This window comes from Balaenoptera acutorostrata, chromosome 4, assembly GCF_949987535.1.
Source record: "Balaenoptera acutorostrata chromosome 4, mBalAcu1.1, whole genome shotgun sequence".
Lineage (NCBI taxonomy): Eukaryota > Metazoa > Chordata > Mammalia > Artiodactyla > Balaenopteridae > Balaenoptera > Balaenoptera acutorostrata.
In genome coordinates, this window is record NC_080067.1 from 87846642 (window position 1) to 87990820 (window position 144179).

Sequence of the window (144179 nt, forward strand, 5' to 3'; positions counted from 1 at the left end):
TGCAATATTTTGGAAGAGTTTGAGAAGGATAGGTGTTAGCTCTTCTCTAAATGTTTGATAGAATTCGCCTGTGAAGCCATCTGGTCCTGGGCTTTTGTTTGTTGGAAGGTTTTTAATCACAGTTTCAATTTCAGTGCTTGTGATTGGTCTGTTCATATTTTCTATTTCTTCCTGGTTCAGTCTCGGCAGTTTGTGCATTTCTAAGAATCTGTCCATTTCTTCCAGGTTGTCCATTTTATTGGCATATAGTTGCTTGTAGTAATCTCTCATGATCTTTTGTATTTCTGCAGTGTCAGTGGTTACTTCTCCTTTTTCATTTCTAATTCTATTGATCTGAGTCTTCTCCCTTTTTCTCTTGATGAGTCTGGCTAATGGTTTATCAATTTTGTTTATCTTCTCAAAGAACCAGCTTTTAGTTTCATTGATTTTTGCTATTGTTTCCTTCATTTCTTTTTCATTTATTTCTGACCTGATCTTTATAATTTCTTTCCTTCTGCTGGCTTTGGGGTTTTTTTGTTCTTCTTTCTCTAATTGCTTTAGGTGCAAGGTTAGGTTGTTTATTCGAGATGTTTCCTGTTTCTTGAGGTAGGCTTGTATTGCTATAAACTTCCCTCTTAGCACTGCTTTTGCTGTGTCCCATAGGTTTTGGGTCATCGTGTCTCCATTGTCATTTGTTTCTAGGTATTTTTTGATTTCCCCTTTGATTTCTTCAGTAATCACTTCGTTATTAAGTAATGTATTGTGTAGCCTCCATGTGTTTGTATTTTTTACAGATCTTTTCCTGTAATTGATATCTAGTCTCATAGCGTTGTGGTCGGAAAAGATACTTGATACGATTTCAATTTTCTTAAATTTACCAAGGCTTGATTTGTGACCCAAGATATGATCTATCCTGGAGAATGTTCCATGAGCACTTGAGAAAAATGTGTATTCTGTTGTTTTTGGGTGGAATGTCCTATAAATATCAATTAAGTCCATATTGTTTACTGTATCATTTAAAGCTTGTGTTTCCTTATTTATTTTCATTTTGGATGATCTGTCCATTGGTGAAAGTGGGGTGTTAAAGTCCCCTACTATGATTGTGTTGCTGTCAATTTCCCCTTTCATGGCTGTTAGTATTTGCCTTATGTATTGAGGTGCTCCTATGTTGGGTGCATAAATATTTACAATTGTTATACCTTCCTCTTGGATCGATCCCTTGATCATTATATAGTGTCCTTCTTTGTCTCTTGTAATAGTCTTTATTTTAAAGTCTATTTTGTCTGATATGAGAATTGCTACTCCAGCTTTCTTTTGATTTCCATTTGCATGGAATATCTTTTTCCATCCCCTCACTTTCAGTCTGTATGTGTCCCTAGGTCTGAAGTGGGTCTCTTGTAGACAGCATATGTATGGGTCTTGTTTTTGTATCCATTCAGCCAGCCTGTGTCTTTTGGTGGGAGCATTTAATCCATTTACATTCAAGGTAATTATCGATATGTATGTTCCTATTCCCATTTTCTTAAATGTATTGGGTTTGTTATTGTAGGTGTTTTCCTTCTCTTGTGTTTCTTGCCTAGAGAATTTCCTTTAGCATTTGTTGTAAAGCTGGTTTGGTGGTGCTGAACTCTCTCAGCTTTTGCTTGTCTGTACAGGTTTTAATTTCTCCATCGAATCTGAATGAGATCCTTGCTGGGTAGAGTAATCTTGGTTGTAGGTTTTTCTCCTTCATGACTTTAAGTATATCCTGCCACTCCCTTCTGGCTTGCAGAGTTTCTGCTGAGAGATCAGATGTTAACCTTATGGGGATTCCCTTGTGTGTTATTTGTTTTTTTTCCCTTGCTGCCTTTAATATGTTTTCCTTATATTTAATTTTTGACAGTTTGATTAATATGTGTCTTGGCGTGTTCCTCCTTGGGTTTATCCTGTATGGGACTCTCTGTGCTTCCAGGACTTGATTAACTATTTCCTTTCCCATATTAGGGAAGTTTTCAACTATAATCTCTTCAAAAATTTTCTCAGTCCCTTTCTTTTTCTCTTCTTCTTCTGGTACCCCTATAATTCGAATGTTGGCACGTTTAATGTTGTCCCAGAGGTCCCTGAGACTGTCTTCAGTTCTTTTCATTCTTTTTTCTTTATCCTGCTCTGTAGTAGTTATTTCCACCATTTTATCTTCCAGGTCACTTATCCTTTCTTCTGCCTCAGTTATTCTACTATTGATCCCATCTAGAGTATTTTTAATTTCATTTATTGTTTTTCATCATTGCTTGGTTCCTCTTTAGTTCTTCTACATCCTTGTTAAATGTTTCTTGCATTTTGTCTATTCTATTTCCAAGATTTTGGATCATCCTTACTATCATTATTCTGAATTCTTTTTCAGGTAGACTACCTATTTCCTCTTCATTTGTTAAGTCCAGTGTGTTTTGAGCCTGCTCCTTCATCTGCTGTGTGTTTTTCTGTCGTCTCATTTTGCCTATCTTACTGTGTTTGGGGTCTCCTTTTCACAGGCTGCAGGTTCGTAGTTCCTGTTGTTTTTGGTATCTGTCCCCAGCGGCTAAGGTTGGTTCAGTGGGTTGTGTAGGCTTCCTGGTGGAGGGAACTAGTGCCTGAGTTCTGGTGGATGAGGCTAGATCTTGTCTTTCTGGTGGGCACGTCCACGTCTGGTGGTGTATTTTGTGGTGTCTGTGGCCTTATTATGATTTTAGGCAGCCTCTCTGCCAATGGATGGGGTTGTGTTCCTGTCTAGCTAGTTGTTTGGCATAGGATGTCCAGCACTGTAGCTTGCTGGTCGTTGAGTGAAGCTGGGTCTTGATGTTGAGATGGAGATCTCTGGGAGATTTTTGCCGTTTGGTAATACGTGGAGCTGGGAGGTCTCTTGTGGACCAGTGTTCTGAAGTTGGCTCTCCCACCTCAGAGGCACGGCCCTGATGCCTGGCTGGAGCACCAAGAGCCTTTCGTCCACACGGCTCAGAGTAAAAGGGAGAAAAAATAGAAAGAAAGAAAGAAAGAGGCTATAATATAGTGAAGTAAAATAAAGCTATTGTAAAGCAAAGCTATACAGACAAAATCTCACCCAGAAGCATATACATATACACTCACAAAAAAAAGGAAAAGAGGAAAAATTAATATCTCCTGCTCCCAGAGTCCCCCTCCTGAATTTGGGCTGATTCGTTGTCTATTCAGGTATTCAACAGATGCAGGCACTTCAAGTTGTTTGTGGAGCTTTAATCCGCTGCTTCTGAGGCTGCTGGGAGAGATTTCCCCTTCTCTTCCCTGTTCGCACAGCTCCTGGGGTTCAGCTTTGGATTTGGACCCGCCTCTGCGTGTAGGTCGCCTGAGGGCGTCTGTTCCCCGCCCAGACAGGACGGGGTTAAAGGAGCAGCTGCCTCGGGGGCTCTGGCTCACCCAGGCCGCGGGGAGGGAGGGGTACGGAGGAGGCGGGGCGAGCCTGCGGCGTCAGAGGCCGGCGTGACGTTGCACCAGCTCGAGGCGCGCAGTGCGTTCTCCCGGGGATGTTGTCCCAGGATCCCGGGACCCTGGCAGTGGCGGGCTGCACAGGCTCCCGGGAGGGGAGGTGTGGAGAGTGACCTGTGCTCACACACAGGCTTTTTGGAGGCGGCAGCAGCAGCCCCAGCGTCTCACGCCCGTCTCTGGGGTCCGCGCTGATCGCCGTGGCTTGCGCCCTTCTCTGGAGTTCGTTTAGGCGGCGCTCTGAATCCCCTCTCCTTGCGCGCAGCGAAACAAAGAGGCAAGAAAAAGTCTCTTGCCTCTTCGGCAGCTGCAGACTTTTTCCCGGACTTCTTCCAGGCTAGCTGTGGTGCGCTAACCCCTTCAGGCTGTGTTCACGCCGCCAGCCCCAGTCCTCTCCCTGCGATCCGACCGCAGCCCGAGCCTCAGCTCCCAGCCCCGCCCGCCCCGGCGGCTAAGCAGACAAGCCTCTCGGGCTGGTGAGTGCTGCTCGGCGCCGAGCCTCTGTGCGGGAACCTCTCCGCTTTGCCCTCCGCACCTCTGTGGCTGCGCTCTCCTCCGTGGCTCTGAAGCTTCCCCCCTCCGCCCCCCGCAGTCTCCGCCCGCGAAGGGGCTCCTAGTGCGTGGAAACCTTTCCTCCTTCACGGCTCCCTCCCACTGGTGCAGGTGCCGTCCCTATTCTTTTGTCTCTGTTATTTCTTTTTTCTTTTGCCCTACCCAAGTACGGGGGGAGTTTCTTGCCTTTTTGGAGGTCGGACGTTTTCTGCCAGCGTTCAGTGGGCGTTCTGTAGGAGCAGTTCCACGTGTAGGTGTATTTCTACTGTATCTGTGGGAAGGAATGTGATCTCCGCGTCTTACTCTTCCGCCATCTTCTCTATCATCTCCCTCTTTTCTTTTTCTGAAGCACCTTCTCAACCTTGTGTCAGGCCCAGCCCCACCCAAGCTGAACTGACCTTACTTCTAGCACAGGCTGCAGATTTAGTGGACTAGCAAGCTCAATGTTGAGCTGGAAATCAGGAGATGTGGCCTTTTGATTCTGCAACATGCTATGAGTATAGTTTCTTTAAGAGAAAAATTGTACTCAACTATTTCACTACTTTTCTTGAGGTAATTGATAAGTACAAGAACATTATATCTGCTGTAATTAAAACATTTCCACAGTAAGATTTTTTTCTCCCAGCCATCAACGGATTGAGAGAAAAATGGCATTAGCTAAGAAATAGAAAACTAAGTGTAGAGATAAATTTTCTTCTCTTTGAATGGAGAAATAGTAACAGTGGTGTTCCTGGGGAAAGTGTGCTGAGGTTAGTTTGATTTAATACTTGAATAAATGATTTAAGAAAAGTCTTATAAAGGAAAAGTGCCAGGTTTGCAGGGAGACATGTCAAACCAATGAATAAACTTAATAAAGATCTTATAAAGTCTTTTTTAGTATTTTTTGGAACACCAACCATGTGCCAAAGCATTGAGGGGAATACAAATAAATAGCTCGTACTTTCAAGTGGCTAATATTCTAGTGTATGATTAAAATACTACTTTTAAAACTAGAAGATTAAGCAGAAAATATTACCTGACCCCCACCCCCACCCCCACCCCACCCCGCAGAGGAGTAAGTAAAATACTATTAAGTTTTAGAGTGCAAAGCATTTACTTCTGGCTTGAGAGAAGAGTCAAATTTTCATGAAGGTGATGACGTTTACACCTGACCTTTAGACCTCTAAAGCTCAGAAATAAAGCTTTCCGAGCACAGGGAACAACATGGCAAAGGTAGAGTGGGGAAAAAAAAAAGTCATAAGTTATATAAGTGAGCAATAAAGAATTTAGACTTTGTGGTTATTGCTGTCTTCTTGTTAGCACAAAGATTATGCAAGCAGAAGTAGGGAAGATGATTGGGGCCAAATTGTGAAGAGCTATAAAATGTCAGGTTAGGGAATTTGGCCTTGATCCTGAAGAATGAGCATTCTCCACAGTTTTCTTCCTTAGCACATATGGTAGATTACATTATAACATGCAGGATGTGGTCATGGCAAAAGTTTTATACAAATAACTATAACTCTTCAAGAAATGATATCATCATGTAAGTGAATAAGAACGATTTTTTTTAAAAAAATTGTTATGAATTTGTTCTAATTTTTTATTGTAAGTCATTCTCAAACATCAATATTTTAATTATTAAATAGTGGCAACTTACTTTTGACACATGTCAAAATAGATGATAAACTGTGGTATGTTGAGGTAACTGGGTCCAAGTCTGCTGCTATAGGCTGTTGAAATAGTCTAATTTAAGCAAGAGAATGCCGTGATTAGAATGGGTTTTTTTTCAGAGACACTTTGCAATTATAAGAAGGTAAATGAGTTTGTTTATGAGAGAAAACAGAGTAAAGGAAACCATGAGATGCTATTTTAATATCTAGTTAAGTGATAATGAAGACCTGAACTTGGGAAGCAGCAGTGGAAATGGAGCAGAGCCTAGACTTCTGAGTTATTACAGGACAATGCCTCTTGTGATCTAATTGGATTAAGTAAGAGAAGGGAGTTGTGGTGAGCGGTCAGTTGTAGTCAGGAGTTGTAGTCAGGAGAACAGTCACAAATTAAGTAAAGATTCAAGTGGGATTTGAGTGGGAAGATGGTGCCATTAAAAGAAATTATGAATTCAAGAGGAAGAATAAGTTTAGGAAGTAATAAAGTACATTCGGTTTGGTATAAAATGAGTTTGTGGAACTTAGTATACAGTAGATATTCAGCATGCAATTGAAGTATAGTGATTCAGAGAGAAATACAAGCCAGAGATTGGGATTTGGTCATCATCCATGATGGGTGATCATTGAGACCTTGAGACTGAATAAGATTACCCTCTTTTACCTCTTATGTTACCTCCCTTGATAATTAGTTTCTTGGGAGGTGATTTACATTTGGAGTTGGAGGAGGCAATGGATTCCTAAAAATTTGAGTCATAGAATTGGTAGGAAAAAATAAACAAGAATTCTACAGTCAGGGACTAGATGAATTAAAGCTGGGAGTGATCCATTATATCAAATGCTGTATAAAACTTGAAGAAAATAAGAATGAGAAAATATCTATTGAATTTGGAGAAAACATTCCTTCCCAAAAGTAGTTTGCATAGAAGCCAGATAACAGTGGTTGTTATCCACTGTTAACAACCACTGCAGGTAGTTAACACATATAGACAGTTATTACAAGAAATTCAGTAATGATTGGAAGTACAGAGAGGATGTTCCTGAACGTATATCAGTGTGGAGAGACCTATTTTATGATTCGGGGTTTGAGAAAATTTGGAGTGAAGGTAACAGAAAGTCAATAATAGAATAATGACAGTGGAATGAATATAAAGAACATGTATTGAATCTGAGGCCAGCAAGACAGGCTACTACAGAGGAGTGTGGCTCACCGTGAGGGGCAAGAGGGATTTGGGTAGTGGTATTAGTTTAGATCCTCCAAGAAGCAGATAAATGGGTTTAGATGTGTAGGAAATATTTTGTGGAAACACCTTTGAAGGAGAAAGGGAAAGGACCTGAATAGACAGGAAGAGCCTTTAAACCACGATGTAAGTCTGACATCTGCGAAGACTCTCAGACTGTAGTACAGTTCTAAAATGTTTTGTACAGACTGATAGGTCGTCCTTAGTACAAAGTCACCCAACTGAGGAGTCCCAAATCCTTCAGAAATGGACGTGAATTAGTATCATCACCATGTTCAGTCTTTGGCTGAGAGAAGCCCAGGGAAAGGGTGGCCTTGGTATAAACGTGGTATTTCCAGAGGGTAGCAGCTAGAACTATTGGTCAACTCTGCTTTCTGCAGCAGAAAATCAAAACAGCTCATTTTCACAACCACATGTTAGTACAAGTGAATGTGGTTAATTTCAGAAGAGGGAAAGATAGTAGTATTGGTCAAGCCAATGATTGGTTATGATGGTAAATAGTAAGTGATAAGCATCCTGACCACCATGTCCTTCTAATCCTGTGAGTTTGAGGGAAAAGGAACAGATGCTACTGAAGAGGGTTTTATTAAATAGATGATCCTGGAGCATCACCATTCAGATTGTCTAAGAGCTAGTCTTAGAATAGCAAAATATCTTTAAGATATGCAGGAATGGAAGACTACTATTTATGCCTCCAGTATCAGAATTAAAGTCAACTAAGGTAGGAAGTGCCTGGTTCATGAGATTCTCTAGAGACTGTTGATTTTTTCTGCAATGCCTAGTACTCTTTTAGTTCACATCCCAGCTTGGCTCCTTGTATCACATTAGATGTGTTCCTCAGTTTTTCTGCTCTCCATCTTCTTCATCTACAAAGTGGAAATACCCTAGTTCAGAGAGTTATTGTGCCATTTCCCCTCTTCCATTACAACTTTACGCCTGGGCTTTGGATTGCTTTCTCCCTCAATAATTGAACTATCAACATTTGAGTCCCAACTCAGTCCCCCACCATTCCCCACTCTCCACCTGTGCTATTACCACCACCACCAGATTTACCATCTCTCACTTCTTCTCCATCACTATCAACTGTTTTCTGTGTGCTTTTGTCAGCTTATGGATCCTTCTTAGGCAAATTGCTAGGACAGAACAACCCTGATGCTAAATTTCATTCATGCCAAACCTAGAGAACCTATAGAAGGACTGTTTCAGGAAAAATTGAGGATGAAGTCATTTTTTCCCAATAGATCAAGAATTCCACAATGCACAGTGGAAAGGGAAAAACCAGCAACAGGTAAGCATGGTTTAGACTAAGCAGTAAAGAGTTAGAGTCTAAGAAAAAAGAGCAAAGTTCATGTTTTTCTATGGTGGTAAATTTCTTTTTTTTAATTTTTTTTTTTTTTTTTTGCAGTATAGTTGCTTTACAATGTTGTGTTAGTTTCTGCTGTACAACGAAGTGAATCAGCTATATGTATACATGTATCTCCTCCCTCTTGGACCTCCCTCCCACACTCTCCATCCCACCCATCTAGGTCATCCCAGAGCACCAAGCTGAGCTCCCTGTGCTATACAGTAAGTTCCCACTAGCTATCTGTTTTACACATAGTAGTGTATATATGTCAATCCTAATCTCCCAATTCATCCCACCCTCCCCTTCCCTCCCATGTGTCCACATGTCCATTCTCTACGTCTGCGTCTCTATTCCTGCCTGCAAATATGTTCATCTGTACCATTTTTCTAGATTCCACATATATGCATTAATATACAGTATTTGTTTTTCTCTTTCTGACTTACTTCACTCTGAATGACAGACTCTAGGTCCATCCACACCTCTACAAATGACCCAACTTTGTTCCTTTTTATGGCTGAGTAATAGTCCATTGTATATATGTACCACATCTTCTTTATCTATTCATCTGTTGATATACATTTAGGTTGTTTCCATGTCCTGGCTATTGTAAATAGTGCTGCAGTGAACATTGGGGTATATGTGTCTTTTTGAATTATGGTTTTCTCAGGGTATATGTCCAATAGTGGGATTGTTGGGTCATATGGTAGTTCTAATTTTAATTTTTTAAGGAACCTCCATACTGTTCTCCATAGTGGCTGTATCAATTTACATTCCCACCAACAGTGCAAGAGGGTTCCCTTTTCTCCACACCCTTTCCAGAATTTGTTGTTTATAGATTTTTTGATGATGGCCATTCTGACTGGTGTGAGGTGATACCTCATTGCAGTTTTGATTTGCATTTCTCTAATAATTAGTCATGTTGAGCATCTCTTCATGTGCCTCTTGGCCATCTGTGTATCTTCGCTGGAGAAATGTCTATTTAGATCTTTTCCCCATTTTTTGATTGGGTTGTTTTTTTGATTTTGAGCTGCATGAGCTGTTTGTATATTTTGGAGATTAATCTTTTGTCAGTTGCTTCCTTTGCAAATATTTTCTCCCATTTTGATGGCTGTCTTTTCATCTTATTTATGGTTTCCTTTGCTGTGCAAAAGCTTTTAAGTTTAATTAGGTCCCATTTGTTTATTGTGGTAAATTTCAGTAGTAAGGATTGAGGCAGAAAACTGGAAAGTACCTAAAGGAATATTTTCCTGAAGATATAATTGGTTAACTAAGTAGTAGAAATTTCAGGAAAAACAAAGTTCTCCTTAACTTCCATTAAATATGGAGTTTATACCTTAAATGGCTCATGTAGTTCATGTTTCTACCTTTCAAGAAATATATGATTTAGCAAAGGAGTATAAACCAGAGAGAATTGTCTGTGAACCAATAAAAATGATCGAGGAAAATAAGAAATATTCTTGAGCATAAATGAAGATAATTATTACTCTTTAGTTTGGAAATACAAGGATGAAATATAAGACAGATTAAAATCATGCAGTGAACTATGTATTTGTTTATTAAATCTCATCATACTAAAATTAAAAATTATTTCTAATATATTGTGTTTTTAATACAAATAAAAATTAGTCCTACTTAGGAAGAAGAAAAGTTATAGAAATAATTAGTCAGTGACACAGTACTTCCTAAAGGAAGGTATGGAGAAGGAGTAGAAAATATTATTAAATATCAACCAAATTTCAGGCACTGTGATTCTCAGTCTACTTGTGTTCTCTCCTTTAATTCCACCAATAAACAGATGAGAGAGGTATTAACAAATCCATTTTGTACCTGAGAAATTTATGGTCTAGCCTGAGGTCAGTTAGCTAGTAGTACATGGTGGACTTATAATTGAAATCCAGTTCTAACTGATTTCAAAATAATATCATCATATGTCACACAACCTATGTTAAGAAAAACAAAAAACAAAAAGCATCCATTATCCAGAGCTGTAACTTTTTACAAGAAGCTGAGTGTATTTGCAGCTTGGTCTATTTTGAAATCAAGGGCTTTGTAGACCTGCTCACACATGCCTTTTGGTGTTCTTCTCAGGGATAAGTTGCAAAATGGAATGGACCATGGAACTGAGAAAGGATAACATTTTCTCCATTATAGAATCCACTCTCTAGAACTGGGCCTTCTGACCAGATTAGCGCAAGAATCATGCAATATATACAATATTCACTCAGTAATTATTTAGTATTGATGCTAAAGATGATACAAAAGAAACTAAGATGTAAACTAGGCAGAATTACCTAGCATATCAGAGCAATTAACAAATCTTTGGAGGGCAATAGGAGCAGATGTCAAAGTATTGATACATACGTGCACATACACACAAACACCATTTACTTCCCAATGAGACCAGTGTAATTTGATTCCAAACACATCCTTGAAGTTATATTCTTCCAATATTACAAAACTATTCTTGACAAAATCGTGTATATTTCTTTAGAATTTAAGCATTTTTTTCATCTGTACCATTTACTACAAATTATTTCAAGAAAAGGGAGAAAAATGAATGAAAAAATTATCAAAGTTATTTTAAAAGATATTCAAGGAGAAGCAGCCTCTGCCTTTTCAATGAAGACTTTCTCTGTCCTTCTCTTGGTCAAGACCAGTCTCTATAAGCCTTTTTAAGCCCAGTTTATAAACTGCTGTTGACTCCAGCAATGGAAATTCATTTTTTTAAAAAATGACTACTGTAAAATGAATCAATACATTCTGAATTTTGACTTCCAAGAATGTTGTTCAGGGACATGATATTTACTCTGTGGAGGGCTACAGGCATTCTGGATGAAACAGATACTCTCTCATTTGAATCACTTTTGTTATTGAGCTTTTCTGGTGTAAAGAAAGTAAGTGTTTTTTAATTCATCACTGGAGAAATGTTGGTTTTTTTATCACCAATCCAAAAATTTGCTGTGTATATACCAGTTACTAGGAAATATGCTGTAAGACCGAAGATTATTCAAATAAAAAATCTGAAGGCTGTGCCACCATTTATGACATTTAATATTATACATTCCTAGATTGTATGGAATTTCACCTCTCAACCTCTAATCTGTTCTTTCCTTGCAGTGTTTTCTTTCTTTAAGTAACACTGTCTTTGACATCATTGATGGGATCGCCAATCAAACAGTTTAGCTTTGTCATAGCACAACTCTTGAGTTTCCTAGAATCTTTACACAAAATATCCTGGGATCAGGTATCGTTAGGGTTTTGCTGAAAGGCAATTTACTTTCCTATCAAAAAATTGCCTGAAATAGGGTCAGAATACTTGTGTTGTGGTATATAATTCGACGGGTCCGTCTGTTTATAGAAATGTTACTGATTTCTTTGCGGGAGCTGGTAGTTTGAAGGCAGTGCTTTGCTGTGTAATTAACTAAGAGAAATAGATTTGTCATAAAATTCTGTGTCTTGAATTTGTCATTCTTGCTGCCTGGGCTTCATCCAAAATTCCTGTTTGGATGAGTATAGTCCAGACCAGAATTAGCTTAAGAAACTTGCTTCAGTTTGGTATTTCCTTGTGAGGTTTCCTCTGGCCCCAAATTAGCTCCTGCTTGTAAATCCTCTCTGGACTACTGCAATGAGTTGGGTACGCCTTTCCCCACTATTCCCAGTTGCTGAGTGATATGGATTTCTCAGGTGCACCCAAGGACTAACCACTCTCTAAAACAGTCTTACATTTCAAATAAATCCAAACCAGCTTTTATCTGACATGGTATACACTGGTTGGCCTTGGCCTCCCAGAGCAGAAAACAGGGTATCATCTTGAGTAGCTGTGACTCCCATGTGACTAGAAAGTCATTTTACAGCAGTAGGATAATTTATGTCATCTAGTATATTCAAAAATGTTGTCCTATCCTCACATTTATTCAAATATTGACACCATTGTTTTGATGACTTGTGTGGGTTCTGGACATAGACCAAAAAGATATGAATTTCTAACTGTGAATTCTTTTAAATAAATGTCCTCTTTGTGTGTGTTTTTTAACAGTCCTTGATGCCACTTAGTTAAAACAGGAACAATATCTATCGGTAAACTTGCAATGCCCCTCCTCCTCCTTTTTTTATTTTTATTTTTTATTTTTTTACTGAAACATAGACACTTAGGTCTTAAGAAGTGATGAAAGAGCCCTCTCTTTGTTGGTACCATAGACCAAGCAAATGTATTAGTTTCCTGTTACTGCTGTAACAAGTTGTCACTGACATAGGGGCTTAAAAAAACACGAATTTATTATCATATAGTCTGTCTGAAATCTGACTCAGGTCTCGCCAGGCTAAAATCAGGATGCTGGCAGGGCTGTATTCCTTCCTGGAACCTGTAATGGAGAGTCCATGTCTTTGCCTTCCCTGGCTTATGGCCTCATTCCTTCATCTTTAAAGCCAGCAGTAGCGGGTTGAAGCCTCTTCATGTGATATCACTCTGACCTCCTCTGCAAATATCTTTCTGTAGTCAAGTATCTTTCTCTTTCTCTCTTCTGTGTGTCTCTCTCTCTTCCGTGTCTCTCTCTCTCTTCCACGACTAAGAACCCTATGATTACATTAGGCACACCCAAGTAATCCAGAACAATCTCCCCAGCTCAAGATCTTTAACTTAATCACATGCAAAGTCCCTTTGCCATGTAAAGTAGCATATGCATAGGTTCTAGTGGTTAGGTCCTGGACATCTTTGGGAGGCCATTATTCTGCCTCCCATAGGAAGTAAGAGTTCAGATGGACTTAACAGTAATAACAAAGAACACTTCTCTAAATAATCCCTCTCTCCCATTGATCACTCTTTTATTCCCATCAATAGTAAGACATTGTATTGCGTGCATGCTATCATTGTACCTTTAAGTACACTACTACATAACTGTTATTATCTAATTTTAGGATGGATTTTTTTTCCTCCCCATCCATTTATGGAAGCACAAGCCCAATCATAGCTGTTGTTCCATACATTTTTTTATTAAGGAACTTAATTACAAATGAGGGTTGTCTCCTTAATCTCTTTGTTCTCAAGCTCAGAGAACACTACTTTCTCAGTCTGGGATGACGGACTAGAATGGGCTAGATAGACACATAGGAGAATTTATGGAAAGATTTATAAGGGGTTCATTCAAACATGAGCCATATTTGAACTTCTATTGCACTTTATTTGTGGCTTTCTTCATATCTAGTGTGCTTTCTTTGTATGAAATCTTATGTTCTTGTTTTCAATTTGATATTGAACCCTTGAAAGCAGAATCACTCAAGAACCAAATTTATCTAACTTATATTTACATCATTGGTCTGCTCTTATGTATTCATATTGTCCAGACCACTCATCTTTTCCAGACTTTTGAGCAATAACAGCCTTGTGCTCAGCCTCTTCTTTGGGGGAAGTGCACAATGCTCAGGCCAGACCACTCCTCAATCTACTCCATAAGTGTATCTTTTAGGGTGTCTCACCTGTTACCTGGGCAATTGCTACATTTGCCCTCCTTGTTAAAAGATGAATACTTGCGGAGTTCGCTCTCCTTGCAGGGGGTGGGGGTAGGGAAGCAATTCCAGTGTGCCCTCGCTTTCAGCCCTGCCTTTCAAGGCCTCTGCTGCTAGGGGGACTTCGGAGATATGAATGCAGTGGACCAGGAGGAGGAGAAATGGTGGGTTGGACTTTTCTAAGCATTGGTAGGAAGACTCTCATGGAGTTCTGCTATGCTAGACTGAGCAGCTCTTGTTGACATAGCCTTCTGCATCTCAGAAAAAGAAAAAATCAAAATATGTTTCCTTACTCCCCTGCCCGCTGTCGATGTACGTGAAAGTAAAATGGAGAAACATGAGTTGAGGCACTTTGAAGAGTACACACAAAGGAAGACTGGCTGTGAATGATTTAAAGCATAGAAAACACCTGGGAACCTTGCTACAATGCTGATTCTGATTCAGTAGATCTAGGGTGGGATCTAAAATTCTACATTTCTAAGAAGCCTCATATTATATGGGTGCTTCTATCTCAGATCATACCAACACAGATTTAGAGCAGTACTTACTCCATTTTGTGGAGACAGTAGGACCTCCAGTATACAAAGAGATAAAGTAAACAGGAACCTCTAAATTTTGCTATCATCTCAGTATTAGAGGATAAGAAAGAACATGGGTATGTTTGCATGTGGGGAGTGTATTTGTGTTTCCCCCATGACTACCCAGCAGCAGTGCTTCTTAATGGCTATAGTACAGGATTGAGAGCAAGTCCCAGCTGAGCCCCTGACTCATTAGAGAAGCCCTGTGCAAGTCACTTTATCATCCTAATTTTTTTCTTTCTAAAATAAGGATTTGGATACTTGTTCCTGGCTTCTCTCACAGATACTGTGAGTATTAACATGGGACTACTTTTAAGAAAGAGTAGATACAAATAGAAGACATTATTACTACTTGCTGTCATCTCTTTTCTACTTACCATCCAATTTCCCTTCTTACCACTTACACATGATTTATCTCTAGCCCATGTTCTCTCCATTTTCTTGGGATTCTTCTCATGTGACCATGTGATGTATTATTCAAGTGCCCCAACTTCCTTTATTGCTAATTATATATTAACCAGGTTCTGACTTCATTCTTCTCTGTATTGAATCCTGGTCCAGGCATGACACACTGACAAAAAGGATTCCTAGGGCTCAGAGGAAATTTTGGCAAATGACAGTTCTCTTTTAGGGCTGTTAGTCTTAATGGAATATTTGATAAGATGGTAATAACCCCTGAGATCCTTTTATAGCAAACCCAGGGGCAATATATATATATTTTTTAACAGTCTCAATGACTTTTATTTATTCATTTAAGTTTTCAGTGAGGTCAGTTCTCGAAGGCATTTCATAATGATGGTTTCTTCAAACATGCTAAACAGGTATGATCCAAACTGTCTTCCCTCTTCCAATTATACCTATTGATGGGTATAAAAAATTCTTCTCAATATGTATCATTCGGTTGCAGTTTAAAGCTCATTTCCTCAGCTCTCACTTTGAAGTGAAGAACTACTCACCATCCTCTAGGTTCTCTCCTCTGATAGTTTAGGATCAGCAATTTGGTTCCTCAAGCCCATATTCTTACCCATGTGTCATCCCTTACGCCCTCTATTTTGATCTCCCTCCTCAAAGACTGCATTCCAGTATCCAATGGTTAGAATGTGAGTGTTTCCTATTGGAAAAAAATATGTATTCTCCTTGTCAATTATATACAACGTAATCCAATCTTTCTCTGTTTCAAACATAAGGTCCAATGTTTAACAATATGAGTGGGCAGGCAACATAAATATTTTGAGGAAAATAATAGCAATGATATGTTAACGTTTATTGACCCCTTTACTACTCCTGACACGTGCAAAGTGCTTGACATGGAAGTTCTAATTTAATTCTTGCAACAATCATATAAAGAAATAACAACAAAACAAATGAACAAACAAAACAGGCTCACAGAGGAAGGGAACAAACTGGTGGTCGCCAGAGGGGTGTGGGGTGTTGAGCAAAAGAGGTGAAGGGGATTAAGAGGGACAAACTTCCAGTTATACAATAAACAAGTCATAAGGATGTAATGTACAGCTTAGGGAATATAGTCAATAATATTGTAACTTTGTATGATGACAGATGGTTACTAAGCTTAACATGATTGTCAATTCATAATGTATATAAATTTTGCATCACTATATTATACACCTGCAACTAATACAATATCGTATGTCAAATATACTTCAATTTTTAAAAAGGGGGAAAAAGACAACAGCAGTTAATACCTTCATTTTGCACACGTTGATGCTAAGGTTTAGCTAAGTACGGCTGCTCAGGGTCATCCAGATATAAGCAACAGAACCTCTAGTCAAAAAGAAACCATTCTCATTTTAAAGCCTGTGCTCTCTTAATCATTGTGCTAAATTATTTTGGCAAAAGTTTACTAATTCTGGGTCTGAACAGTGCCATTGACCAAACAGAAAATACGTTTCCATCTCAGGTGCAGTGCCCTTTAATGTTCAAAGTGTCATTTTGAGGACTTCATTAGAGCTGAGTTGTCCCAGCTTCCATCTATATATGTGTGAAGCTAACAGTAAACCTGTTTCATTACACCATTACCTTAATTAATGTGTTTATAATAATGGTTTGGAATTTATTTAACCAAAATAATAACTTCATTTAACATAAATGACTTGACGCATAGGCAGCATTGAGTTGCAGCGTTCCTGCTGCTATTTACAGAACATTTACCATGTGGCTAATGGGAAATCACCTTTGTGATCCTGCAACACTTATTAATGCCTTGGTTCACCTCCAAAGCCTGATCTCTTTATGTGAAGTTCGGCAGCCATGGTGAGTTAAATAGGGACCCAGTGAATTATTAATTATTTTAACAGCATTGTGATGGTTGCTTTGTTATTAAAAATTTTGCAATGCTGTAATAAGAGATTCATAAAGCACATCCTTCATAACCTTTATAAAGTGGTTTGAGGAGCTAAAAGATCAGTGTTGAGCATGACATAGGCCAGGCAGATTTTTGATGTGTTGACACCAAAGGATACCCATTTTCACTTCAAAGCTTCCCCTCTCTGGAGCCAATATAAGTTGTAGGGAGTTGGTAAAAATATGATTAGTAGCCTAACTTTATCCCTAAACATTATATTCCAAGCTTAATCAGTAAAATAAGGACTATCAGATTTTTTAAAAGTCAGTAAGAAGAATGAATGGGATGTCTTTAAATATCCCTCAGTAGGGCACATTTGTGGGGAGAAAGTGAGGGATCAAATCCACATTGACTCATGTATAGTTAGGAAAAAATCTCTTCCCCTTAATTTAGGTGAACCATTTGAACTCATTTGACTGATTGACAAGGTTGGCAAATGTAGCAGAGACTGCTAATTCACTAAAACCCATGGGTCCCTTCCTCTCTGGTGATGGAGCTGTAGCTGTGGACACAGTGGCTCTTTTGGAGCCTATTATTTCCCATCCTTCCTTTCAGTGATTAAGTCCTTGCCAGTGAAACACGAGAGGGAGTGATAAGTGTCGTCTCTTAGTCTGGGCCATGAGATATTGGCCATGTGTTCCTCCATGTTCTTTCTGTTCTCTTCTCACAAGTGAAAATGCAGAGATAGGTAAGCAAGAACAGAGCAACAAAATGAAAGGAACTTAAATCTTTGAATGATTGCAAGAAGCAAAGCTGCCCACCTGGACTAGTGACCAAAGGGCTGTTCTGTGAGCAACTGAGAAACCTTTGTTTTCTTTAAGCCACTGTTTAAGCTTTTGATATATTTATTTATTTATTTATTTATTTATTTATTTATTTATTTATATATTAACAGAAACTTAGCCTTCACCTTAACCAATGCAACAAACTTGACAAAAATGACCCACACTGTTCATTAAAATGAATCGAATCTAATAGATATTCACAGCCTAAGATTTTATGGGAGACAAATCTACTTCAAGAAATCTCATGCAGATAACAAGAGATTTTAAGACAGCTAGGATGAAAGATGTTTGTCTGTTTGTCTGTTTCATGTATTCCATAAGCTGCTTTCAAGGGATGAGGCATTGGAGTATTTCTCAGAAAGTACAATTAGCAATAAATAAAATCTATTCCTTTATAGAGATGAACAAAACCTATTTTCTGTATATGGACCATAGCTTCATCTGGTTAGACCACAAAATATTTAACATGACTTTGCTTCTGCAATTATGAAACTCAATACTTTGTTATTCAAATAGTATTTAATGAGCAATTATATATATTAAATTTTTGTCATTGCTGTTAATTCCGGAAGTTATCTGTTTTATAGTCAATGAAATAACCTTGCCAAGCTTATCTAGCCCAAATAACTTCTGGTAAAGCAAAATATCAGCATGAGACGTAGATATCAAAGGTTCCAATTATTGTTGAAAATGGTATTTTTATGAAGTAGAATAAGAACACCTCTCATCTTCTATGCTCATCCTTACTGATAATAAGTGTTAGTAGAGAACAGGTACAGGCATGTTAGAATGGTGTGTAGAAGTGGAACAAAACTACCTAGGAAGTATAATTACAAAAAAAAAAGAAAAATAATGCCTTTCCTTCTGGAGAAGGAGGTTGTTTTTTTAACATTCTAAGCTTCCTTAAGCCCAAAATGGCAGTGGCATCAGGCACTGGATTTGTTCTTGTGCCAATTATCGATGGTCAGAATCAAAAATGTCAATACTCCACTGGTACACGAAAAAAGAGGAAACCATTTCAAAAGTCAGTGAATATCTGGTTGAAAAGGGTAGAAATCTCAGGATGGTGATCTTTTCCAAGCCCTTTCCACAAATGCTATGCTAAGCTTAAATGGGCAAACTGAATGCACGAAGCTATATAGGAGCATAACCCTGAAGAAAAAGTGAAGCAGGGAGTTCAACAAGCATTAAATGAACTTGAACAGCGTGAACAGTAGATAAAATTATTGAGAATCTCCCTTGAATGTGCTGAAGACATTGATTCCCTAGAGCCTGAGATGCGGGTGCTAGATTCTCTATCTTAGGGAAATTTTAAAAAGATTATCAGAAATCCCTTTGGATGAGTTGAATAATCCATAATATTCTTGTTTGAATTTACTATCAGTCATTTTAGAAGATCAACTTCTGTGAATAATTACTACTCTGTGTACAATATTATTTTCCCAATAATGAGTTTAAGCAGAGGGCAAGGTAGCTCCTCTGAATCAGCTGTAGATTTCTGAAATTCCAAAAATAGAGATCACAGCAATCATGATAATCTTGGTTTGTATGCCCCCATGTTGAGGCTATATCAAATGAAGAGTCCATTGTAATTCTCTAAAAAAGCAAAGTGGTTATCAAAGAAGAGACTTGGAGTCAGGACAGAATACCACAGGAAATATCATCTTATTTAAATAGATTTCCAAAGACATACTTGAGAAGACAGAGTGCCCCCCTCACCTAGGCAGATAGAGAAAAATGGACTATATGTTGTGATCAGTATTATTATTTACATAAAGTATAATCCAGTCTACCTTTTTTAATCATAAAAGAAATTATTAGAAGATAGATATAGTTCAGAATCATTGAGAACCTTGAAGAAACAAATTTCAGGCTGAATGCCAGAGAATGACTTCTAAAATCACACCATAGAACAGGGTCACCAAGTGAACTGCTATCTTTGCAGTAATCTAGAATCTAGAAAGCTGCTGAACCAGAAAGCCACCCACCCAATTAGAAAGCTGTTAACACAGCAGCCAGCACTAAAACCACCCCCTGCCTGCTTTGATCAGGAAGTAGTGAGATCAGGAAGCTGCCACTAAAATTATTGGCTCTAAAACCATGCTTTCTGTGCCAGGATCCTTACCAAAAATATGGATACCCTAGGCCTTACCCCTTCAAAGTTTCTCAGCTCCCAATCAAAGTCTCACAAGTGTTCATGTGATTGGTGATACAAGTAATAAGCAATAGCTGCAAAGGAGCCCAGGGAATATAGCTTTTGTTCTCCCCCAGCTTTTATCTGCCAGGATGATGTACAGGTAGATGTTCAGCAAGCCACTTATTGCATGTGCTATAGAGCTCTAGGGCAGGGACTTTAGCATCAAACTACTTATTGCATTGATCAGCTTGCCCAGTGGCTTCTATCATAGAAGTGGCAGGTAGGTCCTGGAAGAAGGGATGTGGAAGAAGGTTTGGGGTGAGAGTGTTCCAGGGATAAAATGCTCAAGAATATCATTCTTGGTGATGCCCGTTGAGAATTTAATACTAGAGTACATGTTTGGTTCTTCTATTGTCTGGATGCTTTTAAAAACCATTGCCCTATATTCAGTTTATTTAGCCTTAGTGGAGACTATAATACTCACTTCACAGATTTCTATGAAATATGCATTTTTAAAAAAATTATGGAAAATGGTGTGGTTTAGAGCTGTGAGAACCATACGTATTTTCACTCAAATGAATTCAGTTAACCCATATCTCTTGAGTGCCATGTTGGTTGTCAGGCACTGTGGAAGCTGTAGAGAAAAAGATATTGTGCCTTCTGTGAAGGGGACCACAACCTTAATTGGATGGATTTCAATTACAGAACTTCATAGTAAAATAGAAACAAGATAAAGAATACTCTTTCTCGAATCCTGGTAAAACTACAGACATCCTCCAGTGCCAAGCTCATACTAAGGAGAAACCCCCCACCCCTAGATGGAGTGACATGTTTTCATTACCACTGGTCTCCACCCTGTAATTTAAGAGATTATAACTCAGTCATGGCTCCAAACATGGGTAGAAGTATATAGTTCACTTCAGTTTTTAAAAACGGTTCCATAATACAGCATCTCAGACTTAATAGAATGTTAGTCCCTTACTCCCAGCCATTAAAAGATTCCATTTCGGGAATGTGACTAAAGGGAAACATGACATAATGAGTGCGTATCCGTATTGTCCCTTCACCCTCCTGCAGTGTTTAAGCTGTTTTGCTTCAGTTGTTTTCAAGAGAGTTTATGAATTGTGTTCAGCCAAACATGGTGAATTGCCATCAGTTCTCAATTCATGTTTGAGCTGTGTAATGTTCGTTATCATACCTATCATGGCTACTTTATCAGATTCATTTTCTTCCAGTACATCGCCGTCCTAACCTACTGTCATTAGCATTTCAGTGCATTTGCTTGCGTGTAGTAGTTGTTCAGTAAAAATATGTTTCAGTAATATTTTAAGAACAATTATTGCTTTCCACTGAGTGTTATGCAGGGTTGGTTTGACCCCAAGTGGTTGGCTGTGAGGGTCAGGAGTGACAACTCCCCTATGATCTTTAATGAAATCAGTACAAAGTTTTTTTTTTGGGCAATCCACACCTATGTGTGCCCTCATATGCCATCTTTCCTGCACTGTCCCTAACTACAGTGCTCCATTTCCTTACTGGCCCACAGTGTGTGTGTCAAATGTCTATTTGACTGCATTGTGACTCTAATTATTATTTCTTTTTGACTCAGCTAATTGTGTTAGCAGCTTTTTCCCCTTCCTTGCTCTGCAAAATGTCCCTCAGATGGTGTTTGACAAGAGCACATATAAAAAGAAACAAATTGTTTCTGGGGAGTGCTATTTACCTTTTTTTTTTTTTCTGCTTTGTTAGTGATGCAGAGGTTTCATTAGCAAGGAACAAATGAATAGCAAAGACAGCTAATCTTATACACGCACACACAGACACACATGTGCGCGCACACACACACATACAATAGATAGAGAACACAACCAAACCATCTTCTCATGAAGAAGAAAGGAATAAAATGTACGTTTGGGCTAATGGGGCTTATTGTTTCATCGTTATTTGAATAGATTATACTCTAAGTAATTGGCAGTCTGGTCACATAATGGAGTTCTGTATTTTTCCCTGTGAAGAAATGGAGCCAAACTTGAAGTACTTCACAAATGTGATGAGATTGAGCCCTACAGCATTTTTATTGGTTCAAAAAGCACATGCGTTCCCATCAGAGGGGTATCTTGAACTTAGAGCAGCAGATAAGAACAAACAAAGCTTGGATTATAAGGATTAATCTCCCTCAAATTTCCAAAAGAACGGCAGAAAAACTCAGAAATATATATGCAATGATTAGGGCTCTTTGAGATAGACTGTTCAGAGTTGAATTGCATACCTGCCACTCAATGCTGAACTGAATTCCCGGAAAATATTTAAGTAGAAATGTAGTACATCTCGTGAATCTCAGCTGAAGAGGGAGGAAGAAGGTAGTACCACAGAACTGAAGAAAGAACATACACAATATCTAATATTAGATATTAGAGACCCTCCCTCACTCGAGCCCATTCCAGTCAGGAGGTATAAGACCCTGAGTTACCGGAGTGGCATTTCTCCCACACTTTTGAAGGATACATCCCATGAAGTGCAGAAATAATTTAAAACCTACCAGACAATGCCAAAGTAAGAAATTCAGTAAGCTGGCATACAGAAGAGATAATCAAAACAAAACTATTGATTCCCAGCCATGATGATTTCTAACAGAAGTTACAATAAAGAAGATTTGGGTTCATTATGAGAAAAAAATGCTAAAAATTAAAACACTCTTCAATAATGAAATGGGTTTTCTTATGAGGTGTTGAGCTCCTTATCACTATAAAGGCAAAGCAATGGCTAGATGGCTATTAAATATCCATCCATTGATTTCTTCAGCCATGCATTTATTTAACAAATATTTATTGGACTCCTGCTGTATATGTCGGGGGATGTTAAGCTAGAAACATCAAAGATATATTCAACTCAAAAATTTTATAGAAATTCTGAGTTAAGGGCAAGAATTGTAAATGTAGGATTTAATTGATAATATCTTAGACATTTGTAAACATATGTGCCTTAAATACCTGAGTTGTCTACACTTTCACTACTCAGATAATTTGCATACAGTCTACGTATTAAGGTAAAGCTCTATACAATACTCCCAGTCTTCTCACTTGTGGCTTCCTTTTCTTCATCTTATTGTTCAGCAGTTACTTTTCCAAACAAATTGAGTCAGGAACATTGCTTTGGTGCTGTCGTTTGCATGGGAAGTTGTCAGGCCTGATCTGACCTGCCTTTCCATCAGGATTATAAAGGTGACGGATAGTCAATTTCAGGGATTCATGATCCATTTTACCATGGTGCTTCACCTTGCAGCTAAGTAACACAGCTGTGATAAAATCAGCCATAATCACTACATCTTACTCAGCCCTGCCTTGGCTATAAATACTCGTTTCATAAGAAAAAAAAGCAAGTGGAACAAAAGGGGAGATAGAAGAAAGATGAAGGCAAGTGTGAAGGTTTATTCATAGTGACTAATGGAAAAATGTGTTTATAGTTTTTACCTTATTCATTTTTCCGTACAGCAAACGGGAACATACATCATATAATGAAGAAGTTTGCTTGTAGTTGATTCATCAACATCAATTATAAGCATTTTATTAAGCATTTATATGCACTTAGAATAATTATTCTTAGCACTGTACATATGGGACACAAATAAATCCCAGGCATGAAGACCTTAAAATTTAATATACACATGTGCTTATGTACATGCACATATAACAAACTTCTTTTGGGGGCAGATATACAGATAATGGTATCAATACTAAATATGGAGAGAATTGAAGAGAGTGATAAAGAAGTCTTGGAGTCAAAATTATTTCACTCATTTATTGTTGAAACACACACTGTTGTAAATGCAAAAGAAAAAGCAGTGATAAAAGCAAAGAAAAAGCAAGCCCTTAAAGAGCTTACATTTTAGAAAAGCAAGACAGAAAACAAAACAACAACCAAATAAACTATATAGTATGTTAGTAGTGATGAGGAAAAAAGAAACATACAGAAGGGAAGAACATAGAAATAATCAGGTATGGGAAAATTTTCAGATACACTGGCTGATATTTTAGACCCCTTCCTGACAGTTGAGTAAAAGACTTGAAGAATAAGCCATCTGGATGCTTGGGAGGTGAAATATCAGGTTCAAAAGAACTTAGGCAGCATATGTGTGAAGATCAGTGAGGAGGCTGGTGTGGCCATTGCCGGCTGAGTAAGGCGGCGACAGAGCCAGAGAGACAGCAGCAGTCTGGATGGAAAGAGCCCCTAGAACAGTTAAAGACTTGAGCTTTTTCTCTTAGTGAGACCATTGGAGTCTTGAACAGAAAAGTGACAAGCTCTGACCTAAATGCTTAAATGATCACTCTGGTTGCTATGAGGAGAACATACAGTAAAAGGCACAAAAGAAGCAGGGAACCGGGTTAGGAGACTATTGCAATATTACAGACCAGAGCAGATGCTGACCCCAGCCAGGGTGGCAATGTGGTGATGAGAAATAATCAGAGTGTGGAGGTCTCTTAAGGTGTTCCAACAGGATCTCATGGCAGAATGAATGTGGAGTGTGAGAGAGAGAAATCGGGGGAGATAGCACAGTGTTTGACCTTAGGGGCAAGAGGATAGGTTTGCCATCAACTTGGATGGGAAGGAGTAAGAAAAGGTTTGAAGACTAGGAACTCGACTTTAGACATTGATTAAGTTTGAGAGGCCTATCAGGCATCAAGGTGGAGATATCAAATGTGAAATTGGATAGATGAGATTGGATTCCAAAGGAAGGGTCTAGGATGAAGGTTCATATCTAGGAGTCATCAGCATATTAAAGCCACAAGACTGGATGAGATGACATAGGTAGACAGAAAAGAGAAGTCTAGGACTCTTCTGGAATTTGTAATTGACCAGCTTTGTATCCTAGTGATACAAGGTCATCCTAGTGACTCTGCAAGTCACTAGCCCCTCTAGTTCTAAATTTCTTTTTAAGGTATACGCGTAAGGGAGGAGAAAAGTTTGGGAGTGGCACAGATAACCTAGATATGGTAACATTAATAACAGTAGCAGCATGAGTAGCAACAAGGGAAAAACTCTTATGTATTGAATATTTACTAGATGTCAGGCACTGTGCTGAGCCTTCCTTGTATGTTTGCTTTCTTCATTATCCCATTTCTGAAGGTGTGGAATTATCCCCATTATTATTATTATCTCCATTCTACAGGTGTGGGAACAAAGGGTTTGAAAGTTGAAGACTTCATCAAGAGCATGCATTGAGCAAGATTTATCTAATTTCAAATCTGGGCCTCTTAATCAAGGATAACTACACTGTAATGATGTTCCTTTCCATGAGATAACATCCAAAGTCCTTCTAGGGATTCTTTTCTGTTTTTGTCAATAAGAATTATTTCTGCACTTCAACTTCATCCAAACCCTTTAGAACTGTGAAAGAGCTTCACACTGAGATTGCACGACATGGGTTGTTAAGTGGGGAAGGGAGAAGGAATTTAACTTGGTAGACAGAATTGGAGTTGAATCTACTTACTAGCTGTGCAACTGTGAGGAACTTACTTAACTTCTCGGATTCCTCATCTGCAAAATGGGAATAATTATACCTACTTAAATGGCATTTAACCACAGCATGACATGAGGATTAAATAGGAGCACATATGTGATTGATATAGTGCCTGGAACAGGGTAGACACGATAAAAATGTCTAGTGCTGCTGTTATCATTGTCATCATTATTATTTGAGCTGCCTTCTACCTATTCACCATTCTCTGCAAGCACTGAGCCCCACCTGGTTGTACTTTATGTGCTATGTAAAGCTGGATTTGCCTGCTTCCTCTGCCCTCTAGAAATCTGCCACGCCCACTCCCACCTCAGGCTGTTTCCAGATGTCAGTCTTCTTCATACTACTCATGCTTTTGTTTCCCATTATGCCTTCTATTATGGCATCTTTCATCTTGTACGGAATTCTAAGTGTGTTATAAATCCATGTAACGAAACCATGAGGCAGATTGACTTGGTTATAGAACACATTACAGGGAGAAACAAGGTTTCATCATCATTTTCTTCAATATTGAATATTTACTGAATTTATACTATATATTGGGTACTCAGAAAACATAGCACATAGCACCGACATTACCATTGCCATCTAGAAGCATCTATTTCAAACAAGAGTCTCCTAAGTCTCACATCACTGAGTTGCGTATCCCTTCCTTGCCACTCCACCTACATACCCAATAAAACAGCTTCATAAAAAAACCTGAATTGGGTAAATAATTTCCAGGAAATTTATTTTATAACTATTTATTTATCCCCAGTTCATGCTGAATTATTTTTATTAGACAGAATATATAGGAAATTAATGAAGCTGTTGCTGAGTTGTGAAATGAGACTTCCCGCGTTGCAATTTTCTTTCTTCTTTCAGCCTTCCCCAGACTACTAGATTGCATTTTTCTGTTCTTTGCTACATTTGAGGGTTAACAATCAACTGCCCTAGGCTTCTCTCCATTCCATTCACTCCCACTATGATTTTTTTTTTTCATGAACTCTCTTAGAGTCTATTTGTTTTGAAATGTATCATTGCCCTCTGCCATCTTCCACTCCATTTCCCTCAGGTTTCCATTTCATGTTCCAGTTTGTTTTATTTGGATATTCTCTTTGGGTCTCTATTCCTTTCCAATGCAATTTCCCCACCAGGCTATGCCACCTCCCATTCGCCTTACCTGCAGCTCTTTCAGTATTCAGTGTCCGAATCATAATGAGGTAATATGCTTTAAAGATCTCTGTAAAGTGTAATAGGTTAACCAAATGTTATTTGCTATTTTACTGTTTTATCTTGGAGAGGAGCAAGTTGAGAGACAGGAAATAAGGGATAAAATGAATAGGTACAACTTTGGGGAAGGGAAATGAAAGGATTACTGATAGATTCAATAACTTGATAGGAACAAATGCAAAATCTCCAAATAAGTTGCTATTATAAAGAGTGAATGAAAATTTCTAAGTTGACTGATACAGATTTTAGGAAGGTTTCAAAAGTATGTGTGCATGAACTTAAAAGTAGCTGGTGGGCACCAAACTGGTCTACTCAATGATAATTGATATAAAGAAAAAATATAAATCTAAAACAATAGTAAACATGATGAGGTTTTTTTTTAATAAATTTATTTATTTATTTATTTATTTATTTATTTATTTATTTATTTTTGGCTGCGTTGGGTCTTTGTTGCTGCGTGCAGGCTTTCTCTAGTTGCGGCGAGCAGGAGCTACTCTTCGTTGCAGTACACGGGCTTCTCATTGCAGTGGCTTCTCTTCTTGTGGAGCACAGGCTCTAGGCACACGTGCTTCAGTAGTTGTGGCACGTGGGCTCAGTAGTTGTGGCTCGTGGGCTCTAGAGCGCAGGCTCAGTAGCTGTGGCGCACAGGCTTAGTCGCTCCGCGGCACGTGGGATCTTCCTGGACCAGGGCTTGAACCCGTGTTCCCTGCATTGACAGGTGATTCTTAACCACTGTGCCACCAGGGAAGCCCCATATGATGAGTTTTAAACCTCCACTATTGAAACAGGAGGAATTTAAAAGTAATTATAAGTCAATAGTATGAACCCAATGTGTTTCTACAGCTAAGAAAGACAAATGGATGGGGGGCATCATTAGAAAAGTTAAAACAAACCAAACAGAAATGCTTCTATGCAGATCTTATTACCAAAGCACAAAATACACATGATTGAGCTAGTGTGATTTAGCACTTGTAAATTTAACAGAAAAGTGAAGAAACAAGCCAAATGAAAACAGATTTTTTTTTTTCAGTTTAGAAAGACAAACACTGAGATGGATTGTAATATAAGCAAATGAGATCAATAAGTGTATATTTTTTATAAAGTGTGTTCCCTGAAGCACTGGTTATACAAATGGTTAATAACTAATTTACGCAAATAAGAATTGAGCATTGTGGGAGTTACTATAGGATGTCCCAGAGGGTTCTATATTCTAGTATTTATTTTAAAACTACAAGAAATATGCGGCATGCTTAGTTTCCCAACCTCATTTGACGATGGAATCCTTTTCTTGTGGGTGGTTCATCTTACAAGACTAGAATTCAACTGACAGTTTTCAGGAAAACTTTTTTCCTATGTTAGGGATACCACTTCAAGTAGGAAGAGTAAATGTCTAGACTCACTGATACCCCAAAGTGATAAAAACAAAAAATATTAGTAAGTTCAAGCAAGCTTTTATTAAACATTGGTGTGATCTATCCATGAGGAAGTAGAAACTGCTAAGGTACATTTTAAACTTTGTTAGAAACTTCAAGATTAATTGACCTTTCAAATTTGGCAAATCAGGAAAACTAGTAAAGTGAGTTTATTCTGACCCAGTGTGTAAATATTTATTTTTTATTTTTTTTACTTAAATGAAGGATCTGAAGCTGGGCATCGCAAATGGAGATTTGCATAATTCAAGGCTAAATAGTATACATTTTTTTTTTCATTGATAGCAATTTAAAATATTCTTCTTGGTATAAGAACAAAGTCAAAGTAAGATGTGCCCTGGAAGAGAATGCCAAATTTATAATAATTTTAAAGATAAAATATCATATGTTAGAGAAAAGTTATTTTTGGTGTATTGTGGACCCAGATTCCTGGGGGAACAGTGCATTTCTCTTATGTCATAGGTATTCTTTGGTGCTAAAATTTGAGACGCATTGGCCTAGAGTAACAAAATAACACCTGGGAATACTAAAAGCAATATTAATATATTTTGATTAAAAAGTATGGAGGAATTTTAGTAAATTTCCAAGACATATCTCTGACTTACGGGCAAGATCCATGTGTGAAAGTTGATGGGGATATACTACCCATGGTCTCTAGTAGAAAACTGTTTTCTCAGTGAACTTGAACTGAACTGCATTGATTCACGTGATCATGGGATCTGTTCTAAATATTAGAAAAAGGAATGAGATGTTCTGCTTGATATTATCGTGTCTCCAATGTGAACTTAATTCAGATTTAATGCAACTACTCTGTTGATTAAATCTCAAACTGTTATTAAAAAACTGAGTTATTGAGGTTTACCATTTATATAACAAGGTTGGCCTTCTACATTGCACCATAAACCTTAATCATTATGTTGACAATAATCACTTTGTGGTTATTTAACGTAAATAATTACTTCAGCTACTAAAATGAGATGATGCGGCATTACATTGTCCCCACCACTTGCAGGATAGCATTGCTATTTCTGCTTGAATTACTTAACTCTTAGCATTCAGTTCTTTTCTTTGTTCTCATCTAATGAATATTAAATAAAATAATGTTATGGCTCTGACCGTTAAGAAATTCTTAACTCTCTACCACACCTTAATGTTAAACTAGACTGTATGTTTAAAGGCTGCCATTCAGCTCCTAAGGCGCTCTTCCCTATCATGGGATAGGGACTTACCCACACACCTGGATCCTTTAATGGTAAAGAATTTGGAAGCTCTTTTCTTTGTCATCTTGATTATAAATTATCCACTTTATTCCCCATGATTTTACAAAGAATTAATAATCCTGTGTGTTATTTTTTTCCTTTTCCCTTTGTTTCTGTTTAAGGAGAATGCACACTTAGGTAACATGCATTTGTGGAGATTCTTAAGGAATTTTAAGAATCTTAAGGAAGTCTTTAACAGTGGCAAGGTGGAAGAAAAAATTGAGAATACGGACCCTTAGCCTCATTGAATTATCATCTCCATTGTATGTACCAATATTCTGAATCACAGTATAAAATTAAAAGGAAACAAAGCCTATTTTTACTGATCTCATCCTGGGTCATAAATCATAATTCTAACTTTTGAGAACATTTTAATTTAAGATTAATTTAACATTTTTATATAGAACTCTCAGCTGTTTTGGATCTCAGGTCATATTTTGAGCTCAAGATCCTTCACTTGGCTCCTTCTTATCTCTTAGAAAATAAAGACTCTCCTTCAGGGATGCAGTGGGATCCATGGATCCTTAGGATTTCTGTTCTTGCTATTGTTACATTTTGGCACACAATGAGCCAGAGTTTGAATTGTGCCTCTGGTACTCATTTATTTACGTGGCTTTGGAAACCTGTTCAAGTATGCTGAGGCTTGTTTTCTCATCTGCAAAATGTGTATAGCAATGCCTGCTTTGTAGAGTTGATGGAAAGATTTGAGATAATGCATGTAAGCCATCAAGCATCATGGCTGGCACATAGGTCTTGCTCAGTAAATGACAGCTGTATTATCCATTATTGGTGATGGCTTTACTATACAGGCAGCCTATGGGGATACAATGATTCTTGTACACAAACAACTTGTCAGGATATACAATGGTTGTCCATTTGTCTGAGATTATTGCATGAGAAATTATCGAAGAGTGGCACACATGCTACCACCTCACCACCATGTACCCTCTGCAGGTGTTTTCAATCAGTCACAGTGAGCCCAAACATAGCCTTCTAATTTTTGCCAAAACTGTGTTCCAGGCAGCTACTACTTATCAACTGCTATTGACATGAAAGATAAATCCTACTTGCTATCTAGTAGCTAAACAGTGAAGTTAAACAGATAGGACACGGCATGGTTAAGAAATTAGGATCAATGCAAAAGCATTTTTGTTAGAGGTACAGAAAAGTGGATGCAGGAACCCACTCAGGGATGGTGAAACAGTACCTGGAGGAAGCTGGAGCTCAAAATATAAGTGGGCAGAGGTTTGACAAGTTGGATAGTATGTGAGTTTCCACTCTGGATATTGTGCAAATGCCAGCCACAGCCAACTCATTTCAAAGGGCAGTGATGTACATAGCAATTTGTCACCCATTTGCTTCTGTTTGGCAACCTATCTCACAGCAAAAAAAAAAAAAAAAAATGAGAGAGAGAGAGAGAGAGAGAAAAGAAATAATTTGATTAATTTCTTCAAAGACAGTGTTCAGGTGGAACTGACATTGATTTAAATTATGGGTCTGTGTGGATTCACTGTCTCTAATTCCCAGATTCTAGCACAGCCAGACCCTAGGTTGTGCCCCGGGCGTGGCTCTCTCTCAGAGCTGGACAAAGTTAACATGAGATAATCCTCCTACACGGGGCCTGGGGAGATTTATAGCACCTTTTTAGGTTCGATATAAAGTCACACTCTTTTCTCTAAGGTGAAGTCTTCTTGTCTTTACAATGAACTCAAAATGAATTCTCAGCCCAAACACATAACCATTTAAAAGATGCTGCTAGAGATCAAAACAGCAATGTTGCACAGAAGAATGGAAAGCCCTCACCTCTGTGGAGGTCTCTAGGCCTCTCAGACCCAGTCAAATATCTATTCCCTTGTAGTTGGTCAGATAGCAGAAGTTAAGGTTCGTGAGCATGCCAAGTAGAACATCAAAACAATACCTCTAAGACCAGTGACCTTTTACTAAGGAATTTGCAAGCTGGGCTGGCTATACACAATCTCCCTCAATCTTGTAATAGATCAGCAGGTGGTATAACATCACTCTTCACGTGGCTGAGACCCCAGACTTTGGCGACAAAAGACCCTAAGGGGGCTTGGTCTGATCTGGCTGTCAAGACTCAAGGAAGCTGCATCATGAATGGCCATAATGAGACAGACCCAGGTTCTGGACACTGGAAAATAAGGATCCTGACAGCTCCACTGAAGACTGGGTTGTTTCATTTTGGTGAAATAGTAGGCAAACAGTACAACTATTCTAATAGATCTGGGTTGTATGTAGGAAAGCGGTGGTAGGTATAGCTCTGATTAACTTTAACATGTTATGACTTTTATAGATGCCTAGGAATTTAAAGCAAAAATATTTTATTTCCCCCTGATTTTGTTGATTTCCAGCTTAGGCCGCCTTAAGGGGATGATGAGGTCAACAAAATATGCTAGTGTGTTTTACTTTTAAAATTTGTTTGATAAATAAGCACTATATTCTTTATGACTTAGACCATACCTAACTGGGCTAAGGGTGGAGTCGGGGTCATGATAAATGGAATTGGGTGCTGGTCAAAATTGTGCTGTCTCCCTCGGGATGAATTTTAAAGAGAATGAAAATATTTTGCTTAGAGAAGACTCGGGGTGGATACCTATTTAAAAATAGTTAAAATTCTACCAAACAAGAAAGTATAAACTTTATATGGAAGACCTGTTGTCCACAGGAGATGGTTTTTAGGAAACAGATGTTGTCTAAGAGCAGAGAAGAATATTCTCATAAGTCAAACTAAGAATAAAATGATGCTTGCTGTCTTAGAATTTGTTTTCAATTGAAGTGATCAAGTAGAGACTACATGACCATCCATCAGAAACATTCCAAATGGTCACTGCTTCCTAATGATAGGTGTCTTAGAATATATAAATACAATAAAAATTCAGTACATATAAGTAAATTGCCATCCTGCTTCAAACCCCAAAATAGGATAATGTGAAAGAGGCTTAAATCTAATACTGCATATGTTGGAGTATATGGGGAACTTGCTATTGGTGATTTGAAACTAGACAATTAAAGCTGGGCTAAAGATACAGCAGAAGGAAAGAGTTAAAGAAAAGACTATTGGCTGTTTTCCAGAGTGGTCCGAAAGGAAAAGGAATACTAAAGTTTCTTTCTGTGTTCTGGGAGTGTGTGTGTGTGTGTGTGTGTGTGTGTGTGTGTGTGTGTGTGTGTGTGTGCACACGCATGTGTGAGTGAAAGTAACTTCTAAAAAAAGAGAGGCGAAGGGAATAACCAAAGAAGGTAATCAAAACTAAGCAAGAAGAGGATCAACAGTAGAAATGGAGGCCAAAAATATAAGAAAATGAATCTGAGAAATGAATAGGATACACATGGGAAAGAGAAGTGATAAGGAAGCCAAATCTACTTGAGCTCAAGTGGCAGAAGGAAAAACTCAGCCTTTGAATGGAGTCAGCAATGCCATCTCTTCCAGCTGATTTGAGAACTGGCTATGCTGGGACTCAGCTGCAAATGTTTACTCAGCAAGTTCACTCTAGGTTTATTTATCCGTCCTGATCTAGACTGAATTAGGAAGAAAGATGCTTGACGTTGCCCCTCCCCTTCCTCTTTTGGAAGAAAACAACAGCTCTGGAAGTCTCCATCAAAAGCCCCTCATCCAGGGCCTGCCCTTTCTAACACCTCCACTAGGGGTCCCACTATCCTGATCCCAGCAAACCACGCTTTCTTTCAGATAGTGTACCTTCCTGCATGCCATTCTTGACTTGTGCTCCACAACTGAAGATTACCAGAGAACCATCTCATTCTTACTAAACAGGAACTTAAATTTGTTTTTATTGAAATATATTTGACATACATTATGTTAGTTCCAGGTGTACTACATAATAATTTGACATTACACAGGCATTTTATCTTCCAAATGCTCCTATGATAAACTATGCATATTCTGTGCTAATGAGATCAGGTTACACACAACTTCAGGTGGTTTCTTTCCCAGCCAGGCAATGTGCAGTTGGAAAGAGATTTTCCATATAAACGTGCCCTATCTTTTCTTGTCCAAGCCAGAGTAGATGCTCTAACCATGGACATCAAATTTAGTCAAAATGAAGTTTGGTCAGGTTTGGGAGAGAGGAGTATGAGTCTTTGTCACAATAAGATCTAATAAATTGCCATCTCTCTTCCTAAATGCACTTCGTCTAGTGTGAGTAATATAATCTATCCAAACATTAGAATATGCATCTGAGTGGTTTCTTGCAACAACGGAGAGTTACGAAAAGACAATTAAATGTCTAACACTTTGAGTTTTCAGGTCTCCTCTGTGTCATGTACATCCTGGTGCATGACTTAATTTTAAAATTGGAGAAAAAGAAAAATTATTGCTAGCATTATGATGTTGAATAAGGTTTATAGTAGCAATAATCCCCCATGAAAACAGTTGTTATCATAGTTAATGCCCATTTTGTCACAGCATTAACCTTCCCTGGCTCTGCCTCGGGCCATTAAACGGCCAACCATTTGTTAAGCACCCCAGAGCAAGCAATTTCAGGGGGACTATTGCTGAGCTCATTTGCTAAGTAAAGCACCTGAGAAGACAGGGATAAACTCTACACAAGTTCGTGTACATACATGCATCCTTATGCCTACTTTTCCCAAGTCCTTCCTTTAAGAATATTCTGCCCTATGATTACTTCCAGGCTAGTCAGAGCAGTTCTGCAGCCCTTCAGTATCCATTCTTACTAACCCAGGCCATGCCAAATTAGGGCCCTCAGACACCTTCCTTTCCTATTTCCCACCATTGTTTCCCAGGTTCACTTAGTATCCGTGTTTAAAGTGTTTCATAATTTTAACTCTGGCCCTCAAGAATAGGCCATGCCATGCCTTTAATATGCTCAAAGGGCATAAGTAAAAAATAAAATTAAAATAATGTTGCTTGAAAGCAAGAGAAAAACAGGAAAAGGAAAGGATAAAATATCTCTACTATCCAGGAACATTTGTTCCTCAAGTAGACACGACTCTATTAATTTATTCAGTTATTAGATGCATTCTATGCTTTACTCATAATACCTCTTTCAACTGTAACACCATCTTGACAAGGTTAGTATGATTAACAGTCCCAACTGGCGGTGAAGAAACAAAATTTGAACCAAGGCTGTTTAATTTCAGATCCAAGCCTTTTGCTATCATGATGCAACATACCTATCTTCATTTCAAAACAAAACAGGCAAGATTTATAAAATACGACTCTTATCTTATTTGCATTATGTGTCAATTTTGTACCAAAACAGACAATGGTTATTGGTTACTAGTATTTGTTAAGATCAACTGTTTATTACTGTCCGGGGAGGCTCTGTAGAATAAATCTTGTCAAAGTAAGAGCTGGTTTTCAAAGTCACAACAAAGCAGAATTCCATAGCTTAAATACTGGTCAAGGACATTATAATGGACTTTATTAAAACTTGCTAATCCTTTTACATTAGAGATGACTTTACACTATGTTACCATGGACCCTCAATTGGTCCAGAATTATAAATCTCTAATTTTGAACAGAGTTTACCTAATTAGTTAAAGGTAGTTGCAACTATCTTCAACTACTTTCTGTCAGGGAAGACCTATTTCAACCTAATCTCATTGAAGTGAAGAATAATACAGGTATGTTATGTAAGCTTTGACATAATTAGTCATTTCATTAATACAATAATCGAACCTCCTTAATCAGAGGTGGAACTTCTTCCTTAAAGCTTAGTTTGAAGAATCAAATGGGCATAACAGTAGGAGGTACAAAGATTGGTTCAGAAGAGACAGGAAAAATTTTAATGAGGGAGAGATCTTTTCTCATTAAACTTCTAATTTGGTAAGGCTATATTCTATTTTTAATTTTTACTTCCCATTATCATTTTCAGCCCAGTTAACATTGGTAACTGCTAATATCAGATGAGTATCATATATAATACATGCAAGAGAATCTCAAAGGACCAGCAGAAGAACTGTAGATTGCCGGGAGTATGGTTAGTCCATGATTTCTTGTATTGACAGAGAGAAGCCTGAGAGCAAATTCTGTAAATTCAGAGATAAGCCTAGACTCTCCATTAGGCATTACCCTCAACTGTCTTAGCAACCCAGTATTTTCAGACTAGAAGAGCTCAGTTAGGATGGAAAAGCAATGGAAGTACTGTACTTGATTTTCCTCCAAACACCTAAAATTTACACAGGAACTGGTTGCAAGTTATGAGCAAATCTCAAACTCACTCTTTTCCAAGTGCTTGAAATGCAGTAATATTCTGGTGGAAGAAGTAGGAAGCTGGTTCATTAGCATATGCTTATCAATTATCTGCATAAAAAGCTCTTTTTATCACTTTGTTGTCCAGACTTTTTCTCACTTGGTGGCTGGCAGAAAGCCATAGAAATCTTGGTGTTGCTCAGATTAAAGAGTTTCCGACCTCCACATTCCTTGGTATTCTATAGCATCGAGGGATTAAAAAGCAACAAAACCACAAACAGGTGTCCAGTGTGATGATAAATGAAACTGGGACATTGGATTTCTGCACATTTAATAACATAAACTTATATTATTAGCCTGTTAGACAAGTACGGTGATGTGATTTGATCATTCATGCCAACTTTTAGTGAATATGTCAAGATGAGTTGTAAGTTTTCTGCAGATAGTGTGATCTACTGGTAAGGTATAAAAGCTTGGAAATAAATTTTTCATAAATTAGAACAGATTTAAGATAATCCCTATAATAATGCCATGCTCACTTTATGTTTGGATCCTTTTTCTTGAGTGGGAAAATAGTAGAAAGGCCTAACCTCCAAAACTGAGTAGAATTCTTGGTGTATTCTTCAGAACGTGTCCTATGTGTTGATACCTGGCCATATGTCTTGTCTAACCAGGCTTAACAACGTCAACATTTGACTTAAGGAGAACCCAAGGAGAGGAGCTTGGATGCAGTGTGAGACCTAACAGAACCCTGGCATAACAGGCAACGAGGTCCAGAGTTAGGACTTTCAGTGGAAGTGCAAAGGGGGTTCTGCTCTTTGTCCCTTTCTTGCTTCTCTTTAATTTCTACTCTGGGATGTTAATTTTGGGTGAAATGTCCTCATTGTGGCAGTGCAAATATGAAGTGGCAAAAGTCTGAGTGAAAACTAAACTCTGCGCCTGTGTGTGCACTCGAAAGAGACAGACATCACCCAGAGTCATCACACGCTGAAATGAAGGTGACCAGTTGGCCCAGGGAGAGGAGATCATTACCCTCCTTAGAATCTCAGGCCTGTGGCCTGTGATAAAGACAGGGTCTGAGGGCAAGTATAACACCTGTGGGGTGTCAGAGCACCAGCAGAATTCAGGCAGGCCCCAGAGCCTTAGAGGAACAAGTTTGTCCGTGCTTCCCACAGGAAGGGAGGCTGCCAGGGGCTGCGGTCTTCCTCTCTGTGCTGGGAGTCAGCAGAGAGGGCTGTAGTGAAAACTGATTTTGGCTTGAGCACCTGGGCACCTTGCTCTTATCCCCTCCTCCCTTTGGTGACCTCCCCGCTGCCTGCAGCCTTTCCACAGAACCTTCTTGCAGCACTTTTGGTTTCAGGGGTTTTAAAAGGAAAATTTACTGAAAGCCTGAAACAGCAAAAGCCATTTCTCATCTCTTTTGTCCTTCTCCTTCTTATCAAATTCTCAGTTGTTTAGAGTAAAAGTTGTAGCATTGGTGTGGGAGACTAGAAACCTTGAACAGTTCCAGCCTTCAAGTTCCCCAGCAATAGTAGCAGAGTTGCACAGACAGCACCCTTCTTTTCTTGCAGCTCATTTTATACACACATGCACATGCGTATGTGTATATATGTATGCATATGTGTGTGTGTGTGTGTGTGTATACATGTAACTTTGGTGTGGTCTATTTTGTGCTTTGATAGACTTATAATTTCATTTTTACTGGTGTCCCAAATCAAAATAAGGGCATTGCAATTTGAAGCCAGGTCTCTCTGACTTCAAAGGCAAAGCTATTTCCTTCAAGATACTACCTTCTCAGAGGGAAAAATAAAAAAGGACACACCCCTATCCCCCTCGCCCAGGTATGAGATCTCAGATGTTTAGGAAAGTAGTAGTGCTCTGGACTGGAAAAAAAAAAAAAAAAGAGCCACCTGTGCATGAATAGGCAAGACTTTGGTTTGAGGTTGCAAAGCCCTAGAGCCCTGCCTGCTCTGCAACACTTACCCCCATCCAGGGTCAGTTGGATGCTGGAAGGAGGGACTGGTCTACGCACCTGATAGAAGATTTATTGTTTAGTCAGAAAAATCTATATCCTTGTCAAAAGATTATCCATTTTTCATTATGCATATGATCTTTCCAGATCATGGATTTAGAAAAGAGGAAATATGCATTTCTCATTTCCAGATGTATAAAAAAAGTCCTCCAGCTTGGAAGCCCTCAGATATACACTCTATATGAGAAATGAATCAGGCATCTTAGATACTGTTAGTCTCAGTCCATAAATGCTAAGAGTTTGTAAACTCTAACTTCCCTGCTTAAAAAAAAAAAAAAAAAAAAAAAAACTATTCAAAAATCACCACTGGCTGGTAAAAGTTTGACAGGTTAAAGGAAAAAAGAAGCCCTATGTATACATTTTGTTTTTTAAAGTCAGAAGCATTATAAAGCATTAGAGTCAAGGTTGTGTCAACATTTTACAGAGCTTTGCTAAAGGAGGTCTTTATGAAGGTGCATTAGCATGTACCAATTAAGATTCTCCATTTACTATGCAATTGTTAGGGGAAAAAGAAACAAATAAAGGCAAGCATTTATAGACAGCCAAAAGGCTAATTAAAAACACATCTTCATCTGGGCATTAGCAGATAGCAATACATTTAGCAAGGCTCCCTTGCTCATTGCTCTCTCTGTTGGGATGGGTTTTGTCTTTGATTTCAGTACTACCAAGTCTTAGGTAAGGCAACTGTCCCCTAAAGCAGTTCATTAGAACATGGTTTTCCTCCACTTATGGACCGTCAATGCCATTCTAATTTTGTGTTTGTGAGATATTTTTCACTATCCTGTAGATTTTTCTTTAGTAGATCAATAACATGATATTTTAATGACTCAACAACTTCCCCATAAATAAAGATGAGGAAAGCCAATCTTTAGTATATCTAGGTCCTTGTGTTTTACAGGTGAGGAAACAGGATGTGTGGGAGAACTCAGGAAGCCTGCCCTCATTGCACAGTATGGATGGAGCTGGGGCATGATCGCCTGCCCCCAGCCCTAATATCACATGCTCTTACATACTAGCTATGCTTATTTACCTGCCTGAATACCTTTCCAATAAGAACCTTTGAGTTTACATGATTCTGTCATCAGTATCCTCCTCCACACCTACAACACCCCCTGAAAAATCCTGAGAAAATAAATGTAAATCTATTCAATAAAAACTCTTTCTTCACTAATATGCTGATTAAGAGAGAGCTATTTGAAAGTGAAGATTGATACGCAGAGATACCAGACATATAGTCACAGACACTTCCCAGAAGGCAGAATTTGATGTATTATGATTGTTCAGCTTTTTTCTCTCCAGGAGGTCATGCCCTCCCCACTGTACAAACCTTTTCATTAATGTAGCCATGAAACCAAAGCTCTGCTCCTTTCTCTCACATTGGTTTAAACTTTCTGTATAAGACTTGTTAGTGGTACCACTGATACTCGTTTCCCATTATATTTTCAGGTTAAATGTAAATACATTGATAACATTTACAGTACAAGGCAGGGGTGCTTTGCATTAAGAGCACTTTCTTTATGGAAAAAAAAAATTACAAGAAGAACCAAAGAATGTATAGATCAGCAACATGGAACTGACCTTAACAATCCATCTGGTGAGTTTGCTCCTAATTCCCTTTTCTACAATTGAAGAGTTAGAAATAAGGCTGCGCTTTGGCAGAGATTATACAAACAATACAAATAAATAAGGAATGATTACTGGACCAGAGAATTCTTTAAGAATCTTCCTTATTTGTTCAAAGCTCTGCTCAGCCATGTCTTTTTCTTCCAGGCACTGTTACTGATCTCCACGGGATGAACTATTTCCTCCTCCTTTGTTCTCTCACAGCACCCTATGCTTGCCTCTATGTTTGCGCTCAGCATACGATACTGACGTTTGGTATTAATGCATCTCTCTCTTACACTAAACTCTCAGAGTTTTTGATGACAGGAATCAAGCTATATTCATCTGTACATCCGCAGCACCTAGTTCAATACCTGCAATGAAATTGATTCTTAGGAAAAGTTGTTGAATTAGACAGAACCATTTTAAATAGCCAACTCTTACCGTGTATTTATATGTAATTTGATATATCCAAAAAATATTTACTCATAGCTTTCAGGAATATATCATGTAAAGTGAAGTACAGCAGTAATGTCTATTAGAGGCTAAAACTTGGCAGGCTTGAGGTGCAAGATATTAATTCATTTTGTGCAAAATAAGCACTTTGAATACTATGGCTTTACTTTCAACAGTTTTATAGGGAATAACATAATGACTGAGCATTCAGTGATGAGCCTCCCTAAAGCCAGGAAGATGATAAGTGATAACTGATCCACACCAAGACATCCTGAAGGTTGTCAAGAGTTATGAAAAATCATTTACCGTCTGGGTTTTTTTTAGAATACCTATCATCTGATGCCAAGAATAGCATGTCATCAGCACTCGTTAATTAACGGTGCAACTACTGAGATGGTGCCTACGATTAACCAGGAAAATAGTCTCAGATCTCTGCTTTTCCTCTACATGTTCATCACTTGTCTCTGCCTTTCTATAGCTCCTTACATGCTATTGAAGATGTAGGTTGTTCAAAATAACTGCTTGCTCATTGATTAAGGGTTAGGTTGATTATTGCAGACAGAAAGCTACTGCATGAGATTCTCCCACCCACAGTTCTCATTTATTTACTCTCTCAATTTCTAGACTTGCTCCTGGGACATATGCATGATCGTGGTCCCTTGTATTCTCAGGTGGCCTTAACCTGTCTGCCAAACTGCTGAACACACACTCTGCATGAAATCACACAGCCTCTGAATGTGACAGCTCCAGGGGCTGAGGTGAAGTCTGGGAAATGGCATGGATTTGCCAGTCAGATGGCTTTGAAAACTCTGATTTCTCTTTGAATTGTGATTTCTGTGATGAGGTGTTCTCTAGAATTCTTCTCTTTGGTATTTCAGAAACAGTGGAATCTACAGAAAACACTGGACTGGGAATTGGGAGCTCAGGGTTTTATTTTTGGTTTTGCTCTCACATTATCATCACAACTCAATTAAGGACCTTGAATATTCCTCTTTGTGATTTAGAGGAAAAGCTATGTATCTTAAGTCCTTAATTCCATATACGCAATAAAGTTAAAACTGTATGATAATATGGCGTGTAGTTACAAGGATTTAGGGCGCTCTGCAGCTCAATCCATATAACTACATACTGTCGAGGACCTGAAAAAAGTGAGTATCGTTAGTTCTCCAGACCCTGAGACACAATACCCCATTTTGCAAAATTTTAGATATTCTAACTATGACACTGAGAAACTCATGGCTTGGTAAATATTTCTCAGACCCCAAGTCAACACTTAAAATAATGAAATGGATGTTATCTGTCATTAATGTCTCTTCCCCTTTTTCGATATCTTATTAGGCATCAAAATGCAGTACTGTTTTACCTTGATTCTTCCTCTATAATTACACAGCAAAATTACTGTTTCTGCATAATGACTTCACAGGTTAATGGCTTCAGGTATTGGCCTATTAATTGACATTTGAATAGGACCTTTATGGAAGCTCATCATTCTTAAAACCAGGGACAAGTCTAGCCTCAAAATTTTCAGTACTGTGGGACATCCTTTGGGATTTGAGAAGATGCAGAGACTCTAAATTTATTCCTCAAAAGAAAATAGTATCAGTCAACCATTAATATCCTGTCCTTTTCTCCCTGACCCTGTGACTCCAGCAGTTCTGAGACTGACTCTCCTCAGAGAAGGGTAAATAAATCAAGCAATGACTACATTTGGAGAACAATGATATTATTAAAAATATTTGCTGATTTGATTTAAACACATGGCTTGAGTGGAAAAGAAATACAGTATTTGTTCTTTCACAAGTGACTTACAGCTGATTCCTACACTTGGCTGTGAGTCTTCATCTAAATCTAGTATAAATCACTCCAGGAGAGAAATATTTTCTTTCCTTTCTCTACCCCTTCACACCCGGTTGTGAAATACTTCCCAGTAGCGTTTCCATTCATCTTCACCCCAGCAGGGTGTCCACACTTTAGAGGTGCTGCTAGGTTTGTTCCACTTTGCCAAAGGCTTCAGGACAAAACTAGCCATGCTCATGAAGGCTCATGACAGCAGGGGACCTTATATGAAAGGAGATGCACTCTAGCAGCAGTTACTATGGGATGCCCAGTGAAACACAGTCTCTGAAGGTAAACAAGACCATTTTGGAATGAAATCTGCAATATCTTAGTGGTACAGCCCACCACAGTGTTTCACCCCTCCCTGTACGCTGTTCTGTCTCCCCGTTACTTCCTTCTTGGGCCCATTCTTTCCCTGGTTTGCTCCCCATTCCCTTACTCTTCCACATTCCCAGAGCAGCTCTGCTCTTTCTGGGTCTTTCTTCATCCATCTTTCAGATGACCTGCTGCTCTTTTCACACATGTACACTTCTGGGGCAGTCACATGCAGAGAAATATAGATATTTTCCCTGTTACAGTAAGGCCAGAAACTGTTAGCAAAAGGAGACCCTGGATATTGGTTATTTGTCTTTAAGTCCCAGCTCAAATGACCCTTTGGCAGACTAAACAACCCCTGCTCCGTACTTCCATAGCTCTGGTCTGGCCTTCTGGTGTGGGACTTGTACTGTAGTTACAAATATGTTGATCCTTCCCCCTTTAGACTCCTATCTTCTTCAACATAGGGCCTTGACCTTTGAATACTGAATGCTTAGCATGATGCCTAGTATGTGGTAGGGGATCGAGAAGTATTTCTCACATTGCATTGGCCTTCCTAGGTCACACCATGAAATAGTGATCACCCGACTTTTGGCTTTCATTCTTTCCATAACCCCAAGCCAAGGGCTTTAAAGGATCATGGTAACTTGACAGTATGCTGGGATGGCAGTGATTGGGTCAGTCTTCTTTCTACTCTGTAGTTTTGGAATAGAAAACATTAGTGGGGTTGAAAGGCTTTAGAAAGAACAGGTGGGCAGAGTCGGATAAAATAGAACGTACCACAAACTGCGAAATTTCATATGATGAATGATGTATTTTTTTCTGTTTTTCGTTTTTTTTTAAACTAAAACTCTGATCACTCTGATCTACCTTATCGTTCATTCACTGTGCCTGCCTTTGCTGTCTCTGACTAGAAGTGTGTTCTGTCAAATGGGCATTTCTGGGCCAGCTCAGCTTTTCCCTGCCAATAAAAGTCTCTGTGGCGTCCATTATAGGGAGTTTATCCTGACTTATTATCAGGGTAACAGGAGGAAAAAAACAAGACCTACTGACTACTTCTGTCGAAGGACAGAGAAAATGTACATTGAAAGATGAGTCATATTCTGGCCCTTATTTCATTACCACCTCCTGCCAATTATGTGGGGGGAGAATGGCTGATATTTCATAGAACTGTGTAGATTTCTGCGCTAGAAGGCACCTCAGAAATCATCCAACACAATTCCCTTATTTTATAAATGAGGAAACTGAGGTTGGGAGAGGTTAAGTGATATGTGTAAGAGGGCAGGAAATGGCAGAGCGGGGCTGGAATCCAATTTTCCTAACTGCCAGCCCTCACTTGCCTCACTTCTGTGCATCGAGGGAAGCACATCCCTCAGTGTCACTCCTCTCCCTTCACAGCCCTTTCCTCTGCCCCCTCCGTGTGTTCTCACCACTCAGGGACTTATAGCCCCTGTGAGTTTCTCCCTTCATCTTTCAAAATTCATTTTCAGGAAAGTGACTGGAACCGTATTTTTATATAACCATTAAGCCTTCATATTAGGGCGTTTTAAAACAAGACTTACACAGGTTTGAAATATATAAAGAAAAAAAGAAGAGGAATCCTCCATAATATCAGAATCCAGTTTACCTCAGCTGACATGACATCTTTTAAAAATAAAAGCAATATCCTCACCAAGTTAGAAATTCAAAAAACACAAAAAGGTAAACTATAACATGTAAATCTCCCTTTCCCAGAGTCACTCTTCCTAGAGGAAGTTGCTGTTAACAGATTTTATCTACACTCTCAGGAAAATATAAAATGCTTAATACATAAACCAGCAGAGGTATCTGGTTGGATGCATGATGAACAGACGGACAGAAAGACAGATAAATAGATAGGAGATAGATAAAAATTTTGACAAAAGAGTTCAGCCTGTGCAAGTATGTTTTCCATTTAGTAATGTAACAGATTTTTCAAAATCATCATATATAGCAATTTTATTTTTAAAATAGCTGCATATTGTTCAACTCTATGGATGACCAATCATTTATTTAAGTAGTCCCCAAGTTTTTTCCAGGTTTTGCTATTACAAGGAGAATAATCATGTTTGTATGTATACGTCTGTGCACACACGCACACACACACACACACACACATACACATGCTTTTGCAAACATAACTACAATAGTAGAGCTGTTGGGTTAAAGGATATGAGCACTCAGAACTTTGATATTTTGAAATAGGGTGTTTAAATGTCTAAAGAAGAAGGAAACTTTAGGTAAGATAAAGAAATCTTTCTTGTAGCTTTTTCAGTCATGTCTCTAAGGATCCAGCAAAGGTGTTGAAAAATAGGTCACAGGAGAAAATTCCCAGCATTTCTGCCTCTAGAGAAGGATGTAGGTTTAGAGTCTGAAGACCCAATCCTAGGTTGGTGGCAAAAAATAAATAGGATTATAAAGAATCTGGTTGAAAATTGCTACTTAGGATTTACATGGAACACTTAGCAAAGAAGCCCAATTGCTTATCCACTATGGAACAAAGAATGGTCCTCCAACTACGTAAATTTCATCTTCTTCATCCAAGCAGGCCTTCACTGTCTGGCATGTCGACCACTAGCCTCTGCATAGTGATGTGGCCTGACCAAACAAACGAAGGCTCCCAGTGGGAAAGTAGGTAGCATTTCTTAAAGATGCCAAAACGGAGGCTGTAGCATTGTCATCCACTTGCTTTATAAAAGGAGGCAGGCTCTCCTCACTCTCCTTCTCTTATTAGCTTATTAGTTACTAGTGCAACACCAGCAAGCCAAGAGGAGCAGCCAAAATCTGATCAAGAATGTATCTGTCTGTATGTGAATCAAAGGCACCGTGGTAAGGAAGGGAAAAGCACAGAGTGTCTTAAATCACAACGCACACCGTCAGGAGCCAGACAGTTGAGAGGGGCTGAGAGAGAACACAGAGAAGAGAGAAGCTGAGCCGGGGGTGGGGAGCTGGGGAGAAAGACCCAATTGTTAAAAACAATACAGTTCTTATTTTGAAAAGTGGAAGCTTCAAAGGGCAAAGGAGGCTCAGATCTTTGGGAAATCAGAATCATATACATATATACACACACACTTCAGAAGTACAGGGGTCAAATGAAGTCAAAGTCCTGGGAAGGTTTTTGGATAATTCAAACAGAATCTCTGAATCACCTGGGATTTCCCAATGTCTCTTTAGCCTCCTTTTTCTAGGTAATGCATCAGGCCTCTAACAGAGAGTCGAGGATTCCAAGTTCATACGCTGAGTCCCATCATTTGAACCTGTAAACTAGGCAGAATGTCTCCCAAGCACTGCATTTGAGCCACACATCTACCATTTTTCTGTTCAATAAAAAAAAAAAAAAGAGTTTCGGTTCGGGCTCAGAAATTAGAAATAGAAGTGTGAGGAATCTTATAGGTCAATTAGCCCAAACCTCCAGTTTTGTATATGAGGCAACTAAGACCTCAGCAGTAGCTTCTTTAGCTCCCATCACATAATTAGGACAGGATCTCAGAACTCTTTTAAGTATCACCTCAGTCATCTTTCCACTGCTCTACCACCAGGTAATGTATTCAGTATTTCCGCTTTTGTTTATGGAAGAAAATTAACCAGCCAACCAATGTTTCATTATTGCTTACAGAAAAGATGCATTTACATCTTTCTACAATGGATTAACATTCAGGAAAGAAAACAGGGAACTGAAATCTCTAAGATGATGTGGTTTTTCTTATTCACTGCATGCAGTGGAGTCCACCACTGTTTCAGAAAATTAGGTACTTGATTAAAGAGGTACGTGTGTCTGTTGGGCAGGGGGTGGAGAGGTAGGATGAAGAGAGAAAGAGATTGTTTATTCCAAAGTCATTTATTCCAAAGTCAAACATAAATTTTTTTTTTTGTATCAACAACAGTTTTAATCTTTTAGCATGAACCTGAGCTATGGGGGCTTCTTCTATAGCTAGGCTTAACATTTTCATATACAACCAAATATATTTATGTGGTTTGCTTATTTATTGTCTGTCTCTCAAGAGGGCATTGCGCAAGTCTGTTGTTCATGCTAATATTATCTAAGGTTGCACTAGCTGCTATAACAAGTTTATTTCTAGCTCTTCTCAAGTGTAAAACCAGTTTTCTTACTGCTCTCCTCTAAGCGGTGATTCTGCCACCTTCTTCTATGTGGTCCACCACCTTCAATGTAGTTCCCAAGGTCAGTATAGTCGGTGAAAGATTCTCATGGAGAATCACACATGGCAGGGGCAGAAGCAACCTTTTCCCTTATAGTCTATTGGCTAGTACTCACTCATATCCAAACCTAACTCCAAAGTCTAGAAAATGTAGTCTAGTTGTGTTTCCAAGAAGAGGAAATGGGTTTAGGAATCAGCTAGCAGGCTTTGCCACACTAGTCTATAATCAGAGCCTAGAATAGCATTTAGCACAGAGTAGATGCTCGAACAACAGCTGTTGACGGAACTTTTGAATGAATGAATAAGGTCAACTTTTTAACTCTCTCACAATCCTATAGGTTAAGTAATTATGTGTAAACTACTTATCCAAATAGAAATGAGAGTTCATTATGAATCCATTTTTAAAGAGGGTCTTGTTACTCTTCAGCTCATTTGGTTTTTCTTTCCTCTCAGCAGTGATCCTTAGCTGAAAATAACTTGATTTTCATGAAATTCAGTTTTCATGAAAGTAAGGCTAATTAGAGCTGTCTGATGCCCCTTTTCTGTTCCTCCAAGTTCTCCTAAAAGAGTTGCCTGTTTGAGAACGATGTGATAATCTTCTCACCACCATGACCCAAGCGGATTACATCACAGAATGTAGATGATCTGCATTTCACATGGACAGTTTGGAGTAACACTTATTTTAAAACTTAAAATACAAGCCAGGAAACATACTGAGCTTGTGTAAGTCAGATAAGAATCTATCCTAGTGTCTGAAAATCCAGAGCAGGTCATTGGACAAGCTCCCCTGATTTTTCACCAACCTCATGTGCAGGAATTTCTCCAGTTTTTTCCACCAATGCTCTCTGACTACTGTCAAACCCATACTTTTGTTTTCTGTCTTCAACTGTACCAAGAGAACAGTGCGTCCATGTCCCCAGAATAACAACTGCCTAGTACAACAGCTGCTGTGGGCCTGGCTCCCCTCCTCTAGCACCTTACAGGCCTAGGGATTGGAGCAACAGCCTTTGAAACACAGCCCTTGACAAGATTTCTAGCCTCCTCCCCCCTTGCTCTTGGCAAATCCCCTGTCTCTGCCTCATCAGCAACAGAGACTCAGGTCAGCTGGTATATTATACCTCTTTTATCCTTTTTTTTTTTTTCACTATAGGCAATGAGAATAAGATAGATACAAACTATTGATTTTGGGTAGTCACAGATTCATAGACTAGTAGGAAGTTGAAACTCGAGCCAGTGACTGAATTTTTCTCTGCGCTAGCGTTCTCCTCTGTGCAACGGAGAGAATGGTAACTTTCTGTTGAGTGAGTGAGTGACAATGAATGGGAAACACCTACTCCCCCAGTGTTTGTTTTTCTTCCCCCTTTATTTCACTCCACATGATTCCCCTATAATTTGTCTTACCTCATTCCCAGTAGATGGAAATTTTATCCACCTCCAATTATTGATATATAATTTTTTATACTTCAGTCACCCCATTCTGAAATGAGTTCATTTTCATGTAAACTCCTTTTTTTTCTTTCATAATTGAGATTTTATTGGTTGTTTTGAGGATCAGTACACAGACATTTTAATTTGTACACAATTCTCAACATACGTACCAAAAATCTAAAAAATCATATAGATTCTTTCTGAACAGTTATTCCAGTGACTTTCCAGCTTAAAATTTGGAGGCAAATTTTCCTTCACAGGATATCCAGTACCAATACCTTCAAATATTGATATGATGTTACATCATAAGTCCCACTAATTCATAATTTAGTATCATATACACTACATACTCAAATTGTCAGTCGTTCACAGCACATTAGCAGTTACTAGAAGAACTGGACTACCATGACCAAAGATGTTACAGAGTGCACAAAATTCTGCCCAGGAGAGCCAAGATCAAGGGGTGAGTGGTTTGCTTTAGGAAACAATTCTACCAAAAACAACATCGGAAGAGAAGTAATTTAAAGTGTTTAAGACATTAAATGCACAACTGACCCCAAACTGACATTTAGTATGCTTTGCATTATAGGATATAAAAGCTACCCTACATCTGTGGAAGGTTAAGCTGACACCCAAGACAACCAAAGCCTCCCATATTCAATATCCCACTATTTTCTGGTTGTACCAAAAAATAAACAACCAGCAAATGATTTCACCTCTTAAAAAAAAAAGCATTTACACTTAAAAAATGGGATGAGGTGGGACTCCCTCCTTTTTAAAAATGTTTCTAGAGCTACTAAAAAACTTGCATTTACAAAATAGTTGATAAAAATATTCCTCTGGATTGTACAAGAAGGGAGACAGGGACCCCTGATAGGACCAGGTGTGTGATATTAATCAGACTTGGCTTCTTTCCCTCCTGCTTCATCAGAAGCTGGGCTCTCCTCGTTTTTAGCTTCTCCATTTTCGGCAGGTGAGTCTTCTTTAGTGTCTTCGTTAGCCACTTCAGCCTGTTTTCCCTTTGCTCCCCTTTTCCCTTTTGTTTGCACTTTTTTGTCTGAAGATTTATCCTTTCCTGCCGCCTTTTTTGGCTTCGTTTCCACTTTTGCAGGAGCTGGCTTAGCTGACAACCTCGCCGATCTCCTCGTGGGCTCCTCCGTCGCCGCCCCCTCGGCGGAGCCGACCTTCCTCTTGGGCATCGCGGCGACGGGGCGGACACGGCGCGCGGAGAGCCTTCTCGAGGCTGGGCTGCCTGGCCTCTGTCGCTCCTCCCGCCGCCCGAGCTGCTGGGACCCGCATGCAAACTCCTTTTGATCACCTTCTCTTTCTTCTTAAGCTACTAGAACTCTGCTGTGCAGTATGGTCAACTCTGACCACAGGTTGCTTTAGAGCCCTTGAAACGTAGCTTTCTAAGTAAAGATGTGCTCCAAGTGTAAGACAGATACCAGACGTTTTAAAAACTTCATATACAAAAAGAATGTAAAACAGATCGTGAATGTTTCGTGTTGATTATATCTTAAAATGGTAATCCTTTAGATACACTGGATTGCTTATCTTCTTAAAATTAAAACCACTTGTTTATTTTTACATTTTTAAACATGACTGTTAGGATATTTAAATCTAAGCATGTGGCTTGCGTCGTATTTCTGTTTGACAACAAGTGTGGTAGAGACATCTCTGACTCAGACTTCGTGTTCCAAACTTCTCCTGCAACAGAATCCTCTCCCCCAGTTCAGTATCCCTCCTTATAACTCAACCACTTTCAGGCAGATCCGTTCCTCCTTCTTTTACAACACAGATATTATTAAGACCCCTTTTAAGGTCTGAGGATAGAAATGGCATTTTAATGTTTCTTTAAAATATGTGTATCTTTATAAAAAAAAATAAAAAAAGGTTAGGCAACCTGACCAGAGCTACTTAGCTGGAAGAAATAGATGGGCTCTGCATTCTTCTGACCATCACAAATCTTATAAATAGGATTTAGCAGAAAAGGGGAAAAACACTTGGTTTGGGATTCAGATTACGTATGTTCAAATCCTCTCTCTGCATTAACTTGAATCTGTAACCCTAGGTAAGTCTCTTGAGCTCACTGAAGTGGTCTTCTCAATTATAAATACGTTTGCAAAAATTAGACTTAGATTATGTAAGCCGTCTGACATAAAATGGGTCTTTAACAAGTGATCCAAATATTATTTCACATGACAAATCATACTGCTAAATAATTTACTGGGACAATTAGGATCCAGACCATGGGCTGGGGCAGATAATGGGGACATATAAATCCCACCAACCTTTTAGAAAACATCTTCTACAACTTTTGTCCTTCTGCTGCATCATTCCTATTTCCATTAGCTTTTTTTTTTTTTTTAATTGGAGTATAGTCGCTTTACAATGTTGTGTTAGTTTCTGCTGCACAATGAAGTGAATCAGTTATATGTATACATATATCCTCTCCCTCTTGGACCTTATTGGGAGTCTTATTTTCAACAGATGCTTATTAAAAATATCCACAAAACTTTGAGGATGATACCAAGATATGAAGAACATTGAAGATCTAACTCTAAAGGTTAAAAGACCACTTTAGCCCATATTTTATTTCAAAAATTATATTTACTCCCAGGAAGCCACTGGTTCCGTGGTCTTTAAAGAAAAAAAAGAAAGAAAAAATTTCTAACCAACATGGGATTTTTCACATTGTTCTTACTCAGAGATATGAATAGGTAGAGGTTTTCCAAAATTAACATGGTTCAAGAAACACAGAATAACTTCCAAAAAGTGGGAGGAAAGAAATGCTTTGTTAATGTTCTGTACTCTAGAGGTGGGAAGGTAAGGAAGGTTTTATTCTTCAAAGTACATTAGGAGTCATTTTAATAGGCCATGGAATCTTTGAATTAAAATATAAGATTTGACTTTTCAAGATTTCTGTGTGTATTATTATTCTAGCTGACCCTTGGATGAGGAAAGTGAATTGACATGATAGAAACCAAAGCAGGATGCTTAGTAGCTCAAATGAGTCCAGGGAACCTGAGACCTGCCTCTGAGGTTCTGGATTCATGGTTGCTAATTGAGTTTTTGGGTCCCAGCCTCCATAAGAAGCTACAATACATTGGCTGGTGATTTCAGAGCACAGGAAGCCCGGGTTCCCTTATGTTCCCTCAATTCACCATCTATATTCTCACATTCAGCGCTTCTCTGTCATGATTAACTGAGGCAAGGAAGGCCCTTGTCAAAGATAATGAGACTAGAAGGACAATGTCAAATCTCTTCATTTGGGCCTAATGTGATCCTGCTGAGTTACAACAGACTTGTGACCCAAAGAAGCCAAATCCCTAGAGGTGGCACTCTTTTTGATTTTTTTTTTTTTTAACTACTGCCAAAGCCCTCTATGGACCACTAACATTATCTTAGTCAAGTTGTAACTTGGAAATAGTCAATAAGCAGGTTGTAGGACAAACAGCACCTGCCTGAATCCCTAATGACCCTTGCAAACAAGGACTTGTGTAGACCCTTCTTGACATGTGAACGAACCCCTTCCCTTCCTTTCACCACCAGGCAAGCTCCTGGGATTCCTCAAGGCCAGGTTGAAATTTGACATATTCATGAAGCTTCCACCCTCCTGCCACTCTCTTAGTTGTCACCTCTGCCCCACCAGCGATCAAAGTCCTTTGCACTTGCCTCTCTCAGAGGCTGTAATTATTTTTGTATGTGTTTGTTTCTCCAAATAAAGTACTGGGGCTTTGAGAGAAAGATTTCCTCACTTGTCTTTGTATCTCACGTGCCACACACAGTTCCTGGAGTGGGGCAGGTAGGCTCATGGTTCTCCAGTGGGTGTATGCTTTTTCTGAAAGCAAAAGCTGATATAGGACTGTGTCAATCAATTGATATATTGACCAAATACCTCCCAGACAATGTTTTTTGGGTTTTTTTTTAATGTATTCAAGAAAAGTATAGATAACCTTAAAAAAATGTCCAGTTGTCTTTAGTTTTAGTTGCCTTTGCAGAAAGGTACTTGGTGAAAGAGGAGCACATTGTCAGGTTAATTAGTTCTTTTCTTTCAGTCCACATTAAGAGCATCCATTTTTACTTCATTCTAATGGAACTGAAGAAGATAAGCCATTGTTCAGTGGCCTCTATTAGGATTATTAGAGAAAACTGTTAACCTTTTCAGTTGCAGAATACATAGTAGAGGCATTTTATATGAATCATCACTTCAGCTATTTCCATATATGGTGGGGGGGTTTTGTGGGGTTTTTTTTAATTTTTCACTACAGCTGCTTTTTGTTATCTTTAAAATGTTTTAATTCCAATGTTTTTTGGGGAATTTCTTCCTAAATTTTCTCATTTTATCCCGTCAAGTGCCTGCAGTACAGGGCTCAGTTGTTGCCATTTATGTGATGTATTTTCATGAAAATAGGAAAGTACTCTGTAATCCTCCTTTTATTTTCCCAAGTAGCTCATTGATGATTAAAATTGTAAAACTAGAGTTTCATTCCTTTGGCTTAAAACTTGGGCTTTTATTAAAAGATAATCTTTTATAAAATATATAACATTTTCCTTCTTAAACCTGTATGATCCAATGTGACACTTTATACCACTTATCATATTCATTTTCTATTATACTTATTTGTGTATTTATTCTATGTCCCCTACTGCATTAATAGCTTCTTGAAGTCAAGAGTTATGTCTTCATTTTTCTATGTCCTACTTTTCCCAGCTATATCTCTTCAGAGGGATTAAATGTTGGTTGTAAGAGATGACATGCATAACCCAACTATAAGGTCGGAGTAAGTTACCAATTATTTGGCCCCAAATCAGAATTCACACAGCTGCTGGTGACACAAAGTCTTAATGGATCTGAACCCTTGATGCCTTGCTGTGTCACAATCCTTTCCTCCTGGGGCTTACATAATCATCATGTAGAACTGATGCAAATAATCTTTTTTACTAGGGCTTCCACTGATGAGAGTGTCTTCAGATTTGGACATTTCCATTTCTCATGCCAGACAGTGAGAGTTGAATCATAGCCTCCCACGTGGGAGGAGAGTTTTGTCAGTGCCCAGGTCACCTAAGCTCTACATATATCTCTGCCTTCAGCTCTGCAACCTCTCAGAAAGCCCATCTCCCTGCACCAGCACACTTTCATGTACATAATTGTCATTCCATTAAAATATTTTGATACACACACACACACACACACACACACACACACAGAAGAGGGATTAAGAAAGAGGAAAGGGAATTAGTCCATAGAGTCAATGTTCTTATCCATACAGAGAAGAAGACAGATGAATCTCAGCAAGGTCAAGTAACATGCTTTTGACCACAGAGCTAGAAAACAAAAGAACCAGGTTCCTCAAACCCATTGTGGTCTAGCTACAAAGCCTGAGAATTTTCCAACACACTATGCTGCTTTATTAGTCATGTGCCTAATAATGGAAGTAATCTGTTCGGTGCTTTTCATATTTTTTAAAAAAGTTTGTCTGCATACTTTCCTTTCTACTTTCTCTGTATACTCAGTCTGACTTTTCCTTTCACATTTGGCTGATTTTCTTTTTCTTTAATCCTGGCTGTTTGTTTTTTTTTTCTTTTTTCCCCCTCCTCCTGCTCACTCATCTTTTCCTTCTTCCTCATTTTTTATCTCTTTTCCACTCTCTTTTTTCCAATTCCATTAATGAAAGTAGATAATAACTTGTGAATTCAAGTGGAACTTCATTTCTGAAACTGTACACTCATGCTGGAACCCATTAAGCTCGATAGCGAGAAATGAGAGAAATCATAATTATCAGGCCACTAAAATACATGAAACATAAAATTTGTTGGGGAAAGTAATTGAAATTATTGGAGCAGTTGGGCCTGGTGCTGAGCAGACCCTCAGTGATAATGGAAAGGTTACGGGTGATGTTTAGCAATGTTGATGAGGTCCAAGGTGACTCGGTACCAACACAGTTAGCAAATTTATGCTCACTTTATATTTTGCTAATCCATCTCTGAAAATCGAGAGAACAGCAGGGTTCAGGGGACCACTTCAACTGACCAGCAAAACAGGTACTGAAGACTTGTTCTTTTCTTCATCTCTTTATGGGTTGTTTTGTTTGTTTGTTTGTTTTACTTTTCTCATTCTGTTGTCTTCTTTCTCCTTGAGTTTCTCTATCTTCTTATTTCACTTCTTCCTATTATTCTTTTCTTCTTTTAGTTTTGTTTTTCCTTTATCCTTTTTCATTTATTCTGGTGCTACTTTCTTATTTAATTCCATTACAAATCATTTGACAATTTGTCTGATTGGTGTATAGAGTGTGCTTTTCACCAAGAGCAATTCTGTAACCAGAGGATCAGAATTTTTCTTCCTTTGACCAAGGCTGCCTGCCCCTGAGACTAAACCACAGTCCAGATCTGCACATACAGATGCTCCTGCAGGTATAACTATCAAACAATAGCAGTTACTGTGCATGTTCAGTGGATGCTATCTATACAGCAAAGAGAAAGAGGATGATTCTCAAACTACCAACCTTAAAATTCCTAAGGTGTCTCTGACCTCAGCAACTTAAGAATTTTAAATAGTCAGGGCTGCTTATACACTGTATTTATGGTATAAGGGCTAAGATACAGAAAATATCATCCAGGAAGAGGTACCAGTTCATATGAGGTAAATATATTCAGGCCATGAGAGGTCAACATTTTTGACAAAGATACCTGAATCATGCTGGAAATTTTTTAAGAGAGCTGGTGGTAATTATAGGCAGAATAAGTGTGTATATACCTGACTCTAACTTACAGTTGCCTCATAACTTTACATCTCTTTCATATCTCCTTCATGACAATTTATATTTAAATCACATTCTCCCACTTTCAAAAATTTTCTTTGATCCCCACATGTTGAAAGTAAGAGAGCGATTATTACCCCCATCCAATAGCTGAAGAAACTGAGGCTCTGAAAGATTAAATGATACAGACACTGTCACTTGACAGGCAGATATGTCTCCTATCCTTTTACTCCACCTGCTTTCCACAGTGCTCTATGTCCATCTCTACTGTTAGAAAATTCTTGAGTTGGGCCTGAATGGTGTCTTAGTTTTGAAAGAGTTCACTGACATCATTTGGCCAAGTTCTATACAATAGTCACTATATCTCTGCATATATGGCTTGACCAAAGCATAACTGCAGTGGCATCAATGCGGACAACTTACCAGTGCAGTGCCTAATCCTTCTAATATGTATGAATTCCAGATCTGAAGTCCCCCACTTAGTAGTAGCTCGGTCTCTACTTAAATGTTTTTAGATGAGTGGCTTCAGAGCTAGCCTATTCCATTGTTGGATAGCTCTAATTGTTAAAAAAATTATTTTTTCTGTTGAGTTAATAGCTAATAGCTATTAGCTATTAATAGCTAATTCAACAGAATTCCAGCCTTTAGGTCACTCAGAGCAAATCATCATAGAGACAGTTACTGAGTTAACAATATATGTCAGCTTTGTGCTCAGATGCTGATAATAGTTTCTTCCTTCTTCTACAGTAGCAGCATAGGCAGGTACCTTGTACTAATAGTTAAGAGTGTGGGCTCTGGGGTCAAACCTCTGGCTTGAAACCTGGCTTCACCCTGTTCTGCTGCCCAAGTCTGTGACGTTTACTTAACTTCTCTGTGCCTCAGATTTTCCATGTGCAAAATGAGGATAGTAATAGTACTACCATATTGGGTTTTGGCCAGGAGTAAATTATATGATCCGCATAAAAAACTTGAAACTGGCATGGCACTTCTTAAGCAATAAATAAAGATTAGCTATTATTATGATAATGCCAGTACCTCAGGATATCTAGACCCCTCTCATGTGCCTCTTAGAATCCTCTCCTCCAGATTAAAACTCTGCATTCATTAGGTAGACCATTCATTTATTTATTCATTCATCTAAAACTGACTGGGTGACTACTAAGGATCAGATGTGTGGCTAGATCTGGAGATGAGACAGTGAACAAACAATCCCAGATCTAAAGAAGATCACTGTCTGTTTGGAAGATACAGATATTCAGAGATAACTGTAATTCAGGGAGAGAAGGGCTGTGATTTTCTTAGCTACAAAATGGGAACACAGAGCAAGCCCACACATCCTTTCCTGGCTGGAGCCGGTGATGGGTTTTGGGGAAGGACTTAGACTTCCCAGAGGGGAAGCCTTAAATCAAGTCTTGGAGGACAAGTTAGAGCTACCTGGGAGGGGAGAATGACATTTCAAACAGGAGATGTGCACATACAAAGGCATGGAGGAAAGAGGCGTTTGATGGGCACAGGACATGTGCACGTATAAAGGCATGGAGGAAAGAGATATTTGATCGGCGCTGTAAGTGGTTTAGTATGGATGGAGTGGAAGATGCCTACCAGAGGGAGGAGGATTCGGAGAAGATTGGAGAGCAAGCCAAGCTGTTCTGGGCTCAGTTTTTTTTTTTTTTTTTAAAGGATTTTCTTATTTATTTATTTATTTATTTATTTATTTTTGGCTGTGTTGGGTCTTCGGTTCGTGCGAGGGCTTTCTCCAGTTGCGGCAAGCGGGGGCCACTCTTCATCGCGGTGCGCGGGCCTTTCTCTATCGCGGCCCCTCCCGTCGCGGGGCACAGGCTCCAGACGTGCAGGCTCAGCAATTGTGGCTCACGGGCCCAGCTGCTCCGTGGCATGTGGGATCTTCCCAGACCAGGGCTCGAACCCGTGTCCCCTGCATTAGCAGGCAGATTCTCAACCACTGCGCCACCAGGGAAGCCCTGGGCTCAGTTTTAAAAATAGGAGGGTTGACTTTTACCTTGATCTCTTCTTGGCGGCCTCATTACACTGGAATAAATTAAATTCTGAAGTCTTCTTTTACATGTGCTGCTGTTAAAGAAAGTTTGTTTGAACAATAAACAAAAGGCAGGGTTTTCCAAGGCCCAGCATACATTCTCAATAAGTAACAATGCCAGAAAGAAACTGAGGGCCAACAGGAGAGCACAGACCACCTGAGGGGAAAACTGCGGCACTGTTTCAAATTCCTTTGTACAGCAAATTCTTATATGTGAAGTTCTAGAAAATAATCATATAGAATTGAAATTTTTAAAGATTTCCTAAGACTAACAATAAGAAAAAAGGAAGGAAGGAAGGAAGGAAAGAAGGAAGGAAGGAAGGGAGGGGGAAATGGAGAAAGAGATTGAGAGAAAGATTCTGAAAAACCTAGTGATTAATACCTTAGAGATTCTTAGGACGAAATGGTCAATTATAAGAGTGTCCACTAAAATTCTTTTATTGCCTTCTGATGGCTGTTATAACACTTTTGGGATGAGTATTTCCTGGCTGTCACTTCAGGACAATCTATGATCACTTTTCTAGCATTTTCTCTAATTTTATGTTAGTCTTGGTACGCAGAGAAATGTTTTTACTATTCCATTGAGAAAAAAGAAATTATATCTGTAACACTAATGGCCAAAACTAAATAATATGGCACTGAAAATAAAGACATTTTACATTATAATGGGTCATAGGAATAAAAACAGACTAGACTGTATAAATCTTTTAGATTCTCTGCAGCACACATATACAAACACCACATACCACAGGGGAAAAAAAAATTAATTCTAAGCTCCAGGCATTGACGTGTCATCCATTGTTTCCAAATTGCCAAGACAATGAAACTGTTTCAAACTTAAGATCATCTAATGAAAGCGTCTGCTGAGCTAATGTTGTTTAATAGAAGTTTATCATATTTATTTTACTATTCCTATAGTAAACTTCATCTTGTCAGTGCAATGTGGATGCTTGTTCTGAATCACCGCAACTGTAACTAAGGGGCAGAATTAGGTACTACACGGAATTAGGTATTGCCAGAGTGTTTATTAACAGGAGAATTATATTTGTGACAACATAAAGAAATATTTATATAAATAATTTCTAATGCATGGTACTAAATGGCGTAAGCACCTTACTCTAGAAACATAAGTTAGAGAGGATAATTCCTGTTGCTCTAAGTAGAGGAAAACTTACAGACTTCTACAGTGGTATAACTAAAAGGGACCTACAGTTAAAGACAGGGTGACTTTTCTCCCTGTCCCATTTTATGCCACAAGGAAGGTACTGATTTTTAGTGAAGAGCTGAAAAGCATCTTTGAAACGTTTGGTGTAATCTTTCATTCAACAAGTGAGGAATTCATGTCCCAATGAGGATAACTCAATTGCCCAAGGTTTCAGTTAATTAATGGCAAAACTAAGGCTCAAACTCAGTTCTTCAGACCCCTGATCCATAAGCCTTTCACTTCAACGTTGACTTTTTTGGGACTTTCTTTTTTCTTCCTACACTGTCCTCCTTTAAGAGATTTTGTGAGAGTTAATGTTTATCTTCAAGTGTGCTGTTCTATCCAGCAGAGTAGGAACAATAGTAAAAAGTAATCTTGTGCCTTAATTAATTAATTAATTTTAATGAATTTATTTATTTATTTATTTATGTCTGCATTGGGTCTTCATTGCTGTGCAGGCTTTCTCTAGTTGCGGCGAGTGGGGGCTACTTTTCCTTGCGGTGCGCAGGCTTCTCATTGCGGTGGCTTCTCTTGTTGCAGAGCACGGGCTCTAGGCACACGGGCTTCAGTAGTTGTGGCTCATGGGCTCGAGTGCAGGCTCAGTAGTTGTGGCACACAGGCTTAGTTGCTCCCCAGCATTTGGGATCTTCCTGGACCAGGGCTCGAACCTGTGTCCCCTGCATTGACAGACGGATTCTTAAACAGTGCACCACCAGGAAAGCCCTTGTGCCTTAATTTAAAGTTGCTTCATTAAAAGTATTCATTTCATTTAAAAACATACCACAAGTAATATGAATACAAATATGTTCTGAACTTAATAATGCAAAATTTCTGGCTTGTTATTTCTCCCACACAGAGAATATCATATAAATGTGGAAAACAAGCACCTTCAGCAGAATTTCTGAAATCTAATGATGCTCAGTAACTATGTCAATTAGCAAGAAAACATCTCTGAGTCCTTCCTTTGACCACTAGAAGCTCTTTTATGCTCAGATGCTACTGGCAAAAATATTCCTGGACACAGCAACTTTAAAGCATTTGAGCACCAATGCAATTTCACAGGAAGAAAGGTTAGAGCTGGGAGCACACCAGAGAACTAATTGCCAAGAGATCTGCCTTTATATACAGACTGTGGTAATTCATAGAGATAACATTTAAAAAGAGAAAATCAATTCTGTTCTATAGACACTGTGTCCTCTAGAGTAGGGGAGAGAACGAGGGGTTCTCATGCTCTGGGGGTTTTCTGAAAGGCAAACTGTGGATGTGTTACTGGAAGTCATGTGGGCCGTCTGTTGTGAAGGAGAGGAGACCTATTCAAGATTTATAATTCAAAAAAAGTATCATTCGTTTCCATAATGTGTTGTCAAACCCAAGTTCATGTGCCCGACATAGAGGCAGATGAGGCCAAACAAACCAAAACACTGGAGTTCGGAGCAGAGAAAAGTTTATTGCAGGGCCAAGCAAGGAGAATGGGCATCTCATGCTCAAAAGAGCTGAACTCCCAGATGGGTTTCAGGGAAGTGTTTTTAAAGGCAAATTTTGGGGTAGGGCTACAGGTATGTAACTTTCTTCTGATTGGTTGGTGGTGAGGTAACAGGGTGGTGTTCCAGGAATCTCAGTAAGCATCTCCTTCTGGTCCTGACCAGTCAGGAGTTCATGTGCTTATGCTCAGCATGAAGTTACCATCCTCCACCTGGGTGGGAGCCTTCATTCCTATAGTAGGACTCAGAGATACATATCAGATTGTTATGTTTACCCTTTGAGGAGGAACCAGGGCCCTGCCCCATCACTGCACTATTGTTTCTTGACTGCCTTTCCTTTATTTCTGCATTCCCTCCCTCCCCTAGTTAGTAACTTTGAATCTGCCCTTTGGAACTCAGGGAAGGTCTAGAAGGCTGAAGCCTTTTTCCTACAAACAAGAAACAGGGGATAAGGAAAGGCTGTTGTATCCAGAAGGGCCCCGCAGGATCCTGCTCAATTTCAAGTGGGCTTCCCAGTATGGTAAACAAAGTTTAGTTTTTTTTTTTTTCTTTATTAAAATTTTTCTTTAAAATAATTTTTATATAATCGATATACAACAAACTGCAATTAAAGTCTACAGTTTGATAAAGTTTTGATATGTGTACACACCTGTGAAACCATAGCAGTCAAGTTAATGACCATATTCATTACCCCCAAATGTTTCCTCATGCCTCCTTATAATTCCCCTCTCCCTGCACTCTCTGCTTCCTCCTGTCTCTAGGCAACCACTGGTCTACTTTTTGTTCCTATAATCTGAATTTTCTAGAATTTTATATAAATGGAATCATACAGCATGTACTCTCTTTTGTCTGGCTTCTTTCACTCAATATAATTGCTTTGAGATTCATCTCTGGTTTTGAATATATCAAGAGTCCATTCCTTTTTATTGCTGAGTACTATTCTACTGTACAGATATACCACATATTGCTGATCCACTCATCTATTGATGGACATCTGGATTATTTCCAGTTTGGGGCTATTACAAAGAAAGTTGATATGCACATTCATGTATAAGTATTTGTGTGGACATATGCTTTTTTTTTTTTCCTGGGTAAATATCTAGGATAAAAATAGGTAGATCATGTAATAAGTTTATGTTTAACTTTAGACTTCTTTACCATAGGGAAAAGGGGTTGTACTGCTGGTTCAGCTGAAATAGCACCTTTCAGCAGCCTTTGTTTGGAAATGACTTGACTCAGAATGGAGGTACTCAGAGCCTTTTGTTCTTAGCTTCAGGTTCTATTTAGTTACAACTCCCATAAAATTGAAAAACAGAAACTAACAGAGTTTCTCATAATCTGGGAAGTGAATATATGAGAAAATGATTTTTTAAAAAATTTTAGAAGGGTCCTGGGTATCCTAGGCTTCTCCTAGGGCCCTAGAGACCTCTTTTTCAGTGAAAATCACGTAGGTGAAGGAGAAACTACACCTCAGTCTCACGAAGCATGTGTGGAGCTTCCAGAATAAGTGACTTATATCAATAGCTAGTTTTTCAAAAGTGTAATAACAGCGACCAATTTTTAAACCATGTATTTATATTATGGTAACTAATTCACATACTTGTGCATACTTCACATAGTAATGTGAAATATTAGTGTTTTTCACATACTGATTCACATAGGAGGACTTTTTCTTTTTTTATATATTTATTTTATTTTTGGCTGTTTTGGGTCTTTGTTGCTGCGTGGGCTTTCTCTAGTTGCGGTGAGTGGGGGCTACTCTTCATTGAGGTGTGCGGGCTTCTCACTGCTGTGGCTTCTCTTGTTGCAGAGCTTGGGGTCTAGGTGCACGGGCTTTAGTAGTTGCGGCACGTGGGCTCAGTAGTTGTGGCGCACAGGCTTAGTTGCTCTGCAGCATGTGGGATCTTCCTGGACCAGGGCTCGAACCCGTGTCCCCTGCATTGGCAGGCGGATTCTTAACTACTGCACCACCAGGGAAGTCCACATAAGAGAATGTTTCACATGCTTTTACTCATTTGATTTTCATAGAATCTTTGTCAAGGAGTCAGAAAAAATAATAATTTTCCCCATTTTACAGTTGCAGAAAGTGTAGGACAGCCTGGTATAGTAGACAGAATTCCTAAGCTGGGGGTCAGGAAAGCAGGGCTGTAGTCATGTGTGTTGTGTCTTTGTCATTCAGTTACTATCATTTAAGCCTTCTGGGTCTTAGTCTCCCTGATGAGGTAAAAAGTTTGGGTGGCATCAGTCTTCTCAAATTATGTGTGTAGTCAAATATGGTTGTGGAAAAGGGACTATTTAATTACCTTCTGGAGAGTCATAATATACATACCATATAAAAGGTTCTGAGAATCCTTATAGTAAGAGCCTTGTTTAACTTTGGGTCTTTAGCATTTCCCAAAGTGATTTACCCTAGAACTTTTTTTGCATATTAATCTTCTAGTAACTAACATCTCATGTAATTCTTCTAAAAGACACAATGAGAAACTCCAAAATAAACAATTTCTCAAATTCTTGGAAGCCCTAATATTCTCCCTGCTTTGAAAGATGTCACTGCCCCACATTCACAGAGCAAAGTGTGGTGAAATGGAGATGAGAAGCTGGGTGTCCTAATTCCTTGTCCATTGCTGTTTTCATGGAACTAACAAGACGCATCAGATCTTTCCTTAGGGTGCTTCATCATGGCACAGCCAAAGTGGCCGAGGGGCAAGTTCTCATGACAGCAAAGTTCCTTGGCCTAATTCTGACCAGGAATGAGTTTGCCAGCATTTATTATTTTTTCTTCCGCTTACATTTCCACTATAGGCAGTGCTTACCTGACTGAAGTTTTTGTAGCGAGTGCCAAGTTACGTACTTAAGGTTGTTAGAGGAATCCGCTTACACTTCCTGGTTGGCGGGGGGGGGGGGGGGGGGGTTAAACTGAAAACTTTATTTGGAAATAGCAAGGCTTATTTCACACGGACAAAATAAAACATGGGAATGTTGAATTGCCGGCCAATTTCTTTTTCAGTCTTTGTTTCAGGCCAACACTATGCCGCTCCCCAAATCAGCAGGTGGAGACGGTTTCTGTGAAGTCTGCTTCAGACCCCCTCATTTAGAAATTTTGGTGGCACCAGAAAACAGTATCTACAGAATCCCAAAGAACAAATGAGAGGAAATGATCCCCTCATTTCTCATCCCCTGCTCTGTCACTAAGGCAGCGGGGTCCTTGTCTCATGCAGAGGTAGTCGCACAACTCTATTATAGAGGAAAAGCAGAAGTCAGTAATTTTCTCACTAGTGCTTCTAGTTTTACCTTTAGTTTCTCCAGGACAGTAACAATAATGACATTCTGAACAATATGAAGATTGAGCTTTTTTCTAAATATCTGTATTATAGGATGAAACAGTGAAACCCTTTCAAGCCTCCAGATTTCAAGAAACGTGTTGCAAATACATTAAATATATTTAAGCATATATGTAATGCTAGAAATACAGTTGGTCTTTATAGTACATTACTTTATACAAATTTTGAAGGAGAAAGAAAGATGAAAGACACAGGCGTGGGAAATGTGCAAATATGCAACTTGGATTGGTTTAAAAACAAGTTGAAAGGGGTTGAAATCCAGCCACTAAGGTGTTCAAACTAACCTACCAACTCTGCTGGCAAATTTAAATTCCTTCTTCCATTCTCCAACAAGGCTGCTGAGAGCCATATGTTGACTGATGTTTGAGCTGTGTAAGATTCAGAACTGGATTTTTAAGAACTCCACTGAGAGTCTCATGCTCTTACTCTCAATTTCTCTTTTCTAAAGATGTAGGGTGTATGCCCATTTATTTTCCAAATGAACTCTATCAGATTTTTAATAATAAGTGGCCTGAATAATAGGTATCATTTGGAATTCCTCACGAACGGAAGCTGAATTCTTCCGCTGGTTGATTCTGATTTTGTTCACAATAATGGAAAGCAGGTAAAGTGTGAGAGTAGATTGAGAGAGGCAGGCTATTCTATGATCTCTTTTTAATACACTAGGCTATTTTCAACTATTAAACTTGCATGCATTTTATTTAATGTAAAATAAATAATAATACCTCTCCTTCCCTGACTCACTTTTTTCCATCTTAAAAAGATCGTGTTTCTGGTTGCCATGGTGATGATGCCACTCTTATATTTGTTTAAGTGAAACACTTTCATCTCACTGACTTGAATACAGGTACTAGAAAGGCCAGAAGAAATAACTGACAGCATAGCCTGCTAGCTGGAATCAAGAACCCCTATTCTGTGGCCCACAGTCACCTTGATCAGAGAAATCATCCATAAGAGTAATGAAGGGGCACTTCACCTCTCACTGTGCAATTTATTTTATTTTGTCTTTCAATTGTATTTTATTTCATTATGTTTTAGAAGAGTAAGAAATAGTGTTAGGAGTAAATAGGCAATGTTTAAAACTGAACTCATGTGTAGATAAGTTTGCTCTTTGGATTAAAGGGCACCTTTGGAGATGAAAAGAGCAGGAAACCTTTAAGAGAAAGCCCCTTTTTGCTCATAAGAAGTGAAACAGGAAGGGCACCATTTATAGTAAAGGAGGGACTCCCTAAATTGTACCTAGGTTTGTAATTATGGCCAACCCACTGAAATTGGTTTTGAATTTGTGAATACCATGATGTCTTAGTTCAGAAAAATCAACACATTTCCAATTGCTACACAACTTAAGCGTTGCTGGCTGCGTACAACTCCAGCCTATGAACTCTAGCATGTAAAATCATAATGAGAATCACTTTTGATGAACTTCAGTTCACAAAGGTATTACTATCTCTCATTATCCAACCACATTTAACTCTAAAGCATTATGTCATGAGAGTTAAGTGTTAGGGGATAGATCATGTTTGTATCTGTACTTTATTTCTCAGCTCTGCTGCTACTCATGTCACTTTGGCAGAACAGCATAGAATTTAAAGAATGGCCTTTGGAATCAAATATACTGCAGTCCCAAACTCCACCACTTACTTTCTGTGTGAATGTGGGCAAATGAATTAACATTGCTGATCAAAATGAGAAGACTTATGGTATTAATATGAAACATTGGGCTTAGCTGGACATTACAACAAATGTCTCTTTTGTAAAATGTCCTCTCAGTTTTAATGACCAAGGTGAACATGATCTTGGGCTTTGGTTAATTCAAAGCATGTACTTTCCCTTTAAAATTATTAGGGGCACTATCAGAGTTTAAGTGTTCATCTCAACAAATGTGGGGTGGTGGTAGTTTCATAGAACTGGCCTAGCAGTGATTAGAGTTGGCTATGCCATTAAAACTTGTATAAATTTGGAAAGGTCCTTCCATTTCTTTAAACTATAATGTTCCTATTAACCAAAGCAGGATGTTAGGTAGATGATGTCCAAGATCTTTCACCTCTCTAAATTCTATGATTCTTCCTCTGTCACTCTTGGTGGCAGAATAACACAAGGGTTCCCCTTCTTAGCTTAAGAATCAGCTCAGCTTCAAATTCATTGAATCAAAGAATGAAATGGTGGTTTTTCCCAGGAGGGAAGGAATGGGAAACAGGGCATTACTAATCATTGGGGATAAGATCTCAGTTAAGCAAGATGAATAAGTTCTAGAGATTTGGATAACATTGTATAAACATTTGTATAACATTGGACTTAAGGGCAACAGCAGTGTACTGTACACTTAAAAATTTGTTAGGAATTAGATCTCATGTTACGTGTTCTTACACAATAAAATAAAATTAAAAGAAAATTAAGATAAAAAATATTTTTTAAAAGATTAAGAGTCAGCCCCACCTTAGAGAGCCAAAGAGAGCTGGGCTGAGGGGCTTTGTGGTATGTTTCCCACCCGGTGGTATCCAGCACCTATGTGAGTTTTATCCCTTTTCTGAATCAGGAAGTTTTGTTGTAACAACTAGTGAAAAAGAAATTTGTCACTCAAACTTAAAACAGACATAATAAAACAAGTGGTGGGGGACATTTCCCAAGCTGTTCTTGGTCTGGTGCCAGAAGTAGCTGTAATGATTCATAAATCACACTTGAGTGTGATGGAAATGACTGGATTTACAACCAGTTCCTTTTCTCAGGCTTTTAATTATATCCGCATTCCTTTTTATCTCTAGTCCTCCAGAAAAGGTCATTCCAGTTTATTGTTTTTATCTGTATAGTTTGCATGTTTATTGTATCCTTTAAATACAAAAAAGCAAAACATCGAAAACTTTACAGTCTAGATGACTGGAAGATACTTTTCTGATTGTAAAATCCTCAATCTCAGATCATTCTTTATTTTTCTTTTCCTCCTTCACTAATGGACCTTTTAGATCCATAAAGGATTTACAAGCAATTCGCCTCTTCATCTCTTTTGCCCCCACCACCTTACTCAAAGTAGGTAAGAGCATCTCCAGCACACATCCACCGTCATTATATGCTCCAGGGATACTACTCAAACCATTTAAGATTTTAATGTAGTCAAAGAGTAGCAAAACAATATGCAAAGAAGGAAAGCGCCAAAGAGAGCTAGGAACTGACTAATCTGCAAGTGTTAACGGAAGCCAGCAAGAGAATCCGTGTGCCTTCTCTGACACAGTACCTGGTGTTCTGAAAAGTTGCATATAAAACCTATCTTTTAACCTTGGCCTAGACTTGCAGTTCACTGGAAGAGCATTAGAAACTTGAGGATACATTTTCTGTGCATCAAAGAGCTGAAGTAGGGATTGTGACTGCTACATTAATCCTCCTATTTCTGTATATTTGATTTTAAAAATTTTAATAATTTTTAAGAAAAATGGCATGCCAATATTTAAGCCTTTCATTAGAAGGAAAGTAAATACATTGTAGGTCAGTGGTTTTCAAGTGTTTTTGATCATGACCTGTAATAAAAAACACATACAACTTAATAGCCAGATATATACAGATAATCATACATAAACACATACACATGTTATATATGTGTGTGTATATATAGTTAAAGTTTCACAAAGCAATGCTGAGCCTTCTATGCATGGCATATTCTATTTTTCCCTTCCTTTCTATTGCATTTTTTATTAAAAATTTATTAAAACCCATTAAATTGACTTTATCACCGACTAATATGTCACAATATGTGGTTTGAAATACAGAGCTGTATGTAAATAGTAGGTCAAGATAACTATGGAGAAATTATACAAATAAATGACAGAAGTTGAGATTTGGAATATTAAAAGCCCCAAACCAGGCAAGTCATCCAAGTAAATGTAAAAAATCAAAGATAGATAAGAGAGAGGATATATGGTCTCATGGGAATTCTCCTTAGATATTAAGTCAGAGCTTTGTCCATGACAGGCTCTCAAATACTTGTCAAAAGATTGCAACTCTTAGTTACACACTGGATGGCCATTTACTTGAAGCTGGCAGGCTGGAAAGGAAAGAAGAGAGAAAGCCCAGCTGTTGAGAAAAAGCAGAAGAGTGGGGTGATATGAAAGGTCCGCTTGGCCTGGAATCATGGCAAGAAATCAGTCAGAACCTGCATGTTAGCCAGGTGAGAAAGTAGGATCACCAGTCTTGGGATTCCTATGGACAGGTTAACCAGTTCTCCATGAAATAATGGAAAAGGATTAGACCCAGGGACCTAGCTCTCACCCTGACACTGGTTTGTACAGTCATTATACTTTTCTAGTCCTCACTGTCTCTCATCTCTTTGGCTCTTAAATTCTTATCCAGTGTAATCACTGGATGATCTTATAATCTGAGATGTAAGTCCAGTCCTACAGCAAATAAAGCTCAGGCCTTTTCTCTGGGAGAGCAGAGATTAGAAACACAGGACAGGGGTGTAGACTGTCTAGAAATGCAGGGCGACAGGACAAATAAACAGATCTTGTCTAAGTAGACAGGGACCAATTACAGGCAGCAGTTCTAGATGAAGAAAAAGAAAACTGGGTTCAAACTGACCCTGTTCCTAAGCCATGTCTTCTGAGACTGGATCTCTTTATCAACACTTGCTTAGGACCAGGGTCCCTGCCAGGGAGAGGATGACACTGAGCCATCAGTTAGAGCACTGGAAATAGGGTATGTCTCTAGGGTGGGAGAAGAGGAGGAGTAAAATTCAGGTCATTTCCATCTGAGCTGGCTCAAGGTGGGAGGGGTGTTATCTCTGAATACATAGCCAGTTTTCCACAAAAACTTTCAAGCAGCAAAATTTGGACTACCAAGAAGTTTGCTATTTAAACAATCTGTGAGTTGACTTTTTAAAAAGCACTCTTTTGTAGGATACTGCAAATTTACTGCTTGAATTACACCTGTAGAGTTTTTTATAGGCTAGCTTAAAGCATATATAACTTGGACTATCTATAATGGAAATTCATTAAGCCAATAATGTGATTGAGAATTTCATTCACTTATTTATTTGGTCACCAAATGTTAATTGAGTACCTGTTATTTTCCAAGGGCACTGTATTAGCCTTGAAGCCAGAAAGATGAATAGTACTAAGCCTCTGTCTTCAAGGATTTCATGGTCTAGTAGGAGAGATAGACATATAAATAGATAAATTGCAATACAATGTGATAAGTGCTTTAATACAGATAAGAAATGATTAATATAAATGAAAACCAAATTAAGCACATTAAGCTCTACTCAAACGAGGGGAAATTTGTTCATATAAAATATTATTATTAAACTGTATTATTCTTCAATTCCCTAAATGATATTTGAAGATAATGTCTCGCTCTTTTCTCTTCTAGCCCCATTAGTTTTCATTTTTACTCCACTGGGGTGTGCAGACAGGCACACGCATAGGTGGGCTTTGTCCTGTTGTTTTGCGTCCATTTCCTGAAAAAGTGTCAACAATTTTTACAATTAATATAACAACTATAACTAAGAGACACAAATCTTAAGACTTCAAAGTATTCTCTTTTATCCCCTCATCAGCCCTAGTCCTCTTTAGGGCAATTAGAAGATACTGATGTAAAAAAGCAGAGCAGGGACTAGAAATGCAGAAGGAATAAAAGGATAGTGATAATGATAGCTAATATTTATTGAGTTTTTACCGTGTGCTAGATACTGTTCTAAGTGCTTTTCATGTTTTAACTTCTTAAATCCTAACAACAACCCCATGAGGTAGATGAATTATTATTTCCATTGTATTAATCAGGAAGCCAAGGCATAGGGAGATTAATTAACTTGCCTAAGGTCACACAACCAGGAAATTCACAGCCACAAGTTGAATTTGCCAGACTCCAGAATTCACAATTTAACAACTGCACTAGGCTATGTTGAAAAATGTCATTTCTTGCATTTTTTTCTTAGAAAACCCTGAAGTGATATTCATATTAAATACATGTATTAACAGAATGGAATACAGCTAACAGGAGAAGGAAGTGAAAGAATGAGCACTCTGTAACATCTCACTTCCTCCTCTGGTTTTCATTTGTTGCTTGACCTTGCAGATGGCATAAATCATAACTGTAGAAAGGATTAGAATTTTCAAGATCGGTAAATGTCTACTTAATATCAGTGCTTCAGCATTTTTTGTGTGGCCTTTGTTTTTGTTTTTGTAGAAATCTTCCTACTTACCACCCACAAGCCAAGCGTAAGAGGGAAAACAGCCTTCTACTTTTGTGTTCTGTGAGAACAATACAGTTAATTGAGAATAGGTCACCTTAAAAAAGATTACCATCATGCTAATTGTATTTCATTCGTTCAAGTCCATTTCCTCCAAATCACAAATATTAATTAAATGACTGCATTATTCCCACTTTATTCTTGAGGAAAACTGAGGCGCCAGGCAGTTAAGTGAGGGCAGTTAAGGGATCACATGGAGGCGGTTGTCAATTTCATGTGGAAAGGGAGTGGAATAGATGAGTCCCAACTAATATCCCTAGTTCTAGAGAATTTTCTCCCCTTTAACTGGTTGATAGCCAAGGAGTTGAGAAAGCTGATTATATATATCCATCTGAGATCCTTTTGGATGCACCCCTACCATGTTACCAGCTTTTATTGGTAACAGTATTTAGCTTAGTTCTACCCTGTTTCTTCTGCTCTTGGCCTCTTATCCAGACGTGAGAATAGTTCTGCCCTAACTCCCAGGCATTGATACTCCCTTGATTGTTACTAGTTTCTCGTGGTGGCCTGAGGTCTATGATGCCATATTGCCCTTTGACCTGAGCCTGACAAGTCTTGTTGTATTTTGGAACTGGAAAAAAGCCTTACACACCATCTAGTCACCTCTTCCCCCATTTAATCAATAAGAAGGCTGAGGTCAGATAATCTGCCTCCTCAAGTAGCTGTCTTTTCCCTAATCCCTTCAAGTGCTAGCAATAATTACAGGAAGACTCTGGGGCTATAGGAATCCCCTGGGCTCTCCCTTTTCCCTTGCATATCTTCTCTCTAATACCGAATGGTATGAGGATGTTTCCTACCCACAAGATCCTGCTAATGAAAAATCTCTGCCAGCTAATGGCAACGATGTCCCAGTAAAAGGGCAGTGAACTTTGCAAAGATCAGGGTCCAAGACCTGCCTGTGATATTACGTGGCTGTGTGACCTTAGCATTTGGTTTAATCTCTGTGATTTTAAGTGTTCTCATCTGCAGAGTGGGATGGTACCTGTTCATACATACAGGATTGTTGTGAGGATTAAATGAGATGATAACCAAAAAGACTGATATTTTTCTCTGTTCAAAATCTTTCATTTACTTTTCGTTGCCCTTATGATGAAGTTCCAAGTACTTAATATGGCCTCTGTGCTCTTGCCTGCCTTGCCCTTGTACTCTTGGTTCTAGGTGATCTAGAATTCTTTCAGTTCTTCTAAAAGAACAAAAGTCCATGTTCTCCCTTGTCATGGGGTCTGCTGTTTCTTCTGCCTGAAATTCTGTCTAACTCACTTAGGTATTGGGACTCAGCAAACTCGTCATTTCTTTTTTTTTTTAATTAACTAATTAATTTATTTATTTATGGCTGTATTGGGTCTTCGTTTCTGTGCGAGGGCTTTCTCTAGTTGCGGCAAGCAGGGGCCACTCTTCATCGCGGTGCATGGGCCTCTCACTATCGCGGCCTCTCTTGTTGCGGAGCACAGGCTCCAGACGCGCAGGCTCAGCAGTTGTGGCCCATGGGCCCAGTTGCTCCACGGCATGTGGGATCTTCCCAGACCAGGGCTCGAACCTGTGTCCCCTGCATTGGCAGGCAGATTCTCAACCACTGCGCCACCAGGGAAGCCCCACGTCATTTCTTTAGATGTCCCTGGCTTGGTGGGGTTACCTGCTCTCTGTCCCCGGGACCCCATTCTGCTGTGTGTGCTGTTCATCATCCTCATGAGCATTTGTTTAATACCTTTCTTCCTCTCTAAATTGTAGGTATCATGAAGTTAGAATCCATGTGTGCCCTGTAAAATTCTGTATCCTCAGCACCTAGTGAAGTACCTGACACCAAGTATCAGGACTCTGATTACTTTTGAATACATATAACATATAAATGTAGCATCAATTATAAGGGCATAACTATAGAGCAGAGCTGAATAAGGAAGACTGGTCTTCCTAGGTTAAATAATTGCTGAATCTCTGTGCCTGCTCCTGGCTTTAACAACCATAAAAATATACAAGGCATTATTGCATTAACCTTTTCACTCCGAGCAAATACAGTATAGCTTAGACCTCTCTGACATTCCCTCTCTGACCTGTGTACTAATGAGTTGGACTCATTCTGTTGCAACTCCTAAGTCCATGGAAAAACCTCATCCAGCTCCACTGTCCAGCCAACCAAGAGGTTCACCCCAGCTCTTGCTTCCTTTAAACCAGTGGCTTCAAAATAACAGGAATGTTTTATCAATGTAAGCTCCAATCATAGCTGCAAGATTTGGAGAAATTATTTTTGAGAAGACATACCAAAAAAAAAAAAAAAAAAAAGACATACCATAGAACATCATTATTTTTAATGAGTTCACCTAAAATACTCTTACCCCATCTATATCTGTCTAAATCACTTGTTCCTAGCAGTTTTCTTAGATTACCCATTAATATTTCATGAGACATTAGACAAAGTCAATCATCATCCCAAGCTATTTTTCTTCCTGACAAATTTTGTAACAGAGATATCATGGTCTTATCTGACTTCTAGTAAACCTAGGTACAATAACAGTATTATACTTAATAACTCTAAAGACATGTCTGTATTACACCAAAAAACTTAAACTAGCTTCAATACCAAATATTTTCCCAGATCACATGAGGCTGATATTCCTTTGGGTTAATTTCCATTTTATGTCTGAGAATTTATATCAGTGCTTAGCTTTCTTTAAGCCAACTAAATAGAACCCTTTTACAAATTAATTTTGGCAATACCATCATCTGAAGGTGAATAACACCACACATCTGTAATACATACAAATACACAAACAGACTCAGAGACCCCATTGTCCCATTTTAAAATTTCGGCCATGAATCAGGTACAATAATACAGAACCCACCAGTTACAAAAGAGGTTGGATTTAAATTGGGTTTCTGGCAGATGGAAAAATAATCAAGGTCACCTGTTCAGATGGCTAAACTCTTTTTACTAATATTTATGGAGAAGACACTTAAGATTTGTATTTGTCCTTGACAATTCAAAGGATCCATCATCTGGCCATTAACGAGTAGGATCTTAATAGTGACTCAAACCAGTAAGACATAAGAGGTGTCCCCACAAGAGTGCAAAGGATGCAGCCCTCACAAGATCCAGAAAATTCACTCCCCAAAATAGTCTACGAAAACAAAGGACTTTGTTGCATCATTAACAAAGAACAAACTTATGGACTGGGTCCCTTATGACAAAATTCCCTGAGAGCTGGCACAGCCAGAGATTGCTTGGAATCCTAGTCTATTTGACTGGCTGCCAAATGCACACCAGTACGTGCACCTTCCAGACAGCAGAGACCAGACAGAGTATTCTCACTGGTCAACAAGCCAAGCTCTCAAGACATAGAACAAGAAAAAGGAAAGCCTGATGGTTTTCCTCCTTATGATAAAGAACACAAAAGACAGAGATAAAGAAAAACAGTGATCGTCTCTGGGAGGAAAGAGATCCACAAGCCAGTAGTACTCTACCAAATTTGAAACCAAGAGTTGCCGAGTCCAAAGAGCCAGCCCTACAGATATTTTATCCTGCTAATCTAATGTTTAAAAGAGGAAAACTTTTGTCACTCCTTTTTCCAACAGACCCTGCAGGCAGCGATCTGGGAGGCTGAGTGATGTGGTAAGAATTCTTACCTTCTGCCACCTTTTGTCAGGGGTCCCAGGATCTCTTAACTGCAGCAGCTCTGGGGTAGAGTAGTATCCAGCCAGTAAAGTAGCATCCCATTCTTTTCGCCAGCTGTCAGGGAGGAAGAAATTTTCTTTTACCCTTCTAGGTTCTTCCTGCTTGTCTAAGAATTAAATTGACATGAGACAGATTAGCAGGAGGAAATCAAACCAAAGTTTAATAACATGTATACATGGGAGAGAGACAGGAAAACTGAGGAATTCACCAAAATGGCCAAAGTCCTTACTTTAAATACCAACCTCAGCTAAAGACAAAGAAGATGTTGAGGGCAGGGAGTCAATTATGGGAGGGTACCAGGGAAAGCAGGCATGGTAAAAAAAAAAAAAAAGGTGATTGTGATGGAGATTTAACTTGTAGCCTTCTCCATTGATGAATTTTCTGGAAGTTTTGTCTCTCTCCTCTTCCAGGTATAGTAAGGGAGATACCCTTACAAATAGAGATTTCCCTTACACATGTAAATGTTTCTTACAAAAGGGCAACTCCTACTTGGTCGTCAGAGCTCTCCCCAAGTCTGCTGTCTCTCAGAAAATAACCAGTTTCAAGACAATTAATCTATCAGAGACATTTTGTGTTGGCAAGTTTTGCTCCCCTGCCCTTTCCAGCAACTTTGTCTTTTCACCAGTTTGTTTTAAGCCTGGCATGAATTAGGCATTATTGTTAGCAGTCTACACCATGGTTATATCATTGTTGCATAATATCATTCAGTACGACTGATTTTAAATACATCTTATCTGCCTGAATAATAATCATCTCGTTCCTTTGCTATCCCTACTTAACTATCTGCACAGTTTTATGTATTTTAGACTTGTTTTATCTGAAGGAATAAAAAAGTCTAGTAGTAAATAATAGCTATTTAGGTAAATATTTCAGTTACCCAGCACTATTTACTTGGGCTTAATACGATCCTGGTTTGCTTATGTGTTACAAAAATGTAGCAGATGTTGGTGCTTTGGAGTCCCATTTCCCAGCCATACACGTGAATTGCAGTTTAACAAACGAAGTAAATTTTAACTTAAACAGACCTGATGAGGTTTACATGGACTAATCTAGTTTACATGAGAATAGGTTAATCTCTCCACGTAAGCAATTGCCTTGTCCTGAATTGCCAGAGCATCCCCAACTTTCTCACCATTTCACCTGGAGTGCAGATTGATTCTGAACTTACCTGTTGCCAGTCCAGTCAACTCTTCTGTTACCTAGGCAACTTGAGATTCTCTGCTTTCAAAGAAAAATCAGAAAGCTTTCAAAGAAAAATGAGACAGTTAAAAAATAAGTATGGAGACTCTTTTCATCTGAATAGCCATGTCTTTGAGAGCTCCTCCTGAAAAGCAGTCTGTTGTTAGTTGATGTGAGCAGATTGTTGAGGACCAAGTCTGTGTTGCTGGAAGGGTGTGTGTGTGAGTGTGTGTGTGTGTGTCTGTCTGTCTGCACTTAGATTTCTGAAAGTGATCATTCAGATACTGTGATATATGTCTATAATTTTAGATCTTCTTCCCTGGTTGTTTGAAACTCCATTTTTTTCACTTTATGAAAAGCAAAATATAGTCATGAAAAGTATATTTTTTCTTCAATTCTGAGACTATTTACTGCAAAATTTTAAAGACAAACTTAATTTATTTTGCAAGAGACATTTTCTTCCTCTAGTGAGGGTTGTGTTCACACAAGATAAAACCGAAAAGATGTTAGAGAAAAGGAAAAAAAAGAGTTGAAAACAAAGAAAACCTTTTAGATTTGCTTTATTGTTTAGGCATTTTTAAAAGACCTGTTTAAGAGAAAATATTTTTGTGGATGAGTTTTTATGACAAGACAACTGCATTCTTCTTCTGTGGCACGAGGAAGGTAAGAAGGTGCTTTCAGCTGTGTGAGATTTCCCCTCCATTGGAAGGTGTAAAACATAATCATGTTGTTGCACCTGGCTATTTTCTATGGCCAACTAGGGGCGGAAAGGGTCAAAAAGTGTATCAAGGGCTTCCTCTTATTCTCTCCTTTAATCCAGGCACAGTGTTTCTATTAAGAGTTCTGAAATTGATAGGATTTTTTTTTAAGTCTCAGACAAAATAAATTATTGGTATTTTTTGAGACTGTTTCAACTTTGACCGCCAGGCCTTTTCCTTGTAAGCTTTCTTCCCCTTGTTGCCGAGTCCAAGCTCGCTCTGCTCACCACACGACAGGCCAATTAATCAGAGAGGAGGTGCTGAGGCGAGGAATACGGCTTTATTCAGAAGGCCAGCAGACCGAGAAGATGGCAGACTAGTGTCTCTGAAAAACCATCTTATCTGGGTCTGGATGCCAGTTTCTTTTATAGAATCAGAGAGGGAGAGGCAGTGAGGAAGTAAAGTAAAAGGGCCATCAGTCTTGCAAAACATCTCCTGGAAAGACCAGCCTGGGTGAGGGGATGTGTCAGTTTCTTCTTTCTCATAGCCATTCACAGGTGGGCAGGGTTCCCGGAGGCAGGCCATTATGTATGATTATAATAACAAAAGCAACAAAAAGCAAAGGCTAAAGTCAAAGAAACAGATCGAACATGGAGTCCGATTTAGCTCTTCCCTGTTACAATTCCCCACTGTCAAGGTCCATTCCACAATCCTTGTGGAAAAAGGATAACAAGGTTCTAACTGCTCGGTCGGATGGATCTTTCGGTCGGATGGATCTTTCTGGAAGTGTCTGCCATTGGTGTCAGTGTTCCAAATGTTGAGGTTTGTCTTTTGCTCCGCTTTGGAAGTGTCTACTTTATACCTGTAGACTTAAAAATATTCACAACCTAAAGGTTGAGAGTTATCAGGAATTTTGAGGGCTTTAAGCCCGGGAGGCTGCGTCTCAAGTTAAGGAATTTAGCATTTTTCTATGTATGGGAAGATGCAAGAGTCTGGGCTCACAGAAATCATTTCTTTGATATGCACCACAGATACCTGGGGACTGTATCCTGTATTTTCACATCCTGAGTTTCCTCAGGGCTCACAATAGGGAGTGGCTGCAGTCTGATGGCTGCTAGATGGCAGGTATTCTCCTTCCTGAGTTTCCACAGGGTTCACCAGCTCCTGTTGGAGGGCTGCAATCCCCGATGACTGATCCTCTCCTCTTGGTGAGGAATTTGACCAATATTTGGGAGACATTTCACGATCAAATTTTGTCCCACGGTGCTGAGAGGCTCATCCCAGGTCAGGCGAAAATTCTTGATATGCCACTCCAGGTGCTAATTTTCGGATTAGCCCCTATTGATTATTAAAGATTCTTTGGCTCCTCTGTCTAATTATGATCCAGAGACATTTTCCCTTGTTGCTTCTTCCCATATCTAGAATCACATTATTACAATTATTTTATGTTATAAAAGTGATCTATTTCCTTAAGATGTTTAGCCATAGAAGTTTTGTTGGAGGCCTGGTTACACACTGGGGACTGCAAGGGACAGCAATCTTAGACCGGATGTAAGTAATGCAGCTAGTAACATTGACAAAGACATCGTGCAGCAGGGAGACACAAAGCACAAACAATTTGGAAACAAAGAACAAATTAAAACAATGATTAGCATAATATCAAGTCCACAGGAGAGCCAGCTGGAGACAACAAATTCTGGCAAGATCAGGTAGAGAGAAAAAGATAAATGTTTCGTCTTTGTTTACAAAGGCATACTTTAGCAACTTGTATAGGCCATAGCATAAGAGAAAAGGTTTTTCCGAAAAACAAAGATTAAAGCCAGTATATTTCCCAAAGTCATAAAGTTATAAATCATATTTACCAGTTCATTCAGTCCCATGTAATTAATTCCAATTGATCTGGATGAAATAATCAGGTTTCCCATTGGTTTTGTCATTTGTTACCCAGTCCAGTGATATTATCTAAAAGCTATCAGAAACTTATATTTGTTAAAAAGTTCTTTTTTATCAGTCTTCTTGAAAATCTTCATTTTGTAAAAGCGTCAGGACAAAACTTAAAATAGCGTGGTTAAAAATTTGAATACGATGCAATTAGAAGGAAACTTGGATATAACATTTTAGAATAACTAGTATTATGATCGATAACATATCAGGACATATCAGATGTTAGGGATTCCATGTAAGTTTTGGAATATCTATATAAATGACATTTATCCATACACTGTAACCTAAGGTTCATCTCCAATCACTTGACAATGTTTCTGAAGTAATTTAACATACCAAATAAACTTAGTTTGGCATTTCTCTCTGAGACGGCTCAGAGAAGTTCTTTCGAAGTATCCCAGAGTCAGCTGGAGGCTAAATAGCTTTAGTCAGATTTTGATATAAACTATCAAAAAGGTTTTAAAACACAACAGGATCGTAGGTCACTGTGAAACGGTACTTATTCATTTAATCAAAGCCACAAAACGATTAAAAGAAAACAAATACAGATCACCTAAGGGCACAGAAACTTATATAATCTGTTATCAAAAGGAGCACTTCTAACAGAGATCAAATTCCAGTCTTGTATTAGCTTACTTAACAAAATCCATTTACTTAGTTAACTTCAATCTAAATTTAGTTAATCCTGACCATGTATAAAACTTTCTCAGCAAAATGTAATTCCATTCCTCATACCTTCTTAACTGAAAACACATTCTACCATACTGAAATGTTTTATTATTTTCAGTAGATTTAATTATATATTTAAATTAGAATCCCCGACTCTTAAAAACTTTAATTTCCAGTGACAACCAAGAGGCAAGTAATAGTTACCCAAATCTGGAAAAGCTATTTTAGATGATTTTTTGAACATAATTATTCTTATAGTTTACCTAAAAGATCATATTTCATTTATGTTTACTTTAAAGTTTCATCATATCGAGTTATTTTTCTTGCTGACAAATTTGTAACAGATATAACAAGATTTCATTTAACTTCTAGTAAACCTAGGTGCAGTGAAAGTATTATACTTAATGTTGATGGCTCTAAAGACATGTTTATATTGATTAGATCAACAAACTTAAACATTAATACCAGGTATTAATTTAATACTAAATATTTCCCAGTCACCTGAACCTGAAACTCATTTAGCTTAATTTCTCTTGTATTTAGAATTGTTTGGTTTGTAAGCGCTTACTTTAAGCCAATTAAATAGAGCTCATTTACAGATTAACCTCAGCAATGTTATCCAAAGACAAAAACACATACAAACACACTAACAAACAGGGACCTCATAGTTCTCATTTCAAAATTTCAGCCCTGAGTCAGGTACAGCAATGTAAAACCCGTCAGTTTACAAAAGAGGTTGGATTAAAGTTGGGCTTCGGGCAGATGGAACAAATCAAGCTCACTTGTCTAGAAAAACTCTTTCTACTAATATTTATGGAAAACAAGTCAAGTTCCAAATTACTGTACCCTCTTTTTCAAAATTTGCATTTTAAAAAGATGGCCGAGGTAACGGATTTTTGAGAAGACCAGATAGGACGTTTGTATCTCAAAGATACAGGCAAGCGTCTCTTGGGATGACTTTGTTTCCCCTTTGTTTAACATTTACAAGCCTCTTAAGATCACCTGTATTTATGAGAAAATCAGTCAACTTGTTCCTCACTGTCAATGTTACCCTGGCTCCTGTGGGGAAATCAGAATCGGATGCCTCATGTCCCAGGGAGTCCCCTGGCCTCTTACAAGATATTGGGGCAAGGGGAATTGCCCTGCTGCAGAAGTGGCTCTCGGTCCAAATTGGGTGCCCTATCGGGTCTCAGATGGTGATGCTAAACCAGGTCCCTGTGCCCCGGGTGTTACCATAGAAACTTCTATTTGATCCCCTTGGGTGTGTTACCATAGAAATTTCTATTTGATCCCCTTGGGTAGGGGAAACAGGAGGCAGTGAATATGTTGGCGGCATGGCGCGGTGCAGCCTGCTCGGCCAGTGGGGGAGCTGGATAGGCCGGAGGGGCTTTAGATTTGGAAGTAACATGTCCCCACTCTCATTTTCTCCCTCTTCCCTTGTAGAACAGGTTTCCCCTTGGGTTTCCTTTCAGACCACTGCACCATAAGGTGGCAGCCCTCTGACTCCTTTTCCTCCTGATGCAATAGCATAAATGCTCCTACATATGGAATCTCATCTCTTTTCCTGCTCTTTTGCAGAACACTTCTAACTGTGAGATCATATAATAATTGAGTGAGCCTTTCAGGGGCCATCGTTCTTCTGATCCTAACATATATTGGGTCCACACCCTATTACAATAGTACATCATGTCTTTCTTAGTCATAGGCTCACGGCTATGTTTTGTCCATTTATCTAACATATTCCCCAAAGAGCTCTCCTTCAGGATAGATGGAGTTTTTTCCACTTTTAAAAGTTTGATAACACCAAGGCACAAAAGACGCAGACAAATTCCAACACAAAAGGCACTAATTCTAGCATCGATGCACACAAAACCAAGACAAAACCAACGAACTAGTTCCCAGATCAGGTAGACTTACCCTGTAAAACCAACCAACTAGTTCCCAGCGAACCGGTTCCCGGAATCAGATAGAGTCCAACAACAATTCCCCCCTCCAGCAGGGTACCCCAACCAGATTGGCTTGTCCTGTAAAGGAAAAGCCCAGATTGAGGGGGGAATATGTTCCCAGCATGCATGCTGGAGCGACTTACCCTCCAGAATCGAATTGAGTCCATCGACTCGTAGCCCCAGATAGAACAGAAGTTCCCCAAATTGGAACCAGAGTTGCCCAGATGGAAGTTTGTCAGTTCCTTGCCTCAACTGCCAAGCGCTGGGGTACCCGGTGCCGCTTCAGGGAACTTTGGAGGGAAGATCCTCAGGACAAATTGTCCTGGCAGCTGCTAGGGCCTTGCCCCAATATTCCCTGACCGGGGCAGGCTAGCCACGACCAGCAAGACTCCTGGCTGGCTAAGCCCAATTTGTCACCGAGTCCAAGCTCGCTCTGCTCGCCATACAACAGGCCAATGAATCAGAGACGAGGTGTTGAGGTGAGGAATATGACTTTATTCAGAAGGCCGGCAGACCGAGAAGATGGCAGACTAGTGTCTCTGAAAAACCATCTTATCTGGGTCTGGATGCCAGTTTCTTTTATAGAATCAGAGAGGGAGAGGCAGTGAGGAAGTTAAATAAAAGGGCCATCAGTCTTGCGAAGCATCTCATGGAATGAACAACCTGGGTGAGGGCATGTGTCAGTTTCTTTTTTCTCGAAGCCTTTCACAGGTGGGCAGGGTTCCCCGAGGCAGGCCATTATGTATGATTATAATAACAAAAGCAACAAAAAGCAAAGGTTAAAGTTGAAGAAACAGATCGAACGGGGAGTCTGATTTAGCTCTTCCCTGTTACACCCTCAGCTCTCTTGCTTGGTTTTTTCTTAGCACCACCTGGCTGGAGACTTACTTCCTTGATTGTATCCTTCCAGTCATTAACTCCTTGCACCCCACTTCCTCTGGGCTCCCACGGCACCGTTTCTCTCCTGCTACATCACTTTGTTACTTGCGTTATCTCTTCAAGCACATCTCTCTCTCTCTCTTTAGACTTTGAGCATCCTAAGGGCTGGGGCTGGCTTTTTTATATTTGTTATTCACATGCATAGAACTATGAGTAGTACATAATAGACTCTCAAATTGAAAGTCCCAGTATGTCTGATGATAAGTGAAAAAAAACAGTGATTTTCTATTTTAGGGTCATTTTCTAATTCCATCATCCATTCCAGTTTAGCGTTACCTACAAATTTCATGAGTACTTTCTGTTTACCTGCAAGCCATTGATAGAGGGAGACATAGATGATGTAGATATAGGTATAGATACAGACATAGATGTCCGATGGCACATCTTGGGACACATGCCTCAGTCTACATTTCACCAGTGATCAATATAACACGCTGGGAGGAGAGGGCATTGAGTGTTTCCATTAATTTGACATCTATGAGTCAATCCTCTACAGTTAACTAGTATCCAGACTATATTCTTCTTTATTTTTTCCAGGTGCCTTTTCAAATGCTTGGTTGAAATAAAGATAAAAGGATCAAAAGACTTCTCCTGATTTGCTGCTTTATGGAAAACAGAAATAAGTTTCGTTCCATCATAACTAGGAATAAACTCTTAAGCACTCACGAATAACCTGTCTTCCAGTTCATTCTAGAATTTTGCTAGAAATCAACATTACATTCATCAATCCATAATTTTTCCCATTTCTTAAAATTGGGATTTTGGTCCCACTTTAATTTCTATGATTTACTGCCCATTCTTTTACATTCTTGCCATAAAATCTTTCTGGGCCTGGAAATTTGAAGACATTTAAATTATCCAGGTTATAATTTACTGCTGCCTCATCTGCCGGGATGTTAATTCGATTTTACAATGTTTATCCTACCTACTCTATTGGGAAGATTTAGTTTCTTGCTAGAGAAAATGGATGAAACACAGGAGTTGAATATCCTGGCTTCCTTCTTCCATTTGTTGCTAGGTCACTATCTTCCCTAGCCACAAGCTTTTCTGAATAAACTTCACAAATATAGGCACATTTTTCTTTTTGATTTTAGGATATTCCACGAAACTGAAGCTCATTCTGGCCTTAAGCCTTCTTGACACTTTATATTTTTGCAGCATATATAGTATCTACCTTTATGTCTCCCTTTTCATATTTTATTGCATGACTTTTAAAATATGAGCACAAGATGCTTGTGCAATTGTATTAACTTAATCATGTCTTTCTTTTTGGAAAATAGTGATTCAAACCATTTCTATAATTTCTCATCTTCTTTAGCTGCAGATATTTTAAGCAATTCAGTAATTTTAAACAATTTTGCTTGGAGGATGGATTCTATGTTGAATCTCTATACAAAATTACTCCCTTGGGAAACAGCGTTTGTGTGAATCCAGCTTTATTTACCTCTGATAGAGACACGGCTGTAGTTTTTCAGGACCCTACCTTGTTGATCCCTTAAGTTTTACAGAATGTCAGTCCTACTTCCGTTAAACCCATACAACCCCATACATATGTGGGAGCAGAAACAAGCTTTCCTTCAGGTACTTTTTGATGGAATGTGAATTCAAAATCATTATCCCTGAATGGTTTTAAAGGTTCAACAGAGAGAAACAATCATTTTATAATGGATCCAACTTCAAAGTATTTCTGTACGTGAATTTCATTTTGATATAATATCATGTACTATAAGGGACATCGCAAGACAAGAAATATCCCTATGAAATCCTTGGCTTTCCTTATATGTAGGGTGTTGTTAAGACTTGGCATATTTCTTTGTCTTCAGTAGGAGCCATTTCTGTGCTATATATCTGGAAGAGTTATGATTTTCCTTTCAATCTTTTAACTGATCCTGCTTTCCTTTTCTAGAAAGTTAAATCTAAATTTGTGACTCTCATTAAAATGTGTGCAATATAGGAATTCATGCCACGCATTGTGGTATTAACTTCATTTGGGGCTTATATTCACTGTTATTTTCTATGTCGACATCTTTGTGAATCACCACAAATTCTTTTTGTAATAAGGTAAGATAAAAATAACATAACACACTTCTCTGCTTTCCTTCCTTCTCCTATTCCATATCACAATGGCATTTTCTCCTAAGGGTCCTATAACTTCTTCCAGTACAATCCAATTTCTTGTTGGTCACAATTAAAACCATCATATACTTTTAGTATATGAATTCAATGAGCAGATGGAATATTCTCATGTCTGTTCTAGAAACTACCTTATGATCACATAAAGATATTCAATGGGGGGGAGGGAAAAATTGGGAGATTGAGATTGACATATATACACTACTATATATAAAATAGATAACTAATAAAACCTACTGTTTAGCACAGGGAACTTTACTCAATACTCTGTAATGACCTATATGGAAATAGAATCTAAAAAAGAGTGGATATATGTATATGTATAACTGATTCTCTTTGCTGTACAGCAGAAACTAACATTGTAAATCAACTATACTCCAATAAAAATTAATAAAAAATAAAAAATAAAGATATTCAATAGGAATTAGGATCAAATGCAATCAAGGTACTTTCCACACTTTCTCTCCTCTTCTAGTCTTATCAAGAGTTGGTCAGATGCTCCACTTTAGTACAATATTTTCAGCAGAAGTGCAAGTAATTGAATTTTTCATCATTACTGTATTTTACCTCTGTGCTAATTCTATAATCTATATTAGGAAAACCTCTACCATATCCCCTGTCTGTGGTACTCCCATCACAATTTCACTTCTGTTTGTTTTCCTTTTATTTTTTTAACCCTCAAGACATTATGTCATGTGGATTAATTACAAAACTAGAGAAGAGACAAAATTATTAATGTATTTGAAATGCACATTTTGTGGGGTTTTTTTTTTTTAAATCAATTATTTTTTTTTTTAAATTACACTATACTAGGTGTGCTTTATTTATTTATTAATGGCTGTGTTGGATCTTCGTTTCTGTGCGAGGGCTTTCTCTAGTTGTGGCAAGCGGGGGCCACTCTTCATCGCGGTGCGTGGGCCTCTCACTATCGCGGCCTCTCTTGTTGCGGAGCACAGGCTCCAGACGCTCAGGCTCAGTAATTGTGGCTCACGGGCCCATTTGCTCCGTGGCATGTGGGATCTTCCCAGACCAGGGCTCGAACCCGTGTCTCCTGCATTGGCAGGCAGATTCTCAACCACTGCGCCACCAGGGAAGCCCTTGTGGGGGGTTTTGATGTTAGCTTTGGGGAAAAGTCTAAAAATTGTACTCAGAAAGCATATTCTATGAGACATATTAAATGAATAGAACACTTACATTAGTGTTTTTTCAGTAATTCAAATGGTTTGTCAGTTTTGAAAGAGATATTAGATTTAGCCTGACTTCACTTCTCTCATTAAAATTAGGCAAATATTTTTCTGAATACATGACCCAAACTCTGTTGTTCCTACTTTTTTTTTTTTTTTTTTTTTTTTTTTAAGATTGCACAATTTTATTAATTAATCTATTTATTTATCTTTGGCTTGGTTGGGTCTTCGTTTCTGTGCAAGGGCTTTCTCTAGTTGCGGCGAGCGGGGGCCACCCTTCATCGCAGTGCGCGGGCCTCTCACTGTTCCGGCCTCTCTTGTTGGGAGCACAGGCTCCAGACGCGCAGGCTCAGTGATTGTGGCTCACGGGCCCAGTTGCTCCGCGGCATGTGGGATCTTCCCAGACCAGGGCTCGAACCCGTGTCCCCTGCATTGGCAGGCAGATTCTCAACCACTGCGCCACCAGGGAAGCCCCTGTTGTTCCTACTTTTGAGGAATTTAATAACAGTATTTGATTTTGGTGATTTGTACTAGGTGCAATTTCTATGCCATTTACTTTTTGCTTCAAGGCAGCCTCGGATCCGTACTTCCTTGAGGATCCACAGACTTCTGTCAGTCTGGGAGGGAGAAAGAATAAAGAGCCAGAGAGAAGCAAAGAAAGAGAAAAGGGAGCAAGTCAAGGGAGTATGTCCTGGGACAGTGAAGTGCCAGGATGTTGATGACCTTGCCTGTCCTGTTAGTAAACCAACACTGGAGACAGTCTTCAATAGGGTGCTCAGAAATGCTCTGGACTCCAAGGAAACATGTTAAGCCACCGAAGGAGACTGAGAAACAGAATTCTTTAGGGCAAAAGTGTCTTCATAAACATACTGTTTGAATGCATGTGAATATAAAATGCATCTGTGTCATTGCTTTTATAACTTTAAAAAATTGGCTGAAAAGTATAAACCATCTTCTAGTAATTGCTGCTTGTTTGGTTGTAAAGCAGCAGGCAAACCATGTGGGTGGAATGGGAAGGTTTTTGATTTTGTGGTTTCAGGATCAAACTTAGCAATGGGTGCCTTTGAGTTTGGTCATTCAAGACAAACCTAAAAAGCTTTCTGACATCGTGAAGTAACAATCTGATGAGAAATCAAAGGCTGAAAAATTCAACGCAAGTGAGGGTTGGCTCATGCATTTTAAAGGCGGGTTTGACTTGAATATATTAGGGTGCAAAGTGAAGCTGCAGGGACAGATAAGATGGCTACTCAAGAAATAAAAAAGAGAGACATTTCATTTTCAAACCCAGGAGGAAGACAACAACTTGATTTCTAATATCTATACCTGCCGCAGGGAAATTGACAGTGAAAAAGAGGGGGCAACAAAATATATCTCTGAATTATTCTATCTAAATTGCGTCAAATGATCCAAATTCTCCTCAAAAATCATTGTCAAAATCCCCCTGAATGTTTTTCTAAATGTTATTAGTTTGATGGAGATGGTTTTTAAACACACTTATATACTAATTTTTTGACACAAGCATAGGAATTATAAGAAATATTAAGTTAGTATGTATCCCTTGAATCATTCTAACTATATTCATTTATGATTTTTTAGAGTGCTAACCTTTACAATTAAATATGAACAATAACTTTATGGAGACTTTATCAAACTTTTCTAAAATAGGCATTTTGGTGTAACATATACATTATAAGGTAAGCTTGCTAGATCAGTCTTGGAATTTTCCTCATCAGATTTCATTAATTCTTCTTGCCTAGGAAAGGTTTTAACTTTGTCGTTGAGATATAGCTTCTGGGATGGCTACACTGCTGTTTAAAATATCATTTTCTATCTGGTACATTCATTGTAGTTAATAAGGCATGTTTGGCTCTGTGGTGATGAAGAGCATATAAAAATGCAATATATTATTAAATTCAAAATCTCATGTTGATGCAAGGTCAAAGTTGAGAAATTAAGCTTTCAAAAGCCCCCAAAACTCTAGTATTATAAGCTCTGAAACAAAATACACTGTGCATTTAAAAAAATAAATGCCGTATATTATGATAAGTATTTACCAGGAAAGGAAAAGAGTATGCAAAATATAAATTTGTATATGTAGGAATCTACAAGAATAGAGAATCACCATATTAATAGCATTGAAAAACAAAACTGCTTGGCATGCTAAATGCTCAGTTTTATACTGCTTGAATCCACTATTCACTATTTTTATTGTTCCACTTAAAGTCAATGTGGAATTGAAAAGGAAATATAAAAAGGAAAGCATGTACAAGGCCACATAATGGAAAACTCACTTTATTATACCCTCCCGCAAAATCAATTCGGGATTTATTTCCCGACAACCCTCATGATTTGGAGGCAGCCTTCAGTTAATGACAATCATCACACTATATTGTAATTATATATTTTCTTGCTTTACGCCTTAAGTCTGCTGAGCCCTCTAAGGAAAGAACTTGTCTACCTCTGTATCCTAAAACCTAATCTCAACACCTATGTGTCAGGAACTTCATCAGAAGTCAGTGCAAGGTGATTTGATTGAGGAACAAATGCATGAACGTGTGTGTGTGGATATAGGCTGAAAGCATGGGCTTTACTAACGGTATGGTGCCCTGGGCAGTACTTTGAAATTTGAAACTTTTTGTGGAATTTTTGGTTACTCACTTCCAGTTATTATTTAAATGTAATTTAAGGGAAAATGTACACTTCCATCATCTCTTTGCACAGGTGCCATCCTAACAAATGGAAAATTCTCAATTGCACCATCTTCCGGGGAAACCCCTTTACCCTAACCACGCTAGTTAGTCTGGCTCTTGTCCAGCTCCCTTCTGTATCCTGGAGAGTGAGAGCAAACGAAGGAGGCACCCAGGCATTGCTGCCCTATGTTTGTTTTGTTTAGCTTTGTTTGCAGTGCAGGGAGGGGTCATGTTTTTGGTTTCATTTATACAAAAATCCAGGAGGAAGCACAGTGTTTCTTGGGTCTCTTGGCCCAGGCAGCATTTTCAGCCATTGTGAATATGTACATTCAGTGAATAATGCACTCGGACTGTCAGTGATAGCCTAGAGCCCATAATCTTCTAGTTTGGTTTCTTTCCCCCCAAACATATTATCTTCCATTTACTCTTGCTGAATGAAGCGCATATGCTGATACGCCACTTTCAAGCCCACTTACCCAGACTCTCAGGAGTCTTCCTGAATGCCACCCCTGCTGCCTCAGCATCTCCTTACCCACTAGAGCCTACTGTCATGTGAGAACATGGAGCTTTCACTACATATAACTTCTTTAACTTCATTAAAAAAAAAAAAAAAGACACTTATAAGTAATATTGGTTTCATCATAGATGCCTTGGATGGCGGGGTGTGGAGAGTGATGGAAAGGGTGTATAGCACAATTTTGAGTCTTCTCAATTCAGAGAAGTTAGTCATTTTGGGTCCTCCCCATCTGTCAGAACCAACAGGTATTTTTTTTTCAGGCATACCTGCCTACTTTTTTGCATCTGTGGGCTGCCTATACTCTTGGCTTAGCCAACTTCTGCCAGAGGATACATATGTACCTCTAAATGCAGGGACCTTGACCTGGCTAATCATTTTGACTGGCTTTTTTTTTTCCCCCCAGCTTTATTGAGTTATGATTGACAGATAAAAACTGTATTATTTAAGGTGCACAACACAGTGTTTTGATACAGACATATACAGTGAAATGATTGCTCTTAAAATGTTTGCTTAAAGTGTGATATTGGGAAGAGAACTGACTACAGGGTCAAATAGTTCCATAGACCCTGTCACCTCCTATCTGAACATGAATGAGTAATTTACTTGGGATTTCTTCCCCCAACTGCAAAGTGGAGATTCTAGTACCTATAAATACAGGGTTTTTGAAGATTCAATGAAAGAGCATGTTACTTATCATAGTGTATCGTATTGTGTATCATTGTGTATCACAGTCTTCAGGATATTTTATTTCCTTCTTTCCCTCATTTCTGATAGCGGACTATGCTTTAATCTGGACCTCATTATTTTCTCCCCCTTGTCCTGATGGAGGCCTGCTCTCCTTTATTATAAGCATCTGATCTCCCAGTCCCTGTTTTCTTGATTCTGTCATCTACCAAGACCATCCTGTTCAGTGTGGGTAATCTCTGACTGAACATCTCCCTCATTAGGTGACTTTTGAAACGAAAGCATCCTCATAAATAGGTTCTAGAAATTCCCTGATTCTCTAAAAATCACAAGCTTGCCTATTTTTTCCAGAGCATGCATATCAATTATTTGGGCATAATTTTCCTTTACATTATCATCAGTAAATATTGAGCAAAACACTCCTGCCTAGTTGCAGGGGTCTGGGGATACATTGCGGCAGTGACCTTTGGTGCATTACCTGTGTGAAGGGTTAGGAGCAGTTCTCGTTTGGACTGGAGTGTTTCTTGTAATGGCCAGAGTTGGAAATAATCTGAATGTCAAATTGATATTTTAGCAGAGGAGAAGAGTTATAAACCAAAGGTCAGTGCCAAAAGAACAATCTGTAATTAGAGAAGTAAAAGGCAAGGTGACAAAGATACCGGGTCCAGGTTGGCAGGTGGAACACAAAGTGAGCTAAGTGATAGGGTTAAAATCCAAACAATTCTAGGGTGTTCGGGAGATGACTTTTAGTAAGTGCGTAATTCAGTGGCAGGGAGGAAGTCATCAGCGTTCAAGGAGCAGCAGAAACTGAGAATCAGTACTCAATGCCTAGTCTCTGAACGCACACAGTATGCTTGAGGAGATTAAAACATGAAAAATATAGACCGCTAAGTTACTGAGCACCTGTGGGCTTTATATACATTGGCTTAAATTCTCAGAACTAAAATTATTTTCAAGATAATAAAGGTGGCTTAGTTTGGGTTGTTCCCAGATATGGCTCTGGGAAAAGTATTTGGGTGCAAACCAACAAAGAGTCCATCAAGAAACAGTGAGCAGTGGTGGCTCAGTCCTGCTGAGACCTCTGAGAGGCTCTGTAGAATACACCTCAGAACGTTCCACTGAGAGGCAAGGAAAATGAAGTATCTCTCCACCAACTCCCATCTCTCCTTGGTTGAGCATTACTCCTAGGAGCACGAACTTCCCTGCACTACTGTTCTGTCCCAAGTGTAGGAAGAACATTCCTAGGGCCAAAGAAGGCAGGCAGAGAAACGCATGTGTTCGAGGTCAAGGTATTGACCATGGCAGCCCCTGATGACTCCCCAGATGGGCTAAGAAGCTTGTGCGTGGGGCTTTGACTGTGTCTGCTACAAAGAGAAAGTATGATTCTTTCCCTATAACCAGGTGAATACACTGAAAGGTTCTGTTCAAAATCACCTATATCAAAATATGATTTTGTCAGAATTTTAACACTCAGATCTAGGATGGACCTATGGAAAAATTCTGTTCATACATTTGTGTTTTCTCCACTAAAATAAACATTACATCAGGACCAGGAACTAGCATTTATTTCCCTCTTCACCACCCAGCACAGTGCTTTCCTGAAATGAACTGAATTCCACTGTAGTGAAATTAGAAAACAACTGCTTCATAAGATCCCTTTTTCCCTCAAAAGTCAGAGAGTTTGCTAATGATAACCTGCTTCACTATGTCTATTTTGGTAATGTCTCCAACCCCAGTAGATCCAAATACACTGAATTAGCAATTACTGCACAGTGCATTTAGCATACTTAGAAGCCTCTTTGCCCCCACTGCAATGTGAACACCGGGCTAGAGCACAGCAGCTGTGTGAAAGCAACAGTAACACCATGTAAAAATGGATGGTGAATAACCCTACTGGCATGTGTCTCCCATATAATAGGTTGCATCTCTGCAATCTGAGTCTCCCCTAGTTCACATTCGGTCTTCTAGTATCAAGAGGGCAAAATAATATTCTCAAAGTAATTATTTTCAGGAAGATAAAAGCAATTCATACTGTCCTTTAATCTTGCCCATTAGAATCAGAAGTAAGAGTCACAGCCCACAAAGGGCCTATGTTTTTATGATGAAGCTGAATGCCCAGTAAGCAGAAGCCTGTGTCTTCCGAGGCATGCACACTGTGCCATGTGGGGTGATGCTGGTGACATCACAGACACTGAGGTGGTTATTCAGAATTCACACACCTCTCGGATATATGCTACCTGAACTAATCCTCATGACACAACCATTTCGAGATGATATGAAGACCCCAAGAAGAGATGCATTTCACCCAGGATCATAAACTTGTAGCAAGGAGAGTGCAACCTTTAACACTGTGGCTTTTGCATCCTATGCCCTTTTCACCACACCAGAAGACAACTTCTGTAGGTAGCAAGACACAGGGTTGTAGAGGGTGTGATTGCTGTCCCAGTGAAGCAAAACTCTCCCACTTTCTTTTGAAGGACCCTAAACAATGTAAGATGAGAGTCCCACGGACTCAAAAACACACAAAATGAGGCATTCAGGAGATCACTCCAGTCCTGCCATTTCTGCTTACTGCTCTATGATCTTGGGTTAGTCACTTTATAAATCTGAGTTTCAGTTTCCTCTCTTTAAAAGTGTGAATTTTCATTGCTTTCCTAATAATATTCCTAATATTATAATAAATAATATACAAGTTTAACTCTAAAGTGCCATGTAAAAAGAAGATACCCATCACTCACTGAAGACCAGACAATACTTAAAGTTCTTTGCACATTTTGGTTTTCATGAAGTCTCATACAATTAGGTGTATATGATGAATCCCATTTTCCGTGGGAGGAAATTAAAGCTCAGTGAGTAGCAGGGTTTTTTGTTTGTTTGTTTTGTTTTTGTTGTTGTTTGTTTTTGTTATTATTTTTTACCAGAGATCACATGCCTTCTAAGTGGGAACAGAATTTCAACTCACGTCTGTCAGTTATTTAATCCTGTGCTATCTTCAATACATCTGAGGCAAACCCCAAGGTTTCTCAATTACGGTGTGCAACAGGAATGTTTAACTGAATCTATACTAACACAGAATATGCACAGAAGTAGATTGTCTAAAAATGTTCAGAAAATCAGGAGTTCCACCTCTGACCGTAAGGTTAGCTGGGTTGCATTTAGGACAGCGTCAGTAGGCCTGCTGTTTTCCCCTGTTCACACACGGTCTTTTCTCCTTCATCCTCCCCATTCTCTTGTCCCAGTGTTAATGCTTTATCTCACTGTCTCCACTGTTTGAGCCCCTGTACTAGGTACTAGGGAAAAAACAGTTCTTTTTTCTTTTTTAAATTTATTTATTATTTATTTATTTTTATTTTTGGCTGCGTTGGGTCTTTGTTGCTGCACACGGGCTTTTCTCTAGTTGCGGCAAGCGGGGGCTTCTCTTGTTGCGGAGCACGGGCTCTAGGCATGCGGGTTCAGCAGTTGTGGCTCACGGGCTCCAGAGTGCAGGCTCAGTAGTTGTGGCACACAGGCTTAGTTGCTCCATGGCATGTGGGATCTTCCCGGACCAGGGCTCGAACCCATGTCCCCTGCATTGGCAGGAGGATTCTTAACCACTGCACCACCAGGGAAGTCCGAAAAAACAGTTCTTGCCCTCAAGGAGGAGAGGCAACAAACAAGTAGGCTCATACATAGCCGCATGCTCCTTACACACCTCCAGAGGGGTAAGTTTGGGAAAGTGCTAACAGAGACAGCTTGGAGGCTTGGAGAGCAGCTACCCTCCCTACCAATGAAAATAATCTACTAACTCTTACTCATAATATTATGCAAACATACGAATGATAAGGTTAGAAATGTTACTTTTCATCAAAAATATTTCCAGAGTTCATATTAAAAACATTTAACAGCCAGAGTGGCTTGAGGACCAACTAATCAGAATAGAGGTGGTTTCAGTCCAGAGCCCCAAAGACCCCTTGCTGGGCCCAAGGTTAGTTTAGCTGCTGGAGCATGGGAGGTCCGGGAGGTCCCAGGGGAGGGGTTGTGGTGACCACAGCTGAGAAGTAGGGATGGGGCAAAGGCACCAGGGGACTCAAGACAGTGGCTTTATTTCTGCAGTTGAAGTCGAAATTTTCCAGTATTTTTACAACTAATATATTTCTCTAGTACCAGTTGAATCCCAGCTCTTTGATTTGCTTTTAGAGGCCACTCCTCTATTTGTCTTAAGCCTTCCTGAGATTTTCCCTAAGCTCCCCTGTGATATTTCAGACATCTGTAGGCCACAGAAGGAGGTGCCCCGGGAATCACTACACATGCTCAGGTACCTACTTTGTGGGTGGCTAATACCACATATCAACAGAACTTGACAGAAACCTCAGAAGATCATTTTGTATTAAGAATTGGTCAAAGGAGAATGAACTTTCAACTTGCAAAACCTCCTCATTTTACTTTAGTGAAATAATAAGAAGTGCAGCAGTATTTTTTTTTAACATCTTTATTGGAGTATAATTGCTTTACAATGGTGTGTTAGTTTCTGCTGTATAACAAAGTGTATCAGCTATACATATACATATATCCCCATATCCCCTCCCTCTTGCGTCTCCCTCCCACCCTCCCTATCCCACCCCTCTAGGTGGTCACAAAGCACCGAGCTGATCTCCCTGTGCTATGCGGCTGCTTCCCACTAGCTATCTATTTTACATTTGGTAGTATATATAAGTCCATGCTACTCTCTCATTTCCTCCCAGCTTACCCTTCCCCCTCCCCATGTCCTCAAGTCCATTCTCTACATCTGTCTTTATTCCTATCCTGCCCCTAGGTTCTTCAGAACCATTTTTTTTTTTTAGAGTCCATGTATATGCATTAGCATACGGTATTTGTTTTTCTCTTTCTGACTTACTTCACTCTGTATGACAGACTCTATGTCAGTGCAGCAGTATTAAAACATCTTTCTGTTCTATGGTTAACAAAGCACTTTCATGTATACAATGTTATTTCCTTACCACTTCAACTGTATGGATTGAACAGGGCTGCTATTATATCATCCCCATTAAACAGATGATGAAATAGAGGCACAGGAAGGATAATAGTCACACAGTAAGCAAATGACAAGATTCAGTGATTACAGGAGAGGTAAAAGTGAGGGCTTTGGGGTCTGACAACCTGGAATTGAAGTCTGACTCCAACTCTATAGCTGGATGACCTCAAAGGAGTTCTATTTTAATCACTTTAGCCTCGGTTTCTCTTTTGTACATTAGGGACATATCAGTATTTACCTCCTGAGTTGTCTTGAGGTTTAAACAAGATGACATCTGGAAACTACACAGTGCCTGGCATATAGTGAGCCTTCAAGAAATGGTGGCTACTCTTGTTAGTAAGCCACTCATCCAACTCCTGACCCAAAGTCCTCTTCTTTATCACATATCACCTACTTTACATCTACTCCTAATACAGTCACAAACTCAACCTCCTATTATAGAATCAAGACAGAATCCTGAATAATTTGAAATACCAACTGTTGTCCGTGTATTCTTTTAGTACCACGTGCTATGTGATAATATTTACATATTTTACTGCCAGTGAAAAATACTAAGAAAAACAAACACATATAAGCAAATAAAAATGTTTGCTCTCATGTTTTGAGTTCTAAGATATAAATCTCTCCATTCTACAGAGTATTACAACTCATCAAATAGAGAACTTGAAGCTCCTTATCATAGTAGAATATTGATTAATTTCACAGCCAGAATATTGGGGCCAGTAAAGTTACAGGGAATGGTGGTACACTTATCACATCCAGAAAGATTTATCTTCTTAAATCTATGTTGTGCAATAAACCATTCTAAACAATTTTTCCATTGGGTTTTTCAAGCTGTCAACCTGTCAACTTTAACTCCACACCTCTTGTAGGTTTTCTCTTTTTTTTGGGGGGGGGGGTGGCGGGGATATGTTGGGTAAAAGATGAGTTTATCATAGTCTCCTGAACCTAATAAGACTTGTGTGTATCTTCAGAAGGTGAAAATTTCATGGTCTAGGAGGGAAAATATTACATTAGAAAGCCTTTTCTGAGATGATTGGAAAAATTGCCAAAACAATTCAAGAATGGTTTGGAAGACAGAGTATGGGTTAAAATAGGGATGTAATTCTTATCTTTGTAGTTCATATGAGGCAATCTCTTCCTTGCTCTATGAGTCAGTAGTATTTTGCTTTACTCTGAATTTTAAAATGTGTACATATCCCTAGACACTGTAAATGCTTCCTGAGTTTCTAGGATACAGACCTGCTGGTCACTGCTACTGAAAATTCACTAACATTCTGGGTCTCAGCACTGGTCATCAGGTGAGAACTATTCTGTAGGATGTGACTTACCCCAACTCTCCCCTCAGGAGCTATGCAAATCTGCATTTCTCAGCCTACCATAACCACAACTGTGACTCATTACTGTCTTAAGTTTATCAAAATCATAGGACCAGATATACAACCTAATTGTTCCCTGGTGTGTAAAAATACAGGGCTGCTACAAATCTCGGTGGGTGGCATTATACGAAATTACTACCTAACGCAGAATATTCCACTCTGAAGTATTTCTGGACTTCCAAAAATATGGAATGTCGCCCTCTTTTTCAGAGGGAGAGTTTAGGGGCCAAGTGAAATTTGCAGAAGTACTGCCATCTTTACCGTTCTTAGACCCGGTCCTCACTGCTAACCAAAGTGTTGATCTGTGCAGTCAGCTCCTTCCAAAGCGCAAGTTGTCCTGAGAGAGGGGATCCCTGAGCCTCTCGCCTTCATTTTTGTCCCTGAGCCTTAACTGTGTTCTTCCCTGTATTGGATTATGTGTTGTTCCCCTTTAATTATTTAAATCCTGGGCATTCTTCTAAGCCCGGATTAAACTTTCATTACCTGCTACAGTCCTAGCTTCCCCCTTCCCTTCTGTGAACAATTAGTGCATTCACCCATCAGTTTCACGGTAAAGCTTTTAAATGTCTAACCGCAAAGGGTAGAATTTAGATGGAGAGGTGCATGCTACTGGGAACATTAACGTAAGGAAAATTCATTCAGAGCAGCCAAAAGGGGAAATAGGCTGGCTTGTGAGGTAATAATATCCCTGTCTCAGTAGGTATCTAAGAGTTGGCTGAACAATGGATCAGGGGTCCCATTCTAGAAGGGAGTCGTGTCTTAGATTGGCTTATTTAAAGAACTCTAAGATCCCTGAGATTATACTATTTTATAATTTTTAATAGTATGTAGACTCATTGATAATAGACATTTTACCTTATGCTGCTTCTCTATCCTAAAAAGTAAGGCATGTAACAGGGGCTACTTAATTCTAAATTGTTTGATTGTATTTGTTTTACTATTTAATTTACTCTTATATTAAGAGGTACAGGGCAGCAAGGAGAACTCTTAGGTGGAGAAGAAGCTTTTAAGAGATGTCACACAAAACTTACAGCATATACTGTATAAAGTATGCTCAACTTATAACTCCTTCCTTCATATGATATCTTTTGATATTTTTTTACTAATAAGGAAGTAGAGTCTAGGCGTCCTGATTAAGGTGATGCCGGGTCTGGTCACAGGCAAAAATAAACATCTAAAAAATGCATTCATGGCAATACTATTCAGAAGAAGTAATTCTCTCTTATTCTGAATTTGTAATTCAGTCTCTGTGGTTTCTTGCCTTTTTTAAGGGTGATATGATCACAAAGAACTCTGCTTTTTCATATTTTGTTATTTTAAAGAGCTCACACCCTTTCTCATTTAACCTTCACAACAGTCTTGTGAAGAAGTTGTTAGTAAAAGTAATACCTTGTTAATTTTCCAGAGGAAATTAGGCTCAAAAAGGTTAAGTGACTTGTTGAAGATCACCCAGCCATTGATAAAACATAATCCTAATTTTTACTCTTAAACCCACTGGTTTAATAATGCCACTAGCAGCATAATGCAATTAGCATCTTTATACACCACAACACACAAGGGTTGATAAGTGAGCTTAACCTAGGCAAAAGAAATTTAAAATACAAATAGTTTAACATGTAATATAAAATTGTTTTCTGTATTTAAATGTTACTAGAGTATGAGACATATATCTGACTGTGAGGTTTATTGCATGCACTATTTTCAAGGATTACGAAAAAAAATGAAGAGACATGCTAATGTTTAAAAAGTCACAGAACTATAGAGGTATCTTGTTTTGGATGTAAAAAGTACTGTAAGGAAAGATACAGAGAAGGATGTACTTATGCAAAAAATGCAGCATGTTGAAACTAAAAGTTGTTTTAAAAAATTAGTAGCAGGAACCAAGAACAAAGGATTAATCAAAGAATGAAGCAAGATTATGAATTAGATTGAATGAATGAATGAATGAATAAAGTCACAGGGAAATTTTAAACTGCAGACTCCAATACAGAAGCTCAGAAGTCACTCTCTCTTATTCTTTGTATACGAGGATGGGATTTTTTGTGCTGGACAGAGAGCAAGTTCCAGGGTGGAAGGGATCTGTTGCTTAGAGCTTTACCATTCTTTACTCTCTGCCACCCACACGCAATAAGAGACAGGCAGCAGTGTTCCCAAGAGCAGGTATATAACCTCACTGATGCTTCTTAAGTGGCCATAAAGAAGTTGGCTGAGCATGAAATTTCATTAAAGTTTATGCTTTGAGTTGGGGGGAGGGGAGAGGAAACAAAAGTCAAGACTAGAAAAAAGAGGAGGAGAAGGAGGAGAAATTGATAACAGCTCATATGAGAAAATAATGTGGTTCCTAGAAGATAGTTAATTTTTAGGGGAAAAAAAAAAAGACACCTGTGATTCTGAAGCCAACATGTGGTGGTGGCGGATCTTCCCTTCCCTGTGATCCAGAATGAAAGAGAAGGAGGGAGACCGCAAAGGGGTTCTGCTTCTTCATATCTGAACGTGATAATGACAGCTGGTGCTTTGTTGAGTTGTGATGAAGAAATGCTGACAACCTTCTCGAAACATAAGGGGAACAGGATGCTGTTCAAGGAACTCAAGGACAAAAGCACTCGTTGAAAGAATAGTTTGCATTTATATGATAGTACGATTGTGTTGAATTGATTGGGAAATTTACACACTATTACTCAGATGACAATAAGAAATGTTATTTCTTTAATTTTCTGTAATTCCTCTAATATTTCTCCCAGTCTTCTCCATGCTCAGTAGACTGAGGTTAGGGTGGAGTGGGGAAGAGGTGTATGTTTAACCATTAAGTCTCTTTGTCTCTTCCAGTCAACACGGTCTGTTTTGCATATCCATCCAGGTATCTTTTAGACAAATAGTGCCATTCACATCGCTTTCTCCTGTGGCAGCCTAACAGGGCATCTGGCTGCTAGACGAAAGACAGGAAGTTGAGTTTTGGAATGAGCCTGAATGTCAATAGTGGAGCTTATTCCTGCAATCGGGTGGGTGATCTGGTCTGGGCTTAGATATACTCTCTGGTCCTGCATGGCCTTTGGGAGTGATGTGCTGGCAGGGACTGCTGGACCCTGGTCCTAGTCCTCTGCTTCTTCATTCCAACCCTGGGCCTCTGATAATTTATCGGCCCTCACAACACCCTCATGTCAGTTCAACAGAACCCATAGAAATGCCTGGGCCCCTTGCATGCCATGTACAAGAGATGGGGAGCCCTGTCTCAGTACCATCTCTCTAGCCAATTTTCTTCACCAGATCATTACTACTTCCCTGAATTGGACCAAGGCTTTCCAGCACAGCTTTCTCTTCCCAGGCAAAAAATAGTGAAGAAAATGGGCAAAATATCTACTGATTCTAGATTTCTCTATAACCTTTTCCACACATTAAAGTTGGAAGCCACTTCTCTAGCTTGCCTACTTTTTCTTCTCCTTCCGTAGTCCACCAGCTGAAGGGGGACCATCTCTCCTTTTCCTTTTCCTGTCTGGAAGGAACTTGCTGAAGTTTTATCTTCTCATTTCCCAGGGACACTAAACATCAGGGCTTAGGTGTAATGGTAGATGGGGAACAAGGAGAGAAATCTGCTTAAGCAATAAGAAAACACATAACAAGGGATATTTACAAGTTATTTTTCTCATTAAATTTATACCCTATCATAGATTAGAATCAATGATGGTGATACAGAATTCACAGATTACTTGCCACTCTTGGAATGCTGAGGTAGAATAGAGTATTTAGCAAAACAATGTATATTCATTTTATAAAGAAAACTTTTGGCATATAAAGCTAGTAAAATTCAGGTGACTTTACCTAAGACAAAATATTCTTTTGCCAAATGGAAGAACCATATGAATCAAACAGTAAAAAATGAGTTTTAGAAAAATGATAGTACGTATTTAGTGTCAGAAGAAGAGTGTCATATTTCATCCTGGAGTGGGTAATTTCAGCAGTACATCACTCCTGCTGCCATTCAGCCATTTATCTACATATGCACAGAGAAACATTGCTTTAAATCACCATTCTCTGGGACTTTGAAGCTTTACTTTACTTAGAGTGGCCTCATTTTCTTTAGTTCAGGAGAGGCTACAAGATTTACCTGGTTGTGTCTTTGGGAATCATTAAGAAATGGTAGACAACACTTTATACTGTTTAGTTTCATCATTTTCCTGAAATAATTGACTAACATAATACCAAGAAGTTGATCTTAATGATTCAACTACTGAATATCCCTTAAGTTTGAGAAAGATTCTATAAGAATAGAAAAAAAAAGAAGAATTGCTGTCCACCGAACCTTCTACCAAGGATGTACTGCTTTTCTGCCTTCATTCAAATATGTACTGAATGTTTGCAGTAGTTTAAGCACCTTAATTGACCCTAGATGTACAAAATAGAAAGATACTGTTCTCATCTTCAAGAGGCTCAAATTCAATTCTATTTAGCAGGGGTTTTTTTTGTTTTTTTTTTTAATTTTTGAATTTTATTTAATTTATTTTTTTTATATAGCAGGTCCTTATTAGTCATCAATTTTATACACATCAGTGTATACATGTCAATCCAAATTGCCCAATTCAGCACACCACCATCCCCACCTACCCCTGCCGCTTTCCCCACTTGGTGTCCATATGTTTGTTCTCTACATCTGTGTCTCAATTTCTGCCCTGCAAACCGGTTCATCTGTACCATTTTTCTAGGTTCCACATATATGCGTTAATATATGGTTTAGCAGGTTTTTGACTCTATGATTCTTTCTTTATATTGTTTTCATTCTGCTTCCAACAATATTAAATTAAAATGAACACACACACACACACAAATATTTTAATTTTCAATTTTTCTTCTTCACCCTGAATGTCTGACGGTTGTATGCTGTTTGTTTATAAATGAGTCCCATGCACATATTCACCATTTTGAATATGGTCTCCTAGTGATTATGTTTTTTGCTTACTTGTTCATTTGCTAGAAATAAATTATTAAGAATATAAGATAATAGGCATAAGTCATGATTCTTTGGTACATTCACTGTGTGATATTTGTTTTAAAAAAGAGAGAGGGAAAAAATAAAGAGAAAAGAATAATGTTTCAGGACCTCATTTTTAACCATTATCTGAGTAAACATGTCCTTGAAATACTCTTCCCATTTTCTCTGTTTTCATTAGGGTAATACTCCCCTAAGACTGTACATGCCATCATCATTAAAATAGTGCTTTGTACATATTGTTTTAAATCCAAAGTGAAGATAGACATGTCCACATTAGTATACAGTTGTGCTTTTATACTGGTCAAGAGAGAACCAGAAATGCTATTCTCCTGCCTGAGATTTTTAATTGCAAAAATCCTTTAATGGGCTTACATTGCACATCCAAGATTCTGTAAACTCTTGTCTCTATTTTATATTCTACTGACCTCTTCCTTGTGCATTTCAAAATCAGAACAAAGAGCCAGTCAAGGAAAGAAAATCCTTACAAAGTGCTGTTCTAATACAGCTGCCTCCTACTCTTCAACCTAATGTTTATTAGCTTCTCGGTTTTGTAATGAATTGATAAGGAGTTTATAGAGATTAAAAATCCTCACAAGAGTCGTCATCTACCAAAGCAAATTCCACTGGCTTTGTAGGTGAAATGTGGTCATAATGGAATACGGATGAAAGAAGTGGAACAGTGAGAGCTGTATGATCCTATGGTAGGAAAAGTAAAAAGAAAAAAAAATGGTATTGAATTCCTTCAATGTCTTGAGAATCTCTCACTCAGACAGAACCCTTAACAGAAATCTAATTCTCCAGTTGCTGGACAAAGTTAATTAATTTGCAAATATATTTCATCTTCTAAGAGACAGCCCTGTCTACTCTAGGCAGTGAGGAAATAGGAGGCTGGAACTAGAGCAAGAAGTACTTGCAGGCTCATGTGACACAATGCTAACCCTGGAGAATCGAGGTAATGCTAGCTTGTTACTTCTTCTCTAAATGAGCTCCTTGTGAAAGGGAAATATTTTGATTAAGGTAGTGAGGGGGGCACTTGCAATGCTCTCCATGTACTTCTTCTAATTGCTCTGCCATATACTTAATTTTTTTCAAAGCAATGATGCCTGCAGAAACAGGGGTCCTCCTGGTTTTTGTCATCAGCCCCAAGGCACGGTGAGGAGAAGTTTACTTTTGTTTCCTGATTCCTCTAGTCACTGTGTTCCTTGCCTTCATCTCCCTTGCCTTCATTTTGAATCCACTCTTCCTAAGTTGGAGTCTTTCAAATGACTTTAGTTAGCGAATTGCACCGCTGAGATTCTGGCACAAGATTCAGTAGAGACCGTAGGATTCTAGCTTGGACCATTTCTTTTCCATAAAACAGATTACAACTATGAGGTCTTTTTCCCTGTATCCGTGTCAATACATAGGCTTGTATGTTTCTGGGGACATTGGCAGAATAATTATTATACAACCCCACAACTGGGGTGACAGGGGAAGAGGGAATAAAAGTCTACATTCAGATGGAGTCAGGCTCTGCCTTATTCCCAACCTACACAGTTCTGGTTTTTTGCATGGCTGGACTTCTTAGCCCCATTTGCTGACGCAGCAACATCCCAGTTGTTAGAACACAAAGGAGGAGAGCGTGATTATGAGCACAGGGAGCCAGCGGAAGTGGTTGAGGACAAAGTTGGAGATTTACAAAGGGAAGTTTGGCTTGCATTCTAAATGCAGTGGGAAGCCACTGAAGATACTTACATAGGGGCATTAAATGACTTGAATTATGTTTTAAAAAAAAATATTCTGACTATTGTGTAGAGGACACATGAGCAAAAAGAAAAAGTGGAATCAGTGTTTCTGTTTTAAGAGTCCTAGGCAATGAATATAGTGGGTTGGAAATATTGAGGGACTGAGTATTTGTATCAGCGGTATATGTAAAGGACTGAACGTAGAAGATGAGGGAAGATGGGAAAATCAAAGCTGTCTACTAGGTTTCTGGTTTTGAACAAATAAGTAGACATAAGCACCAGAGAGCTCAGTCTTTTTATAACTTGGGCCTTGACATTCTGTTATCAGTTTTTGTCCGAAGGGTAGGAACACGGCCCCTAAATCTCTTTGGTGGCCAGACTCTTAACACAAATTTTTCTGATATTTTCTCTCTCTGTATTTCTGCCCTTGAAATCTTATTGCCCTTTTCAGCAAAGCATGGGTTGGGATGCCCCGGTTACTTCATTCTGGACCTCCTGGTACTGATACCTGCACTGAGATTGGAGCTAACCCCAAATTCCTACTGGGAAAACTCTGTTGCTTCTGCACTGACCCTCCCTTTCATCCTCTGCTATTGGCTATCCCAGCCCTGCACCCAGCACTTGCACTGTTTTTGCGATGGGTGTCATTTTCCATTCCAGCTCCCTTTAATCTGGAGTCTATTTCACTCTCATTTATGAGCCTTTCTCTACTAAGTCTTGAAATAGGAAAGATAAATACAGTGATACCAAAATTTATAGCAGGCTTTCACAAGAATTCCCCCTCCCTTTGAGGCCAGTGCTCCCAGAAGTAAATATTCTGAAAAATATCCCTCTCCTTTGGCTACCCCTAAGCACCACTAGCATTATAGAGATAGCAGTTAGTTTATCTAAAGCACTCTGTCTGCTTTGTGTTCAGAATGGTCAAATATAATGACCAAAGGCAACACTCTAGAAATCATTATGCAATTATGAAGAACTCTAATTAAAGGAGTTTCTGCAAAAATGAAGAAAGAAAATTTTATTAAAAAGAGAGAGGGAGAATAAAAAGAGAGAGAACCATGTGTGTTCCTTTCCAAGGATCAGAGCTATTCCATGTCTTGTTAGTGGGCATGGATTTGAAAATGTTAAGATATACATCTCATTTTCTATCTCGCAAAGTAGAAAAGCAAAAGTATTGTTTCTCTTCATTTAGGAACCAGAGATTTATTTCTAGGATAGTTTTACAATATACCTATCAAATGAATTGTAGCTAAATATTCATTTTCTTCAGGTGCTCTAGGTCCAGTGAACTAATGAACAAGAGAACTATTTGCTTCATTCACAAGTGTAGAATTATGCTACCAGAAAAAAATAAAAAATTAAAAAAAGTTAAAAGAAAAGAAAAAGAAACACACTTTTTAAAAAACATGTTAAAGTAATCTAAAGCCAGTTTTTAAAAAACGATCAATCACCTCCTGCAATCTAAAAACGTGGATATAAAGAAATTTTTATAATTCCATATAGCACTAAAAAGCTTGAAATTGCTTCATTCTTTTAAAAGGAAACATTATTCTAGCTAAACTTTCCACCCAGTTGTCATGACAACCTTGCCATTTTATACCATGTAGAGACAATTAGATATTAACCTGGGCATTTAGAGAAAGACACTTCTAACTTAGAGAAAGACTTGTTGATTTGTGTTTGGCTGAGTAGGCCAAAGAATTACTATTATAATTCTTCCCAGAGCTAATATTCTTTGAGCTTTCTAGGCCATTGTCTTAGAAAGGAATAGCTCTGATTTTTACAGACAAACCAAGCACAGTCAAGGGAAAGGGAATATAAACAGGGTTGTCTTATCTAGTACTCTACCAACTAAAAAACTAAAGTCAAATTTTTGGTTGTTTTGACATAAATCTTTAATATAGTGACTGTCATTACTCTAGATTCATGCAAAATGGAAGCGTCATTTCCCTGAGGTTTAATTGGCAGGGAAGTGTCAGGGAATTGTACCTCTATGCTTTAACAAACAACAGTTATTAAATGTGTAGCCCTAACTCTTTCATTTACTTATATATCTTGTGAGAGACAGCAAGGGGGGCAATGAAATGGAAACCACTTGAGAATGCAGAAATTAATCCGTTCTTTATTAAGGTTTTTGTCTAATTGGCACTCTTTCTTTTCCCATCAATTCAGACAATAAAATTCTTTTTTTTTTAATTATCTTCTTTGCTATTAAAGTTTTTTCCTACTTACCTAACAATGCCAGAGTGGGGGAGGGGTGGAGGCCTATAGTTGGGAAGGAAGAGCTGTGTTAGATTAAATGGACTCATAAAAAGAACCTGAGGCATTGTTGTCAGAGAGCATTTGTTTAACTCCAAGACCACACTATTCCCTGGTTAATGTAGAGGTTTGCATAGACTAGAGCTACCCCAAAAACATGTTCCAGATGAGGAACAAGGTAAAATGCATTAAATAACGTAACAGTAAAAGAATAATGATATTTGTTTGAAAAAATATATATAGGGCTTCTCTCTTGCGATGTGCTAACCAAAGGAAGCAGTATATTTTCTAATTATGCTGTCATTGTTCAAAATATTTAGGGAGCTCTTCCCTTGGAAATTGCTTCTAGAGTCTCTTGCATGTTATTTGGATTGCCCTAACAGAAGCAAATCTGCATTCTTTGAGAGTAAGCCAGGTCTATTAAAAAAAAGGTGGATTTCAAGTTTGGCAAAACCATTTTTACTTTAGTGTTTTTTCATTTTTTGAAGGAGTAACAAAGCTTGTATTTGTGTGTGCATGAGGGAGGGGGCATGGGTGGGTGTATTAGTTTGCTAGGGCTGTTGTAATAAAAATACCACAGCCTGGGTGGCTTAAACAACAGGAATTTATTTTTTCACAGCGCTGGAGGGTAGAAGTCGAAGATCAAGGTGGCAGGGTTGGTTTCTTCTGAGGGCCATGAGGAAAATATCTGTACCAGGCCTCTGTCCTTGGCTTGTAGATGGCTGTTTTCTCCCTGTGTCTTCACAGCTTCCCCCTGTACATGTCTGTCCAAATTTTCTTACCTTATAAGGACACCAGTCACATTAGACTAGGGCCCACACTAATGACTTCGTTTTAACTTCATTACCTCTTTAAAGACCCTATTTCCAAATACAGTCACATTCTGAGGTATTGGAGTTAGAACTTCAACATACGAACTCTGGAGGGACATAATTCAGTCCATAGCAGGGGGTGTGCCTTCTAAATAGAACCTGAAGGCAGTCTCACAGGGAAATTTCTGTGAAGGAAAACACTCCTTGGATGTTGCATCCGTTCTCTTTTGCTACATAACAAACCAAGGATTTAGTGGCTTTTAAAAAAATTATTTCTCACAATTCTGTGAGATGCTCCGATGATTCTTTTGCTGGTTTTACCCGGGCTCACTCATATGGTGGCATTCAGAGGAGAGTCCTCTGGATTGAAAGATACATGAGACTCATTGACATGACTGGCAGTTAGTTCTAAAGGAAGGATGCTCAGTTCTCTTCACAGGGACTCTCATCCTCCAGTAGGCTGGACCAGCTTCCTTGCATGCTAATCACAGAGCAGTGCTCCAAGAAGGTACAGGGAAAATCTGTAAGGTCTCTTGAGACCCAAAAGCTGGAACTCATATGCTTTCACTCTGGTGAAATACATAAGTCATAAAGATGTAATGTACAGCATGGTGACTATAGTTAATAATACAGTATTGTATATTTGAAAGTTGCTAAGAGAGCAGAACTTAACAGTTCTCATCACAAGGAAGAAAAATATTTGTAACTATGTATGTTAACTATACTTAACTGTGGTGATCATTTTGTGATATATACACATATCATTATTTTGTACATCCAAAACTAGTCTGATGAATGTTATATGTCAATTATACCTCAAAAAAAAAGAAGTCATATTCTCTTTTGGTCAAAGCAAGTCATAGGCTAGCCCAAATTCAAAGGACTAGGAATAGATTTCACCTTTTGATGGGAGGAACTACAAATAAATTGTGCCATATTCAATCTGTCACATGGGTATAAATTCCGATATGTTTGTTAAAATACTAGTCTTTCATTTAATGCCTTAATTTTTAGTTCCACTAACTTTTTGGAGGGAAATACTGGCACACATAAATCAAAATAAGTTTTAAATTCTAAAAACATTTTATTCCTGCTATGAAATCATATTAATTTGATTAAGTATTGATATTACAGAAATGTTTACTACAAGTAGTTTTTGTTCTTCAAGTGCACACTGGCCAGATGAAGGAAACCATCTGAGAAGTTGCTGAAGAGTAGAAAACAGAAGCTCACAGACAGAGTGTCTTGGGCTATTTTATGTTTTAAGAAACAGAAAAGTATAGTTACTCAGGTAATTAGAGCCTTATTGTAAAGATACATGAACAAGTAAAGGATTTTGAAAACTCTCCTCTAAGGTTGAATCAGGCTACCTAGAGAATTAGTACACCCCCGTGGGCACATGGTATGGAGCATGGCAACTATATTAGTGTCCTAGTAAATTACCACAAATTTAGTGGCTTAAATAAAACAAGGGAAATTTATTCTGTCTCAGTTCTGGAGGCCAGAAGTCCAGAATCCAGGAGGGCTATCCTTTCTCTGGGAAGTCAAGGGGAGAATCTTCCCTTGCCTCTTCCAGCTGCTGGCGGCTGCTGCAACATTCCTGACTTTGTGGCTGCATCACTGCAATCTCTGCCTCCATTTTTATGTTGCCTTCTTCTGTGTTGTTGTCTTCTGTTGCCTTTCTCTTGTAAGGACATTTGTGATGGTATTTAATGGGCCCACACAGATAATCCAAGATAATCTCCTCACCTCAAAGTCCTTAACTTAATTACAACTGCAAAGATCCTTTTTTCAAATAAGATAATTCACAAATTGTAGGGATTAGGAGTTGATATCTTTGGGAGGCCAATATTCAACCTACTACAGCGTTCATCACCATCAGGCTTTCTCTAGCCTCTAGAGCTGACCTGTTTTAAAAAACAAAGAAAATGTAAGACAGAAAGGTGTGTGTGGATGTTTAGCTGTGTCAGCCTGCCAGTGTTCGCCCTCATCACCAGCCCCAGCACAACAGCCCTTTGCTCAATCCTATTCGGTAGACATGTGTGGCTTACTATTATTTAGGATTCTGAGGTTCTTCTAGGTTGCAGTGAATGTAAGACAAGAGGATATGACCTTAATTTTTTTTTTTTTTCTGTGAGTAAATTTTTTTTTTCCTTGTGTTAAAACACCTGCATTAATTCTCCTCTCCCAGCATGGGAGAGGCAGCTGAACTCAGCAGACAGAAGAGGTCAACCTTTATCTGAGTTACAGAGGAGAGCAGAGAATGCCTTCCTAGATAAAACAGCCAGATCAGAGATCTAACTCTGAACTCCTACATCCCAGAGACATTCTAAAAGAGCAGGAATGGCTTCCTGCATTTGGGGGGCAACTTATCCCATTTTTGATCCATTGAAGTCTTTATACTAACTCTTAGCCCTCATAAAAAGTGCATATGCATAATATTTCACATATAATTTTTAGGAAGGCTAATTTCAAGTGTAGCATAAGATGAATTATATGCTTCACAAGAGCAGGAATCTTGAAATGTTTGTATTTCAAGTACCTAGAACAGAACAGGGATAACTTAAGCCTAGTAAAAACCTCTTTAAGAGGATCCAACAGGCACAAGAGATTTAATAATAGTTTTTCCATGGAGCACAATTTCCTGAAATGCAGTTAATGTTTTTAGGTTTATGGCTGCCAGTTAGCACATGTAATCATAGTTTCTAAGGCATGAGGCCATTCTAATACTTTCTTTAAACCACTTTAACTGACTTAACTGTGTGTAACAGTGTCATCATTTATAAGTCAGGGGAGGTTTGAGAAGAAAATCTCTAAAGGCTGTGAAATTTCCATATGCCTGAGAATCATCTGGGTGGTTTGTTAAAAATACTGCTTCCTGGGCTTCCCTGGTGGCGCAGTGGTTAAAAATCCGCCTGCCAACGCAGGGGACACAGGTTCAAGCCCTTGTCCAGGAAGATCCCACATGCTGCGGAGCAACTGAGCCCATGAGGCACAACTACTGAGCCCATGCGCCACATCCACTGAAGCCCGCGTGCTCTAGAGCCTGTGCTCTGCAACAAGAGAAGCCACCACAATGAGAAGACTGTGCACCACAACGAAGAGTAGCCCCTGCTTGCTGCAACTAGAGAAAGCCTGCGCACAGCAACAAAGACCGAACACAGCCAAAAATAATAAATAAGTAAAAATAAATAAATTTATACAAAAAAATATACTGCTTCCTGAGCCAATCGCTATAGAAATTCCACTTCAATAGAGTTGGGGTACACAGGTGATTCAGATATAGGTGTTTGGGGAGTGCATTTTGAGAATCATTGTCCTCAGCCGCATTGTAGAACTCTCAGCTTTCGATATGTTCTAGCAAAGCCAACACAGGAGTACTACTGGATAGGCAGCGTGGGTAAGAGGGGAAAGATAGTAATGCCCAAAATAGTGCATTTCTAATTTGTTTCCATGACATTTTGAAGAAATGAGTCATTCAATTTGTAAGCACCTCTTCTGGCCACAGTGATAGGATATTGTTTATTAAAACAAAATACCTAGAATTGAGCCTTCATCAAAGAAGAGAATTTCTTTGTCTTACAACAAAAAGAAATAACCCTCTATCTTCCTTGATGTTTGGTTCTCTCCTAGACAACTGTCATTTCAGGATCCATGTCATATTTTTCAGCTCCACTTTGTAGTCTTTTATCAAAGAAAGAGCATGCTGGCAGTTCTTGAAAAGATTTGAAACACATATCCACACAAAAAGACCCAGAGAGGAAGCTATGCTTTCACTGATGGAAATGAGCTGTCTGTGTGATCATCATGTTTCCATCTATGCATCTGGAGAGCTGTTCTCCGTTACGGACAATGATGGTACTTTAATGAAGCTCCATGTTTAAATCCTACTTATATCATCTATCTTCACCCACATTAACTCTGTTGAAAAAAATAAAATAAATATTAGGGAGAAGTATTGAACCTATATTTGAACTGTTTTTTTCCTCGTGGGTATTTCAGAGCAAGGTCATGCTTTAAAAGTTTAGAGTAGTAGGTTGTTTGATAAGATTCTAACGATCAGATTGTCCCCAGGAAAACTAGGACAGAAAGGGCTATGTTTAGCAAGCCTTGCCTCTAGCAAAGAACATCGAGAACCCTAGGAGAAGTGTCTAGCCTGGCTCTTTCTTCTTTGCACCAATAGATATTGATTACCAACCTGTAGATGCTTCCTGAGATGACTGTTTCTGGGTTTGTCTTTGACAAAGCATCCAGTTACCTGAGAAAAATATTAATTCAAAATGTGCCACTAAGATCTCTGAGTACATACATACATAGGACAGATCGTTAGTTCATATTTCAGAAGACATATAATTTTAGGACATATTTAATTTTTCCCCTTTTATACTGTTGCTAGGAATGTAAAATGGTACAGCTGCTATGGAAAACAGTACGGAGGTTCCTCAAAACACTAAAAATAGGACTACCATCTGATCCAGCAATCCTGCTTCTGTGTATATATCCCAAGGAAATGAAATAAATACCTTGAAGAGATATCTGCACTCTCATGTTCCTTGCAGCATTATTTACAGTAGCCAAGATATGGAAATAACCTAAGTGTCCATTAATAAATGAATGGATGAAGAAGATGTGGTAATATATACACTGGGATATATTACTCAGCCATAAAAAGAATGAAATCTTGCCATTTGTGACAACATGGTTAGAACTTGAGGGTACTATAATAAGTGAAAAGTATAAATAATTCGTGGGAAGGTAATGTACAGCATGGTGACTATAGTTAATAATACTGTATTGCATATTTGAAATTTGCTAAGAGTCAATCTTAAAAGTTCTCATCACAAGAACAAAAAGATGTGTAACTACGCATGGTGGTGGATGTTAGTTAGACTTATTGTGATGATCATTTTGCAATATATACAAATATTGAATCATTATGTTGTACACCTAAAACTAATATAATGTTATATGTCAATTATACTTCAATAACATTTTTTTAACAATTTAGCACTATGTGTCTTGGTAGTTTTTTAAGTCATATTCCTCTCTCTAATTATGTGTTTGATCAGATTTTTTAGATTTCACTTCCAACAAATCATAATTAAAATAAAAAGGTCCTAGAGAATTTGAAAAATATAATTAATAAATTTGCTTTAATAAGTATATACCACACTTTAGTCCCAGAAAATAGAGAATAGAACTTACTTTTAATTGGTTACAAAATATTTACAAAAATTGACCATGTGTTAGCTTCAAAGAAAATCCTCAGTGAGAGTGAAACCAAAAGGAGATAATGCACATTCTTTCTTTTTTAACCAAACTATAATTATGCTAGAAAGCATTGGCCAAAATAGAAACTAGTGTACTCGATGACATGGAAATTAAACAAAATAAGCAAAATATATATTATAAATAACTCATGTCTAAAATAAAACAAAAGTAAAAGTACAGAATACCTAGAAAATAGTGATTGCATTGACTTTTGTGATGCATATTAAAAATGTGTTTGGAGGAAAGTGCATGGCCTTAAACTACTTTATAGCTAAACAATAATACTTGAGAACTATTCAACTGAAAAGGCAGGAGAAGAGCAACAAACAATTCCGAACAAATTTAAAATTTTTAAATTTAAAAAGGATGATAAATTAAGTGCTGATTATAAAAAAATAAAGAAGTAAATGGATCAGTATAATAAAGAAATGTGAATGCACAAAATCAGAAATAAGAACAGATCAAACAGCCCGAGAGGGGAAAAAAAAGAAATTGGAAGAATAATAAATGAATATTTTTCCAAACTTCTTTTAAAATACTTTGAAAACATGAATGAAATTAAAGATTTTTTAGGAAATTAGATATTATTTAAATTTAAATAAAATACATAGTATCTAATCAGATAAATTACCAAGAACAAACACTGAGAAATTCATCAAACAGCCAAATACCAAAAAAGAAGCAGCCCCAGAAATTTGCTTATGTGCTTTTTTCAAGTCTTCCAGAAAGATATTTCTAATACTGTACACAAGAAGAAATAATTTTTTTTCTTAAAAAAAAAAAAGCCTGAAAACAGCATTTCAGAAAAGAAAGAAAAGATCATTTTTTTTCATGTGATTATTGATACAACCCTCACAAAGGAAATATTGCCAAAATAAGTTCAGGAGTAAATGAATACAATGTTACACTGTGATCAAGTCAGGTCTATTTCAGAATTGCAAAGATGGTTCAAAAACAGGAAGTTTATTAAAATATTTCAGCTATAAAAAGTTAATAAGGGCAAATATGTTCATTTTGATAAAAGTCAAAAGCATATTGGGAAAATAAATTCAACCTCCATTTTAAACACCTTTGCAGGGGCTTCCCTGGTGGCGCAGTGGTTAAGAATCTGCCTGCCAATGCGGGGGACACGGGTTTGAGCCCTGGTCTGGGAGGATCCCACGTGCCGCGGAGCGACTGAGCCCGTGTGCCACAACTACTGAAGCCTGCGCGCCTGGAGCCTGTGCTCCGTAACAAGAGAAGCCACCGCAGTGAGAAGCCCGTGCACCACATTGAAGGGTAGTCCCCCACTCGCGACAACTTGAGAAAGCCCACGCATGGCAACAAAGACTCAATGCAGCCAAAAAATAAGTAAATAAATAAATAAAATAAATGTATAAAAAAACAAAAAACAAAAAAACACCTTTGCAGAAATTGAAAAAGTAGAGATTTTCCTGATGCGATATAAATACATTTTGTAAACTCAAAAATCACGGCCATGATTGATGGTAAAATACTAAAGACATTCCCATTACTATTTTGAAAAGGAAATGCTATTAAACATTATTCTGGATAAAGTTTTACAAGAGAATGAAACATATGATGTAAATATTGGAAAAGGGGAAATATTATTATATTTGTACATTATATATTGTATATCTAATCACCCATATAAGTCAACTAAAAACATTTAGAAATAAAAAGTAAATCTAAAAAGATGGTTGATGGGAATTCCCTGGCGGTCCAGTGGTTAGGACTTGGCACTTTCACTACCAGGCTGGGTTCAACCCCTGGTCAGGGAACTAAGATCCCACAAGACACGTGGCACAGCAAAAAAAAAAAAAAAAAAAAAAAAGGTTTATTATAATATTAATATACACAAGATTTAGAAACAAATAGAAAAAAAAAGAAAAAAAAGAAAGTTAAAGGAAGAAAAATTAACCTTATGGTACTAGTAAAAAAGACATGCTATTTTAGAGCAAGCTTAATAAGTAATGTATAGGTCCAATATGATGAAAATATTACAATTTCACCAAGGAACAACAACAAAACCTTGGATATATGGAAGTACATACTCTGTTTTAAAATAGGAAGACTCAATTTTAAAAAACTAAAATTATGCCCCAAATAATATAATTTTAATCTCAAAATATCAATAAGACTTTTGGAAAACTTGAAAAAAATACTAACTAAAGTTTTTCTAGAAAAAGAAACATTAAAATATCCAGAACATTTCTAAAGTAATTTGGGAAGATGCAGAAGCTTTCAGATAGTAAAACGTATTTTAAAGCCACAGTTTTAAAACTTAGTGTGATATTGACATAAAAATAGGCAGAGTAATAGAAGAGAATAGAGAGGTCATAAAGAGACTAACATTTATATGACAATTTATACCTTAAAAGTGAGGGTCAAACTGGATTCAGTAAATAGTGTTGGGGCAACTGGCTAGCAATTGGGAAAAAAATCTGGACTCATATCAGACTCCTATAATAAATTTCAGATGAATAAAAGGTTAAAATATTAAGTGAAACTCTAAGAAGTCAGAAGAATTCAAGAATGCATTTTTTTCCTTTAATTTTGAAGACATGAAGTTCTATCTAAAGAGGGAAAAATATAAAAGTAGTTATACTTTTATGTCCCTAATATATTGAGGACATAAAAATAAAAAATCCAAAGACAAAAGATAAATGATAAACTAGAAATAGTTTATCTTAGAAAAAGTAAGGCAAAGAGCTAATTTGTATAATATACAAGGTGTTCTTACAATTAAAAAGCAATAATAAAAAGGTCAACAAATAGGTAAAAGGCATGAAGAGGGATCACACAAGAAAGGAAGTGTAAGAAAATATTTGGTCATGCTCAACTTATAATCAGAGAAATGCAAATTTAAACAATAATATATCAGTAAGATTAGCAAGATTAAATTTTTCCATAATATCCAAAATTGGTGGGGGAATAAAGAAGTGTGCACTAACATATACCTGTAATGAGAATGTAAATTGGCACACATTTTTGAAGAAAAATCTGGCAATATCTAGCAAAATATTAAGCCTACTTACTCATTGAACCATCAGGTCTACCTCTAAGCCATTTCTCCTATGGATGTGTTTGTACATGTAAACAAAGATATACGTCCAGTGATTGTCATTACAAAATTGTTTTTAATAGCAAGAAAACTGGAAGCAACCTAAATATGTATGAATAGAGACTGGTTAAATTTGTTACATTCTTGCACTGGAACGAAGGTATTCTAAACATACCAATATAAAAAGATGGTCAAAATATATTGAATGGGACTTCCCTGGTGGTACAGCGGTTGAGAATCCTCCTGCCAATGCAAGGGACACGGGTTCGAGCCTTGGTCTGGGAAGATCCCACATGCCGCGGAGCAACTAGGCCCATGCGCCACAACTAGTGAGCCTGCGCATCTGGAGCCTGTGCTCTGCAACAAGAGAGGCCGCGATAGTGAGAGGCCCACGCACCGCGATGAAGAGTGGCCCCCGCTTGCCACAACTAGAGAAAGCCCTCACACAGAAACGAAGACCCAACACAGCCAAAAATAAATAAATTAGTTAAAAAAAAATATATATATATATATTGAATGAAGTAACTATGATTTCATTTGTATAAAAAATAGTAGAAGAAAAAATATACCAATAAAACAAAACAAAACTAGACTAAACTAAAGCAGGGGTTTCATATTAGAAATGGAAATGGAGGTCAGAGTATGAAAAAGGAAGATTTTTATTTTCCCTTTTTTTACAACTTTTCTGGCTTGTTGTTTGATCAATATGTGTTAATTAGTAGTAGTTGTAATAATAATAAATATTTTTTAATCTGTGAATAAAGTAGGGACCCAGCAGCAAGAATGACGTGTCTTATTCCTCTCGGACTTGGCGATGCTATCAAGAAGTTTCTCACAAATATTAGTGTAAGAGGCAGTACATTCTGTGACTGTGGATCCATAATAGTAATTATCAATCACATAATCTCAAGCACTGGGTAACTATGCATCAAATGAGGAAGTAGTTCGCTATCTTTATCACAGAGGCAAATGGGCAAAGATAACCAACTTTGGGTCTTGTTGTATAAAGGAACGGAAATGGCAGAGAAACTGAAGCCGAGGGATCTAAACACAGATTCCAGTTTTTATATTCACTGGAGATGAGTGTTCAACCACTTAATCTCTCTGCGCCTCAGTTTTCTCACCTGTAAAATGAGGATAATAATCCTTAACAAATCAAAGAGAGTGATAAAAAAGAGACTTTATAAACAATATGATATGAAACAAATGGAAGTTTGGTTTGGTTTGGTTTTAAAAGAGATATATCGTACTTTATTTTTAGATCTCCCTTTACCTATGTCAGAGCAGATAGTATTCATCAACATGGGTTCTAAGTCAGAATGGTAAGAAAATGATACTGCTCCAGAAATTGCACAGCTCTGAATCTGGGATTGGTTTGTATGAGTTGAAATTTAAAAAGAGACAACTGAATGGTCAGAATCTCATTTCACTAGCATTGTGTGCCAAATGTTAACCATATATATCTTCTCTTCTTTGTCTTGTATCTAGCATCTGTCTCTTTCTATTATTTACTATTTTACTTAGCTAAAATATTTTCTTTATCTCTGTTTATTGGAATTTCTGAACATCAATTAAAGGTATGATCTGTTCAATCATCTGTTCAATCCCTGAGCAATGATGTATCAAATTCATTAAAATCAGAGACTAACTTGGAAAATGAGAGATGAATATACAAATTAACCCTAGAAAACCACCATTTAGCTCTTGTTAACTGTAATGCTTTTGCATAGAGTGAAAATGAGGTTAGCCTTTATGTCATCGATGATTTACCTGTTTCACTACCGGAAAATACCCAACTTACTTTGCGTACAGGAGTGCATACTTCTCTACATAAAGTAAAAAATCTTTCATAATCTGGCAGCATTATTTCTTCCCAACCTGATTTTTCATTATTTCCCATAATTAATCTTCTTCTATATCTAGTCATCTAATATGCCTAGTTAATTTCCCTCCCAGTGTCTTCATGAAGGGTTTTCCACCTACTGTTTATGATCCACTTTGTCTCTTCCTTGCTTTGTAAGCTCCCCCTCCCCTACCCCATCTAGATCTCTTCTTTCTCTGTGCTCCCATGAGACTCTATGTTTGTGTCACTCAATGTGACTCCTATTTGCATTCAACTCAAAGACATTTCATGTCAGTAAATTACTTTGACCTTGAGCAACCCAGTCTTTTTGGGCTTCACTTTTCTCATCTATAAGCAGATGAGGGACTTCCCTGGTGGCGCAGTGGTTAGGAATCCGCCTGCCAATGCAGGGGACACGGGTTAGATCCCTGGTCCGAGGAGATCCCACATGCCATGGAGCAACTAAGCCCATGCGCCACAACTACTGAAGCCCGCACTCCTAGAGCTCGTGCTCCACAGCAAGAGAAGCCACGGCAATGAGAAGCCCACACACAGCAACGAAGATTAGCCCCCACTCGCCGCAACTAGAGAAAGCCCACGTGCAACAACAGAAACCCAACACAACCAAAAATAAAATAAATTAATTAATTAAAAAAAATTAGGCAGATGAAGGAATTCAATTTTTTGAAGGAATTTTATTCAACAAATATTTTATTAATGCCCACTTTATGCAAGGTCCTTGTCTGTGTGCTGGGGACTTAACAGTGGAAAAACAAAAAATAATTGCTTGCTCTCTTACAGTTACATTTTTGTGGGAAAAGAACACAATATTAGCATACTAAATATGTATATTATATAGAGAGTTAATGATGATAAGTGCTAAACAGAAAATAGGTGAGGAATGGGGGACTGAAGCACCAGGGGCAGGTCAGCAGTTAGGTTACAACTTTAAATGGAGATGAACTTCTATCTCTAATGTTTTGAATTTGTATGTATATATTTGTACATTTCTCTCAGGAAGACTATAAATTCCAGGACAATAGGAAATGCATCATCTGTGTCTGCTGTTTCATGCTATGAGGAATATGGTGACATGAATAAGAATTTAGGTTTTGAAGTGAGAAAGATTTGGATGATTATTCCAGCTCTGCAGCTAACTCACTGGCTCTGTGGCCAAAAAGGTGCTGAATCTCTCTGAACCCTTGTTTCTTCCTCTATAAGATAATATCTACTTTATAAGATTGTTGTGAGACTGAAACTAGAGAGTTCACATGAAGACATTAGTAAAGTGCCTGACCCATTATAAGCACTCAGCAAATGGGCGTTACATTATTTATTCTATATATAAAAGTTGATACCCATTTCTTTTTTACTGAATTAAAAGGTATTGGATATGTTATCCACTAAAATAAAATGTATTCTCATAAGCAAACTCCTGGAATCTTTCACTTTCTCAGAAGTCCTTTATCCTTTACATGCTATATACAACAGAATCCTACGTATTCAAAAAGCAGTTGTCAGGATATTGGCAAAATCTAAATGAGGCCTGTAAATTAGGTATTATTGTATTAAGTTACTTTCCTGATTTTGATAATTATACTGTAGTTATATAGATGAATATCCTTATATTTGGCAAATTCACACTAAAATATTCATGAATAAAGGAGCCTAATATCTGCAGCTTACTTTCAAATGGTTCAGAGTATCTATCTATCTGTCAGTCTTTATGTGTTTCTGTATACATTTGGGAATCTAAGGGAATGTAGTATGTATGAGAAATCTTACAACTTGTTTGTAATTCTGATATTGTGTCACAATAAAAAATTACAATTAAAAAATATATCGCTGAATGAATGAGTGGCTAAATGAGGGCATGAGAACACAAATTAATCCTAGTATCATCAGGAATCACAGAACATAATCACTTAGACATCTGGTATACCTGATCCCCTCTGCAGCTCACTCTCAGAATTCTTAAAGGACACTAGCACATGGGATATTTGTAAGCTAATAATAAAGGAAAAAAGCTGAATTTTTAGGTATTTCATATCTAGGCATCATGTCATTGAAATGAAATTCTTGTGCATATGATGAAGATTTTAGTAGTTTTTAAAGGAAGTAATTTTTTTGATGAAGGTTGCAAATTGCCACTATGTAAAACTGCATTCACATTATGAGATCACATTGGAAAGATAGAAGTTATGTTACAACTGATAAAGCAATATCTCTATTCTCTATGTTTTCAATAGGGGATAAATGCATTATAAACCCTATGGATGCTTTCCTTAGTTCAGCTGTATGTGTGTAGTTTGATATGGCTTAATGGAGATTCACAAATTCAGCCATCAAACTACACCAGGGATTTTATTATCAGATTCTGTTAAGTTTCTTTAAGAAAAGATAAGAAATAAAAGCCTTTTATCCTCCTAGCCTCTTACTTTGGGCTTTACCAACTCATTAAAATTCTATACATTTTTCTAATTAAATGCAGCACTTGTCTAGGCAGCAGATATTCTAAGAAACCACAGAGATAGAGTAATTAAATGAAAAAAAATCATATAAGGAAATACCTATACTTTTTAATATTTTCTTAAGATATTCTGTGCAATTTGTTCTCAGTATACAAGTGTGTCTATTTTGCTATGTCAAGAGCTCTTGTTTTTCTCTTTTCCTATTTTATCGGCTTAAAATATCCAAGCAGTCATCTAATCAGAATGTTATATATATGTATATATGTATATACATACATAAACACACATATATTTTTCTATCTAGAAAGACTCCTTTTCAAAGAAGAAAAAAAAAATATGCCTAAATAAAAGCCCCTTTAATCAGTTACAAGAGTGCTGTACCAATTACTTCCCTACAGGGTGACCTTTTCATCTTTTAATGGCATTTTGGAATAAAATCGCCCTAACACGTTGGGAGTGTTATGTGTGTCACATTTCCAATTCTATTTTTTCTCTTCTTGTCACTGAACAAGGCCCAATGTATTCATGACCTAATTAGGGTAATTTTTGAATAATAATGACCTCCTGGGGGAGACTTTTTTCTTAGTAGTATTCAGACACATTAACTAGAACAAGTGTTGCTTAATTTTTAAGTGTTTCTCTGGTTATTGGAAGTATTTTTGCTTCATTTAAAATGGAAATTATGTAACAGGAATCCCTAGAGGAAATGAGAAACACTTCATTTTAGGTTTCTTGATGCTTTCTTCTCTTGAAAATACAGTATTTCTGTTTTGTTGTTGTTGCTGTGTTCATCTTTTCTTTCATTCTCATGGGTGTGACTGTACCTAAGAAAGACATATCACAAATTTGGGAAAAAGCTTAAACAATTCAGACAGCCCTTCTTGCAGCTGTGTGTCTGGTTTACCGAATTAGTTACATAGTGACTTCATTCCAACCATCTCCTCTTTTACTATCTTATCCTTTTCCAAGATGAAAATAAATTATAAAAGACACAAAAACAAACACTCATACATTTTGGAAACGTATAGATTACCCCTCACTCATGAAACACTAAGTAATTTATTCTGAGTAAAACTTACACTTATTATGTGTGTGTGTGTGTCTGTGTCTGTGTGTCTGTGTGTACTCACTTTCCCCCAAAAGACCAACAGAACTGACAACATCATGCCTCTCATCCCCATCACCCCTGGAAGTTCGTGCTGTCCACTCATCCATCTCCCCATGTGGAGCTGCCCAGCCCCTAATCCAACTTGATTTAGCACTCACTCCCACATGGTCCTGTTATGCCCCTAGAACTCTCAATCTGTCATCATTAAAACACCCTATATCACTGAATTTACTTGAGGATCCAGATATTGAAATATCTGTCTTAAATGGTGACTGCTTTCTTCTCTGTACCCCCCATGTAGGTTGAATTGAGGTACTTGCTCCTCCTTGCCTGTTTCAGATCACTTTTCTTCCCTCCTCTTTCAAAACCCTTATCTCCTCTGCATCTCCTCATCAGACTGCATCATCTACTACCGCTCATTATTTCAATCATGTGACAGCTTCCCATTCTCCAGATTCTAGTAACTGGCTCACTCTCTTTTGTTCTATCTCTACTGTTGTATAAAATATAAACCTACCAATAACTTAACTACTAAAATATCTACTTCAATAATCCCTCTCTCTTATATTTCAAACTCACTTACCCTGATATGTATACTCCAACAATCCTCTGGCCCTGTCAGGACCAATTATTTTTCACTGAGCAACATTTTTCTCATGTCTTCACTTGGTTCCTTACAAGATGACATTGTTTTTCAATATAATCACTCCTTTCCATACACACTCACCTCCCTGGTCCCTCTCTCTGACTTTCTTACTTATGGAACAAAACTCCAAACCTAATTACATATAAAATACCGATCTTTTTTGCATATCCATCTAAATAGCTAAATTTGACTTGGAAAACATCACACCGCTGTACCAGCTCACCCTACTTTAATTATAAGACCACAGATTTCAAACACGCTTTCAGTACTACTCAGCAATAGCGCTATATTTTCCTAGTCAATTTTCCCTCCCATTCACGGAGGTGAATATTTCACACCTCTTCTTTGCTCAAATACCCTCCCATTTCCCCAGTCTCTCCCATTTCTGTCCAATTCAGATATGCTTTGTTGTTTAGCTTAAAGGGAAGAGGAACAGAGTTTCTCTTTTTAACATAAAAGGAGTTTGGAATTATGGGGAGAGAATAAGCCTGCGGGTTGTTTTCAAGACTAGCTTGGAGACAGAGGTTCTAGACACAGTGCTGTTTCTAAATTGCTGGCTAAACTTGGGCAATTCTTTAAATTTCTTAGAACCTCTTTCTTCAGCTCTAAAGAGGGATATGTGAATGGAAAGTTTACTGGAATCCCTTACAGAAACAAACAGACATTTAAGCAGAATCTCTAAAATCTTATAAGTACCGGGATAATCTAGCCTGTCAAATTTTGCATCCGTTTGAGTGTTCTGATGGTTGAGAGCATGGAGAGGAAGGCAAGAGAAGTACCCTGGAACCAGGAAAGTGGGAAGATTGGGAGGTGGAGGGAAAGAAGTTGGTCTTCTAACAGCATAATAGAATGTCCTTAGCTGCCCCTCTACACAATTATTGTTCAGATTAAAATGTACAACACCATTTTAACATATGTGATAGATTTTGCAATTAGATGGAATTCTCCAAGCCATTAGTTCGGGAGAAGACTGTCCTGAATGTCATGTCTATTTTATAAAGGAAGGTAATAAGGCAACAAATAACCACAAGTAAAAATATAATCGAAATGATGAATGATGAAACAGAGGCAGGGACCCTACTGTGTCTCTACAGTTTTAAATTGAAGAAACTTGTTACTATTAGAAGAAGCAGTGACAGAACACTGCCGGTTCAGGAATGGTTAGATAAGCAGAGCCTATGCTAGCACATGAAGCCACATTAGACGATTCTGAAAAGGTGTCACCTCTAGGTAAACCTTAAAATTATTTCTTCTGAATGAATTACACAGAGGGCCTCCTGTGTGTGGACAAAGGGGACATTTTCATGCTGTGGTTGTAACTCTTTTCCTCCCTGTGTCCCCAAGGGGAGGCAGCTTAACAGGTAGGAGCACAGAGGGATTTTCTGCTCCCACTGGTCCCCCTTGGGTGGGTGTTCCTGTTTGGGGCACCACACACATCTATAAGCAAGACCCTAGCAGCATGAGTCTGTTTTTTTGTGGATGTGTTAAGAGAAGATAGGGATATTTAAGCTAAACCCTAACCTGTTGAAACAAATACTTCGAAGGACAAGTAATTTCTTCCTCTGTGCATGGTGTATCTAACAGATATGGAGTATGATCTGCCTAGGACGATTTCATTTAAAGTGACATTTCCTGTATTATTAGAAGTAGTGAAGGTTTATTAATGTTATAGTTAAAAACTATAGTCGTCAATTAGGAAAGGATATGCTTTTCAGGAAATGACCCTGGACATCTACATATGAAACTCAACCCTTACCTCACAATATGTACAAAAATTAATTCAAGAGGGATCATAGACCTAAACACAAAAGCCAAAGTCATAGAGCTTCCTAGAAGAAAACATAGGAGAGGATCGTTACATTTTGGGATACACAAAGTTTTCTCACTTAGGACAGAGAAAGCACAACTGTAAAGAAAATGGATAATGTGGAACTCATCAAAATTTAAAACTTTTGTTCATCAAATGACACCATTAAGAAAATATATAGTCCACAGGCAGGGAGAAAACATTTTCATACATGTATCTGACAAAAGACTAATATCCGAAATATTTAAAGAATTCCTGAAGTAGAATAACATAAAGGTAACCAAATAAAACGAATGGGAAAAGACTTGAACAGTACTTCACGAAGAAAGGCATGGATGTAATATGTTCATAAGAAAGTAATCATCATCATTAATTATCAGGAAAATTAAAATTAAATTCATGAGATGATATTTCACACTTATTTAAATGGAAAAAAAACTTAAACATTAAGAATGTGGAGCAAGCAGAACTCTTAGTTGCTGCTGATAGGAGTGTAAAATGGTACAGTCACTTAAGAAAACTTTTTGCAGTTTCTTATAAAATTAAACACTTACATACTCTGTGACCCAGCAATCCCATTCCAAAGAAATGAAAATATGTTAAACTTGATGGAGAATGTTCATAGCAGTTTTATTCATAATAGCTCCAAACTGGAAAAACCAGAATGCTCATAGCTAGAGAATGGGGAAACGAGTTTTGCTATATTCCTACAATGGAAAACTACTCAGCATTAAGAAAGAAAAAAACTCTACAATATAGAGAAATTTCAAAAACATTATTTTGAGCAGAAGAAATTAGGCACCAGAGTATGTACCCTTGGATTCTACTTAAATAAGTTTCTAGAGTAGGAAAATGAAACTTCAGTGATGGAAAACCAGAGTAGTTGCCCCCGGGTTAGAAGAGGGGTGGACTGGAAATAGCCACAAGGAAACTTTCCTGTGCTCTTGGAAATGTTCTACACCTTGATGGGGTGTGGGTTATGCAACTGTCCGCATTTGTAAAAACCCATCAAATTGCCCACTTCAGATCTCTACGTTTCACTAAATATAAATTACATCTCCATAAAAATTATAAAAATAAAAGTAACTGTGACAAACCCCTCCTCTGCCAGATGCTTGAAGTCATCCACTTAAGATGCTCACTCACCTTAGGTAAAATTGGTCCAGTTGACTAATAAGGTTTTCATACCTTCCATCTCATTGGCAAACCACCTGAAAGATTTAAGTTTGGACCCTAAGCAAATTCCAACCCCAAGAACTTCTGGCAGATTCATGATTTCTGAGCCTTGGAGAAACTGTTTCTTTTTTATCCTAAAACTCCCAACAGAAATCACTGTGGCTATGATGGCCTTGAGAGGAAAGTACATGTTGCAGTTCTAGCCTTGAAGTATCCAGATGTTCACAAATAAATAACAGACAGACTTTTGAAAGTTCAAAACTAATGGTGGCTCTGTGTGGTCCTTATTTCTGGGTTTCTTGTATATATCTGCTTCCCAGATACAAGTTTTCCTCTAGGCTGATCTTCATGCCAGACTTGCCTCTTCCTTGAATGCGGAGTTCTCTACCTCAGGGCCCAGAAGACAATTCAAAATAAACCTTTATAAGTAAATCTGTTGTTACTCAGTAAGTACTAGAATGTCTGGTCTCAGAAAGACACTGTACTAAGCCCCATAAAAATGCCAGGTGAAATCCAGATTTTATTAAACTGACTTAATCAATAGAAGTCTACTTTCAGAGGGCCTCAAATACAGTCCTGGGGGATGGAAACAATATAGTCCATTTTATCCTTCACAGTGATTTATTATTTTATTTTATTTTATTTGCTTTTTAATTGAAGTATAGTTGATTTACAATGTCATGTTAGTTTCAGCTGTACAGCAAAGTGATTCAGTTATACATATGTGTGTGTGTGTGTGTGTATTCTTTTTTAGATTCTTTTCCCTTATAGGTTATTACAAAATATTGAGTATAGTTCCCTGTGCTATACAGTACATCATTGTTGGTTATCTCTTTTATATATAGTAGTGTGTATATGTTAATCCCAACCTCCTAATTTATCCCCCTCCCCCTCCATTTCCCTTTGGTAACTGTAAGTTTGTTTTCTATGTCTGTGGGTCTATTCTGTTATTTAAATAAGTTCATTTGTATCTTTATTTTTTTTAGATTCTACATGTAAGTGATATCATATGATATTTGTCTTTCTCTGCCTGGCTTACTTCACTTAGTTCACAGTGATTTCTGATGACTGAATGATCAAGGCTGTCCGTGTGATGATCATAACAAATTTACCAAGAGATCTTGCAACACTGGTTATGAGTGCACAGAGCACCTTAATCATTAGGATCAGCAATACCCTAAGTGACTTTGCTACTATTCTATAGAATTTGGCATTTAGTACCTGCTACAAATTCTATAAAACAAGAATAGTTCTTACTGCCTTACTCCTATAATGTAGACTCATTTTACAATAAAAGGTACAAGACCGTGGTTTCAAAGTACAAGTATCTTTCACTAACCAAATCTATTCAGTTCCTGGATTTGGATAATGAGAATTCAAATAGCAGATTCAGCCAGCAAGGGATACAAATGTATCTGAATCTATGAAAGTTTTTTTTTGTTTGTTTCAGACAACAAGTTCAGAGAGCAAGGAATGTTTTACAAATATACGAAAATCTTCTACATCCTGATTTTGGATAGTGAGAGTTGGCATCACTAGAGGAAATGGGTTTGTGGCTTTATGCTATTCTTTTAGTTTTACCTGAAGGTATTTCAAAACACAAATCAGCCCCAATTTCTCAGCAGGTGTGTAGCTGTGAGGGCCTGAATATTTATGATACAGTCTGAAATTGCAATCACCTCTTTAGCTCATAGTTTAATTGCACTGGAAAATTCACTATCTTAATAGAATTATAAGCAATGCACATGGATTATGAATTTATGTGTATAGATTATGGTTTTATGCATTGAAGGAAGAAAAAGGCACAGATGGTTGGGCTCCATAAACTACTTCATTGGTGTATCACATAAGCACAGGTACAATTTAGGCAGGTGGGCGTGAAAGAAAAGCAAGGGAGAAAAAGAGATGTGCAGATAAATTTATTGGATTCTGACACTGCAGTAGGAAATGAGCTTTTGAACTTTTTTTCCCCCTTATTATATTGTGGAAATAGAAGCACATCTTTTTTTGTTCCAATTCTTTCCTGGATGAACTACCCTCAAGCCAGGGGTCAGGGACTAAAAACCCCAATGAAAGTATTTGTAAGCACACATTGAGAACACATCTTCGTGAAGTTCACTGCAAATGAGTGTACTATTTCAAGTGCATGAGGCACTCATATTGTACTAGAATTTTCTCTTGGCCTAAACGTGTATTATACTGACCTCATGAACTAGAGTAAGAGCCACCTATTAGGAAGAAAGTTAGAAATAAATTTCCACTTTTATAACCAGGAAGACTGGGGCAAAATAAGCTCAGAATTATGTAAAGGAAACTCACAAACTGGTAGAGTCAAATTGTGATTGAACTTCACTCTATGCTTAGCTAAAAAGAGAACTCTGACTGAGGATTGGTTAAATCCAGTGTCTACACATTGCCTGAGGTTGCAGTTCATTTATAGAAAATACCTGGTCAGAGGGGTAGAGATTCCTATTCTTGAAATACCGCTCAAAGTAAAAGGTTCATTAATACTGAGTTACTAAGAAGGTAGTCTCGGGTTTCCCTGGTGACGCAGTGGTTGAGAATCTGCCTGCTAGTGCAGGGGACACGGGTTCGAACCCTGGTCTGAGAAGATCCCACATGCCGCGGACCAACTAGGCCCGTGAGCCACAGCTACTGAGCCTGCGCGTCTGGAGCCTGTGCTCCACAACAAGAGAGGCCGCGATAGTGAGAGGCCCGCGCACCGCGATGAAGAGTGGGCGCCGCTCGCCGCAACTAGAGAAAGCCCTTGCACGGAAACGAAGACCCAACACAGCCAAATATAAATAAATAATAAAATAAATATAATTAATTAATTAATTAATTAATTAATTAAAAAAAAAAAAAGAAGGTAGTCTCTTGGTTGCTTGGTCTCCCCTGTGGCAATCTGCATGTTTTGTAATTTGGGAATTAAGAGATTGGGTGGTTTGTAGGTAAAGGGAACTGTCAGGGAAACAGCAGCAAACTATTAAGCCTAGGCTGACTACTTCTGGAGAACTCACAGCTCCATTGAAGCCAACTATCTCCCTGGGGTGCTGGGTTGCCCTTGTGCAGGTGCTTGGTGCCTGTTGAATTAAATAAGCTTAAAATTACATCAGGGAAGGTTGACAGAGAAAGCCTGTTTTCATAGCCACAGCTTCCTCCCCTCACATGCATGTACATGTCAGTTTTATGTGAACACACATAGCAGAGTCTAGCATTTGTTTGTATCATCTACACATGTTTGTGTTCACTATCTGTCAGATGCTAGGCCCTGGAGATACAACAGCAAAAGATGGCCGTTGTCAAATTTGCATTGTAGTTGGGGGAACAGAAAATTAACAAGCAAAATAATATAAATTGGGTAGAATACAATTTTAAGTAAAAATCAGCGCTAGGGAGAAAAATAAAGCAGGAGAAAAGATTCTGAAAGGCTTGTTGGGGAAGGCCTCTTAATGAGCTGACACCCAGACTGGGGGATGAGCCATGTAAACGTCTGGGAGAAGAACATTCTAGGCAGGAGAAGCAACATTGCAAACCCCTTAAGGTGAGGATAAGCCTGACATATGTGAGGGCAATAGGAGGCCATTTTAACAGGAAAAGAGAGGAACATTTGCAGCAAATGGATTTGGAGAGGTAAGCAGATGACAGACCACACAGGGTGGTATAGATTCTGGCTGTTTTAAAAAATTAGAAGGAACACCATTAAAAGAATGAGCAAGAGAGTTATAAAAACTGACTTAAAAGGTCACTGTGCTTCCAAATGGATATAGATTCTTTGGGACCAAGAATGAACAAAATAAGATGCGTTAGTGGGCTCCTAAAGTGGTTTGGGTGAAAAGTGATGGCAGCTCGGGTGAGAATGATAGCTCTGGAGATTGCAAGAAGTGATACAAATTTCATATATTTTGAAAGGTAAACCAACAAGGCTTGTTGATAGATAGGCTGTAGTTTGCATGAGAATAAAGATGAACTCAGTAACAGCTTGTAAGTTTGGGGCCTTAGCCAATGGGCTGTAGTAATGCCTCTGTTAAGATTGGGGACATATGGAAGGCATAAATTTGAAACAAAGGAACATTAAGAGTTCTCTTTTGGATATGTTAATTTTTATGACTTTGAAATCCAAGGAGAGGTGTGGAATAGGAATTTTAATGCAGTAAGTCGCCCACATACGAACCTTCAAGTTGCAAACTTTCAAAGATGTGAACGTGCATTCGCATGTCCAGTCGCGTAAGTTAGTTCACGTGTCTGGCGTACATTGTCATGTCCGTGCATCCTCTACAAGTGGTTGTGCTTTTGTGTACTTTACTGCACAGTACTGTATAGAGTACAGTAGTACAGTATCTTTATTTCAAGGCCAGGATGTCCGGAAGCAAGAGGGTAGATAGAATTGAATCCAGCAAGGAACCAGAACCTGTGCCATCAACGTCAGGCGTGAGTGAAATTGCAGCTTGCCCTCCGTCTCCTATTGCTGACAGTCCTTCAGCTCTATCATCTCCCACCTCCTCTCCCTCCTCCAGTCAGTAACTCTTCTTGCCTGTTCACTCCATGCCAGCCCCTGTATGACAGCTGTTGTACTGTACTACTGTACTTTTCAAGGCATTATAGTGTAAGATTAAAAATGTTTTCTTTATTTTTTGCGTTTGTCTTTTTTATGTATTATTTGTGTGGAAAGTATTGTAAACCTATTACAGTACAGTACTATATAGCTGATTGTGTTAGTTGGGTACCTAGGCTAACTTTGTTGGGCTTACTAACAAATTGGACTTATGAATGTGTTCTCGAAATGGAACTCGTTCGTATATAGGGGACTTACTGTATATATATCTAGAACTTGGAAGATTCTGGGGCTAGATGAGAAAATTTGGGATGGTGTTTTTTAAAATATATTATTATGGAAAATCTCAAAAATATGAGATACGGAATAGTATAATGAATCCACATTTCCCATTACTTACCTTTAATAATTATCAACTCATGGCTAATCTTACTTCATCCATATCCCCACCACTTTCTTCTCTTTCATATTATTTTGGAGCAAACCCCAGATATCATATCGTTTAATCAGTAAATGCGTACATATGTCAGTATGTACCTAGTTGATATTTAAAACCATGTTCTAGGCAAAATTATCTATAGAGAGAATAAATAAAGGGGAGGTTTGAGTTTTGGAGCATTCCAAAATTTGGAGGTCAGGAAGATAATCTAGCAAAGAAGCTGGAGAAGGAGCTGGCAGTGAAGTAGAAAGGAAACTAGGGGAATCTGTGTCATGGGAGCCAAGTGAAAATAGTGTTTGTGTTGTGTCAAATGCTGCTGAGAGGTAGAATGAGATGGGCACACATAATTGACTACTGGATTTAACAATGTGAAATTTATCGACCAGAGTGGTTTCCCTGAAACGATCAGGACAAAGTCTTGATTGGAATAGGTTGAGGAGAGAATAGCAGGTGATGAGATTTCAGAAGCAAATATAAATAACTCTTAGAGTAATTTGTTGAGAGGAAGCGCAGAGAAATGGGGAAGAAGTCAGAAGGGAACATAGTGTCAAGGGGGAATTTTACTTTTATATCAGCATATTATTACATGTAAATATGTTGATAAAATGATCTGCTATAAAGGAGAAAGTCGATGTAGGAGAGAGGGGACAAGTTCAAAGCAAAATCCATTAGTAGGTGTAAGAAAGTGGCCTCCAGCACACAGGGCAGGGGGTGACCTTAGATAGAGTGGCAACAGTTCATCAATTTTAACAGGAGGAAAGGCAGAGTATATTGATCCCAATGCAGGCAGGTTGGCAGATGTGATGGGAGATAAGTGAGGATTATTCCATTCAGAATGCCTCTATTTTCTCAATTAAATATTGAGGTCATCAATTGATCATGAAGTAGGATTAGGTCTTACTGGATATTTCAGGAGGAAAAGGTGTGAAATATTCCTCTTAAAAAATGAAAGAGTAAACTGATCAGAAAATAGTGTAGAGTTGCTGGCAGTGCTGAAATCCCACTTTCAATATGTGGTCACAAGTTAGAGTAGGTCCAGTCATCAGAGTTTGGTGTTTTTCTCCACCTATTTAAACTGCTCACATACAGTAGTGGAATAAGAGAAAGATTGAATTTCACCAACTAGGGTTTTGACATGTTGGAGAAAAACCGAGTTTGAGTTGATGTTGTTTGCAAGGAATTGCTTGTAGTGATGAATTACGGTGTTTAAGCTCAGTAAAAAAGAAAATGAAAACAAAATGAGGATGAAGAAAGAAAGTGAAGTGGTGATTCATGGACTGGCAGTTTCACTGACAATTAGAACTAGAGCAGCTGGGGAACTAGAGCGAGTGACTTTAAAGAATAGGAAATGGGAACAGAGACTGGATTGATTAAAATCAAGATTTTGGAGCTGATGATAGCAATGTGTAGTGAACACCATGAGAATGGTTGGCTGAAGTTAGGGAAAAGATCACTGGAAGTGAAAAGAGCAAGAAATTGATGGCCCAGTCTCTTAGATTATCTACCTTTATGGTGAACAGAACAGTGACTCAAGTCTATTCAAAGACAGTGAGCAAGTTCTAAATATTTTTAATGAAAGAAGGCATGACCAGTTGGTCAGTAGATGGTGTGGTATGGTGACATGTTTCAAAGGCTCTTGAGTTATTGAGGGAGGAGGAAAGAGAGATGGTCTGGTGTGGCAATAAAGAGTATGAAGGAAGCCTCCCCACCTCCAAGACATGTTTTCAGGGGTGAGGATAGGTCATGGGAGAGCCCTCCCCTGGAAGGACTACAGGGGCTCTTTGATCTCAAGGAATATTTACATTTAAGTTAGGGCAAATACAAGAAGAGCATGTTCAGATAAAACATTGAGGGTAAAGGGGAATTTGCTAATGAGAAGCTGACTGTTTTAGAAGGCAATTGAGGGGTTTTGGGAGAGATGAAAAGGGGCAGAAGTTGAGGTCAGATTATAGGTTTCACAGAGCTCCATGAGATTGATTCCATGCACCGGTAGATGACGGGGAGGCTTATACTTCTGGTGATAGATGGTGTAAGCAGGGATGAGAGCATGATGGGTTAATTCCTTTTGATTGTTCTTGTTGTCCTGGTATTTAGGGTAGTTAGCTAATCACTGTCTCCTTTCTTCCCAGAATCAGTCTCTTAAGTAGTGGTAAAGTGCTGGTTCCACAGCTAGGGGAATGTGGCTTACCATATCACATGAGGTTAACTCAATTTCGAGAGCAAACGAAGATCTGTAAAACTATTTTGTAGACTATGGCAGACAGTGTCATGCCAAGGGGAGGGAAAGCTTTAGCGAGAATAGATGGTGAATAAATGGTTCCTTTCTTTCTCTTTTACTTTCTTCCCTATCACAAAGAAATATCCTTAGGAAATGGAGGTATGATATAAATTTCACAGAGTTCCTGAATTAATTAAATTTTGTTAAAACAATACAATTTGAGACAGCCTTTCTCAAACTTTACACTGCAGAAGAATCATCATGGAAACTTAATAGAACTGCAGATTTCTGGGACTCAATCTCAAAAGTACTATAGATTTGGGATCCTATGTTCTATTTTGCCCAGGGCAGTACAGTTTATGCTTGTTAGCCTGGCAGGATTATTTATAGCAATCCCTTTCACTCTAAAAAATGTCCAGGTTTGAACAATCAAGTATATGGTCAACTTAGGAAAAGGATCTGGGAATCTTCATTTTAAACAAGAGTCCCAGGTGATTCTGATGCAAGTGACCTAAATTCTATGCTTTGAGAAGCACCACTTTAAGGGATAATACTGTTTGTTTTATCAATTCTGGGCATCATATTTTTTTCTGAATTATTCAGTTATGATTCTCCCCAGCCAAGGCCCCTATGTTTAAAATTATCTGCAAGAGCCCATGGGCTTTGTGAAAAAGCAAATTGATTTATTCAGAAATGACTGATCCTTACTCTGATATTACAACATGTAATTTATTAGATCAACTTGAGTTTGTGCACATGCGTGTACACATACACACACACGCACGCACACACACAGGCTAACCCTGTTGAATGGCACTCACCATATCCCAGACAATCATCAAAGCACTTTGTGTATATTAACTCATGTAACCCTCAAGACCACAGTTTGACTTTCCATTAATATTATTTCCATTTTACAGTGGGGCACAGAGAAATAAAACAACTTGTTCAAGATCACCTAGCTAATACGTGCTAGAACTTGGATTCAAAACAAGGCAGTCCAGTTCCCCAGTCTATGCTTTTAACTGTCATGCAATATTACCTCACAAGCTCCTGTTCTGGGGAAAATACCGATCTCTATTTCCTCCCGCCTAAAATCCTGGTGATGATCCTTAATCAGATAACCCACTTGTCATCACTTTGTGTTATCTCATTTCTACTGATCTTCTTTGTGTCCCCCTGAGTTCTTACCCATGTTTCATTATGAGTGTCATTCAGGGTCTTTATCATTTGTAAATGGCCTTTGTCTTTTCATTCACAAAAGTCTACCAAATTACAGGTTTTCATCACTCCCAAATGCTACAAAAGTAGGGGGAAGGGAATTAACATTCATTGAGGACTCACTATCACCTATTTTGTTGCATGTTACATCATTTTCTTATTCAATGTTCACAATTCTGAAACGTGTATTTTTTACCCCACTTTGAAAAATGAGGAAATTGAGTTTAGAGAGAATAAGAAGTTTTCCCAGGGAAAAGTAGTAGAACCAAGATTTGAACTCTGGGTGGTAACCTGCAAGGGGAGACTATATACTGTACTTTATTTTAACACCAGGAATGACTTTATTCTTCTATTTGGTTGGCCTGAAGCTTTTTCCTTGACTTGTGTTAATAATAGCAAAAGGAAGGATCTTATTCTGTTCTCTCTGGTGAAGAGAGACACTGCTTTGATGGAGTCTGAGATGAAAGCAGTAACATTACGGATTCCCTTTTCAGCAAGATGGGAGGTGTTGCTATTTAACCGTTTCACAGCCAGTGTTGGAAGAAATTCTATGTCCTCCTCCTCAATCTAAAAATGACTTATTTTCTGACATTTATCCACCCATACATGGATCTACCCTCTAGTAAAGGGAAATGATTACAATGGCCTGATGGCTGAGAATTAATGAAAAGAAATTATGAAACTTCTCCCTGCCCCTTGGAGGATCTGTGTGGAGGGAGCATGGTGAAGGACAACACTGAAAACAATAGCCTGCGTTGAGTTGCTGCTTATCTTTCTGGTCACAACATATTTGTTCAAATGAGGATCAATTCATCAGCACCTTCAGAAAAGAAACTTCAATACAAAGTTGTAATAAGCAATGTTGTCACAATCAGGCCTGTAGGATGCCAAGAAAAGAAAAGAAAAAGATGAAGGAGAAAGCTGAACAAAATGACTACAGCAGTCAGGGACACAAAACAAGTCCCCTGAAAGTGATTGACCCTGACACAGCCTGAGTCTCTATAAGATTTTTAGCAAGGCTGAGGAACTAGGTATAACTCCTCAAAGCAATGTGACAACTATACCATCTTGTGTCCATAAAATATCTACCTTTTCATTCCCTAGCTCCAAGTGGAATCATATTTTCCTCATTGGGGAAGCCCAGATTTAAGACAGCAGTGGTATCTACTCTCAAAAGGAACTAAAAGTTTGAGTAGACATAACATTCTTGCTGTTTGCCAAAAAATGAGAAGGTCAGTGAGTTTAACTGTTGAACAAGACCCCGAAGTCACTATAGAAAGTGTGCAGTTTGTCAGCAATTCCTCAGACATTTCACACAGCATTGCTAATACTTTCCTAGTCTAAGGTGAAGGCTTCAGAATGCAATGTAGTCATATCTGTTTCATGTTAGTGCCTATCACAGAACACAGTGCATATTCATTCATGATTTTGATTAATTCTATGTCTGACAGATCTATTAGGCCCATGTTGGAAGTTTGAGGTCTAAATAACATTTCCATGATTGTCTCAATCACAAAGGACTTATGTCGGTTGCTCTAGTTTATAGTCACCTTATGGCAAAATCCCCTTGATGGATGGATGGATGGATGGATGGATGGATGGATGAATGAAAGATACATGCATACATATATATATATATACATAAACAACCATATATAAGTATTGTGTATTTATGTATATATGCGTGAATATATGAGCGTGTGTTTTAATACATACAGTTATAATAACTACTAATACATACTTAGAAAAATTAGGTAACCCAAATAAATAAAGTTTAATTACATTTTAGAGTATGTGTGTGTGTGTGTGTGTGTAGGAAAACGATTAGATATTTTATGTCCCAATGCAGAAATTACTTCCCCATCTTCCCTTTGGACAAACTGGAATTAATTTCCTGAGGTTTAGCATATGAAACAAAATTATCTGTTCACTGACCCTGACATTTTTTTTGCCCAATATCCAGTCATATTTAGATCTTAAAAACAGATGGATATATATATATGTATGTGTGTGTGTGTGTATATAAATTCTGACATATATATCTGTGTATATATATGTGTGTGTGTATATATGTATATTCTGACTCTAGATGTTTACAAGACGATGTGTCTGTTTATAACTCTCAGTCTTAGTTTAGACAAGTTAAAATTCTTCTGTACCTATTTTTATTTTCATGAACACAAACTCCATGTATTGTTCCCTCACATGCTATAAGGATTTTAGGATAAGCTGACTAGAATTCTCCATTCAGCATTCAGTCCACATTTGATGTCTCAGTAAAGTTTTGTTGCTTGAAGCAAGGGCAGGGGTTAATGGAGTTTTAGTACCATTATATTATACACCCAATGATGATTTCAAAAGCGTACGGAGATTTTTCTCAGGTTTCGACTGCAGTTCCCACTTATTTATATTTGGCGAAAGGGAGAAAATAATCATTTCATGACAATTTATGTCGCAGTTCTATTTTAAGCACCAGGATGCAATCTAAAGTGATCATCCTTTTATTGTTGTTTTCGGAATTAGACCTAGGCTGCTTCCTGTTAATCTGTCTGTAAAATTTGCAACAAGTATGCTCTGAGTTAGACTCCCAGTTTAGCCGTTTACTAGCTGCGTGACCTTGAACATGTTCTGTAACCATTATACGCCTTGGATTTCCTATTTAAAAAGAGGTAGGGGGACAAGAATCCATAATTTATAGGGATGATGCAGGAGTAAGGGATAGGAAGCCTGTGAAAGAATTTAGCACCATCTCTGGCACTCCTGCTCTTTCACAAGCTTCCCATGGCAGATGCAGAAGAGAAATTCAAGGCCTAAGGATCCCATGAACCCATTGACTGCAACTCACTCATCTCACAGACAAGGAGCTGAGAGCCTAAAAGGGTGAAGTGACTGACCCAGCTACTGGCTCATGGCACAAACGCTGGACAGAAGCTCTTGATTCCCCAGGTATGGAGATCCACAAGCACCAGTTCATCCGGTAAACCAAGACAGTCCCCTCAAGTTTATTGTTGTTCTTTCTGAATTCCTGAGTTTCTGGACTTGGTGAGCTAGGCGTACATTGGAAGTGATGTGGTTTAAGGGACAGAACGTGCGTTCTGAGTTTGTTGCTGTGTGGTTACATAGCCTTCAGCCTTCCCTCTTGAACTCCCATCAGGACAGCCCGCTCCATTGTCAGTCCTGAAACACAGATCCCTTCTGGTTGCTCCCCTACTTTATGACCTCCAGGTAGCATTGCTCCATTCCTCAAGCAATTGTTGAACACCTTCTATATGCCAGATGCAACACGAGGTGGAGCCGCTTCTGAATCTCTGAAAAATCACGGTCTTTTTTTCCTTCTGGCTCCCAGCTGCACCTTCTTAGCCCTAATGGTCTCTGAAAACCAAACATTGTGCTCGCAGACTCTTGCCAGATAAATTATTTAAAACCTCTCTTCTCTGGTCTGGGAACATACCATCCTCATTGTGACTGAGTGATCAGCATATCTTGGAGGAAAATTAGTTCTCAACAATCTTATCCTGCAAAAACTCCAAATAGGCTCTTGCTAGGTGGAAGGAAGGGGAAATTACTACTAGATAATAATTCAGTGTCTTGCTCCAGTTTGCATAAGAACTCGGCAGCTTTCTGTCCTGCTTCCCAGAAATCACTGAAGCAGAGCATCTAAGGATTGTGCTGCTGACTAATTGGAATAAGCCAGAGTAGCGACTGTGACCCAGGGACCATGTTGATGTCACGTTTAGTCACAGAACAGGAAAGTACCTTCCAGAGACATGCTATTATGTGCTGCTGAGATTAAGGAAAACTCAGGTTCTAAAAATTCATGAAAGCAGATGATTTTTAATGAGGATTTCTGTTTATTTTTTATTAGTGATTGCTTACTGACCCAACTAATGAGAAGTCAGAACTTCAGTTTGCAGAAGAAAATGAGGAGACAAGTATAAGCCTAACAGTGTAAAATATTATCCAAAATCACCTAAAGGGAAAATATTTTTTAATCACTGAATTAGAATTGTGTTAGTTGTGTGTATTATTTTTAATTATATATGCTGGCCTTTGGCATCATTATTTATAGAAGTCAGAATCTTATAAAGGTAGAGCCAAAAAAAAGCATAGAAATGGCCTCCAGAGTTAACCAGAATGAACTGTCTTTAGCATGAATTATTCCTGCCATATCATGTTTCTTACAACTATAAAAATCAAACATTTAACAATATCTTATAACTTGTACACTTAGAGGTGCCTGTTTTAATCAGCTTCTTATTATTAAACCTAACTCTTTTTTTTTTTTTAATATTTATTTATTTATTTATGGCTGTGTTGGGTCTTCGTTTCTGTGCGAGGGCTTTCTCTAGTTGTGGCAAGTGGGGACCACTCCTCATCGCAGTGCGCGGGCCTCTCACTATCGCGGCCTCTCTTGCTGCGGAGCACAGGCTCCAGACGCGCAGGCTCAGTAATGGTGGCTCACGGGCCCAGCCGCTCCACGGCACGTGGGATCCTCCCAGACCAGGGCTCGAACCTGTTTCCCCCGCATTGGCAGGCAGACTCTCAACCACTGCGCCACCAGGGAAGCCCCAGCTTCTTATTATTGATGCATGGAGGAAGAATCAGTGGTTTGGCAAGCAAGAATGATAGTGCATCTCTCTCTGCTCCACCACGATGGCGCTGTGTCAGCCTCCACAGTAACTCTCTGGGCCTCAGTCTCCACATCTCTAAAATATACACGTTGCCTTGGAAACCCATCCGTGTTCAGAGTATTTCAACTCCACATACCTATAAATGTGGTTATATTTCAATAGGGGCCTGTCTTTCCTCATCAGACCTTTCCCACCTGCTCATATGTAGCTGGAAACAACATAAATTGAATGATAGAAATGTATTCACAATTTCCTCTCCGCTCTCCTTCAGACTTTGCTGTTGGAGCAACAACCTACAGGTGTCTGAAGTTTATTTGTTTTGTTATGTTTGTTTGTCTCGTTGGGGAAATGGGATGAGCATCAGAACTTAAAAGAGCTAAAAAAGGATAGATTGATCTAAAAATTAGGACTTCAAGTGCTCTGGAAGAGGAACTAGAATATCAGGATGAGAGGGATGAATCCGTCAAACTGATCAGCCAGGACTGGAGATTAGGGTGTGGACAAGAGTGTTTGAGTGTTTGCTAGTTTGCTTATTTTGAGGAGCTACTTGGAGGATTTCTTACACTGAAAAGGATCCTGTGGTAATCTTTTGGATTCTCTCTTGTCAACACTTGAAATATTTAAATGACTACTGAAATGTCTTTTCAGTGTTTCTTAGATACTATTTGACTCTAGCCTCATGTTGAAAGGGACATGAGGCCACCCAGGTTATTAGGGTACATAAAGATATGATGTACTATGTTTAAGTTCTTATTCCCATAAAATCTTCTTCAGTTCCATGATGACCATCCGTGCTGCTCCAAGCACTCTGGCGCCAGAAAATTTGTTGCATGACTTTATCCTTTTTCTAACAGCATCATGTCACACTTTCAGTGACGAACCTCTTCTGAAGTCTCTCCTACTTCTCGTTTTAGTTTCTTCCATGCCTTCACCATTGGGTGATTGCATTGGTCTCACCCATGTACTGAAGCTGGACGGTGACATCTCCAGGTTAGAGAACACCACAAAGCTGAGTACATTTTGTTCACAACAGTACAGAATCTGGTAATTCTGCCCAGGAAGCTATGCAGGTAACTCATGACGATAGCCACAATAATCTTTCTCAGGCATGCACACGTGTAGCAGGTCACTGACCATAGTGTAGGTCTTATCTTATTCAGCCTTTCTTTAAAAAAAAGAGTGTCAGATGTCACCATGAAGAAGGCAAATTTTACAGAGATAGACATGGGGTCAAATATCCTACAGACTAGGGGCTCTGTGCATCTGTTTCTATAGCATTGTACACTTTCCAGCACTCTGGTATATTGTTTGATTTGATCCTCTTCACAACCCTGTGAAGCAAGCAAGGCCAAGAGCCATGGCCCCAGATGAAGAGTCAGGCTTAGAAAGGTTAAGTTACTTGCCAAAGCCAAACAACCTCTGTGAAAGGGTCCATAGTAGTTCTCTGGACTTTGGTTTAGAGTCCATTTCTCTATTAACTCTTAAGATGTTCTCTCTGGGTAAGTCTGGCTGAGGTTAGAACCACTGTTTAGTATTTGACTGGGCTTTGTAGCTGATAATCACAGAGGGTCATTTGATCGTTTGCTAAGGTTGGCTGTTTTCAAGTTCACAGTCCTTTCATCAAGGGCCAGTTCTAGAAAATTCAGAGACAAGGAAAAACCAAAAACTTCTTTAAGAACGTACCCACCTGGAATATATACCATTTAATTGCATTGTGTTAGAGGACCTTGTTTATCTAGATTGCAACTCATTAATGAATAACAATAATTAGCTCTAGTTTACAAGTGGGGAAAGTGAGGCATGGAACATTGCCTGAATCCTCTTAGTTGTTTTCTTCCTTCCCTACTCTAATTACCTCCATCACATTCTTGTTTTGGGAGAAAGAATTCACTGATTTAGGTGGAAATGTATAGTGCAGCCAGTTAAGGCCAATTGCCTATGATGGGTGATGGTATTCATTGCAGTCAAAATGCAGGCCTTGAACCTATTGTTTGGTTACAAAATTTGAAGATGTACTAATTGCTTATTTTGAAAAGATGCTAAATAAGCCATTACTTCAGTACCTTCTTCAAAATTATTTATTTAGGAGTAGAACCTCCGTTTGGGAAAAATCAATATTGGAATTCCCTTGTCTCCTGACTGAACTCACTGATAACTATGAAATAGTACATTCAATATATGTTTGGTTCACAGTAATTCTTCTGTAAGTTTGTCAAAAATTTTCTTATCTAACTGTGGCTGATTATTTTTCCTTTTTTCTGTCCTCTTTATCTCTAATTCTTTTTTCAATCCATCAGAGAACCTATGCTCACTGAGGTTCTTATTACTCTCCACCCAGAAACCAGGGAGATAGAACAGTCAAGTTCTAGAGTCACATGCCACAGGCTAAGAAATAAGAGAATTTGATGTCTGTCTTTAAATCCTGGGTAACTATTAAGTTGTTAGGTTTTTCTAGTCATTAATTTCACAATGCACCAATTTCTTTCTGTAAAACAAGAATGAGATGCTTCTTGAAGAAGAGTTGTGAAGATAAACAGTTTAGCCTGCTTTGGGACTGTAAGTTCATAGAAAACAAATGGTTGAAAAATGCATTGATTTCCCAAATTTAAAACAAATAAATACCATAAAAATTCCAGTTTAGAGATAAACTTCTTAAGGTGGAGGAAATATCGATATAAATATATTATTATATATATAAATATATGTATATATTTCTGGTTTTCTTAGAATATGATATGTGTGGACTCACTGGGAATAATTCCAGGAAAACTTTTCCCCAGGTATCTCCCTGAGTGTCTAAACTATTAAATATTACAGGGCTGGGGCCCCAAATCATATTGTTAATTAAAGGTAGTTATTGTTCTCTTTTGAGTGGCCCATGGGCATTGTCCCCTGTGAAATGCCACTACATCCAGAGTAGCATTAGATTTTACTGCAAGGTAAAAATGCAGCTTTGGTGGTGGTAAAAAGTCTGTGAGGCAAAGTAGACAACACTATAGAATTAGAATAGTGGTTATAATTTCACTCCTTAATTTTGTCACATTGGGCAAATCATGTAATCCCTCAGAACTCAATTCCTTCACCTGTAATATGAGATAATAATAGCTACATCCACAGTTGTTATAACATTGAGCGAAGTAATAGTATTCGAAAGAGCTTTTCACATTGGAAGCACTCAATAGAGATGGATAGAATTAGCTGCAATATTAGTTACTGTGACAAGTTCTGTCTAAGGACTATCAAGGCATTTTCACAATCATAAAGATGCCTTTCCCAAACCTTATTCTGTTGAATATGATCATCCCTTTAGATGTTAAGAGGATTTACATAAAAATAAAGAATTTCATAGTCAAATAAGCTTGAGGAGATACTATTGTAGAGTCACAAAATGCACATTAGCATGCTAAAGTCATTAAACGTCCTATCATTTTAAAAAAAAGACCTTTTTAATGCAAATTTTTAGCAAATTTATTTTGTCATAGAACACACTCTCACAGAATGTTTACTAAGTTCTTCCAGAATATATTTTTGGATGACACTGTCATAGAATTTCAGGACTTTAAGAGGTCATAGAAGTGATCTAGCTCAAATCCTGCTCCATTTCACTTTATGGTGGGGATGCCAGAGTTCACAAAGGTTGAGGAACTTATCCAAGTCACACCACTAATTACTGGCAGATTCACGATCATAACAGATTGATGCCTTTTCTGCTGTATTACGTACAGTGGATCTAGATTAGCTTTCCCTTGGCTCATCATAAACTATTCACCAAGGGTCTTTGGAAAAAATTGTCTATAGCCTTTCCTGTACACATAAACCCTCTACCCTTCCATAGTGAGATCCTCAACATTTGAGCCCAATGACCCATTTTTTTCCCTACATCCATGAGCATGTGCAGAGTCAACTGCATGCCTTGACTAGGTGGAGAAATAGCTAGTTCTATACACTAGTTCATTCAACTAGATACAACTAATCTCAATTCCCCTGGGCAAGTATTATATTTATTGAGTTCCTATTATATAGTAGTACAACGAGAGATCCCAGACTGAGAAGGACTTAGTCCTTAAGGGGTCTTAACCAAAAAGCCATGTTCAGAGGCTACAGGAAGTTTTATGAACTCCTTAGTGATCTGTAGCAAGCCTGTTAGGCTTAGAAATGCAGATATCTTATATATACAAGACAGAGATTAATATTTATAGCAATGCCAGAATATACACCCTGCAGCAAAATGCACAAAAACACCACAGTTTTTAGAGTAAATGTCTTCTTACAGTAATTATCATGTTCTGCCTCCTTGCTCTGATTTTCTGTGTTCTATCTTCTCAAATAGAATTTTAAAACTTCTTGAAATTAGAGGTTTTGTCCTTACATACCTTCACATAAAAAGGTTTAAGATATACTTGCTTTTATATATTATGTGGAGTTCAAGTGCATTGTTAAAATCATATTTGCATGGCTGAAAGAGAAAGGGAAGATTCAGAGCTGAAACCTAGCCCCCTTCATAAGAAAAATGGATTAATTAAACCCAGTGTAGGTGTCTCTTCTTTAAAACACACTTCATGACCCATTTGAATGACAACTCTCAGCACATAAGTTGTTTAGATTAACAATATAAACCATAGATCTGAATAATGCCTCACTGTTATCCAAATAATTTAGTTTACTGACTATTTTCTTCATGCAAAAATAACCTCTGAAGTAGCATACCTCTGTGAAATAGAAGTAAAAGCTGCTACCTTACATATGACAAATGCATTTACCATTGTGAGCAGTGGAGTTCAGTCACTTTAGGGCACAGATGGCTGTCTTAAAGTTACTCTTGAACTCCAAATTGCCACATCCTGGAACAGTAATTCATTGTTTGCTGAAAAGTTTTCTAGCACTCAGATTCTGGTACAAGTATGGAAGAATATACATAGAGCAGAGTATGCAGTCAAGCATTCTACTAAATATATAAACAAACAATTTCATGGGAATAATCTCATCATTGCCTATCCCAGAAGACTATAATGGCTCCCAATACTCATCCCCCCAATTCCTTAAGCCCACTCTCTTGAGACTCTCCATAGATCCACCAAAAAGCATTGAATAAAAATACTCTATGGGAAGTTTTTTTTTGTTTAATTTGTTACTTTTATTTTAAGATTGTACACTGAAGATTAAGTATGTGTTTTGAATTTCAGTAATTATTGTGACCCTCAAAAATGACTGGTTATTGGGTAATGATGAAGCATTTATCTAGATAAGAAGTAGGTAAGGTAATTAAAACCAGGGGAAAGTCAACTAACAGGAAGAAGGGAGGAGAGAACTGCTCCAGAGAACAGTAGATTAGGAAGAGGGTCCTCTGAAAGACAAGAAAAAAATTCTACCAGTGAATATGAAAAATGTTGGTGAGATATCGCTCTTCTTAGGAATTAACAAGAGAGTTTGTAAATAATTAAATTCTGTCTATTAGTGCCTCTTTTATCTCTCAAACTTTTGCTCTAAATTCATCTTCCCTGGCTTCAAAAATCATAGCTAACTTAGTTGACATAAGTATGTGTGTTTTTTTTTTTTTTAATTATTAGCACCTTTAATTATTATTTATTTATTTATTTATTTTTTGGTTGTGTTGGGTCTTCGTTTCTGTGCGAGGGCTTCCTCTAGTTGCGGCAAGCGGCGGCCACTCTTCATCGCGGTGCACCGGCCTCTCACTATCGTGGCCTTTCTTGTTGCAGAGCACAAGCTCCAGACGCGCAGGCTCAGTAGTTGTGGCTCACGGGCCTAGTTGCTCCGCGGCATGTGGGATCTTCCCAGACCAGGGCTTAAACCCGTGTCCCCTGCATTAGCAGGCAGATTCTCAACCACTGCGCCACCAGGGAAGCCAGTATGTGTGTTTTTAAAAATATTTTTCTCCTTCCATTTTACATCCTTTAAGTTCAAACATAACATTTATTCTCATTTGTATTTATGGAAACATTTACTCTATCACTTGGTACCCAGCACATACTTAACAGATTTTGCCTCAATCTTAACTATTGAACTAAAAGCTAAGTGAACATTTGGCTAATTTACTATGGACTGAATGGTTGTGTCCACTGTCAAAGTCACATGTTGAAGTCTTAATCCCCAGTGTGGTGGTATGTACATATGTATGTATTTATTGCATTAACTTTTTTTTTAATTGAAGTATAGTTGATTTACAACGTTGTGTTAAGTTTCAAGTGTAAAACAAAGTGATTTATGTATATATATGTGAATTCATATATATATTCATATATATATTCCTTTTCAGATTCTTTCCCATTATGGGTTATTACAAGATACTGAGTATAGTTCCCTCTGCTATACAGTAAATCCTTGTTGTTTACCTATTTTATATATAGTAGTGTGTATATGTCAATCCCAGACTCCTAATTTATCTGTCCCCATCATCTCCCCACTATCCGCTTTGTTAACCGTAAGTTTGTCTTCTATGTCTATTTCTGTTTTGTAAATAAGTTCATTTGTATCCTTTTCTTTAGATTCCACATATAAGTGATATCATATGATACTTGTCTTTCTCTGTCTGACTTACTTCATTTAATAAGATAATCTCTAGGTCCATCACTGCAAATGGCATTATTTCATTCTTTTTTATGGCTGAGTAGTATTCCACTGTATATGTACAAGTAGGGTGGTATTTAGAGGTGGACCTTTGAGAGGTAATTTGGTTTAGTTGACATCATGAAAACGGAACCCCCATTATAGCATTGATGCCCTTATGAAAAGAAGAAAGGACCCCAGATCTCTCTCTCTCTCCACCACGTGGGGATATCTAGAAGATAGCTGCCTACAAATCAGGAAGAGGTATCCCCTCAGACACTGAATCTGCCAGCACCTTCATCTTATACTTAGTCTCCAGATTGGTGAGAAAGAAATATTTCACCACCCAATCTATGGTACTATTTTTTAACTGCAGTCCAAACTGACTAAGACAGTAATGGTGTTCTTAAACGTCATCTTTCCTATATTAAGGGGCTGGATGTCTTACTTAGTAGCTAGGCTCACTGAAACAACCTACATTCCTTTCCTAGTTATAGCATTTCCTGAAACATCATCATTTTATCTTTTCTACACTGTTCGATAGAATTCTTCAATTTCTAAGACATCTTAAATTTATAAGACAGTGTGGCTTGTGCCATTAAATCATGTCTATCTTAAATAGTCAAAAAATCCTTCATTAGAGCCAAAAAATATTATACCCAACATATCGAGGGTGATTATGAATTGTCAAGCTTATGAGTTTTCAAGAGGTACCCTTATGAGATAAGTTTAATTAAGCAAGACATTCTATTAATCATTTCTAATTACTCATGCAAATCACAGACGCTCTGGCCTGTGGTTTAATACCCTGATTTGATCCCAAATACAGCTGATGTCTGTGGCCCAATGGGTATTTCAGTAAATGTGTTTTCACTGATCTTGTTACTCTGTCTAGATATGATAATTGTCAGAAAACCACAGCTTGATTTGTTAGGCCTTACAAGTGTTTTAATTGCTGAATTAAAGAGGCAAAGGTAAAAGAATGCAAGAAAAGGTTGTGTTACTACCTGTAGCAGTACAGATCAACAGTGCACACATATCCATCTGGCTGTATGAGCACTATCCAGGGTGCTGACCCAGAGATCCATGCTTTTTTCTTCCTAGATACAATTTCTATCTATACACTTCAAATATGATGCTTATATATAGGCATGCTACATGCTTGTTGAACATAGATATTTAAGGATTGCCTTGTAATGATTCCACATCCTCCTGAGAGTTTATCCCATAGGTTGAGACCTCTGTACTTTTTTTGTTCTATGGCAAATTTGGGTCTGTTTTAACCTTCTTACTCAGATGAAAATATTGAAATCTCAGTAAACCAAGGAAAAATTAAACGTGTGTCCCTCACTTCTCCCCAACACAGTGAAAGTTTCCCTCAATCTTCATAGCCAATCCAGTTAAGTCTGAGATGCCAGTCACAACCTCAAGCTCCCTTCCCCCACCCCTCATCTTCCTAGAATGCTCCTACTTTAAAATCTCAGTCTCAGTGTCTCCTTGGACACTCTCATTATCAAAATCTGCTGTCACAAACGGTCTTGCTAAATCAATCTGTACTAAGGTATAAAGGACAGATAAGGTTATATTTGCATTTGAATACAGATCATTGTGTTTCACTAAAGGGATTAGGCTCTGACCTGGAATTTTAGGCATCAGCAAATAGATGACAGGAGGACCAATTCAAGGAAATTGAGCCTTCCTAGTACCCATGAAATTTAGTACCCTAGTACTAAAAATGTCCTGATTTATTCACTCACCAGAGAAACAGTGTGACCTAGCTGTTAAAGACCTAGGTTCAAGGGCCAGACTGCTTGAATTTAAATTCTGTCTCCGGCACTTTCTTACCTGTGTGACTCTGAGCAAGTTTTTTAGTTTTTCTGGGCCTCAGTTACCCGTCCATGAAAAGGGGATGAAGATAATAGCATCTGCCTTGCACAGTTGTAGGTCATGAAAATTTATGTGTGTGTAGAGTGCTTAGGAAATGCCACACAACTGGCTAGTGCTTAGTATGTGTTTGATAAAGTAAATAATAGTAAGGCTGGCCTTGAATCTTTATGGTGTTTCTATCAGGAATAAGGTCTAAGTTTCTGAAGATGTCTTAGTTATTCCTAGGGACTAGACTATGAAGTTGGATAACTTATTAGGGTAGATTAGGCAGACAATTAGATATACAATGGAGAGAAGACAGCCTCTCCAATAAGTGGTGCTGGGAAAACTGGACAGTTACATGTAAAAGAATGAAATTAGAACACTTCCTAACACCATACACAAAGATAAACTCAAAATGGATTAAAGACCTAAATGTAAGGCCAGACACTATAAAACTCTTAGAAGAAAACATAGCCAGAACACTCCATGACAAAAATCACAGCATGATCCTTTTTGACCCATCTCTTAGAGAAATGGAAATAAAAACAAAAATAAACAAATGGGACCTAAAGAAACTTAAAAGTTTTTGCACAGCAAAGGAAACCATAACCAAGACAAAAAAGACAACCCTCAGGCTGGGAGAAAATATTTGCAAATGAAGCAACTGACAAAGGATTAATCTCCAAAATATACAAGCAGCTCATGCAGCTCAATATCAAAAAAACAAAAAACCCAATCCAAAAAATGGGCAGAAGACCTAAATAGACATTTCTCTAAAGAAGATATACAGATTGCCAACAAACACATGAAAGGATGCTCAACATCATTAATCATTAGAGAAATGAAAATCAAAACTACAATGAGGTATCACCTCACACCAGTCAGAATGGCCATCATTAAAAAATCTACAAACAATAAATGCTGGAGAGGGTGTGGAGAAAAGGGAACCCTCTTGCACTGTTGGTGGGAATGTAAATTGATGCAGCCACTATGGAGAGCAGTATGGAGGTTCCTTAAAAAACTAAAAATAGAACTACCATATGACCCAGCAATCCCACTACTAGGCCTATACCCTGAGAAAAACATAATTCAAAAAGACACATGTACCCCAATGTTCACTGCAGCACTATTTACAAGAACCAGGACATGGAAACAACCTAAACGTCTATCAACAGATGAATAGATAAAGATGTGGTACATATATACAATGAAATATTACTCAGCCATAAAAAGGAACAAAGTTGGGTCATTTGTAGAGATGTGGATGGACCTAGAGTCTGTCATACAGAGTGAAGTAAGTCAGAAAGAGGAAAACAAATACTGTATGCTAACACATATATATGGAACCTAAAAAAAAAATGGTTCTGAAGAACCTAGGGACAGGACAGGAATAAAGACACAGACGTAGAAAATAGACTTGAGAACACGGGGAGGGGAAAGGGTAAGCTGGGATGAAGTGAGAGAGTGGCATGGACATATATACACTACCAAATGTAAAATAGATAGCTAGCGGGAAGCAGCTGCATGGCACAGGGAGATCAGCTCGGTGCTTTGCGACCACCTAGAGGGGTGGGATAAGGAGGGTGGGAGGGAGATGCAAGATGGAGGGGGTATGGGGATATACGTATGCATATAGCTGATTCAGAAACTAACACAACAATGTAAAGCAATTATACTCCAATAAAGATGTTAAAAAAAAAAAGAATAGATTTTCACAACAACACTTCTTTTAATTTTCATCAGGCGATGCCAAGGTGACTTCTGAATGGTGAGGAGACTTGGGACCCCTGTCAATCCCTGGAGCAAAGTACAGGGTGATAATGATAGCAACCATTTAGTGAGAACCTACAGTATAGGCTAGGACTATGGTAGAGGTGTTCTACACACACTTAAAGACAAACAAGTTATTGTGTTTCCAAGCTGGAACCCTTGAACCTCTCTGAAGGCCAGTGTTTGTAAAGTGAAGCCTAAATGATCACCAATCAAACATCTATTCATCTAAAAGCCATAAAGTGTATTAGATGTTGCTGCATATGCTAGCTCACAGAGCTTATGGCTCAAAAATTCCTATTTTACCTTTGAGGCAACTTCTCTGAGATTAATCTTCAGGGTTGCACAATTAGTAAGTGCTGAGAGAGACTCCACATCCTTCTTCTCCCCATGATGCTGCACCATAAAGGTCAATGATTCCTCTTTTACAGGATTGTTTTGAGGACTAAATGAGTTGAAGCAATACAGCCCCTAGAATTGCACCTTCTTCTCCTCTTGCTCTTTTCCTATCTCTGCAACATTAACACCTCTCTCCTGTTGTCCCTTCCTCCCTGTGTGTCTACCTTTCACAGTGTTTGGTCTTTCAACTTTCCTTCAACTCTCTCACTGTTGCTTGCTTTCTGTCCCTCAAGTGCCTCTTTCATGTCTCTCTCTGTTGACATCTGCTTCTTTCTCGTCTTAGTACTTGAACCCTGCTCTAATATCACCTTGTCTTTGGCCCCCTGCTTCTTTCCAGTTGTCCCCCACTTTTACTTAGGAGTAGGCCTAAGAGGTGCCTGCAGTTTTTCTTCTAAACATTTTTTACCAAACACCGGTTGGGAGCAAGAAAGAATCTTGAGTTAAACAAAAGAATCAGCAAACATTTTTTTAGAGTTAATTTGAATTATTTAGAATGTCTTCCTGGGGAAGTGGCATTTTGTCACCATATTTAAAAGTATATATTCAAGGATGTTCTTGTGTATTGGGACTAATCTATCATGCATTTTTATAGCA

At 38.3% G+C, this 144179-nt stretch overlaps 1 protein-coding gene across 1 annotated transcript; it reads right to left on the minus strand.

Annotated features, from left to right (window-relative positions):
- Nucleotides 1–47932: 47932 nt before the first annotated feature.
- Nucleotides 47933–48238, minus strand: LOC103006290 (non-histone chromosomal protein HMG-14). The gene has a single exon (XM_007181897.2). It carries the CDS (start codon nt 48236–48238, stop codon nt 47933–47935), a length of 306 nt encoding a protein of 101 aa, XP_007181959.2.
- Nucleotides 48239–144179: the final 95941 nt, after the last annotated feature.

Coding starts and splice junctions, on each gene's coding strand:
- LOC103006290 (XM_007181897.2), bottom strand. CDS start 48,238: ATGCCCAAGAGGAAGGTCGGCTCCGCCGAGGGGGCGGCGACGGAGGAG.